A 140426-nucleotide genomic window follows, 5' to 3' on the forward strand; every position below is an offset into this window, starting at 1 on the left:
CTTTCTTCTAGTAACCTTTTAACTTCGAAATATCTCATTCATAATACCAGTAATTTGTCTTTCAAATTTTTTTCGTATGCAAAAGCGACTTCCAAATGCGTAATAGTTTCGTTATAGATATCTTTAGCTTCGATCAACTTATTTATTATTGTTTGAGGTCTGTACCTTCTATAAGGAGTTTTCTTTAAGTTTGCTCCGATTTTATCTAATCTCGATATTTGCAATACGAAAAATTTGTCCTGTTCCATACCAGGTGTCTAATCAATATTTCATTCCTTACGAACCTTGTTCTAATCACTTATACTTATTTAAAACAAATGTAAACTTATCTTTTATTTCGACGCCTTATGATGTTGCGCCGGAGGCTGGGCTTGTCGTTCTACGATGTCATCCTTCTCTGCTACGGTTGACACTGCCTCAATGTCGCTGCGTGTGCATCTTTTCCCTCGATACGAGTGCCGTTGCGGTTACTCGAGTAATTCGATCAAATTCTTGTCGCTGTCTACAATTTCCATCGGTGCTTATGCCTTTTCGGTAACCATTCGAATCGTTGCTGCCGATAACTGTGCTTTGCGTAGCATACTACATTTCAAAACTGTTTTTATAGTGAACTTGACACTGCTTCGTTTACCAAGTTATTTAACTCTGTCTTTCTCGCACACCATTATTTGAATTGTTTTTTTCTTCACTTTTTCATTGTTTTAGCTTCACTTTGGCATCTTGTGTCCATTTCACTGTTTTATTTGGGAAGCGTCAAAAGTCGTCCAGAGCGACTTTCCTGGGCTACCAGTAGTTTATAGGTGTATTTTAACAATCTATCCGTAGCAAAGATTGCTACCAATATAATTAGCACGGCTTTTTTTTCATGTCCTGAACCGTATGGTGCACCTAGGATCACTTAGTTCACTCGGTGCATTTATTTACTCACTGCAATGCAAACAATTTTCTGGATCAACTTTCTTTAGTACTTTCACAGTACTTATTTTCCGTCGGGAACATTTGTCTTTCGTTCGATGTTTTCGGGACCTATTGTTTCTCACTCAGTTTTACTGGATTATATTGCATATCCGTCCTGTCACGGTCGCCATGTGGTGGATATACGGTATCCATAACTCGTGGTCACCTTGTATCAACGCATACTGCGTGCAACCACTCGCGGTCGCGGACTTATCAAAGCGGAGGGTTTGTCATCGTGTACAACTTGGACTTAGATGAAAACTCAGAAGTTTTTAACTTACTGGATACGCGACGGGCATTACGACCACGTCCGATCAGTGTCCACCGAATAGTTCTCTGGTCTATTCGGTATCGATTTATTTATACGGTTTCTTAGGGCTAGTTTACAGGTGGTTGAATAAGTGTTGGTAATGAGGCTGACCTGCTTTACAAAAGTTGTTTATCGGTTCTATAAATGCTGATTGGATATATTGATGTTTTTCAAGAATAGTTAGGTTGTTGACTTCGATCGCGCAAAGGTTTTTGCGCGCATCGTTCCCTGTCTGTTTCATAACATCCGGCCCGCTGTGGGTCATGCTTACTTGGCTCGAATGCCCGACGCCGGCTTGCCATGGGTCATATTACTAGGGTGCAATGCTCGCGCACAATCGAGTCGCAACTTGTTTACGAGTTGCGCTGTTTCGCTGCGTTGATCGGAATTTGCTTATGCTGCATCTTTATAATTTCGGTTGAATCAAATATGAATAGATTGGCTTCGACCAATAAAAGTGTGTCTAGTTAAGATTGTGCATAGCGTATGCTACACTATCATCAATCCGATATGACAAAGAACCTCAGTTATTTGAAGTTGTTGCTTCACGCACATTCAATACTGTTTCTATTTATATTAAGAAGTGATAAGCTGTGTATTGTATTGTATTGTAGTGTTTTCCGCAGCTTTAACAACGAGTTACCAATTTGACTTAATTTTGAATAGCCATATTTCACGATTTTATGCATGTATTGCATCTAACTTTGAGATCGATGAGATAACATTTCACTGTTTCATTGGCAAGGCCATCTCTTTGGAATTTTACAACTTTGCATACTGTTTAGTGTGGGGTAAAAGTTATCTGCTGATGTAGGCACAGCTCTGATCTGATAAGTGTGATTAATAATGGACTATTCATATCAATTGCAACCTAATTTAAAAAAAGTAAAACTGAAATCCTGAGGTAAATAACAATTAGATAAATTACAATTGAAATGTGTAATTTCACCATTCATGTAACAAAACAGAGTGAAGTTTCTTGGTAACCGCTCAAGTTAGTTGTGCTGCCCACAGAAAATATATGTGTATCTGCAGGGAAATACTTACGTTGAAAGTGTTACTTTTCTTTGAATGTAAGATTTATTAGCGAAACAATTTTATTAGGGCTGGTGGGATTGGAATTTTATTACTGGCAGTGGGATTTCTTTTTTCATAGGCTTTAATTTGATGTGCACTTGAAAATTTAATCAAATTTATGTGTTCGTATTATAATGTATGAAACAACCATTGTTTTTATTTAAAATAATGTCTGGTCTGTCGATTTGGCATAGTGATGTTACCAGCGCTATATAATTTGTTATTTTTAAATTATAATGTGTCAATTCAAATAATGAACTCACACTCGGCGTGATCATTGTTCATGGCTTAACTACATAATATCGCCTTGTTTCTAACTTCCCAACATCCATATGCGAGCACCAAGAGCAAGACCGCGGCATCGTCTACGAGAAATGTCGAGATCTTTGAGCATAAAATACAATATTCCAGGGTTCGCACAATGCAGCCCAATCTTCTCAACCCGACCAATCTCGACCGATTCGTTTGCCTTGGTGCGTATCGGTGCACACAATCAGCAGCCCCCACACTGTTGGTCGGACGCGCGGTTTGAAAGTTTCCACCTTCAGAACCCGTTGTCGGTACTTTCTATGTCAATTTTCAGACAATAAAATAACGCCCACCCTCCGGGTGCATGATAAATGCTGGGCTCCGTTTTTCCATTCGTCATGGCGATTGTTTCCAAACGGATCCACTTACCGAGCTTTCCTTGGAAAAGCTGTGGACGGTTTCGCACTTACACGTCAGACGAAATAATGCTTGATTTCTATTCACTCTCGCATGGAGTATGCATGAAATTTGTGGGTTTCATCCGAGAGACCTTTAGGCAAACCAGTTCGGTTTATCGAAAACAACCCAGATTCATCGATCAAACGTCATCGCACTATCAGTGACTATTCGCCTAGTAACGGCAACAGCATCGCAGTGCCCACAACCGCATTTTCCTCGTCGAATGTCACGTTCTGTAGTTTAATAACGCCTGACCACGTTGCCTGCGACGCGTTGTTGCTGTTCGGTGATGGGGAAAAAACGACTCAACGTTGGAACGTAGGAAAAAAGTTAATCAAACGCTTGTCGTATTTCCCAAAAATAACGCAAACACATGAACGCTCCGATGAGTTCATTCACGTATTTCATACATGTGCTTCGATAGGGGGCGCCTCGTGGATGCGCTTGACTTAAGTGATTCTATGCGCGCACAAATGTTGTCCACCCACCCCTCCACAAACGATGCCAGCCAACCGATGGGGCCAGTGTTAATTTTCCCCTGAATATGGAAGACGATTGGAGTCAACCAGAGGAAGGGCTGAAGGTAGGTGGACGACCGTTTTTTCGAGTGGTTTGTTGTTTTGCACTCGGTGGCTGAATGAATGTGACTTTCTCGCACCGGAAGTATAGCGCCTCCGCTTCCTGTTGACAGTGATGTTATAAAATTTCCATTCGACTGTTTAAATAATTTTCCGTGTGGCACTGGGAAGTGTGAAAAGTTTATTGGGTGTATTACATCCATTAAGAGGCAAATAAAATATTACATTCAAAAGCATCTACCTAAAGATGATTATCATACAACAGATTCGCATTAAACTAATAAATCCTGCCCTGCAGAGTATTGGGATATTGTGCACATCGTGTTGCGGTGCGAAACATCCCACCATGGTATACATTGGTCTGGCTCTACAAGAATGAAATAATCTTAAAGCGATCATTACGCACACACCAGCCAACTTTTTCTTCCGTATGTTTTACGTAACTTCGCAAAATTGGCCCCCTGTCGGATATAAAACTTTAAAATTACATGCTGTTCGCTTGCAGTTTACTGTGTATCTTTCATTAGGACCATGTGTTTGCACGCTCTCTAGATAGCGCGTTTGCATATTTCCACGTTTGGCTGAAAATAACTCCCTGAACATAGTTGTTTGTTCTATGAGGAAGTTAAAATTGGTTTAGGCCATTTTTGGAACAATTTAAACCACAATTTACATGCTTCAAAACCTTGTATAAGTTACGCTAAAATTTTTAAATAATTGATTTCATTTTAAATAAAAAGAACATGAGAATTTGCATCTAGCTGAGCATTACAAAATATGAGAAGTGAAATAAATACCAACAGAATGATATTTCACAGAATAAGACATGATCCAAGGGATAAAGTAAAATACGGTATATACGGTAAATATTGGTTCCCACAATTCTATACCGTTTAAAGTTCATTCATTTAAGGCCATCATATATTTGGCACATATCGGGTAGAGTTAATCACGGTTGTCTGGCAGGAGTGTGAAGTCACTGAACGTGTGGAGGATGGCTAGAACGGTTATAAATTTATCATAATTGCCCCGCGACCGTTTTATAGATAGCTTACGATATCGGTTCATGATCCGCCGGCACTTCCTGATTTTGACCGCCCAAGGGGCCATCGGTAGGGTGATGAAGATGCGATGGCCGAGGGTGCATGATGCAGCGTATGCAGCATATGAAAAATTCCCACTAAGAAACGATGCATTGTATGAGCAAAGCATACCGTCAGTAACGGGCTAAAGCTGAGCCCCACCACAAAGGTGATTGCTTAGCGGGAAGTTCAATGGTATTGAACTTGAGGCTTGGTTGATGGTGCAGCAGAGGCTGCCACAGGGATACTTGGGAATAGTATCATTAGTAATTGCATTCTACTTTGTGTATAACGAAGCAAGGTAGCAGTAAACATTTCAAACAGCATTTTCATTTCTGCATCAGCTCTGCACGAAACGCAGATGCCTGCAGGGAATTATCAAATAAAATAAAAAATGATCTCAAATTAACTACAAATCTTCACTTATATTGTTCTTTTAATTTAATGAGTGAAAATAACATAGCGTAACATATGTACATATATTCAATCAAACTTTTATAATCTATCGGATGAAAATCGTGAAGGCTTTTAGAAACTATTGATATGATATTGTTCTGAAATAATAATATCCACAAGTAAACAACAATAAAATTAAGGGTCATATAATAAATATAACAAAATCCTTCAGACAAACATCACATTATTTATTTAACAACAGTTTATAACCAAACAATTTCAATATATATACAAGTTATCAACATATAACTTTTTCTTTTCAGCTAGGATATGATTATTGTGTTTCTACATTTTCGAAAATTCTTTTGTGCTAGTGGTTCGAATGTTCATCATTCATATTCATCAAAAATACTGTTTTAAATTAGTTGAATTATATGAAATTCGTAGATATTTCACTATTCGTTTATATTACATAGCACTAAATGTGATTTATTGCCCTTGTTTAGTTCAGAGTTCAGATTAGAAAACAATAGACTGCAAAAATCAGCATTTTTCGTTAACACTTTCTTGATAAAATAGTGTTAATGAGGATTATGATAAACGGCCTAAATGCACAATAAAATAACAGTAAATGAGTTCCTCGGATTTTAAATAAGTAGTTTCTATTGCGATCTCCCATTAAAGCTAAACACGACGACCAAACAGTTCATCCCTTTCAGTGCTTGCTGCCCCAAATGAGCTGTTGTGCCACGAAATGTTAAATGTCAACTACATTTTTTGCTTCGTTTCCCACTGTTCATTGCTTCTGTTTTTAGGCTATTTCGGTGCCACTCGGGACTATTTTTACACCTTAATGCATCCACTAATTCTGCACTAGCAGTGCGTCTGCGGAGCGTGAACCGATCCAGTGTACCGGCAGGATTGCGTCCACACGCCGTTCCATTACAACTTTCCAGTTGGTGCTACCGATCCGGTGTTTGTGTCCCGCTTGGGCCAGTGGCTTGAACCAGGGCCGAGGCACTGATAAGACACACGTCGGCAGGCGCAGTGGCACTCGAACACCCGACCAGGCTATATCCATCCTGCTCAGTTCCTCTTACGAAGGGCGAAGGCCACCATTAGGGACTTCTCGTTGGGTGGAAGGCGAAAGTCAGGAAGGCAGCCGGCTACCCATCGGTTGTATAAAAGGTAAGCCGTTGTCTTCGGCAGCAACCATTTGTTGCTCCAGCGTGTTCCCGAACGGAGTGTCTGTAGTCAAGAGCACCGAAAGGAGTGGCGGACCTTTCCCCGAGTCGGTGTGTGCAACACGGAACACGATCCGGAGCAGTGGAAAAGTGTGCGAGTGCGGTGCGAGCTAAGTGCGAACGAAGAACGGACTCCCCCAAAATTTCGTTCTGAAAGTGTGGTGGTGGTGACCGGTGGCGATTCGGTGCAACCAAATTTAACCGAAAGGACGTGCAACAACACTTTGCGAGCTTCGCAAAGCGACACTAGAGCCACTCGGAGCTTCGGAGGCGGAAATTAAATTATGTATGTAAGTTCGATTATGATCCGATGGTGTGGGACGGACTCGGATGCGATCGACCCCTCTCCGTTTCGTACCGTGACGAAAAGAGTGTGATTAGGGAGATCCCCTCCTACCACCTCGGTTTTGATCCCAATCCTAGCTGCATCTTTTATATTGGACTCGTCAAATATTTAAATTGACTCCCTAAAATGTTCCGTCGCGCCCTACCGGTTAATCCTTTGAAATGTGAGCCCGAGGGTTTCATTGGAGACAAGGATGGGGAAGGGGTCAGGTTAGTTTCCGTGTGTCAAAAAACCATCTCACAGCTTCTTGACGCAGGCATCCGGATGGTCACCGTGCAGCGTTGGGTTTGTGGTGGGCAAAATTAAGTTAGCCATCCTCATCCCCGGCTCATAATTGGAATAGTACGCTTCCAGATACAATTTACGACACGATTCGCACCAGGGAGCATCCCGGTGTGTGTTTGTCCTCCCGTGTGTGGCCCTACGGTTTGCATACGAGATAGTTTCGTTGGTTTTAGCCTGAGCTTCAAGTCAAATATTTCCCTTGCAAGCGCTACGGCCCCGCGGTTTGCTAACGCCTCGTTGATCGCCGGATGCGAAATGTAAAAGGGGAACCCACAGGAAGACATACGCTATGGATCAGATGATCCAACAAAAAATAGTGTAAGGTTTTGAGGGAATGCACGAAATGGAGCATAACCACCGCCGGGGTAGTGGACAGGTGTTTTAGCAGGAAGCCACCGACTCATCCCAACCAAACCAGTTCTCGCAGCCTTTAAAAGCCCCAACCTTTGCCGCTCATTAGCTGGATGGTGGCGATTAGCTTCTACCAATTTTCACACGCAAGATCATTAATCTCTTTCCAAGAGCATCTGGGCCAACACGATATGGCGCTTGCTGGTTTTTCGGCTTCCGAGAATCGTACCATACCACACCGGAAATCGGGATCTGTGCACCGTAGGTGGAAAGTGTGTATCAAATAATGTTTTCTGTTAATAATTAAACAGGCTTTTAACGGGTCCACCCCGTAGTGCGTGGAATATACGATGAAGGCTACCGGCAGCCTTCTTTTGGTTTTGGGGTTTTTTTGGTTGACTCTTGGCTGACTCAGACGCACTTACGTTACGTTCGCTCGAATCCTTTCACCAGAATCCTTCAACCAGCCGTGGGTGCGTATCGTGTACACACACGAGAATAAGGCGGTGCGCTTAATTAAGTGCTTTAGTAACGCAAAGTTCATTCCGCACGAGTTTGGTGAGTGTTGAAGTATGAAGCGGTTAGCGAAGGGAAGAGGATGAGAGTGAAGATGAAAAGATTTCGGTCGGATGCTCGTGCTTAGCCATTTAAGCATCGAAATTAATGAAAGAGAAAGATTAATATGGTGCCATGTGCTCGATGGGCAGAACGATAATAATGCAAAAAGTAAAAATACAATTTTCACGAACCTATTATAATATTGCAATCACAAACGATGTCAAATCGCTGAATCAATCAGAATGTGACTAAATTCCAGTTAGGTACAATCTGATTTTATATCGTCCGGAAATTCACAAAACTATGTTGGCAAGATGGCAAGTTTGTTGAACGTATGCATTTAAGACAGCATGCGACGATATTTAAAAAAAAAATAATGTTGTTAAATAATCGAAGCTTATCAAATGGAACTCACACTCTTTATAGTCATAGAAATTTTAAGCCACTATTTGCTTGCAAAACAAAGGTTTGAGCAGTAGTAATACACATAAAGTAAATTTACCTAGCATTTCAAATCGACTCTAGATATTACTGATTTTATTATGAAAACCGGGTGTTGTGTAAATCTTTTTTTTTTTATCATTAGGATTGGGATGATATGGAGGATAACAAAAAAAATTTGATAAGTAGAGTAAACTTGTTTTCCTGGAAGAAGTTACTAATTACATTTAGCTTTTTTGTATTTGAAGTAGTTTCTGCTTAAATAGCAGCTGATTTATTTAACAAAACACGGGAATTTGAATTTTGTGGGGAACGTTAGCAATTACTCTCCATTGTTTAACAGCGCTTTGTATTGCAATAGTGCATAATGCACATTTTAGATTGAGAAAAATGAAAAACAAACTAAACAAAACACTGGACGCTGCTTGCATAGCCACTTGCGATTCCGATTAATGTTTCCTTGGGGGGCAATGTTTTGGAAACCATCTTCAGCGTAGTGTATCATTCCTGTCGTTTGACTTATGTTTGGTACAACAGCAGCAAGATCGTTTCCTTTCTGACTGCCGCAACCACTGAATCCAATTTAAATGCCCAGGAGAGTGGCACAGGGCACAGGGCTTGGAAGGAAGCGAAATGAAATATATTATTTTTCACTAGAGATAATGGGGGAAGCCGGTGTCAATTCCCATCGCTTCGGAATCATAGCAGCGTACTGAAGTGTTTGTTTAGTCGTCAATGGGTCGGCATTAATTATTTTTGCGATAAACCATTACTTGCCAAGGGATAACTATGCGCTACTTGTAAGGTATTGTGATGGTTTGCCTGTTTATTTTTGTACATATGACGGAAGGTGTTAGAAAAAACTTGCTTGCTATTATTAATTAAAAGCTATTACCGTTTATCATTTCAGAGAAGGACCCAGCTTTCTAAAATGCACCAGTTATCAACAATCTGTTTCACCCTGGTGGTAGTTTCCGTGTTAGTCCAGAGTGCCAGCGGAAAAAGTAAGTTAAACTATATTATTGAATAAAAAGACAAAAATAGTTTATTCTGTCGGAAAAGTTTTACTTGTTATTATTACTCGTGCACGTGTGGTGAAAGCTAAACTTTGATAGATATTTGGGTTGTGAAGTGTTCTTTTTCACATTTACTTTAACCTTTTTTTAAATACTGTGCTTTTGTGTGTTTCCATATTTTGCCTCTGAGTTAAAACCATTCACTGCTGTGAGTAAATTTTCGGTCAAAACTGCAAACAAACCTATTTAAAATAATAAAATGATATACAAAAATAACCGAGTACTTTATAAGAACAGAATGTACTCGTGTACTGTACACACTTGCTGTTGTCTCAGGTTTACAAAAAGAAACATCTTTGCCCATTGACACTCATTATTATCTACAATATCATTATCATAACTTCCCCGATGCCACCTTGTTGTGAGACTTCCGACATATTATGCAACATTCGTCTTATGCCCTATATTTTCTCCAGTGGCAAGGCGGTTTCCACTCGCTTCAGCATTAGATTGCATTGTAATGCAGGCTGCTACTCCCGCTACGTGAACCGTACCTATTGTTTTCATTTTGAAGACGTTGCCAACAAGATGGTTCGTCGCGTCCACGATGACTGGGTGTCTCAATCACGGGATCCGCACACAATTTCGCTCATAATAATGCTATCAACTGAACAAAAATAAAACGCTACCTTTGCACACTTTGTCTTTGCAAGATACTTTACGACAACGGAACAAAACGGGTCCTAGGTGTCCTTCTTGCGGGTCGTTCAGGCTTACATTTAGTGTGTTTGTTGCGTTTCATCAACCATGTGGTACAACCCCCATCATGGAAAAATAAACCGCAGCATAATGAAAGTAGCGATATTTGGCTGATATGTCTACGTCTTTTTATCTTGGTAGACATTTTGTCTATGAAGGTAGAGCATGAATTAGTGATTGCACAGTTAATTATTTTAACCCTGCCTCAGTTGGAGTCAATAAACTGTTGGCCGTCGTAGTCAGTTATAAAAAATGTAATTCATACCACGAATACCATGAAAACATATTGTTTGTTGATATCAATATAACTATTGTCAATCGTTGCCTTATCGTGTAATTTGATCAATGGGTTAAGGCATTAGTGTCTGGATAGAGATAAAAACTGATTTATTGTTATGTGATTGTATCTGTTACATGTTTAGATAGATTCATTTTTTTACAAAGTAATCTGTAGATTACACATAAAGCGGTTTCATCATTTCTTTTGATAAACTTTGCCATGGTGCACCCACTTGATTCAATAAACTTCCTTACTTGCATCTTGTACCTATTAAATCCCCTTTTGTTAGAACCAATTGCCTGCATACTGTTTGAATGAAAACTAAGCTTGAATATTTTTCTTTTTATCACCATTATTTGTTACCTAGCGTATAGAAAAAAAAGATGCAGCTTCAAGCAGTTTCGTTTCTTTTTATCTTACTAATATTAACTTACCTGAATTGGAATGGAGACGCATGGTTGTTCAATTTTCTTAAATAGTCCTATCCTAAATAAAACCATAGAAATTGAAATGATTGATTAATTTAATATTAGTAAGTAAGTATTAATATATACTTACTGGCTTTATTTAGGATAGGACTATTTAAGAAAATTGAACAACCATGCGTCTCCATTCCAATTCAGGCAGAGGGCAGAGATAATCCTATAAAGGAAATATCATTGTATTTCTTGCACAAGTTATAATGATCTAAGGAAGATATACAATAACTATCATATCTAGCATAAAAGCAGCAGTATAAAATTTTTTATGTTTTTTTTGTAGTTAAGGAAGGGAATCGTATTCTCAATTTCTGAATAAAAAAACTCTCAAGAAGTAGAACAGAAACATATATGGTCTCTTTAGTAAAAATATAAAAATTAAAAGATCTATAAAAATCTGCTTATTAAATGATAGCTGTTAGCCTATTTTATGATGCATCAAAGCACAAGAGATAATCATTTATCAAGACATTATCCAACAAGAATAAAAGGTTGTTTTTACAGAAAATTATTCATAGCATGGTATTGTATTTTTCATGATAGCATCAACTGTTTCCTCTGAACTGAATTTCGTAATAACTGATAAGGCAATAAATTGTTTATAATTTTTGCTTCAGCGGCTTATTTATGATTCTATAAAATATCCTATTCTACATCTTTGCAGGAGGATGTGCAGCCTTTGGGCATGCATGTTATGGAGGTCACGGGAAACGATCGTCAGCACCTGCATCACCCATCTACTCGGAAGGGTTTGACCCTTCGGTGATGTCCCTAGAAGTACTTCCCATTCCATATTCGAAGCTGGTTATGGACAAACCAAGGACTATGGATCCCTCAACAGACGGGCTTCGATCCAACGACGTGTATGGAGTTGACGCATCAGTGTTGGGACACCGAGCGGATACTAAATCTCGAGAGTTTAAATATGCTATCTACGCAATGCTTAGACAGCTGGTACGTGGTAGCTAATGTTGGACTGTGATACGTAAAACATCTATACATTTCAATGTTGTTACAGATGGAAGAATCTGCTGCCAACAGATCCGAGCAACCGACGCATCTGCAACAACAACAATCCGGACATCAGCCACCATCCTTTCAGCGTGATCTCTCCGGAGTGACAGACGTTGAGCGGAAGTAAACCATGTCGAAGGAAATCGTTGTTCTAGTTGATCAATGCTAAGTCACCACATCATTCTTTTACTTTTAACACTAAATAAGTGGTACCATCCACTGAGCAGAATTATAAAAAAATCACACCGGGTTTGTTCAAATTTTAGCAATATTTTGTGTTTTGTTCATAGAACAAATAATTTCACAAAAACAAACATGAATGAAATAAACCACACCTCATAACTTCACGGATTGAGTAATCGAGGGTGTATGTAAATAAGTAACATGTAAGAAGACTTATAACTGGATGCACGTCGGCACCAACTGTCCCAAACGATCGTCACACAAACACGTATGTCTTACAACGGATACAGGTTATGGAAAGCCGGCAGGAAAGCTAAACCTAACGAAAACAAACTAAATATACAATGAACCGTTATGTACCACTGAACAGAATGTATTGAATCGGTTAGTTACAAAACTGCAAATCTAATTACAACTGAAGATACAATAAAACAAATAGTTAGACGAAACCTGTCATGGCTGGGACAGTTTCGTTTAATTATTCCCAAAAAATGTAATTGTTTACTTGACTTATTTGCTCTACGAATTTAATTTTATTTTTTTGAATTTCATAATATTTTAAAACTCCATCAAAAGGGTGCGTAAACATATTCTACGTTGCAAAATATTTATGGAAGAAAGAGAAGTATTCTTAAAAAAAGCGTTTGTTTTATCTGCAAGTAGTTGCATCATTAAAACGCTTTAAAAATAACGCATCACTTGATTTGCGCGTCCACAAAAGATATTTATATCTATTTTAAGATCCTTGATATAACAATCAATTATATAAATGCGTAATATTTATGATACGATCTAATTTAGCAGGATAATTGCATTGCAGAAGCGAAATCTGCTATCATTGTAACCAATCCCTGGAAATTTGACTAAAATGCTTCCATTATTTACTTGCAAAATAATCTGTTACAACGATTTCAATTTGACTTACAATTTTCGTCACTTAAGATGTGACGAATGGTTCGAATTTTTTTAAAATCTTAAATAAGGATTATGGAAATCTTCTCTGGTGTAGAAATAAAATAAGGAAATAAACACGTGATTACAATTTGAAATGTCTATTTCTAGCCTTTTTTTCTAAGCTTTGCAAGAATGTTACTCTATTTTTCCAGAAGAGGACGCCAGTATCTTAGGTGGAAAACTTATGTTGTATTACAGGATTTGTTCGTTAGATTTTCTTGCATCCAAGATACAGAAGGCTTGTGTTATATTCCCCATGAAAAGTTACCTTTTTTGTTGTTGTGTTTGACTCATCCTGGAGAATCGCGATTTTGTTTTCATTGTTCATATGTGTTATTTTGGATGTCGTTAATTTTTTATTGGTTTTTTTGAATCCCTACAACACATTAAACAATATGCTGTTCTATGCAGGTGTTTAATGGCTTCGTGTCATAAAATATGTAATAGTCGTCTAATAACAATCTCAATCAGCTGCAATTCGTTGATAATGTTCCCACTTGTTGATCGACCGCAGGAGCCTCCCAGACCAATCGTTTTTCTTTTTCCTTAAGCCTCATCGAAGTACTTCCGCGACGATGATTGCCGCGTTTACAGCGTGCGGGTAGGAAACACGTGGGCTTACGAAAACTGTCATCAATCAAAGCTGTTTATGCGTTTCCGTTTTCCTTCCCTCCATCGCTGACCATCGCTAATGAACAGCGCACGAAGTTTTACCAGCCGTGAAAAATGTGTCCTGATGGGTTCCAGTGGACAATTTTCGTTTCATCAGCCTGCAGAGCAGCCCATCAAATTCGTTCGGCGTTTTATTGGTGGAGGCAAATATTAGATAATTTTCATTAAAAAATGATACTCGGAAACGGCTGCAGGAAAACGATGATTGTTAATAGCAACGAATTCTGTACCATACTTAAATATTTGTGCGTAGTTTATAACAATGCCATCGAATAAAACGGTTTTTTTCGCACATCAGAACCGTGAAACATTTGCCTTTCACTGGAATAGAGGGTTGATACCGCCAGTATATGCGACGGTACCATCCGGATCCTGCCGCTTCTGGTTACGCAAGTGGAAGCAATTCAGTTTGACTGGCAGCACCTGTTGCATGTGTTTGGCCAGACGCTTTACGGTTCACTCGTTTAGATGCTCATTTTTCAGACGCACCATCGGCGGCAGGTCGATGGTTCATGTCAGGGAATGTGCTGGACGACAGACGAGGAAACCATTGCGACGCTGGCGCCATCGGAACGACGGAAGGACATGTGTCCGAGCGGGTTCCGCACGCCAGGCACTGGTATCAGTTTGCCACAATTTCAGCCGATTGCGGTGAGAAACCGAGCGGAATATACAAACAAAAACATTCCATTCCTCATGCGATCGAGTGAAAATGGACGCACTCGTACCAAGGCGGAGGGGTTTGGGAACCCGTATCCACTGATTTGCATTCGCCAGGATTCGTGCGGCCAGTGTGGCTTCGTCCGCCACTCCGCTTCGATGGTGACCGTCCCCGGGGGGAGGCAGATCGGTTGGTGATAAATCATCACCCGAAGCCAGAAGGATTACCGAAGGGCATCGTGGGCACACGTGGTATGATTTATGGTTTTCTTCTCGGGTGATAGCGGTGCAGAGCTTGTGTTTTAGCTGTCCTTTCTGCATTGGCCCTTCCGGCCCTTCCGACCCCAGCCGTCCAAGCAGGTGACGCAATACAAGACGAACGTGGTGTGACAAGTGTTACAAAAAAGTGCACACGTACGAACAAAACGACTTACACACTCAACGGGTCAATTATTTCCATCCTTACCCGGAACCGTACACGCTGGTCGCATTAGGGTTAGCCACAGAGCATAAAACACTTCGTCAATTAATGATACTCAATCCGCCGTCACCCGAGTAAGATGATCCGAAGCGAGGGCTTGATATGAAAAAAAGCATGTGACAATACTTTACTTAATTTATCGTCCTGCTGATATGGTTTGCGAACTGGATAAATTGAGCAATAATTTAGCATGCCAGTGGATTAGTTACTTCGGAAACCATTTCTCTTAATGTATTAAACCCATCACCACATCGGGATTTATAATCATCATACATGGTCGATTTCAAGGTTGCCTCTGTGGAAAACTTGGTTCTTGATCTGATCTCGCGTTAAATAAAAATAACAATCAATACTAATTTAAAATTTAATGCGTACTGTTCGACCAATATTTGATTCGATTCCTACAAAAACAATATCCCAATTAAAAATTAAATTAAAAAAAATTATTTATCGAACGCTAAACATTAATACTTGCATTAATTTTTCATTTCAGAAACAGAAATCCTTTGTCTTGTAATAAATAATTCATTATCACCAACAAGCAGGAGTGATGAAACGTAATAGAAATAAGATACATAAGTTTTCTTATGCATACAATGTATAACATATGATGAATAATGTAAACGATCGAAGTGTAGATAACCAATAGGAGAAGCTTAATAACTATAGTGAGATTTTACCAATTGAATACATGGCTTTGGGGAAATTTTTTTTTTATGTGGCACGACATCCCTTAGTGGGACAAGAGGCCTTCTTAGCCTCCTAAGAGAGTTTGTGTGACCGAAAGACGGTATATTATTTGGGGCCATTACTCTTTTTAAAAACGTTACAACTTCGTCATTTCTTCATCACAAATAGCGGAGTGATGGAAAGGTACAACGTAAAAACAAAAACACTACAAAAGACAGTCATGAAAATCGTAAAAAATTACAAAGCTGAAGCGTTTTGAAAAAGAGTAGTCAAATTGACATCTACTTTGCATACAAAAAAACCTTATTCATCTTAAAACTGGTGCATCAGAAAAATTTGAAGATTAGATTTTTCGATGTAGTTTTCGATTCTAAGGAATGCCTTGTTTTGTTTGAAACATCATTTTTGAAATAATCGAAAGAAAAAATTGTTCAAACTGTAGACTATTTCAATCCTACAGTTTATTAGGTTGTATTAGGCGCCTTGTAACAAGATCCTATAATAATGCAGATACCAACATTTTACATTGTATAATAATGTAGTTAATAATTTTGAAAACTACAACTAGAAATGGTACTCTCAAGAGAATAATGTTATACCAATAGAAACAAAGAGCGAGCTTCCAATTTGTTACCTCACAATTGTTTCCAACCCCGCCCGTGGTCATCGTCTTGTCTTCAACTATCTTCACTTTCATTCATCCCACGCACGAGACCCCTAAATTTTAGCAATCCGCGAATCGAAAATGTCGCCGATTTTTTCCTGATTTTCTCGGTTACTTTTTCACTCCGTCCGGATAAACGGTGCGTCCCGCGCTGGTGCGTGTAGGGCTTGACGTGTAACGCCATTCAGGCGAACCCGACGGAAGCACTCGTCTGCAAGCGGCTTCCGATGACAGTGCGTGGGTTCAAAAATAACTTCCTCACTTCTACGGCGGCTATAGGGTGCGGAAGAGTTGAACGGCTGCCTCTGGCTCCCGTCTCGTCGCCAACAAAAAATGACAAATGGTTGGAGTGAGCAACAGCAACAACAACAACAACAACAACAACAACAACATCATAAAGAATGGATCCTGTACAAATATGGCAACTATAGCTGTACGTATTGACTGCCGTTGGTACACCACACCACAGCCACTGTTGGGCACAGTCGTTGTCCTCTGGCAGGCTGATGAATTTGTTTTTCCTACTGACACCCACCGGCGCTCTCCGCCCTTGACACGATCCCGGCCGCTGCCAGCCGCCCATCGCCAGCACTAGTGATGGTTGGTAAGGATCCGTTCACCACGATAACGGTAAACGGCTTGATGCCGTCCCCGTCCCTTGTACTCCGGGTTCCCGTGGACGGTGGTCCCATCGAGCCGGCGCGACTATCGACGATGGGTGTGTGCGTGTGCGTCGGTCCGTAACGCCTACTGCCCGCGGGCCCGAGGGATGCTCAACTGGTGGCGGCTTCGGGTTGCGCTGTAGTTTGGCGTGTGTCCTTACTATCTTCGCCGCGGCGCCGGGGGATGAAGATGTCTTGCATCGCCGCTGGTCGGGTTTCCGTGGCGCGAGTCAGTCGTCCGTCAGCGTAGTCAGTCGTCCACACGCGTCCGTTCGAGTCGGTTCACTTTTTCCCCGACGTCCATCGATGTCCGTCGGCGTATCATGTCGTTCCATCGAGCGATGGCGTTCCGAGTAATCTAATTTCTGTCCCATTCGAATTCTGCTACCACCAATGTGGCGTGGCTCCTTAGTGATCCTGCAGTGAAGATGGTACCGTGCACCCAGTGAGAAAGTGCCGCACTATACATCGAGGAATATGTAATACGTTCCGACAAAACTACCGCACAAGAGTTCCACAGCACCTCCACATTCAAGGATTACCAGCAACCTCACCCTTCGTCCATCATTTCCATCTCTCGCCATTGGGACGCAAGGCACGACCGCGTAACGGACCCGTTATCAGTTGGATGATATCGCCGCCATAAAGTAGGTTCATCGGTAAATCTACTTTCGTCAATGATGGAACGGGCGGATGTAAAGTTCATTCTGTATTTATCCTCCGTTCCACATACGTACTGGATTCGCATACCTATTTTGCGGAGTTTCACCCGAACCGTATGTAGTAGTTAAGGTTTCGGATAGTTGGAGCTTTATTACTGGATTTTCCGAGCCCGTGTGAATATTGAACTCGGAGCCAGCTCAATTCCACCAGTGTTAGTGTTTTGTATTTTGTTTGAAGCTCACTCGCCAATAACTTCTGTGTGTAGCGTATCTATATTTTCCAACGATGAAAAACATGAGATAAAACAGAACCACCCACTGGTTCGCCTGTTGAAGTGCCGCAAATAGATAAAGAAAAATTCCTTCCACGTTTGTTCTGCACTCGCAAGCGGTGATTATGTGATGTGTCATTTTCTCCATTTCGTACAACGACCGTAATGTGATGTGCTTTCAAGTCGGTTAAATTAAACTTCAATTCCTTTGCTTCGGCTCGCCCTGCCCCGGATAATTTAATCTATTGCGAACATGTGCCCCCTTTCGCACATGGTTATAGCATTGCGCTGTAGTCGCATAGATGAGAAAAGCGGCCAAGCTTTTATTGACCCCCGAGAAAGTATGTATTGTGTCATAATAACTACATTGTAACCCGAAGCATCAACCCGTGATCATTAAACTATTCATCAGAATATAAGAAATTTAACCCATGAAAACATTGCTTTGGGACCACGTTAAAATGCTTTAGAGCAATCAATTCGAACGTTAATTTAAAAAATGCTTCAGTCGACGGAGTATCTTTGGCGTTTTGATTTTTTTAATCTACCTCAGAAATTTTATAAAAAATAATGAAGTTGTAGCATTTAACAAATGAGCGGTGAAATTCAAAGCAAGTCAAATCCGCTCCCACACAGTTGTCCAATTTGATTATTTGTTCATTAACATATTCGAACTCGAAACATTCTGTTGTTTTTGAGATATTAAAAAGAAGAAAGAAAGACAGTCGAATTGACAGTTTTAGATTCTAGTGTTCAACACTCTTGCAATAGAAATAGAAGGAGAATGTGATTTGGATGTTTTATTCCTTCTTGGAACTATCACTTGCTTGATTGTTTTCAATCCAACGATGCGTACTCAATCTCGATACGTAATTTCTTGTAGGTATACGAATGAATTAATCTACGGACATTATTGAACGATCTTCAAAGAATCTGATTAGGTAAGAACATTTTGCATTTTCCCAGAGAATATATTGTCAATCTTTTTTCTAAAGCATAATTATGTTTCTCATTTTTTAAAAATGAAAACCCATTTTATTTTATTGTACGAGGGTACATAATATATATTTACACATAATAAATAAAAATTCATTGGAACCGTGGAATCTTTAAAAAAGCTTGATGTCGTTATGTTTTATTGTGAAAAAATACCTATCTTAGCTGTCTAGCTAACCGCAGTCGAAGATGAAGGAGCTCCAAATGAATTCATCGTTCTGCTATTAAACGTCAAAGGGTGTATACATCCAATTTGTTTTATCATGTTCAGACTCATTTTGATAAAATAACAATTTACCTCTATATCCTCCCTGTCAAACACCGTGCACTATTTCCATAGTTATAAGGAAGCAATACTATTCGAAGATAATTTATCATGTGTTTGCAATGTTTAACACTAATCCATAAAACTTCATTGCCGCCAGTACGTAACATCAATGTAGATTTCCATCCACCGTCCCACCGTTTACTTCATCGGGTGGATAGACCACAGATGATTATTATTTACGCTGCTCCAAACACATCCCTGCACACTATCCATGCACTGCTATACAATTGTTGGTGCAAATGTGCAGTTTGTCAGCAGGCACGTCTGACTCGAAGCTGTACTTCATTGGTATCCTTCCATTCCTTCTATCGGCAACAACATTATCGGCTTCATCATCATCCCCTCGATCGTATCGAGACGCGGTTGTATTCAGCTCCTGCCGGAGGACACTTGCTTTGCGCTACAACGTCTATCAAATCCCACCTTCCATCGAAGCTTATTACCTGCAGAGTGTAAAATTGATTGTCTTTGCCAGCGCCATTCAAGTTGTACTGCCTTCCTTGGCGTCTCGATCGCTTTAGTAAATTTAGTAAACCTTCACGCGATCCTTTCGCCGGCTTAGTGGGCAGGATGCAGGTCGTTGAATCTTAATTTTATTCGACTCCTAACCAATGTAACCGAAGACACTGAAATGTCGAAAGGACAATGAATTAATTAAGTTTATCTCTTCCGCTTGCTGTACAAACAGTGACATTTTACGATTAACTTTGCAATCGGTTGGATTTTCGAGAAGCGGCTTTCCATGTTTCTTATGTATTCTAAAAAATTGTTAAACCTTGGCTTTTTTTTACATTGTCCCGCCCGGAACAACGGTTCACTATGTTTTGTGGTGTCCCTTGCCGGTTTTGCGATGCGAAGGATTACGATTGTGAAGTGAGATTGATGAAGGTTTGAGTAAAAAAAGGACAAAACTGTTTGAGATAAGGTTTTTATTCTGCCTTCTGTAAGGCATTAGAATGTCTGACTTTCAACCTGACATACAACTTTGACCTTAAAGGTTGCAAAGTATAAGAGATTTTTTTACGTTTTCTCGCGCATACTTGTAATCCAATTTTTTCATCTACTTTTCTTTTATTTACAATATTTACGTTATTTTTGGTTTAAACAACCCAGATTTATTCATCGTATATATTATTATTACATCGTATCTTGTATTTTATTCGTCTACAACATACTACATACATAGAATACTTAAGGATATTCTTAACTAAACTAAAAAAATAAAATGATAGTAATAAAGAAAATATAAGACAGCATAAACGATAAAATGGAAAACTTATTACATAATAAGGGCATTGATAATCCATTTCATTGGTATAATTTTTAAACATATTCACAATGTAATATTAATTGAATTTTAAAATTAATTAATTATTTATTTGAATATTAATTTAATTATTAACAAATTAATTGAAAGGTACAACCCAAACCTCCTTTCAATAGTATTTTTTATGCATTAAAGAATTTGACACTTAGCTTAGTTTAATATTTGCCATCTAGCCTTACGGAGACTAAGACGACGCATACCGATAAGAGATCTCAAAGTTGTTTGCATCAACACTTTAATTACTGTTTTCCAATATCAGCATAATTATGGACCTTCGACAACAAACAACTTTTTTTAGCATCGAATTCCACGACCTTTGCCGGGCGCAATCATCCGTAGGAAGTTTATGTTGTTGACAATTTCCCACGGCAGTTTGTGGGAATTTCTGAGGAACCGATTTGTGCTGATACCATACAATAAAAATCAATCATAAACCTATCGCTGACCTATCGTTTCCTAAGGCGGGCTTTCTAGGCCCGGGTCAAGGAAAGGCCGATTGATCATTTAGTCGTGGTCTATTTTCTCGCATGGCCAACACAAGCGAATTCACTCTTGGTCTTAGGGGCTGGCTTCACATCTTCTTCTCATACCGACGGCAAAAAGGTGCTAAATCAAGTGGGATTACCAACGTCGTGTTGCGTTCGCTTTGTGGTTTGCGTCGGCTTATTGTCAGGAACAAGCGGGGATGGAATTTTCCCGATCCTGCTGAAATCATGAATACTCTCTAAGCAAAGGTGTACTTAAGATGCAATTTGTGTGACTAGAATTAATAATGACATAGTCTCAGAACGTTCACGGATTGTTCACCATGAAAGGCATATAGATAAATACTTGTAGAAAATGGAATGTGAAAGGAATTTTGGCTTCGCATTTCTTATAGCCTTTTGCAGTTTTCTTTGGAGTTAATAACGGCAATGCAAATGATTAAAAAACTAGCATAGCCATATTTAGTTGAATTTGAAAATGAAACTATTTACGAATAAGAAAAAAACTAGTTTTAGAAAATATTCGCTTTCTACTACTTTCTATAAACAAGGTCAACTTTAAGTTAAAATGTCCTTGCTGGTTCACTCGGTTGCAGAGATGAGATCAGAAATAAAACGACACGTGGCAACAACAGCATTCAGCGAGAGGTTTTTCTGCGGCCTCCATGCTGTCCTGGCTATATAATACCCTTCGTACGCTTTCCGAGTGCCGTTTGGGAACTGCTTGGTCGCGAGAAAATTGAAACCAAATCACATCATTAACCCAAAAAAAAACGAAGCGATTTGATGGCAGTCGATAAAGTTTCTGCTTCACCGCAACAGGACTTTTCGGCTACAGCAGGCTAGGGTGCTGCCAGCATACGGGTCCGTGCGAGCTTTTTGCTTGCCCTTAGGAAAACACCATCATTGTCATAGGAACAACGGCAGCCATGCAAGGACAATTTTAATAAAGCATCCTGATCTGCGAACTGATATCGTGCCGGTTTGGAGCAGATAGCCGTATCATATATAACAGCCTGAATTATGAAAAACAAAACAAAAACAAGTGAGCTAACAACTTTTTTCGTGTTGATTATCCAAACATAATATCTGCCCTATGTATGGATGAAGCATTTAAGGACCAAAAGCAACATTAACGATGTAGTTTTAGCTTTCATATCTTAGACAAGCCATACATTATCATGCTTTACGTTGGTATATGGCTTGTCTATAATATGAGAACATAGTATATGTTGTCTTACACTTATATAATTATTGCCTTGAGGAAAGTATGAGCTACAAGTTAACAAGGTCAAACAAAATAAAGTGCTAATATAATTACAACGGAATACACATAAATCTAGTCTCGCATAAACAACAATTTAATTGGACCGGTGTAATTATTTCTTAATGACTTCTGTCTATTCCTTCAAAGATAGAAGACGATTACTAAAGGATAGAACATAGGACTAGTGTAAACAATCATTACTTTGGAATGGTTATAGCCTTGAGGAGAGAATCTTGATATAATATTCTTGATGTTAGTATAAAAAAAGCTTACCAAAGTTATTCATCAGCTGCTTATTTTTTAAAAATTCTGTTAGGTTCACACAATGACATTTTATAAATTCACTTTCTTTTATATGGATATAGATTTTGACCAGGCCTAATTGTACAAATTTTACTTTCTTAAAACATTTTTAATTTTACTTTGGCTATTCATGATGATTGTGGTTGTGAAAAAGTTTAACAATAAGGCTACGATAACGTGGTGTTAGGTTGTATTTGTGAATGCTGGGAGCATTCAACAAAAGCAGAATACCCTGGACAATTTGATTTCATACCTTTGAATCACGTCGTATTAAAGGGATAAGATACAAATATTCGTATACTTACTACAAACATCATTCAACTGTATTTCAACTGAGTTTTTTTTTATATCTTCAATTGTTGTTTAAGTGGTCATATTTTTATTTCACGTCCATTTTTATGGATTATTTGGAATAAATGTTAATAGGCCACATTAATACAATCGCTGCCGTCTAGAAAGTTGTAAAACTGGTTGTAACATCATTCCAAACTGTAAAAAGCTAAAACTTTATGGAAATTACAGAAACTATTGGCAAAAAATAAGGTGTACTATTCTTTATTCCGGGTGTGTACATGGCTCGAATGTGCTGCATTTATGTGTTAAGTAATGAACTTTTGCTAAAACTTCACTTCTAACACGTCTTTTCTATTTCAGAGCAATGAGATCACGGGCCAACCACACCGACAGCTCATCAATCAAATCGATCAGTTCCGAGGATGTCAGCACGCAGCAGCATTACCATGGAAACATGTGCTGTAGTGCGGAAGCGAAGAACCCGGCGTTCAAACGGGGCCGTCAGTTGCAGCAGATGCAAATGATCATCTTGCCCTTCATCCCGATACTGGCCCTGATTGCACAAACATCGTACGAAATGATCGAGATCGTGAGCTACCGGATGGAGGTAACGGAAATCGAGAACCAAGTCACCATGGCCACGGACCTCGGAAAAGTGGTCACCCGGCTGCAGCAGGAGCGGTCTGATGTGGCCTTCTACATCTACACCAACGGAATCACACTGCGACGGAATCTTAACGATACCTTCCTGGAGACGGATCTGGCACTGGACAACATGTCATCCTGGCCGGACATCTCCATCCGCACCATTCAACCGAACAATGGCGAGGTGACGTGGCTCAACATGAGCGAGTTTCGCGAAACGCTGCAAGAATTCCGGGCGAACATCAGCACCGAGGACAGCACGGTACCGGACATTCTGCGTTGGTACACCACCGCCAACGCCGCCTTGCTGGAACACCTCACCAATCAGATCAAGGATGCAAACAAGAGCGGCGTTTGGCGATTTCTGCTGAGTTTTAAAAACTTACTCCGGAGCATCGAGAGCCTGGACATCTCCTCGGTCTATGGTATCAACTACTACGGCCGAGGGTACCTGAAACCCGACTCGTACATCAAGTACGTCCAGCATGACATCCTTGGTAGGGACCTGTTGAACGGGTCGCTTCACTTCGTGCCCTCCCTGAAGACGATCTACAGGAACATCACACTCACGATGAAAAGCTACGGCAACATCACGCAGTGGAGCAAAACGATCCAGAAAAATCTGCGCCGGGTGGGAAATGTAACCGATGCACGATCTTATTACGAATCGATGGCTTACTATATTGACGAGCTCCGGAAACTCCAACGTGCTTTGCGGTCGATCATACGGTTTGTAACGAGGGGTTTTAATAAAAATAAATGTTGATGAGTCCGACCTCTTACCCCGACAATTTACAATGTTTATGGCATTGTTAAACCAAAAAATGCTGCGTATATTGCGGCACGGTTAATGTGATAGTTTAATTCGTTATGTTTAAATTGAAAACACAGTCTGATTCTGATCTTAGCTTATGAGTTTTTTTTATTAATTACTTATTTATTGTTTAAATAAAAAATCTTACTTTATTTTATAAAACTTCCTAAATTTGTTTGGAATTCCCAGGGTCATGCAACTTGGAATAGTGAACAACTCGTTTGAACTACCGACCTACTGCAGACTAGTGCGTATTTTTTCAAGTTTTTTTTGACAACTATTTTAGGGTGATGTACATGCCAAAAAATATTTTTATTATAAAAACCATACCGACACAAACAACTGTTCGGAAAATACATGGAACTACAGTAAAGTTCCGGTTATGCGTGATGAAGGCAAACCTTGGTAAATAATTTTATTTAAAACACTAAAACATACAGATCAATCCATTCTTCGCAGTAAATTGTAGCAACGCTAGTTGAAGAGGCCGTAAAGAAATTATTAACGGTACAATTAAATTAATGTTTTTTTATTTTTTTTTTCTAATTACACGTGTTTTTCCACAAATGGAGGGATTTCCCAAGGCGATATTAGCCACAGCCCCTCAAGCCTCACTTCAGGCTTTGTTCTCTTGTTTTCTTTTCCCCATTCACCCGCAGCAATGAAGTTCAAAAAGTTCTCCAGTCGGCAGACAACATGGAAACATTTGGTATCGCCATCCTGGTGGTGGTGCTCATAGTTTCCCCGATCATCATCATACTAGTACGGAATGCGGCTGCCACCATCCAGCTGTACGCCATTAATCTAGCCCACAAGGCGAAGGAGCTGAAGCGCGAAAAGCGCAAATCCGACTCGCTCCTGTTTCAAATGCTCCCGCCGACGGTGGCCACTCAGCTGAAGCAGGCCCAAACGGTCCCGGCGGAGTACTACTCGGCCGTGACCATATTTTTCAGCGACATCGTAGGCTTCACCGAAATCGCTGCGGAGTGCACACCGCTCGAGGTACTCCAAGAAGGTCGAAGCGCGTGGTACCGGCTCATGAAAACTAATCCCACTGGTTTGCTTTCCGTCCTTTCTTGCACCACCGTAACCACCGCTGGCCGTTTGTGGCACATAGGTAGTCTCGTTTCTGAACGCCATCTACCGGATGTTCGACGAGCGCATCGAATGCTACGACGTATACAAGATCGAGACCATTGGTGACTCGTACATGGTGGCTTCCGGACTGCCGGTGAAAAACGGTGGTATCTTCTGCTCCCAAATACTCCCTAGAGGTGCAAATCTGTCTCAAACGAAATATTATCTCTGTCTCTTTTTCTCTGTTTTCCGGTTTCCCTTTCATTTCCCGACTGCTACACACTTATACACACACCGCCTCATTTCCGGTCACAATTTCCGATATAATTTGGGCGCTGGCAGGCAACAAACACGTAACGGAAATCGCAACGATGGCCCTGGATTTACTGGATGCTTCCGGTTATTTCAGTATTCCACACAAGTAAGTCTATTCGACCGAACTTTGGCCCACACGTTGAATAAAAATAAAACACAGTTTGAATTTCACGGACGCTAAAGTTCAGTCATTATGAGAGCAAGACGCAACGATATTGAAAATTCTTAACACCGCCTGGCTAGGTCAAGACAGGGCAAAGTCTGGACAATGCTAGATTTAGATGCTAGGTAAACTAACTAGCAGTTACATAAGCTATAATGCCACGGTAAAGGATTTCCAGAAGTCACAACACAAAACTTTCGTAAAATAGAATGGAAAACACCGCATACTTATACACTCCTCTTGATGGAGATGCCTATTTGTTTTGCATTTAATTCAATCATACAATTTCCCAAGAGTGAGCATTGCATTTTGTATGCATTAGGCTGCATCATACCTTACAGATTTCCATCCACTTGCTGTTGGCCAACAGAATGCTTGCATTTCGCAACAAATTATGAAATTTTGAAAGTTGGCGGTTTTGAGACCATTTAGCAAACAACACGTAACAAAAGAGGTACAAGTTGTTGGATTTTAACTTTGTGTTTTCTTCCCGGGTTACGTTATAACCCTCGCAATATTGATGCTTAGGGTAACCCTTGAAATAAAAAGTCGCTTCCAGATATGTTGAATGGCTTCTAAATAAATAATATTTATAGTATAAGAATAACTAATCATGTTGAGTGTCCATCTCACAATCAACGAGCATAAACATGTGTGATATAGTAAACTGAATTGAATTGAGAGGCTGATAATTTTGGTTTTTTTACTAAACAGTACATTACATAAATTATATTATATTATAAATGTGGTATAAAAATAGTTAGATATAATCTTAGGACTTAAGTATTGCCTAAACATGCTCCCAATCAAAATTTACAACACTAAATAGCTTTAAAAAATGCTTATAAGTGATGTTACATAACAATTCAAACGATTGTAGATGCACTCAATTGCCACAGAGCAGTTAAAATTAATATGAAATATAAACATAAACACGTAAAAAACTGCAACTTTCAACTGAGGAAACAGTTGAAAGTTAAATTTAATATACACAGAGTTGTTAACGTGATTTTAATCTGAGGCTTAGACAATATTCTAAGATATAGAATACGGTCGGTAGCGGCAGTCATAATGTATTGGTTTTAAATAAATTATTTTCATACTCTACTGCCATTTTTCAAAGCCGGTTTTTCGTCCCATGCCTTCAAGGGTTAAATTGGAAATAGAACCTTCTTGGTTCGGTGTAACTTCAGTATAATCTATGATTAATTTCAAAGTTCTTTTTTACCGATTCGCAAACTAAACCTCACCAGTACAGTACAATTGGTTGCAGCTTTTTACTTCTAGTAATCTTTTTTGAGCCTCCTCTATGAACCAGTGAAGTAGAGCATAGTTATGTTTTCGTCTTGCCTTTAGTAAATGCCACAGAAAAACATTGCATGGATTGAACTAAGTCAAACATAAGCTGAAACTCATGTTTCATTTTTAAACCCATACGCAGTTCAGAAAATACTTTCTTCCCTCGTTAGTCGTTAGTTCCTTAAGCATTTGGTTCCAACGACGGTTGGAAAACGAATCATGCGGCAGCATGGAGGCGCCTGGTGGTTCACTGCTTCACCAAAGCCAAACAGAACAGATAGCGAGTGTCAAACGGGGCCAGCATCAGAATGCGTCGTCTCTGTTTGCCAATGCCGTAGTGTACAATTCATTAGCCGCCCTGTTCGGTCCTTTTTCTTCTCATTTCCTCCTCCCCTCTCTCTCCCTTTCTCTCTCACTCCTATCAGGGCCAATGAGCCGGTGCAAATACGCTGCGGCATCCACACTGGGCCGGTTGTGGCTGGTATCGTAGGTACGAAGATGCCAAGATACTGCCTATTCGGTGACACAGTCAACACCGCCTCCCGAATGGAATCGACTGGCGAAGGTAGGATTGTGCGGCAAAGAGGTCAGCATGTTTGCCTCCGTATTCCGCCCCGTCTCCTATCCCGCCACCCATAGAGCTACCTGATTAACGTCCTATACACTTCCTTGTGCTTCAATCCGCAGCACTGAAGATCCACATTTCTGCCGAGATGAACGATGCACTGGTCAAGGTTGGAGGCTTTAAAACAGAACATCGTGGATTGATCGATGTGAAGGTAAGCAAAAGCAAACCAAAGCCTCCCACTTTGGTACAAAGTCACAAATCGTGCATATATACAGTAACATTTCTTCGGGTTGTATCACTCTCGTTCCAGGGCAAGGGCCTAATGGACACCTACTGGTTGACGTGCAAGGAAGGTGCAACGCCGAACAACAATCACGGCGAGGTGGCTTGGTTTGCGGACATGAAGCCGGTGTACTTAAAAATAGTTTAATATGGCGCAAGCCGTCCTCGTCGTCGCCTTGGAAAGGAAAGCAGAAAAAGGCTGAGTCGGGAAGGAAATGAAAAGGGATTTTATCGCAACTGCTTAAAGCTAATACTTCCACTATCCATGTTTCCATATCTATCTGTGTACCATTCCTTTTATCTCCCTTTGGTGTGATGCGCATTATTTTTACTGAATTCGTCCAACGTTTTACTGACAACTCGTTTGGTTGAATACCTTTGATTTAATCAGTAAAATATTGGTCGATGCCGTAAAAGCTTTGGACGTCGCACTAAACGGTGGTACTATATGAAATGTTGCTATAATTTTGTCGGTAATCAGATGAAAAATCTTCAAGATCGACAAACCGTGTCCTTTTAAATAACTGACAAATTTTTAAACAACTTTGGAGAAAATATGAAAAAGACTAACTGTAATTTTCGTTAATATGCTTCGCATGCGAATTGATTAGCTACATGTGCGTATTGTAGATGTTTGTCGGTGGAAAAGTGTCCAAAAAATGTACCAAAATTACCTATTAGAATATAATACTCCACAGGTCAATGTAAGGTTTCACGCCGCAAGTGCGAATAAAAGAACAAACAAACGTTCGAATGTTCATCGTTCGTTGAACAATGTCCAGTTTGCTGTACCGAATTCTGTAGCGTTCGTTTCCTGTAAAACCCATCCGTCCATTCGCATCCCAACAATATTTAATCGAAAGGAAGCACTGACCGAAGCATAGACACTGCACCGTAAATTGCCTTTTCGACGTCAAAACAAAGTGACGATCTGATAAGCGATGCTGTGGCGCAAATAATGTGCCGTTGAATGCCACCTACCGCGAAGGACCAATGCTGTGTGAGGGAAGTGGATGGTGCGTAAAGAATGCCGTGTGTCCCACCCTCGGTCACGATCTGATGGGTAGTCCGAACCAAGGATGACAAGGGTAGTGAAAGTTCCAGGCAATTATAGTTGTCGCAGGCAGAGATCGAACGAGTGAACACGTTCCGGAACCGGATGCTGCCTTTCTACGGTTCGCCCCTCCTGGTGTGTCACTCACGCTCGGCTTTCGATGAATGGAGCACAGCCACTTGCATACCCGACCAGCGCGCGGAGGTATGTTCGAAGGATGTTTGCTATTATAGACCGTTCCACAACAACAAAACACCTCATTAGCCAAATGACAATATTATGGTTTACGGTTACATTTTATTTTCGTCCTCGTGGCCTGCCGGCGTTCCGGCAATGTACTGGTGACTAAACGTTTTCGCTCCGTCCCCCATCGGTATCCATCGGTTGGCGCACGGTTTTGCGGTTATCTTTCCGTCCGTCGTCGCCATTATCCAGATCTCGATCCCGCCTTGCCACCAGGCAACCACCCCGTGGTTATCTGTTTCGCCTCCGAAGGGTGCCCGTTAATTGCGCGTGAAGCACCAATTATACGACTGTATTCGGTTACGTGTTTGTCAATTTCACCCGAGCTTCACCGGCGCTCTGGCAACCGGGCGCGTGCCAGCCGGTACGGAAGACAACTTGTACCGTGCTGCAAGGAGCTCCCGAGGGGAACTAGTACGAGGGAGCATGCAGAAAAGCTCCCCGGGAAACGGAATGAAAAACCACGGCCCGGTGACGAAATGATTCACGTGTGCAACTCGACACTGCCGACCGCACGGACGAAGCCAACCGACGACCGGTAATCCGATAGTCACGGGAAAAGACGCGGGAAAACGCAGCCCAAGTCCTCCAAGTACTTGGCGGTGGGCGGGCCATCAATGGCTGGGTGGCCGAGCAGGCATCCGAACACGAGCTCCAATGATAACACTATCTACTCCGTAGCACTGGATAACCGCACTGGATCGGCACCGCTTTTCCCGGTGTGCCGTGAACGGGCCTGCCGCCGGTTGCTCCGGGGCAACCGTTTGGCAACCTAATTAGTGACGTCCTGGTATGCCGGCATACCATGTCGGCCGGCTCCATCCCGACCGGCTCTCGTTCGGCGGCCTGCGTTTTTCGTTCGCGCGCTCGCCACCTCTTCGGGGACGAGAGCAGCGCCAGAATGGCACGAGAGTGTGTATAAAAGTACGCCGTCGTGTCCTGCGGAGATGTAGTTTCCGTTCGTACGCTCTGTAGTACGGTGGTCTCGGATTTTGGCAGCAGCAGCAGCCGCATCTTCTGACGTCCGGAGTGTAATAATCAATTCGCTGCCGGTTAATCTCGGTGACTTGTGACTTGTGACTTGTGTATATTTCTGTTTGTGTGCATGAGTGTGTGTATGCGAGAGAGAGAGTATTGTTAGTGGAAATAATACGAGTGTCCGCGTGTTGTTACATATGCGTTACGTTCGTTTTTATCGCGGCCTTATTGTTCTTCTTCCCGTTCGTGCATTCCGTTAACCCACGTGGTGAGAAGAATTTGCAACTCGCAATAAATTTTCGATGCATACCGTTATACCACGGGCAAAAAAAAACAAATATCTGAGAAGGATAAGAAAAAGAAGCTAAAATAAACATCCGGAAAACCAATATTGTTCCACAATCGTACTACACGGGCGGAAAGCAAACAGAAGGACGCGAGCGGCCGAGGGAACGGGCGGTCGGAAAAGGACGTGCGGCAAAACAAAAAAAGAGAATCCTTAGACCAGCCTGTTTCATGCGATGGCATTGCCAACGAAGCGCCACAGTCTGTTTGAATTGATGTTTTGAATGCTGTGGGTATTTTTGGAGCACAAATCGATTTATTTCGAGTAGTTGTTCGGAGTGGGAAATCTTGCGCCCTCATTCCGGAGCCGGCTGCACACCGACAAACCCATTAACCATTGTCTGGTCAAAGCTGGAGCGTACGCAAGTGACGGTCCATCCGCCACCGGACGATCCCGTTCCGGCGCAAGGACAGTTCGTTGCCGGCGGCCGGAGAGCGCCAGCACCAGGGACCGGAGGAAGAACGCCCATCCAGCGCAAATGTCCCTTCGTGCAGGACCGTCTCGCCGTGGGTGCGCCGGGTGGCCCCGGCGAGCTGTCCCGGATGAGGGACCTATCGCTCAAATCATCCCCATCGATTGCGACCTCCACCTCGCGCCAATCGACGTCCTGCTCGGATGTGGCCCTCGAGCGCGAGGTGACGATGTACGGCTGTTTCAAATTCAACCCCAGCTCAAGGTAGGTCGCAGAAAGCGGAACAATATAAATTCTCAAACGTGATGTCGGATCGTGTCCGCATGCCAGCAATATCGACGCAATTCGAACCGACAGTTCGAGGCTCGCGTTTTAGTGCTCGTTACCGCGCGTCCGATAAACAGCTTTCCCGCGCTTTTATTGATCACGTCCACGTGGTAGCTTTGCGCGCTCAATTCCGATATTGGAATCTAATTATGTGTGAGATATTTTTGTTGCTGTTTTTTCTGGACTCCCGCAATGGCCTGCATGAGTTATGAGCAAATCAATTGTGCTTCATGTGAATCAGATTCCCACCGTGCGTCCTTGGGAAAATGGAACAGTTTATCTCATGTGTTAATTATGAATTACAGTGTTTTTTATCGAAACGAAAAAATCATTGGAATGGATGAACACGTATGTAGGTTATGTGGATACAAATAAAAACCCCGTGTAATATGTTTTCATATTACGTATATTTCCACAGTCAGCACAATGGGCCGTTCTTAATGTTTCCAAAGTCCTCAGGTTACTGCCATATTTCAAGAAACATGTTGCATATAAATTGTGTAAAAAGGAAACAAATAGATTTTATATGTATCATTTGTTGAACGCTAAAAATTCGATGTGGGTTATAGTCAGTTCCGGAATCGTTTTCTAACAAGCAATGAAATGTTGTACCATGCAGTACTATAGGTAGGCGCAACATTTACGCACAAATTAAAAGAAAAAAACGATTATGAAATAAAGAACTTTTCAATATTTTTTGTAGAATTTTCAAATTTTAACTGCAAATCAAATAACGGATTGCAAAAATGTTGTTAGTCTTTTTAAATAGAAATACAAAATCCTTTTTCGGAATCGTGTAGGCAAATATTGATACGCGAGAGCTTTTTTGTACGTTGCCAATCTCTTATTATCGATCCAATGATGTTTTGATATCAATGTGGATGTTGTTCTTGTTTTCTTTTTTTCTCCCCCTTTCGTCCAGAAATGCTCGCCGGCTGTTCATGACGCACATGTTGATAGTACTACTAATACCAATAGCATCGGTCGTAATTCAAAACATGATACTCCTCCAACAACATGTGCAATCGTACAGCGAAACCAAACTTGCCCAAGAAGAAGTATGAAGCCATGAAGTCGATACTGTCCCGGATGATGCAGTTTTAACTTTTCGCAACCGATTCGCTGCGTGTCTTCCAGATGGGCTTGACGATTAACATTACGAGGCTGCTAAACGTGATTCAACACGAGCGCATGAGCCTGGTGTTTTACATGCTGACCGGGAAAAATCGATCACAGGTGGAGCTGTCCATCGTCAACACTGACGATGCCCTTGACCACCTAAGCGACGATCTCAATTATCTTCTGCAAGCGGGCGCGACCAACCAAACGCTGATACTGGCCATGAGGTAACGTATGACCGGGAATATGAACCACGTCGGAGATACCCTTCCATATTTGTACCGAAAAGAATACTTTAACTAAACAATGTTTCGAAAAATTTTCAAGCAAAGCAAGGAAAGTTATGCTTGGGTAATTTTTTGAATTTTTATTTTGTCTACAAACTGGGTAGCATGTTGCTTGTGTGATGTTTCCGTGTTTTCTGTTTGTCGTTCTAGAACCACCAGCCCGGAGAACGAAACATTCACTGGGCTGGAGTACTTCGAGCCGTATAACGCCCTCAATCGGTACGTTATACACCAGATTGTCCGCAGCGCCGGTACATCCATCAGCTCCACGGTGTGGCGCCAGTTTGTGGTGTACAAAAACCTAATAGAGGCCATCGAGAATATCAATATTGCAGCGATTCTCGTGCTGCAGTTCATCCGCGACGGCTTCCTCGATCTGACCGATTTTGCTCAATTTATCCGCCGCGATGCGGCCGCCCTGGACTACATCGCTTCGGCTCAGAACTTTATGACCTCCCTCAACATCATGTCGCGCTCGGAGTTCAAAGTAATGCAGTACTGGCGTGGTCAGGTACTCATCAACTCATCAACCGCCGATCGAAAGGACGCGCTGGTGGAATACTACCAATCTGTGACGACAATCCTCGGCAACCTGCAAATGGTACAGGATCGCATCCAGGCGAATGTCCAGGACACGATCCTCGAGGAGATATACAGTGCAAGCAAGTATCAGTCGGTGTCGATCACGCTCGTCGTGGTGATATTCGTCATCAGTCCGATTTTGGTGCTCATGATTCGAGTAGCGACCAGCACGATACAGAACTATTCGACCAAACTGATGGCTCGCACGATGGAGCTGCGGATGGAGAAGGGTAAATCTGACCGACTGCTTTACCAGATGCTGCCACCGGCCGTGGTGAAGCAACTGAAGCAGCAGCGTCAAGTTCCGGCGGAAACGTTCGATACCGTGACCATCTTTTTCAGCGACATCGTAGGCTTCACGGACATTTCAGCCAGCAGCAGCGCGATGGAGGTGGTGATCATGCTGAACACTCTCTATCGACTGTTTGACTCGATCATTCTCAAGTACGATGTGTACAAGGTGGAAACGATCGGGGATGCATACATGGTGGTGTCCGGTTTGCCACAGCGCAACGGGGACCGCCATGCCGGTGAAATTGCCATGATGTCGTTGGATCTGATATGCGGTATTTCGGGCTTCAGTATACCGCACATGAATAATCGAACACTAGAAATACGCGTGGGCATCAACACTGGGTCGTGCGTAGCAGGAGTCGTCGGTACCACTATGCCCAGATATTGCCTGTTCGGAGATACAATCAACACGGCGTCGCGGATGGAATCAACTGGAGAACGTGCGTAACTTTTCGAATTGATAAACCCGATTTTTAACTGTTATTTACGATACCGTTCTTTTAGCAATGAAAATTCACATCTCGGAAACTACCAAAGAGATGCTGGACAAACTTGGAGGATTCAAAATTACACGACGTGGTACTGTGGATGTAAAGGGCAAAGGCACCATGGAGACATTTTGGTTGACAGGACACTCACTTTACGAACATCTTACGCCCGACATGCTGATTCCAATGTACAAGCAAAATGTCGTCACTGAACCAGATTTTCTTCAGATAATTTAATGAGGATTAAATTTTAAAAGCAATCAATTTTGTGTAAAATTGCGGTAGGAATATTTTAAATCATGTTGTACGAGATAGATTTGCAGGAATTTAAATGTGAATAGAATGCAAAACATTTGTTAGTCAAGCAATTACACCCGTAGTAATCGTCTGTACTATTTGCCTTTTTTGTGAGAGGTTATATCTAATTTTAAAATGTTCAAGTTAACTTTATCTTAGCCAGATGCGTTTGGATCGCATTGTACCTTGCTGTTTAAGCACTTTTAATTTCTGCATAATGTAGATTCGTAGAAAGAAAAAATGTGAATAACTAGTGAGGGATTTCTCGGAAGGGTAAATTGTTTCACGAATAAATTAATTATACTGTAGGTCGATTGAATTTTGTTCTACCAATTTCGAGGTTTTCATCTACCCGCTCGCCAGTTTTGATTTATGTTTATGGGGGGAACCATCTTCAAATGTGTTCAGCTATTGCTACTTGCTCAATATATTCGGATATTGATACTTGGGGGAATCAAATCCATGTAACGACTTGAATAGTTCATTTTAAATCCGGTCTGAAATCTGGATATCTGAATCCGAATCCTAATCCGCATGCACATCCAACTTGCCGTTTATTTCAATAATTTGGTTAATGCAGTGAATGTTTTACGAAAAATATCAGGCCGAACCTACACGAAGGTGGACGCGCCAGCATTAATGCGGAGTGAATATATTTCAGGAGGATTTTTGGCCCCGTATGTGAGGAGGGACAATGGAGGAGCCGCTATAACGACGAGCTCTACGAGCTGTATGGTGACCTTACTGTCGTACAGCGAATTAGAATCGCCAGGCTCCGGTGGGTTGGTCATGTCATGAGAATGGCACCGGACGACCCAGCCTGTAAAGTCCTTTTAGGCTGTCCCCAAGGACAGAGGAGGCGTGGTAGGCCTAAATTGAGGTGGAAGGATGGCGTAGACGAAGCCGCCAATAAAGCCGGGATAGGGAATTAGACCAGCGTGGCGAGCGACCGTGAGCAGTTTCGGATGGAGCTTCGTCAGGCCAAGACCGCTCAGCGGTTCTAGCGCCACATAAGTAAGTAAAGTAAGTAGAATATATTTTATGTTGTGAGCCACTTAGTGGTCGCCGAACTTAGCTGATGAAAATTGTTTTGTATTTTGTCAATTCCATGTGCCGAGTTTCTAGCCGTAGTCCAATCTCCGCCGTCTATTTTAATTAATTAATTAAGTCTAGCGTGATTGACTCAAATCTGTTATTCTTTTTGGTAACTGTTCATTGCAATGAACCTTGTGGGGGTGTCTTGCAAGGCCCTCCGGCTTCTGTCACTTCGGTAAACCAACCCGGATGACAAAAATTTGCAACTGTTATGTAGTTGCAGCAAGTTTTTCCATGGCAGATTGCTGGGACTCTTGCTGAAACTACATGATAGCAGCAAAAATTTAAATTTCTGTCAACGGGGAACTCACCGAAAGCTCGTTACATCCCACAGGAAGCCAGAACAGAAGATACAGCCGCCCCTAACATGGGAAACAGACGCTGATTCGAGCCGCTCCTAACATGGAGAACGGGCATTCGGGGATGAACTGCTGGTATGTAGCAGTAAATTTCCCCTCTCAATTCAGCCATACTACCAAGGGGTTGAGATTTCCTGTATATCACAGCTTAGATATTTTAACGGCAATTTACCATTTGCGGACGTGTTGAGCAGGAATTAGGAAGGAGAGCCTATAAAAGGTGTCGAATCCATAATTTTGACCGAACTATTTGTGGTTAGGGTTAAGATTGTTTTCATGCGCATGAAAAGTCCAATAAAACATACTTAAAAAGACATCACCCAATAGCCATGTGAAAGCGTCGTCACACTGGTCACCAACGGTGGCATTGGTAAAGCCACTGTACTGTCAAGGACTGGGGGCTTTGGTGAAATAAGCTTGCTCAGTACACCAGTTTAACAGTCCAGTGACTTTGCCAAGTGACCATTATATAAGGCCATTAGATCTTAACACTTAACAATTTGGATATGCTCTCTGAAAGAGCTGTTTCATATACGGTTCAGGTTTGAATTACCCATCACTAGTTTCTTCACAATCTCTACCAAGGTGAGTGGATTATAACTTGATGTTGTATTCACCTTGTTCTCTTCGAGTCCATCAACGTCAAAACAGGTAAACAACGAATATCTCCGTGTCGCACGTGTTCCCCGGTTGGCGAAGAATTGGTTTTCTGTTTTGTGACTAGCAATATGAAGAAAAAATCCCGTAAGCCGCTTTCGAAAGCGCAAAAGCAGCGGAATCGAGTAAAAGTGGCTGCTCCTATTGAGGAGGAACCGACGGCGATCAAAAATGCTCCTCACACGTTTGTCATTCGCCGCGGCGAACGATGCTCGTCGGTTAGCAAACTATCGCGAGATTTTCGTCGGATGATGGAACCGTTCACAGCGGCACACCTTCGCGAGAGTCGCATCAACAAGGTGAAAGATTTTGTGCATATGTCCGGCTATTTTCACGTATCGCACATGTGCCTCCTGTCGTTATCCACGGAAAGTTTGTCTCTGAAGGTGATTCGGATGCCAAAGGGACCGACACTGACGTTTAGGGTGCATCAGTACACCCTGGCGAAAGATGTGATAAATAGTGCCCGCAAACAATTTGTCGACGAAGACTGCTTCAAGGCAGCCCCGCTGGTGATCCTGAACAACTTCAGCGGCGAGGGTAAGCATTTAAAGCTGATGGCGAGTACCTTCCAAAACATGTTCCCATCGATCAATTTGTCGACGGTGAATCTTTCCTCGCTGAAGCGGTGCGTACTGCTGTCCTACAATCCGGTCAGCAAACTGGTCGATCTGCGCCATTACACCATTACGGTGGTGCCGGTTAATTTAAACAAGGGCGTGAAGAAAATCGTTACTCGAAACATACCGGATCTGGGTCGATTCGAAGATATCGCCGATTTTGTTGAAAAGTAGGTACCCCACGGAGTCGCCACGATGACACCGATTTCATTTTGTTAAATTTTTCTTTTCCAGGGGTCACCTGCTTTCGGAATCCGAAGTAGATGATGAAGAATCGCACGTGGTCCTTCCACAGAATTTGAATCGTGGCAATCTGGAAGACAACAAATCATCGTTGCGCTTACATGAAATCGGCCCACGCATAACGATGCGCCTAATGAAGATCGAGGACGATCTGATGACAGGCGAAGTGCTGTATCATGACTGCATTGAGAAGAGTGCGATTGAGGTGGAAGCCATGCGTAAGAAGCGAGCCCAACAACGCAAGTTGAAGGAAATGCGTAAACAAAAGCAGGCCGAAAACATCAAGAAGAAAGAAAACAAAAAAGAGGACCATCGTGCCAAAACGTCGGCACAAGAGAAGAGTAATCAAATCAACGAGACGGATAAACTGCTCCTGAAGGACGCAGAGGAAGCAGTTGGCGAGTTGTCTGATGAGGACGATCGCGAATACTACCGGGACGCGATCGGTGCCAATCCGGAAGACGAACTATTCGATTCGGCTCACAAGGGCGCCAGGAAGCGACCGTTCATACCGAAGGGTTCGAGCTACTCGTTGAAGCCGAAAAAGCCACGTATGGACAATCGCAAGCAGTACGACGAAGACGACGACCGCCATGATAGCAAGAAGAGAAACGGCGGAGGAAAGAATGGAAAAGGTAAATTTGGCCGGAAAGGAATGCGAGACGAGCTGAAGGGCAAATCTAAATACAACGGCGGAAAGCATATGGGACGGAGCAAAAGTGGTGGATCGAAGAAGACAGGTGGTGGGAAAAAGTCCTCCAGGCGTAAGTGAAATAAAGAAAAGAAAGTATGAATCGTTAGCTTTCTCCGCACAACATGACGTACATTTATTTATGTTTAAGCGCTGTAGTTCCTTAGGTTACTTACAACTCCCAATCCGTACAACAGTTTGTCTTCCAGCAAGGACCAACCTGACGACTGTGCTTTCTCTAGCTCTGGTAGAAGTTTGCTCAGCTCCCTGTTTTGTACGATCGCTCGGCCGTGCTGCTTTAAAAATACACTCAAATAACTTTGCGCCAACTCGAACTCCTTTCGCTCTTCAAACATGCTTATAATCATACGCATGAAAGTCGTCATCACCGGGAAGCTACCGCTACCACCATATAACGGAGTCAAGCTCCGTATCTCAAGGTCCACCATGGTGGGACCGAGGTTCATCAGGTATGCAATGGCTTTACCATATGCTTCCGTGACGATCGCATCGTGCAACAGTTTTCCGAAAGGCGTTAAATTATCTATGGTTTCTGTCGTGCGAATGATTCGTCCCTGTCCGCGTGGCGGTACCCCGGTACCATTAGTAGACGACTGGTTGGATGCATTTAGATCGAAACCAAAATCAAGTCCAGCCACCGTCGGTAGGAAGAATGGGGCCGATTCGGGCTTTTGTGGTGCTTGTCGGGGCCGATTGCGCTTCTTGATGATATCTAAATTGAGAAGGTTCTGCCAACGCGACGCCGCAAGATCGGACATAGTTATCAGCTCACTCGATAGCTGCGGTGGAGAGTTATAGTCAAGATTGATCTCTTCAAATGCATCTTCCAACTCGTCGACATCCATTTCCGATCTCTCCTGCTGCGACGCGATGCCGTCCTGCTGTTCCTCACAGATTGTTGTTGGCAGATCGAGCAGCGGTGCCTCGGCTTCGGGATTCAACCCTCGCAGTGTAACGTGCGAAAACAAACTCTTGTTCGCCCATAGGTTTACGCCACGGTAATCCACGTGAGCCGTTGCAAGAAAGTCCCCTGTCGGCGACATGGTAAGCGAAGTGCACATGTTAGTCACGCGGAAGTGGTCGATCAGATAGGACGATGGAATGTCCCATATTTTGACGGTGCAGTCCTGCCCAGCGGTAACCAGCCAACGACTATCGGGTGAAAAGCAAGCATCCGTGATTGTTCCACGATGACCCTGGAAGCGCCGCACGACCGCACGCGTGTCTAGGTCGACTAGCAGGACAGTAAAATCGTCAAGTGCAGCACAAACCATGGCGCTCTCACGATGCGACCGAAGCAGCGTTATCGGTTCTCCAACATCGACCGTATCCACCGGTATTTTGACGCTCGTCTTGTGCGCTTGCTTGAAGTGCCAAAACTTCAACAGACCATCCGCCGCACCGGACACGACGAATTGGTTCAGGTTGTCGCTTGCCAACCCGCGTACATACTCTCTGTGTGCGGTTGGCGATCCGTAACTGGCACGATGAATGCCGCTCTGGATGTTGAATCGTTCCACGTGTCCCGAGGAATATCCAATGGTAACAAAATTACCACAATGACTCAGACACAGACAGGTGGCTATAACACTGAAATCCTTGTTTTCAGATTTATTCTGAAAAGCGGCCGGCACGAGGTGTAGTTCACCCATGCGTCGCTTATCGAAAGACCAAGTAGTCACTTGCACCAACCCTTGGTGGAGGGCGGCAATACTATCCCACTCCTTATCCCGGGTCGTCTCCGACGTGAAATAGTTGATCTGCGGCATACGGAACGGATCATCGGATTTTTCTGAAAATGAAATGAATATTAGGAATAAGAGAAAAACTGCCCTTACAAACCACTGAATATTTAAAATATTTACTTTTTTGCTTTTTGGATGCTTTCCGATTGTAGCTTGCTTTCCCCATGCTGGCGTTCAGCGTTTCGGTCACGGTGTTGAAAATACGTAGCGATGAATCTTCAGCAGAGGATAGAATATGTCTTCCTGCTGCTCCGTGGAACCGAATGCAGGTCGGTGGCGCAGCATGTCCCTCGCGTATACGCAACAGGCGTGCCCCGCCGTCGGACAAATCGAATATCCACATTTTCAGCGAATTATCCGGGGAACTCGTAACCAGCAACGGCTCATTCGGCAGGAAGTGCACACCGGTAACCGAGTCATCGTGGGCCACCAGTGTAGAAACGATCGCTTTTTCCTCCAAGTCCCAGAAAACAACCTGACCATTTGAACTACCAGTCGCCATGATGGAAGTGCCATCGGTTCGGAAGCTTATCCCCGTCACTGGTCCCCAGTCTTGGTGCACCTCCATTACCACTTTCTCGTACTTCAGATTAAGCAGGATGATTCGGCCATTGTGCAGTCCAACGGCGATAACATCGATCGCTGGAGCCTGCTCCAGTTGCAGCACTTTACTTTGGAAGTTACATTTGAATTTATGTACCAACTTGCTCGTTTTCAAATTCCACAACTGCAACCCGCCTTGTGCACTACCGAGTAGGATTTTGTTCTTGTACGACGCTGGATGAACGAGGGCAGAGATTTGGAAGCTGTTGTTTGCGAACGGTATTTCCAAGTACAGGGCTTGTGTCGACACCACCCATATCTTTAACAGACTGCTCTCATCCACCGAAATGAGATGCTTCGCAAAGGGTAGAAGTAAGTGTACCGGTTTCTCGTGGCCACGGTAAACCTTTCGCAGGTCCACACTGGATCGCCATCCATAGATCTGGTTTCCTACGGCAACGTAGGTAAGGAATCCATCAGCAGCTAATGCGGTGATGTTCTCCGGATGGATACGACCGGCACGGATTAATCGAAAACTGTTGCAACCGTACACATGAAAAGATCGTCCGACGCAAGTGATCACAATGTTTTCTCTACGTTGGTCAATATAACGCACATTCGGCGGAATGTGGTTGCTCACGTATCCTAAGGCCCTATTCGGCTGAAATATGTGGCTACCGCGCATTGTGCCGTATTTTACTAGCCAGTTGAGAATCAACAACGGAAAAAGCACGTGTACGAAACAAACAGTCGACGGAGCTGCTAAAAGTGAATTTTGACAATCAAAGACAACTCAGAGTGCAGGTCGTTTCATGCAGGACATTTTGATTGGGCTGACAGAAAAACAAATCCAATTCTGACATTCTATGAACAAAATTATTCAAATTTATGTGCTCAAATTCGCCGGAAATATTGGTTATAGAACCTATTTGTTTAAGTTAATGGCTACGTGCTGATATAGTGAGAAGCTCGATATGATAACGTGTTTTTGACAATATTGTTTTGACATTTCTGTTTGATGCTTGTTAATGCGAAGTTTATGTCACAATAAGATTACCGTGCTATAACCTGCGCATCAAATGATTTTGTAAATACCAATTCGACTGTCATTCTTTCATCAGTTGCCGGACAAGTGGGCTTTCGACGCAAGTTTTGCGCGCTTCTGTGGTGTTTATGCCGGTCTCGAAAAGAAATAGTTGGGAGGCAAAGTTGAAGCAGTTTTCTATTGCAAGCTATACAAAGCTAGGTAAAGTATGGCAACTAAAGTCGAAGAGCTTCTGGCATAGTTCGCTACATTGTCATGTTGCTCATGTATTCCATCTTTTCAGCTTGTATTGGCTTTGGCAATAATGGAACTATCAGTAGAAACAAAGGACCTTGCATTCCGAAGGGTTTGCACCGACCGGTTTATGTCGGCTATAGTGTACAGTGTGGGCCTGCAGTATTTTTTCATGACAATTTTCTTACTCTTCGTCAACTTTAACATCCTGCACCCGATTAGTTGGATCGCCGGCTCAATTCGCCTCATGCTGTCTTTCTACACCTGGTTCATAGCGATATGTTTAGCTGCTGCCGTTGTCGTTCATGGAGTAGTGCTTACTAAACCGTGCCTCCGGGAAGAACGATATCATCCCAAACAAATCGGCAGGTTGTACAGCAATATCCTACAACGCTCAATGTCTTTGGCCTCGAGTGGAGCAATCGGCTGCCTGACGGCTTGGCTGTACACACGTTTCTTACGGGACGACTACCGACAACTCTTCCTAACAGCTGAAGATCAACCACCGGTTCTGAACGAAAGATTCCTTTACCTCGTTGTATGCGGTCTATTTTCCGGATGTTACTGTTTTTTTAAAGCGCATGCGAATCCAATTGCAATCGAGTTTCGCATTGTTCTACTGCGCAAGGTGGTCCAATTCAGGAACAGCTTCAGGAGGATTTTTCCAGAATCTTTGAAAAGATCCATTGCAATCTCATTAATGTTCATCAGTTTCTACTTTATTTTTTCATTACTTTGCCGGCACAAAGTTGCTGCATTACTTGGAAACGTTCGCCTTCAAGAAGAATCTTTCATATACAATTTCTACAATATTGCAACCGACGGCCGACTGCTACTATACAGCTGGCTGCTAATTTCGATGATTCTAAGCAACATGAATTTGATGCATGTACTATTCCGTATTTTTCTAACCGAGCCCTGTGAATTTGGTATAGCTGAACAAGTGGCCAAAGAACCGCTGTTGGCCGATGCATTGGCGTACAAAAAAATTCCCCTGGTGGAGAAACTAGCCGTGGAGGACCTATTTTCCATCGCGGATAGTGAAAACATACCTGGCAATCGGCGGCAGCACTTGTATCAATTAACGAATCCTGGAGGACACCCAAAAAACTGGCGAAAGCTGTGCGATGTGTGTGTTCAACTCATTCGCACGTTTACACACGATCTGGATCTTTCAATCGATGGTTTGGAGCACAAGCAACCACCACCGATTGAAATCATTGGTGGAACTCTCCGTTCAACGTCTTCGATGGACAAGGAACGTTTTCTTCGGAGACAGTACAACCAAACGTTCGGAGTTCGCAGTTTGTCTACGCCATCATTTACGAAGTCGTCGGATAACCTGAGCCTGTCGGGAGCATCATCGGAAAAAAAATTGACGTTTGCAATTTCGCCGCTCGACCTACACAGAATACCGGGTTACGCTTACCTTTTTGAAGAGAATAATACCGCCAAAAGCTACTATTTGCTCGCAGTGCAGTCCCCGTCCATCACCAAGCTAATCTACAGCTTAGCTGCCATAGCCTGTCGCTCGTTGCACGAGGATATGTACGGGGTAGTGCAGAATGATTTACCGGGCATCATCCAATCGTTTCTTGAGTTAAAGAAGGTAGTAGATAAGTTCGGTTCGAAAAACATAGACGTGAGGAAAATTGATCGGAACTACTTTGCCTTGAAGGCAGCTGTTAAAAAAGGTCTCTACAGGCTCTGCGCTGCATTCGAGCCATACATCAATGATCTTTTACTAGATCCGAAAGATTTAGATGCTCTACAACCTTTTCTATCGCTGCACGAAATTTAATGAGGAAGTAAGATCATTAACCATCGCACTATTAACACTTAATCATTTTGTGAAGTTTTGTTAAAGTGAATAAATTTAATGAATTATCACCCAAACTGGAATAATATTAGCTTCTTCTTAATGGCACGACATCCCCTAGTGGGACAAGGCCTCTCTCCGAAGAGAGTTTGTGTAACCGAAAGACGGTATATAATAGATCGGTGGTCAGCCGTTCGTAATACCGGAGGATGCCAGACTCGAGATTCGATCCCACACACCTGTGGTGTGGTGTTTCCTCACGCTACCGCTGCGCCATGGGCACCCCCATGATATTTGCTTAGTTTTACAAATAACGTAAATTTAAGCGATTAGTGAAAAATTTGTTATTTTAAACAACAAATCTGCTTCACTTCTCTAAATGTACCGTTAACCGTAATCGTTCCAATCAATTTTTTTAAATTTCATTGTGCCACAGTTCATCTGAAAAAATTACAGTCAATATCCGACTTATGCGGATAATGGGGACCAGAGAAATCCGCGTATCTCGAATATTGCTTGACACATAGCATATACTAAGAGTGTTCTTGTGTACATGTATCATAGAATATAAAAATAATTACTTAGTCCGTTAATATGAATGCAATGCAGACGTATTCAAATAAAATAAATTGCAATAAACCAAATAAAAAGCGTAAGCTATTCAAATTTGTAATTTCGTGTGGTTGTACATCTCAAGAATTGACATCGACGTAATAAACCCAATCTACTGTCAAATTTTGAAAACCGCGTATCTCCGAATCCGCGTATGTCGGATATCTACTGTACATGTTTAGCAATGCCCGCACTTATCGATGTGCGACTTTGAACCAATAGAAAAAGCTTCATTTTCACAAAATTGTTGGTCTGAAAAGGATTTTTCATGTGAAAATCTTTTAAACGACCATAAAGTTAGCAACAAATTTGCTATTTCAGCTTTAACTACCAACCAAGGTTTCTGTAGACTTTTTACATATTTATTTTAAAATCGAAGAATATACTAAGAATCTTTGTTGTTGAAGTTGTTTCTGTGTTTGTCTTCAAAAGAACGTTCATTTGAGGGAATCATTGTTCCAATTGGCCTAGGCTAGTTATTATTAAAGTTATTAACAAAATAGCAGAAACAACCATTATTTGAAATTGTGATCAAGGTTTTTGAAGATTGTTGATGCCAAGGTGCACTGTCAGCTTCGTTCTAGTGATGGAGTATTCTAATACCTACTCGATTCCACAAGTCCGAGTCCCAATCTAACCACGTGACTACATTAGGCGTACCATACCAAAAAACTGGTACGCTCCAAGTGTCAAACCAGCCAACCCAGAAGTGCTGGGTTGCATTTGGTATGGTACGCTGGAGCTCGACCGTACCAAGTTTTTGGTATGGTATGCCTAATGTAGTCACGCGGTAACAGTTTGGTTTACAAAAGATGTAAAACAATCAATGTTGGTCTGGGAATAGAATATTGAAATCTTAATCCCCATCATATCATACCTGATAACTCGCTTTTTCTGAAATAAATACATGCCACACATTTCCGATGTGAGGTTCACCGTTATAAATAGTTCTGATGGTTATGGAAATCACCCAAGGAGAACCTTGCTGCACGTTCCTACCAAAGGTATACATGCCTACCTAAAAGAACCTTGCCAAGTGTATTTTTGGTAAGCATGGACTCCTCATAACCTACCAATAATTTTTTTTTCGGAGGCACCGCAGTGGAAGGAGGTACTGGCTGTCAAACCTTTGTTTGTTTACTTTTGACTGTGCAAGTCTGGCCAACTAACTGCGAGTTAAGAATAACGCTTTCGTGGGTTTGGATGTCGGAATCGGAGTGAAGTTTATTAAACAATGTGTTAAACAACATCATGAAACATGGTAGGAACAGGGCAGGAAAGGAAACAGGATGAGACGATGACCCTTAGCGACAGGCGCCGAAACTGCAACTCAGCGTTAATAGTTGGTCGGTGAAGGTTGGACATCGAGGCGATCATCGGTTGTTACCGGGTGTAACATAGCATCGGTGGCCCGTGTCCGATACCAGCGCTTGGATCTGTTGAAAATACTGAGTAATGTCTTTTGGTTTCTGTGGAAATACTCCACCCTTGGATCAAACACCAATAGAGGAAAGCAGCAAGAAAACACGTGTTGTCTCTTTGAAAGTCCAGTAACAATAATTTATTTCATACAGTTTAAGTTACGTTGACAGCCAAATGCAGTGCTGCCAACTTTAGTTCTTTTCTGCCCAAGGTTTATACGCAGAGGTATTCACCCATTTCCAACACTCCTCCTGGGTGAGTACCAACCTTACTACTTTGCAAGTATTGTAACACGCGCTTTGTCGCACTACAGTCACTGTTGTTAGGCTGACTGGCTTTGCGTCCCCTGTACAGTGTTATGTCTTCGAACGGTTTGCTTCCTTCATTTTCCGCTGTGTACCCTGGATCCATTGGAGTTCTTGGCACGTTCGACAGTCAATTCATCTTCGAGTCTGTCGACTTCCTTCTGCAACTTCTGAACGGAACGTTCAGCGAATTCAGCGCGAGCTTCAGCCTCCTTGAGACGCTGATTCAACACTCTCACTTGACCACCGTACGATTCCTCCCGTTGCGTTGCCTTTTCTTCCGAAACTTCCAGCGACTTCAGGTTGTTACCGACAACGCGGAGTTCCTCCTCAAGCTCGACGATCTTGCTTTCGTTCATCTCGACCTTCTCCTCCGAACGCTTGAGGTCCTGTTCCATGAGCACTAGTTTTCTGGCCACCTCTTCATATTTTTTGTCTGCATCTTCTTGCTCTGATGCTCTCGGTTGTGACAGGGTCCCTTCATTCTTGTTGTCACATTCAAACGGAAGATTTTCGTCACTCTCTAATACAGGATCCTTCAAAGTATGTCGCTCCTCCTGTTTCATTAGGTTCTTTGTTGCCGCCTGTTCCCCGCAGGGGTCTCCGTATTCGCCTGGCGTCGGACGCTCCATAGGACTACAGAGATCCGTGTTTATGATGTCCATTGGTCGCTTAGATTTCCGCTCTAGAACCTGCGGAAAAGGCTTCCGCACCAGCTTTCCCAGCATGCAACACTCACACACCATCCGCTCTCGGCAGTTTGTCATTCTTACTCCGTCAACTAGCCCTTTATTCACCATCGTGTTCACAGTCTGCATGTCACGGTGTCCCATTCGCCGGTGCCACGTGTGTTGGCAGTCTACACCATGATAACGCGTTGCTGTCATACACGATTCCACCACCTTTAGCTTATACTGGTTGCCGACTAATATACCAACAGCTACGGTAGTATTTTGTGCTTTTATTTCGCAACCTTTTCTTCCGAATGCTACCGAGAAACCTTTTGCTGCGAGCTTTCTTACAGATATAAGCCCACCTTCTAGCGCTGGAACTAACAACACGTTTTCCAGTGTGATGGCCACACGTTGACCATTGGCGTTCATGCCTACAATCACACCGTTCCCAATTCCGGTCGATTTTGTTTTCGTTCCATCTGCTAGAGTCACATCACCCAAAGGTTCTCTTTTAAATTCGGCGAAAAACTCAGGGTCATTAGTCATGTGACAGGTACAACCACTGTCAATCGTCCATGCGCCCGGTATGACGTCACCCGCTATGAAGCACACAGCTCCAATAACCGCCGCCTGCTTCTCCTCCGACGAGCGTTCGCCTTCCATTTGAACCTGTTTCGCTTTCGGCTTGAAACTCTTTTCACTGCCGGATTGCGCCAGAAATTTGCGGCAGTTTTTCTTTAAGTGTCCAGGTTTCTGGCAAAAGAAGCACTTCCTTTGCTCGCTCCGTTCTGTCACTTTCAACACCATTTCTTTTTCTGAGAGGTCATTAGAACTGGAACGTTTCTGGAACTCGTCCCGCAACCGCGCAGTTACCAGATCTAAGGTTAGATCCTCCTGCGGCCGATTCTCTAATGCCGTAACGAAACTGCTGTAAGACGGTGGGAGACTGCGTAGCATCATAATTATGCGCAGCAGTTCGCTGAGCTCTACCCCGGCGTTGTCGAGGCGCTCAAACAAGTCCTCAAATTCCTCGAGGTGCTTCTCCACGTTACCGCCTTCACTTAGGTTTTTGGAACATATCTTTTGAAGCAACATTACCTGATTACCGATGGTGGCTTTCTCGTGGTAAGCCTGCAGGTTGCGCCACATGTCACGAGCCGTCTTGCTTTTCTTGATAAAGCGAAGTTGACTATCTTCAACAAGAAGGGAAATCGTCGCTCGCGCTTTGACGTCTTTCTTTTTCCAGTCTGCGTAATCATCATCATTTTCTTCCGGCTTCGGTAATTCTATCATGTCCCACAATTCCTCGCGTTCCAGCAAGGACTGCATGCGGAACCTCCATGTTTGATAATTACCGTTCCCGAGCTTCGCAAATATTGCCTTCCAACCGTCCGCCATTGTTACTTTTTCTGCACACCGTTTCTCTTCAGGAATATCACAATTGCACTTCCTGGAAAACCTTGTCCTCAACCAAAAACTTCAACACACGCTCCGAAGCACTGGGGCTGGGCCCATAACCTGTTGAAAAATACTGAGTAATGTCTTTTGGTTTCTGTGGAAATACTCCACCCTTGGATCAAACACCAATAGAGGAAAGCAGCAAGAAAACACGTGTTGTCTCTTTGAAAGTCCAGTAACAATAATTTATTTCATACAGTTTAAGTTACGTTGACAGCCAAATGCAGTGCTGCCAACTTTAGTTCTTTTCTGCCCAAGGTTTATACGCAGAGGTATTCACCCATTTCCAACAGGATCGACCGACTCGGGGTGGTTAACCGGGGCCGGGTTAACTCGCACCAGACAGTAAGTACGTGTGTAAGAACCCACAGCAGAGAGTTCTTACTGATGACGATTTGTCCGCACTTTTCACACATTTTAGTGTCTCGACATGTAGGAAGAAGCGGCTTGAAATAAAGGCTGATTCGCACGTCGGCAAGTGGCAAGTGCAAGTGGCAAGTTGCCGCGTACCTACCCCGTGCGAATCGGGACCCAGCAAGTAGCAAGTGGCAAGTAGCTACTTGCCACTGGAATAGAACCGAGTCTATTTTTCGGGCAAGTAGCTGGATGTATTGGTTGACAACTCGTGTAATTACAAGTTGTCAAACAAAAACTGTTTCATTTTCGTGATTTGTTTAGGATAATTTTCGACTAATGTTCGAGAAATATTATTTGATCGTATCGTTGATCGATCTTTTCATTGATTGATGATGAAATAATGGTAAATTAAAGTTTATTTGTTATTGTGTACTTGTGTGAGTGAGCAAGTTACCGGCAAGTACTTGCCTGCAGTGCGAACAGCTACTTGCCACTTGCCTGCTTACTTGCCACTTGCACTTGCCGACGTGCGAATCAGCCTTAAACATGAATGCATTCTACGTGTTTTCACTGGGCATGACGGAGTGGTGCTGCACATCGTACATCGAAGGAGCCTGCTACGATCCGTGGTCGCTGTTTGCCAGCACGAACCAGAGGAGGCGTCGGACGATTTCTGAACATTTCCCCTGATTGCCTTCCGAACCGGACGATATGCATATAATATTATCGATGTATCAAAATAATAAAAGAATCAAAAATATTTTCCTGCATGAAAATAATTATTTTGGGAAAGAAAAGATATCCTGAACCCAGCTCATATAATCTGCTACGAATGGGTATACGTTTTTTTGCGCGTATAGTCAGAAATAGGTGTTATAAACACGTTACACAGTCACGTTGTCAAAACTGTTCTCTTTTACGGTGTCCCGCAAGTATTAAGAGAATTGTTTTACCCTTCTTTTCAGAAGTCGTTTTACATCCAAGATTGCATAGGAAATCTGCTGCAAAAGAAGGGGTAAAAGAATTCTCAAAAGAAGAGCGATCAGTTCTCAAGAGAATTCTTTTACCCCAAAATAACGCCAAAATTTCTCGTTGGGTTGTCTCTAGATCGACTAGTTATGTGACTAATTTGACTTAAATCATTGTGAGTCGATTCAAACAGTTTAGGATCAAGTCAGAATCGAATCAAATCGAGTCTCAAACTAATCAAATCTGATTCGAATCCTAATCGAATCAAATCTTTAGAATCCGTCAGAAGGGATTCGAATCTTTAGAATCTGTCAAATGGGATTCGAATCTTTAGAATCCGTCTAGGGATCGAATCTTCGAATCTTCCGAATCCCGATTCTGCCAACACTAAAGGAGAAAGGTGTCACACAGCAAAAGTGCTGCGTGAGTCTAATTCCAGGTTTTCCGAATTCGTCGGCCACGAAAATCGGTAATTTTCTGTGCGAATTTACGATAAAATCGTATCCTTTAACCTCGTTTGTGTAAGTCTAGAATGTGGTTACTAGCTCTTGTGTAAAAGCGGAATAAGTGTGACCAGTTTTCCGGCCGATCTCCGTCGTTTCTCGTATCGAGTCATTCCTGTAAAGGGGCAGACATTTTGTTTTTTGATTACGGATCCATCATTTTTTGTTCTTCCGATACAGTCGATTGCGTTCCTAACGATTCGTGTGTACACTGCAAAGATCTGCTTTTTGCCGCGATAAACAATTAAGAATCTTCTGCTAGAATTTCGTCGCAGTTTAGCAACATAGTAAATGCAACCCATCTCGTATCGTTTGGTGATGTTCGTTTTCAATCGAGAACCCATGGCGTCAACTCGTTTTTCTGCGTATTATCCATGATTAATCAGAATAGTTCCCCTACGATGAGGCAACAGACAGATGAAAAACATTCCCGATCATCTCGTTCGCAAGTTACGGAGACGTTGCGCATATACATTTTCGGTTGAATATCGTCTGTCATCGGGCGGACGAAAGAAAGCCGCCACCGTGGTGGGACACTTGCGTACACGTCTGCCTAGCCGTAAGTGCCACGGCTGTTTTTTTCGCGACACAGGAAAGTAGAGGAGTACTTGTACGATTGGCAATGAACGACAAAGGCTTGCGAGATAAGTTGACTGCGTGGAACGAGTGACAAAGCGCCTGAGGGATTGTTAAAAGATGATAATATGTTGGACTAAACTGTAGAATTGTTTGTGCTTTCACATGAGTTCTGCACATTTTTTCCTCTATAAAATGGTCAATGTGCGGTTGACTGGTAATTGCACTTTCTAATTCTCTTATTCATAGTGGTATGCCTTTTTCTGATCGGTGAAAATTTGTTAAGTTAGATACATTTGTGTTATTTTTTGATAAGTAACACCCCCTTTGTTCAGTTAGCAAGAAAGTACTTAAAAAAAGATAACATTTAAGTAGTGTTAAAAACAAAGTGTACTCTGTGCTTCCTTGTGAAGTAGCATGTAATGTGCTTGTGTGGGAAGGAAGAGTGTATGCGTGTAAAAGGAAATGCAGCTCCTTTTTGCTTTGTTTTCAGAATTTCGAATCAGTTAGCTCGAGGTCATACTTTCCAGCAAAGCGCCAAGAAATGGGAACACAACTGTTCCCGCATTTTATACTTACGCTGCTCGAGGTCGCCCGAACGATGCAAATGTTCCATGCCCAGAAATTCATTCATTTGTGTATTTCTTTCCTACCGTGGGTTCAATATTGACAGGAAGAAGCAATTTATTAAAGCAATATTGCCAGACGGAGCAGCGTTAAAGTCAGCCACAGGAATCCGGTGAATAAGGCAGTGCACTGATTCCAGAACATCAACCCTTCAAGGACAACTAGACCTACTGCTGCAAGATGGGCAACCGTGATGATGAATATGATTATTTATTCAAAGGTAAGCATGTAATGCTGCTAATCGTTTCACAGAACAATGCAAATCATTGATTGTTGGGTACTACACTGGAAGGAATAGTTGACATCTTATCATATTGCAATATTACCGACTATGTTTTTAATGCCCATTAAAAGTCTGGAGGTTTATTCGCACCAAAGTCCAGTAAAATTACTTGATGTTTTATGAATACAGACGAAATTTTGTTCATGGTGATTGTCAGTCAAATGAGGCAAAATGCGTTTTTTTTTTTAACATCTATGGTGTGATCAAACGTTGACATACTTACCCCACGCAACTAAGCCAAATGTCAGAAGTTATGCGGGTTTCGTTTTCGATAGATTGCAGACTTGCTTATTTTACTTCAAAACCAGTTGAATGTGTTTCCCAAAGTATGGATTACAATCTTTATTGTAACCCTACAAATATTTTTCTTTTTGGTTGCCAAGGGCCTGTGAGTTCTATTTACCAAGGTTAACAGGATGGTTGACCGTATAAATTTAATTAACTGTTCTAACTTCTCATGAGGGTTCATGCATGGCGGTTAAAGTTGTACTTTTTACAGGGTATTAATTCATATGTCTCAGTGCTTCACACGCTCATTTAGCAAACGTGGAATGAATCATGATGAATCATCTAATGCCACGATAAGAGGCGCGATACTGTAGCAACAGCAAAGGCGCTGTTAAGGGGCGTCTAGGGTGAAATGACTGACGTAAAATGTAAAATAAAGCAGGTCCCGCACCCCAAATTGAATTGGGCGGTGTTACGCTGTTCAAATATCATTCTTTTCACACGCCATTGGGATAACTCCATAGTTGGTTCGCTTCCATTGTCCAATAATAAACTGTTGGGTTTCTTACAATGACGTATCCTTGGATCGCTGAATTGAATGCTCGGGTAATGCATTTCGAGTCCATTGTGTATTGCATATTTTCATTCTGATTAGTTTACTCAACAAGATGTAACAGAACAAATGCTTACAAAAGTTATGAACCATGCCATCCGGAGTGCACGATGGTTGCATTTTTGCATGTATGAATTATTATAACAAATATAGAAACACTGATGATGGACCGTATTGTAGTAATACACGCATAGGCGCAAAAGTTTGTTGATGTCACAACCAAACCGATGGTCCCATAGGGTGAATTTATGCGATGACTTCATGCGCTCTCGCTACTTATCGGTTTACTAAAAAAAGGGGTGGCCAAAGAGTTAGATGCTGCGTATTATCCTCAGTGCGTGCTTGTATAATAGACAGCGTCATTGCATGCAAACGTTTCAAAAGAAACCACGGAAGGTATCCAACGTACAGCATCTTTCGTTAACAGTCTCACGGACTTATGGATAGTATGCTGCCAAAGTTTACGAAACCTCATCCAGTTGTTTTATACGTCCAGACACGATTGTTTTCGAAGAAATTAATTACATTGACATGTTTTGTTCGTACAGTTGACCATTTCGTCACATAATATCTCTAGATAAGATTAACATTTCGTTTAACGTAAAATTGGCTACCAGTCATAAGGATGGGACAGTTTGTTATTCTTCCTATTTCAGATGTATTTTTTAACGAATGAACAATAATTTGAATGATGTGGGTGGAATGTATACCACTGTGCAACATATTTCTTGAGTCTGCTAACAATGATTTATTTCCATCGTATCCTTTTTCAGTTGTACTGATCGGAGACTCCGGAGTTGGTAAAAGTAATCTATTATCCCGATTCACTAGGAACGAGTTTAATTTGGAATCCAAATCGACCATTGGAGTAGAGTTTGCTACCAGAAGTATAGAGGTAAGAGGCAACCATCAAACCAATGCATTGACACTGCTACAAATATATATTTTTTGATTTTTGCATGTAGGTTGACGGTAAAACTATCAAAGCCCAAATTTGGGATACCGCCGGACAAGAGCGCTACAGGGCGATCACGTCAGCCTATTACCGTGGTGCAGTTGGTGCTCTTCTCGTGTATGACATCGCAAAACATCTAACGTATGAGAATGTTGAACGATGGCTGCGAGAGTTGCGCGATCATGCGGATCAGAACATTGTTATCATGCTCGTCGGCAACAAGAGCGACTTGCGACATCTGCGTGCCGTGCCCACGGATGAAGCGAAAGGCTTTGCTGAACGTAACGGGCTCAGCTTCATCGAAACGTCGGCCCTGGATTCGACAAACGTCGAAACTGCATTCCAAAACATACTCACAGGTAAATCTTACAAGCCGCATGCGTCTATCGGCTGACCGGCTGTTCTCACCTTTCTTTCATATGTTCTGCCTTACAGAGATCTATCGAATTGTGTCGCAAAAGCAAATCCGGGATCCACCGGAAGGCAGCGTCATTAGACCGAACTTGGAGAACATCGACGTGAAGCCGACCAATCCAACGACTGATTCCGTGCGAAAACAATGTTGCCAGTGACCGCCACAAGCAGAAAACACGAATGTTCATAATGCTGCGTATTCAGTAATAACATCATCAAGCACTACTACTATTACAGCTACAGATAGTACTGCAAGCACTACAACTACTACTACTACAACTGCTGCAAATACGGTTACTACATCTAATTCTACAGAAAAAGCTAAAATTAACTACACTCTTGCTCCAAATGAACCTATTACTACTAATACCACTATTACTGCTACTACTTTTAATGCGACAAAGACCATCGTCACCCGCAACGGGTCTGTTGCTAATACAGTCGACCGCAGAATTAGCCCCTCCAGCATTGGCGACGGCCACCAGCAGATATGTTTGTCCAAAGCAACGGCAATAGCACTTTCTTTGCCATCAACACCCTTTTTCGATAGCAACAATAACGCTAGCTCGAGACAAATGATACTTTTTTGAAGTGCTCCTTGGTGTAAAAGGTCCGCTAAATACGCTTTTTAACTCATCCATGCAGTTTCAAATTATTTTTTGTTTGTTTTGAATAAATTTGTTTTGGCAGTGAGTATGGCGTTTGAATTCTGGCAAAGAAGCAACTCCGGTATTGTAGCTAGCGTTATTTTGCTGCTTCTTTACCTGGATGATTGAAATCAATTGGCTAGTTGCGCAAAATGATAGCGACCAATACATAGCATGTAGGGCAAATGGAAGGAATATGTTCAATTAACGCACGTATGAATTCTTATATCTCTTGGTTGAAATAAGTGATAAGATAAATTGGAAATGAATGGAAATATTCCAGAGGAAAAAGATGTAACGTAATATGGAAAAATACATTACATGCTATATAAATGAATACATTTCAACAAACACGTGCGTACATATATAACCCCTAGGGGAATATAATATCAAAAATCTGTCACAGTGGATAGAACGTGTGATGAAAAATGCGTACACCTTCAAAATTGCTGGATTTTACGACATTTATATATGTCTGGCTCGCTGCATTTATCATCCGGCTTCGGTTCATTTAGTTCTTTGCTGGATACACATTGGATTTTTTGGGTTCGTCGTATACGCAACGTGTAATATGTGTGTGAGTGTGTAGATGTGCTTTTTTTGCCAGTATAGAAATCGAACATTAATGCACCAGAGAAAAACAGGCCGAAGCTTGGCTTTGTGATGGCTTGAAGAAAATCAAAATAAGAGACGGAAGTGTTTTAATAATAGGGTAATATCTCTAGATAATTTTTGTTTCATTCAAAGGTTTAAAATAAATTGGAGAGATAAATATTACGAATGAAACCGTACTATCAAGTGGATCATTTTTCGTGCTAAATATGGATCTTGCGCACGTTGGTAGGCTTTTGAAGCAAGGATGTCGAGGCGATAGATGGATGGGTCGCAATAGGAGTGGTAAGTAGCAAACCGCATACTTTATGGTTGTTGGTAACCATTTCACAATTCGAAGGATATCGCTGACCAACATCCACAGTGTATCGAGTACTAGGGCATGGTAGTGGGCATGTTTCTATAGAGCTATACTCGATGGTAGTAGTGCGATAATATAATGTTAATTGTCCATTCCTTTTTAGTGAAGATCGCTAGCTAGCACGAAACAAAACAAAGGCATGTTTGAAACATGAAAATCCTGTGACCAGGCAGAGTAGTTACAATATTTTGAACAACGGGGACGCTATTTGACTGGACAACGAAAGGCTTGCAATGTATCCACTGTTTACATCCTTTATTATAGGCGTTACTTGTTTATCTGTCATTGATACAATTATTTCATTGCTTCTTTTCTATCTGGCACGATCCTCCCTTGTCTGCTACTTTCCTGTTGTATGCTTTATGATTTTTCCATGTTCTCGAACAAACGTTCACTTTAAGGTCAAGCCAGATGTGGAACGACTGGCGGGAGATGGGTGAATTCCTTGATCGTTTCTTAAATTTAGCATTGGTTCGGCTGTTAGTTAAAAACGAATGGATGATACGCTGCTATTATCATACGATTAACGCAAGTGTAGCCAGCTTGAAGCAGTAGTAACACGATGGCAGAAATCGTCAAAGGTATGTGGGTATAGTTGAAAAATTATGTCCACGACCGCAACGATTAAGTACTGCACATGTGAACAAGACCGAATCAGTAGTAATTATTTATATATAGTAAAAAGGAGTAAAAATTCACTGATCAACAAAAAAAAAGTTGGAACAAAACTGATCAAGTTGCGCGAACAAAAAAGATTATATATATACACACATAACGCGGTGTGGAATGAAGTAAGGCCGTGGTATATAAAACAATATATAAATGAATCAAGTGAAATGATGCGAGGAGGTTCAATTTAAATATACTGAACATGTAATCCAACAAACAAAAGAAAAATCGAAGAAATGAAAGGTTACTGTCTTACAGTTGATTGTTGAGAAAAGCGTGAAAACCATCGCTAGCAAAAGTTGAAACACATTTTGGTATCATCATGAGGATGAGAAATGGCAATTAAAAATTTAACTAAACAGATTAGACGAATAAACTCACAATACCAGACAAAATAATACAGAAATTGAGAAAAAATTGCACCAACTTCTTACGTTTAATTTCAATTGATTTTGGATGATTACAATTAAAGATTATACACAAAAATGTTCTCAATGTTTGACTGTGTTTCATTATCGTACATTCGAAAAATAGTAAACAAATAATTTTATAGGTTAACAGATTATTATTAAAAGAGAAGAGAAAAAAAGAGGAGGTGGACGACGTGGTTTCGAATCCCAAACGAGACCGGACCCTCCCCTGTACGAGAGGACTGACTATCCTCGTACACGTAGGGTAAAAGTCTCGTAAGCCCTTAACGGGCAAGCATGACCAACAAGGTCGTTACGCCAAGAAGAAGATTGTTGAGGTTTTGTTGAGTGGAACTAGTTGCTAGAGAAACAAAGTCGATCGCTTACTAGTTTTGCTTTATTTACGCTTGTTTTGTTTTTGCAAAAACCAATAGTTGAGGGATATGCTAGTAGCATATGTACATTTAAGAAGTATTCGTTTTGAATCGAAAAAGTATGCCTCGGAGTGCGATCACATGCATGCATGATCTGTGTTTTTATCGAATTTCCTTAAATAGAGTTATCAAATTGCTTATATTGTATAACGAAATCCACGCATCGATAAAACAGTTTTTTGATAAATTGAATCTTGCATGAACCGCTGCATCTTTAATTGCCCAAGTTAACGTGTTTTTTGATCCCAAATACATAAACAGTGTGGCCAAAACAATAAGCTAGGTTGGAAAGGATGATTTGTGGTTACTTGAAAAAAATATTACTTGAACCTTGAAGAAGTTGGATATAGTATCGTAATCCGCCGGTCATCGCAAAATAATGGTCGATTTTTTTTCAAACATAAATTAATCGATTCATGTTAACATTGGTTTTGAAAAAGTTGATGTTTTGAACTGCTTCGAGCTTTAGTTGTCAAAGTGCTCAAGATATTAGCTTACCTCTATAAATAACATCGTAGAGACAATCTTGGGTTACAGCAGCGTTTAAGAATGCGCTGTTATTTTGATCTTACCACTAGAGTAGTAAAGAACGGCTAAATAATAACTACAACGAGTTTACTGAAAGAAAGGTTAAAGATTAGAGGACCAATATTGTAAGTACAAGTGAAAAACGTTTTTGTTTTATTGCCCAAAAGGGTACTTTCCAAAAAGTTAGAGCTTGCAAACTATTCCTTTCCAAGAGTAGGTCTGTGATGAGTTGCAAACTTGTCCAGCGCAAATATTGTAGTAACATGCTTACCAAATGATAGGCCGGAAAGGAATTCAGCCAATCTTCATTGATTCGACCACATGTTGACTGTTTCTATATAGTTTTAGGACGTTCTGTTTTCCATAAAACAAACGGGATGACCTCTTCTCGGCCATGGCGAAAAAACCTTCTCTTGAACTGATTGCCTGTTGCATACTGTATGTTACATGCCTATTGTATTCGTTCTACAAGAATTATGAACTGAGTAACGGTAAGGATAAATTGTCGTAATTTTCCAGCATATGATTACCTGGTGTTTATTCATTCTTTTCAGAAAATCTCCCTAACTATCATACACTCGACGATGGTTGGTTCATTTTTCGTCAAAGGCGACGCGATGATTTTGATTGGGAATGGGAACACTACATTCAGTTCGTACGGAGGCATGGTATCTTTTTCGTGCTACACATTTGCCTGATGGAGCTTTGCCGAAGATATGGCAGACAACTTTCCACCGTCCTGGCAATCTACGGAGTGATATTTATCTTCTTTATGTATAACGTATTAGTATTAGCGGTGCTGTTGTTTCAGTGCGTTTCGTTCTATTACGGAAATTCTGGCAAAAACTATCGTCGCACTGTTTGGTTGAAGGCAGTCTTTTGGATTGCTTTCATAAATTATTTCAAGGTTTGGTTCTTTTATGACAAACTGAACGTGTACCTGAACATCGATAATGATCAGTTGTTGCAACTTAGCTTGATCGTTTCGTGGAACGTTATTAAGTGTATCAGTTTTTGTTTAGATAAGCAACGAGACCCACGTCCAACAGAACATTACGGTTTATTGGATTTATTGGGGTATTTGCTGTACTTTCCATTGCTGTTAATGGGTCCCGCAATCGTTTACAGTCGATTCAAGACTATTCATATCTCCACGGAATGTAATCAGAGATCAAACACTCTCAATCGATTTACAATTTTGGCTAGCCGTCTAGCAATGGCTCTCTTTTGGACCATGGTTATGCTGGTGGGTCAACACTTTCTTTATGTAAACCTTATTCAGCAAGATCACGTTTTGCTACAGAACGTTAACCTATGGGCGCTCTATGGGCTCGGATTTCTGATGGGACAATTTTTCTATATCAAGTATATCGTATTTTATGGCGTTGGTATAGCATTCGGTAGTTTCGATGGAATTGATATGCCTGCGAAACCAATCTGCATAGCCCGAGTGAACCAGTACTCGGATATGTGGAAGTATTTCGATCGGAGCCTATACGAGTTCCTCTTCAAGTACATTTATACTCAACTGTGCACGAAAACATCACCAATGCCGCAGAAAATTCTTGCCAGCCTAGCCACGTTTGCGTTCATTTACGTCTGGCACGGGGTATTTCTTTTCATACTCATATGGTCATTCATAAATTGGCTGTGTATTTTGTTAGAAAGGCTTGTAAATCATTACACCCCGGCAGGTAGCCGCTGGCGAGCCATAATCGGAACGCACGTCTTTATCCCATCGGTAGTTTCTAATTTTTTCTTCTTCGCTTCGGAGCAAGTGGGTTTTATCTACCTCCGGCGAACGTATACAGAAGGAATCAGTAATTATTTAGGGCTGTACGCAGCTTCGTATTGCTTCTACCAAACTGGGCAGTTAGTTAAAATATTGCAAACAAAACGATGAAACTGAAAATGACTGATTGAAACATACAATAATCACATAATTTATTCATCACTGTTTTTTTCCTTCCACCATTATAATGTGATATCCGAATTTCGTTTTAATTGGAGGATCCGTGTATTTCGGAGCGTTTGTTGTTGAAATTGGCAGTGCAAAAGCCGCATCTTGGAAAGGTCCCACCATTGCGCCACGAATCTGCCAGCCTAGATCGCCCCCTTGGCGGGCCTTGTCTTCGCTGTAGTTCGTAGCAACCACATTGAAGGCTTGTCCTTCTTTAAGTTTCTCCAAGGCTTCCATTATTTTGCCCTGCTTTTCGCAAAGGATATGTCGAACCTTCACCGCAGTTCCCCCTTTTTTCTCCTTTCCGGCACCTGGAACGAACAATCCACAGCAAATCACTTCCGATTCAAAACATCGGGATTTCGTGAATAAATAATTTTACCTTCTTCGGCTCCCGCGCCTCCTCCTTTTTTGCCTCCAGCAGCTCCCTTCGCTGGGGCAGCTTTTCCTCCTCCTTTCGCATCCTTTTTCGGTGGCATCCTTTCCAATGTTTTCAAAATAACCCTGCCGGTAAAGTATTTTATTTTACCGAGTACCACAGATGCCGGCTGCTAAAACCATGCCTAATAGGCAGACGTTGACAAATCTCCACCCTTCAGGATCGGCTGCTTTCGATAAATTTTTTTATTTTTAAATAAGACACCTCGTTTTTGTCGATCGTGAATCTCAGTTATGGTGTTAAAGGTTTATTTTTTAACCATAATTAGAATAGGAGATGCGTATATGGAATGAATTTTAGTATTTTCCGAAGGACAGCATTAAATCAGTGAGTATAACCGTAATGTGTCGAAAAGTCGAAAGCAAACATCTGACGTTTACAAATCCGATGCTGCATTGAGTGTTTGTCAGAATCAAATAAACACGTATTTTTTCAATCCGTGAGATAATTATGCCGAGAGCTGTTTTGTAAACGAAAACTTTTGTGAATTAAACTTGTGTTCTATGTGATCATCCAACTACAATCATGTCTAGACATCGGAATGTGCGCAACGCTGTCTACGATGGTACGTAATGGTACCGAAACTGGCCTGCACGAGAAGGTAAAACAACAAATGTTCTCCACCAACAGATTACGATGATGACGACTATCGATATGGCCACTCGGTCGAAGATGATTGCATCTCGCCGACGGATGCACAACAATGGATGTACGACCGTGCCAGGGGTCAGCAAAGCATGTCCGAGTTCCTTGCGAACAATCGCGATATAGAGGAAGAAGATGATGAGGAAATCGCCGTGGCAACCGCGGGCACCGCTCACAAGAGACGCGACTCGGAGGTATGTACATGGTGTACGTGAAGTTTGCTTCGCCTATACGGTTGACGAGACCGGCTTTCGTTCCGTAGTGCTACCAAATGCCAGAGCTCAACGATGAAGACCGTGCCCGGTTGCTGTCTTGCATGGATGAAATCAGGGATATTATTGGCGACTCGAGCACCGACCGGCAGATGGTGGAGGCAATCATGAAGCACGATTACGACTGCAGCAAGGCATTGGACGAGATACTGAACAGCAACAAGACACCTCCGACGGCCGGCAGATCCGGTACCAAACTAACGAGCGAGAAAATTGAAAAAGGTGAGATTACTGGCGCACTCACGCATACACTGCTAGAGATACGCATTACTTGTCCTGCATTACGCCACATGACGTTGAACCAGTCGCAAATGTTGCGAAATTTAAAAACAATAATTGAGCACCGTGGGTATAGTTTGGATCATTACTCCAATATTGAAAATATTGTGAGCCAAATACTGTGATTTATTTTATTTGTATAATGGTCGAAGTCCGGGTTTTGTTCGTCATGTCGATACTGTGTGACAAAAATGTTTATTTTTTGTTTTTAAATTTTTATACGTCGGTTAACTTGTTCGATCCCACAGTGCATGCAATGTATAAATTGACCTCCCACGGGCGAAACACGCTTCGTTTTCTAGTGAGCACGCGAGCGAAGGATTCGCTTCGCCTACAGCGCAACTTTATTAACGTACGTTCATTTTAATTTTATTTTTTCGGTTTTGTCGCTCCCGCTTTCAACTGACGAATCCATCCGGATGGGCATGGTAATTGGATTGCTTACGCAAGGTAAGACTTAAAACCAAGCACTAGTACACTAGGTTTAAAGATGCCGTTGCTGAATTCACCACGTTTTGCTTTGCCCAAGGTGCAGTTTGGCACCGGCGGTAATTTAAGTGATCTAGTGAAACAACGAATGAAGCGAGAAGCAAAACCAGAACCATCTGACAAATTGTCGGAAGATGAACAAAACACCGACGATGATGAAGATGAGCAGATGGCGTTGAAAAACAAAAACTGCCCACCACCTTCGTCTGGTGTGCTTGTTTCGCCTCCTAGTATCAGTCATCTCGACAAACTCTCCTCCCTTTCGATTGGGTCTGCATGTACATCCTCAGCGATATCGACGTCGGTTGCGAAAAAGTCTTTCTCAAACCTTTCGGATTTAGCCAAGCATCGTCTCCAGTCCCAAGGAACGCCTCCCACATTTCCTTTCAGTTCGTCTCCCGCTTCCTCGGCGGGAGCCCATCCTCCGTTGTTTAAAGTGCCCTTGACATACGGTACACAGCCGAAGCAAACGGCGGAGACCAATACGGCAGGAAGCAATCCAAGCAGTCAACTGCTTGTAAATAGTGGATGGATAATGGATTTAAAATCGGCTCTCATTAAAAAGAGACCCGATTCGAAGCACGCTCGTACGAACGATCTCACAAGGGGGGCTGAATTGCAAGAAACTATCAAGTACGGTTTCATCGATTGCGATCTTGAGGAAACTATCAAACCAACCATCGATGAGTATTGTACAATCGATGCTAGCTCCGTGTTGAAAAAGGATCTTTCCACCCATCGGACAGTGATAGCCTCGACCATGGGAACGTTGCTTACTATTCGTTACCGAAAGCGCCAGCTTCCGGTGCATGTAATGCACAAGTTTCCGAAGGCAACTACTGTTCATCCATTCCAATTTGATGTACCTTCACCGGACGATGTGGTGCTAGAACATATTAAGAGATTCCGACGATGAAAGATACATTTTAAGCCGTAACGATTAAACACAGATATCATCTACTATTGGGTGCAGTTGTACATCCCACTTATATTTATTATATTCTGCTTATTTTTTAAGTCTGTCATCTGCTACTGGGTAGAGTTTAACCGTTATAGATTTGCAAAACATCACAATTTTTAATTCGACGAATGGTGAATCAACATAAGTTCAACCAGATCTTTTGCTTACTTTTGATTGTATGATAGTTTTTTTAATTTTCTGCAAGTTACTTACGTCACTGCTACGATTTTATAATAAAGCAGGTTTTAATAATCGATAGTATTAATCTCACTTCAAGCCGTTCCCGAAATCAATCAATCGTGTTTATGCCAAACAGTGAAGAAACCAGGAACCATATTTTATTATGTATCCACAACATTTGCACCACATTATTTTATCAATCCAGGTATTGGGGAGCGATTGCTGGAACGGTCGGAAAAGAAGATGCAGACGGCATCGCAGAATGTACCAACCGTCATTGCAACACCGGCACCGGAGACAAACCTTCCAGCGCGTCCATCTATGGCTGCTTCGACGGTCGTTGTAACACCGGTGGCAAGGAAAACTCTCGGTTTCGAGATCAGCAGCCCACAGGGACAGTCGCCAAGCGTTTCTGGGCGAAACACTCCCGAACTCGGGTCTGACGAAGGCAAACTACAACAGCTGCACAACCAGTCGCTAAAGTCGACCCCGAAAGAACCAGTTCGTAACGCGAAGGAACTGTTCACTAAAGAGCGCGGTACAAGGAAAGAGCATATTCACATGGTTGTGATCGGACACGTCGATGCGGGCAAGAGCACTCTGATGGGTCATCTGCTGTACGACACGGGCAACGTATCGCAGCGTGTCATGCACAAGCATGAACAGGAAAGTAAGAAGCTGGGGAAACAAAGCTTCATGTATGCCTGGGTGCTGGATGAGACGGGTGAGGAACGCGAGCGGGGCATTACGATGGATGTTGGAAGCACCCGGTTCGAGACAGCAACGAAAGAGGTATATTTTTTCACAGTTTCTACAATCACTGTAAGACGTTGGTGATTTAGAGTTTGCGTTTTCTTGTTTCAGATAACACTTCTCGATGCTCCAGGACACAAGGATTTTATACCGAACATGATTTCTGGTGCAAACCAGGCCGACGTTGCGCTGCTCGTCGTTGACGCTACCCGGGGTGAGTTTGAGACCGGATTTGAACAAGGTGGTCAAACCCGAGAACATGCCCTGCTCGTGCGATCGCTCGGTGTGAGCCAGCTGGGTGTGGTGGTCAACAAGTTGGACACGGTCGGGTGGTCCAAAGATCGGTTTGATGAGATCGTGAATAAGTTAAAGGTGTTCCTTAAGCAAGCCGGCTTTCGCGACTCGGATGTCACGTACGTTCCTTGCTCTGGTCTAACGGGTGAAAACCTGGTAAAGGATCCGACAGACCTTGGCTTGATTCAGTGGTACAACGGTCCTACGCTACTGAAAGTTATCGGTAAGTTATAGAACTGATTTTAATGGTTAAATATGAAAAGTACAAGCTAACAATAACATGCTGCTCGGTTTCAGATACTTTCAAAACACCTGAACGTGCAATTGACAAACCCTTCCGTATGTCGGTGGCGGACATTTTCAAAGGGACTGGTTCGGGCTTTTGCATATGCGGTCGCATCGAGTCGGGCGTCGTGTGCATCAACGACAAACTGCTCGTCTGTCCCAGCAAGGAGCAGGCTGTCGCAAAGAGCATCTTCATCGATGAGCTTCCTCAGCAGACTGCTTTCGCCGGCGATCAGATATCGCTCACGTTGACCAACATCGACATCAGCAACATCGCCGTTGGATACATTCTGTCCAGCATCTACCACCCGGTACCGCTGGCCACCCGCATTTTGGCCCGTATCGTAGTTTTCAACATCAAAGTTCCGATCACGATGGGTTACCCGGTGCTGTTGCACCACCAGTCGCTCATCGAACCGGCCACCATTCGCAAGCTCAAGGCCCAGCTACACAAAGGCACCGGAGAGGTGGTAAAAAAACACCCGCGCTGCTTAGGCAACAATTCGTGCGCACTAGTTGAACTTGAATTTCAACGCCCCATCGGTATGGAGCGGTATGCGGACTTTAAAGATTTAGGACGAATTATGTTGCGTGTGGGAGGCGTGACGATTGCCGCGGGTCTTGTTACCGAAATTATTAAGTAAAGCGATGACGATCCAGCCCGAATTATTTTCTCTTGTTTCAGGATTGTTTTTCACTTTTTTTTATATTTGCTGAACTCCATGTGATGGAATAAATTATGAAACAATGGCAAATGCAGGTGGATACCCTTGACCTTGATCCGAAATGAAAAAAAGTTGCTAAAAAGCCTTCAATTCCCTCGCACATTATGATTTATTGATTGTAATTCTAAGACATAAGGAACATCCGGTAGTAATTTGTCGCTTATAGAAAAAGGCTTACTTTGGAACAAAATTATACACGACGATTTCATAAGATCCGCTTCCTCCAAAAACGTTTTCCAGGATGGCTTTAACTTTCGTCCACTCAAGACCGTCGATACCGCATCCGATGCGAGGCATAGCTAGCTTACCGACACCGTTCGCGGCCATGTGGTCCTTCATCGCCTGCAGGGACTTTGTCAGATCGTCGTAGGTCGGCTTCAAATTGTAAGTTTTTTTCGTGATCAGATAGTACACGTACCGCTGGCCATCCTCCAGTACCGCAACACCACCGACTCCAACATGTTGTGCTTGCAGTTCGTTGACTTTTCCGTAGAGCTGCTTAAATTTGACGGCAATGCCGGCTCCCATCTTTAGATCTGCCGCGACGCAGTGTGCCAACGAGTGATCCTTCGGAGCACTGAAGAGGTCACCTTCGATTTCACGAACGCAGTTTGCCATGTTTGTTGATGCGCCAAAAGTTGTAGTTTTAAAGAACGTCCTTATCCCGTATCGACACGACGGTGACCATGTGAAGCGAGCTACTGCTGGACAGGCAATACGAGCAGTAGATGTGATAAACATCATGGAAGTGTGCTTCCACCGCCTGGAAGCTTTAGGAGCAGCTGTTTGTGAAGTGAAGGCAAATTTATACAACGTCAATCGCAGTAACCAGAGCTAATTAAAGGTGGGCGTGCGATGTAGGATTGTTTCAATCAATTTCTTTAGATTTTGTGAATAAATTATGTGGAAATGGCAAAAAATTCATTAATGATTACCTTTATTTCCATCAATAGAAAAACCAAAAATATTTTCATGATTGCATCCGTCCATTTAAACATGTTTTGGTCGAATTGTCAAGGTGCCGGTCGTTGAATGTAAACAAATAATTTGGTGCATCATTTTTCGGCTCAAGAAGCAACGCAGGTTCTTGTTTGATCACGAAACCGCTCTTGATCCGGCAAACGAATAAATGGCTTCCGTTAACTTGATATCCATTGAATCGTTTAGCTCCGAAGATCCGGTAATAAAGGTGTAGGTTTTGTTGAATCAGCCATTTCTTATGCTAGCATCGTTTCACCAACAGCACTATCCAGCATCAAATCTTCTCAAAGCGGGCAACAAAAAATGGAAATGTCGCGAGGCAGGAGAAAAGAACGCCTTTGTAGTGATTCGTCTAGAGGAACCGGTTCGCATCAGTGGCATCGACATCGGAAACGAGCATTCGGCGTTCATCGAGGTACTGGTGGCTCGCAGCGGTCCAAGCAATCCCGACTTCACCGAAATACTTCTTAGCACCCGGTTCATGGGCCCGGTGGAAAGTCGAAACTCTACCTCCCCGAATGGGGTGCAGATTTTCAACAAATCCACGTTGGTTCCATCGGCGGCCGATGATCGGTGGGACCTGGTGAAAATTATCTGCACACAGCCTTTCAATGCACGCGTCAAATATGGGCTCACATTCGTGACCATTCGCACTGCCAGCGGCGAAAGAAAAGAGAAAAGCCTCGTCCCCGAGAGGTTTCAAAAGCAAATCAAGGAAGAAGCGGAAAAGCGACACGATTCGAATGTGATCAGCTTCGGACGATTCAAACTGCGTGAGGATTCACCGGACTCGGATGGTGGGGAAGCAGCTGGCGGATCGCTGAATGTGTTTGCTCGATGGAAGGAAAAGCTAAAACCGAACACACTCAGTGTGACCACTTCCGTCAGTGCGTTGATGCGCGATTCGGTGACACCGGAAGCAGTGAAGAAAAACGTTCCCACACCAGGGAGTGTACGAAGCGTGAATACTCCGCGTCCGAAACCCCAGCGTTTCGATAGCAGCGATGAAGATGCGAATTTACACAAAGGCAAAGATAAACCGAAAGCGAATCGTAACAGTGTCGCCGTACTGTACGACGAAGAAGACGAAAAGCCGGACAACAAGTTTAATGACAGTATGGCACGCTATCAAACTGCGGAACAGAAACAAGAAAAGCAGAGAGCTGGGCCCAAGGAGGCTGTTGTTTCGAAAAAATCTTCCAAACTACACGATGTATCCTCGTCCAAGTTTAGAGAATTCCTCGACCTAACCGGGCAATCGATGGATCGCGATCCCAAACGAACGGAGGAGAAAAATAAACCAAAGGTGGTTGAAAAACCGCCCAAGGCTTCTCATTCTTCTCCGCCTGCAAAACGAATGGAGGAAATTAGTAAACCGAAGCAGGTTGAAAACCCGCACCGACCATCCTATTCTTCTCCGCCGTATGATAAAAACAAAACTCCCGTGAAGGTATCTACGAATGTGCGTACACCAGCTTTGCCGATTGAAAGAGAGTTGGTACCGAAGAAAAGGTTGTCTTCACCAAGCCCAACTAGTAAAGGTTCTGAGTCTTGTTCACCATCGAGTAAAAAACCGAAGTCTTCTTCACCTCCGGTAAAATCAGACGAAGAGGTACTAAAACGTGTGCAGTACAAACCGTTTGGAAGACTGCTTGAAAATGTGGTGCTGGTTATAAGCGGAATACAGGTGAGTTTTAACGGTGTCAAATAATTTATCGTTAGTTCGTTGGTAAATTTGTTTCAATTCCTCATACATAACGCCAATGTTTGTGCATTTATATTTTATTGCTCATCATCAGATGATGTGTCAGTTGCGATAAGGAATGGAGGATTGGGAGATGAATTGTTTGGAAAGTTATCATTTTCCTGGTTATTTGTTGCCCTATCTGCATCACTTCCAATGCTAGCATCTGAGTAGTCTACCATCATAGACTGCTGTGAACTACCTTCAGAGTCAATAGTCCACAGCGTTATTAAACTCGAAAATTTTACGGTTTTGGCGCTCTTGCCAGCTTTGCTGCTCTGAGACGATTCGGTTGGATACATTTCTGAAGGTTCGACGTGTTCGAAAGGTCGCAAAAGTTCGTTCAATCTGTAACACCCACCGTTCAGGTGAGCTATCTGCGTCTCCACGAGTTGTTCCATAACTTGCTCGGACAAGGGAGTCAGTTCAATATCGGTTAGTTTTTCAGTGCCTTTCAAAAGCACGTATGCCTGCAGTTCTCCCAATGTGCATGCTGTTTTGCGGGAGAAGATAAATTATATTTTTAGATAAACATTTCTGGGACGGGTAAGACATATCCTGTGTACCTCTGTTTAAACGGAATGTATAATAAGAGAGTCCTTTGAGGAAGTATCGGTAAAACTTCTTCGGTATTATTTGAATCTCAGGATCACTCATTTTCGAATAATATACTTTCTACCGTGCCTACTGGATTCAATCTAAAACTGCTTAAATAACCAACGCTCACTTTGTCTGATAGAATGCAGGTTACAAATTTGGAGAATAATTTCATGAATTTAAATATGCCTGCAGAATCCCGAAAGAGGAACCATCCGTAACCAAGCACTGGCGATGGGAGCGAAATACAAACCGGACTGGGATTCTTCGTGTACCCATTTAATGTAAAACGAACAGTGAACTATTTCCCTTCAGACCACAATTTTCAATGATTTCATTCTTACAGATGTGCTTACAAAAATACACCAAAGTACAACCAGGTTCGAGGGAAGGGGAAAATAATAAAAAAAGAATGGATCGAATGCTGCTACAACAACCGGAAGCGTTACTCCTGGCGTAAGTTCGCAATCGATACCGATGAAGCCAATGTATCCGATTCGGAAGATGAGATTGTAGATATTACTAAAAAGCCACCCGAACCAGTGTCCTCTACGGACGCGAGAGTGGAGGATCAGGACGATGATGTTGTTGAAGTAGAAGAACCGGTAATGCTTCACGAACTGGTTGAGTCCGATTCAGACGATGGGGCTGCTCGTGGCACCCGCGTGTACGATGTGAGCACAGAAGACGAAGGGGATGCCAATGATGAAAATTCGAATAATGAATTTTTCAAAGATAAAACGTTTTATCTGGACTCGGAACTTGCAGCCGTTGATGTTATCAAATTGGAGAAATACATTCACTCCCATAATGGGTATGTTGTTATGGCGTGGCAATGCGAAGGATTGGATTTGCTTATTCGTATTTTATATCTTTTTAGGACTCTTTCAAAGGTCCTGCAGGATGTGGATTATGTTATTACTCGCCAAAAGCACAAGTTACCCCCCAGCAGTAAGGCGAAGTTAGTGAAACCGCTATGGATATATGAGTGTGGCGAAATGGAATGTCTCATTCCCATAGATCGATATCTGGTGTAGGTAACACCGATTTGTTAATAAACGCATGTTGATTTATTGTGACCAATCGAATCTAGAAATCAGCGATCGAAATAATAATAAAGTGATTTTTTATTCAAATGTAGCACTTGCGCAATACTGTCCCGCACTTAAACGATCATTTCCAGCTCCCGTGCGTACATTATGGCCTGCTCGGCCAACTCTTGCGATGGTATCGGTTCCTTCGGTTTGGCCAACTCATTGACAAAATGATAGAAACCGTCCGGGCTAAGCTTCCAGCCTTTCTTTTCGCCAAACTGCTTCACCTCTTCCTTTGTCTTCAGGTTTAACCGTTTCGCTGCCTCCTGCAGTGAGATTCGTTCGTATGAGCTTTCCAAACACACTCCGATCTCGTTGCGGACCGTCTGCAGTAAGATGTCGATGAAGAAGTTATAGCTTTCTGCCGGTACGTTGCCCTTCGCTTGGAAAATCTTGTTGTAACGTCCTTCCATCACGTATTGCTCCAACGCCAGTGGATGTCGGATAAAGGGATTCGTTTGGATTATGTCAGCGGGCAAAAGCTCTAGTTCGGTATGAAACTCGGCAACACGGTTTTGTGACAAAAGAAAGAGCAAATTTAAACCCAGCAGCTGATACTTGTTCTTCGATTCGCCAATAAGGGTACTGCAATGCAAGTAAAGAAAATACCATGCAGCTTAGTATCGGATCCTAGGAATAAACTAAGTTCACTTGCATGCTTACTTGTAATCATAGTAAAACCACTTCAACTGCAAGATGTAACGCTCGAATGCCGGAATATTTTTGGTAGCGATGCTGTACTCCACTCCGATTTCCAAAATGTCCCTAGCTATGAGCAACTCCTGCTGGTTCGTGCTAGCATTCCCGGTAGGAATGTACGACATTTCCACGAGGGCAACCTTTAAAAAAGATTAGGGTTTTCCATTAAACATTGTGTTGCACAGTTTACCATACGGCTTTACCTTCAGCTTGTCCAAAATTGTACCACAGAGCTTAAGATTGATCGGAGTCTTGGTCCACTCCGTTTTAAGCTGTTTGTATTGCGCGACCGTGCTTTCCATGTTAATTGTTTGCCTAACACGATTGTTTAGTAGAAGAAGGGCTCTAGACCGTCGATTGTTGCCTTTTGTTCACGGTTGAAATAAGTTTCAATAATCGACGATGAAATGCTAAATCTTAAATGTCATTTTCGTTAGTGTTGGCATAATTGGGATCCAGAAGATTCGAAGACTCAATCCCTAGACGGTTTCTAAAGATTCGAATCCCATTTGATGGATTCTAAAGATTTGATTCGGTCAGATCAACCTGTATTCCCAGTTATCTTGATCAGATTTGATTTTGAATTGGATTTGGATGCTACGTTAACAAATGATATGAAAAATCGGCAAGTTAGAAGAGCACGCATGATATGACAGATTGGGATTCGGACTCGGAAATCCGGATCTCCGAATGGATTTGATTTTTCAACAATAATTCTCACTTCGTGTCGACTGGAGTTCCGACGGAACTCGTGTACCTGTGGGTTAATGGATCGGTTGAATTGTTCATAAAAATAAGCCCACCACTAGGACTATTCTTGTCAAAAGTTCATTACAGCGGCTCGCGTAAACTTGCATTTTTACAAAAGGTTCGTTATTGCATTTAGAAAATTTTGATTGTATGTTATTTCACCTAAAATACCTGTTGGTAAAGTTAAAATCGCTTTAAAACTTTTACTGATCTGTGTTGTTTATACATAATTAGTCCATCATTTGAAATTTCAAGTGGTTTACCTGTGCGTATTGTGCTTATTCATCTTAGAAACGGAATTTCCTTATTCAAAAATAAGTTTTATTTAATTTGAACATTGACTTCAATTTTTTGTAATAACTTCTAAACATTTTCAAATATTTTGAAGCGCCTTTACAGCGGCCCGTGACGCCAGAATGGAGGTTGGCGTCGTGGCCGCCATTTTGGAGGTGCGTCTATAACTGCGGTTCAAAGATACGCAACGTTGAGAATGTCTTGCAAAAGCCATCAAAAAGTGACAACCTCCGATATTTGAGCGTTGGTTTTCGTGAAGTGTATCTTTGCGCTGGTTTTTCTTGGGTTGATAACGCTTGGAAATTATTGCGAGTGCTTCTAAACGAAAGAACTATTGGCGAAAAATACCAATCATATGAAGTAATTGCTTCCATCGCTTTCGTTTTTACTACATCCCAATTTGGGAAGATTGATATTGCAGAGTGCTGCGGAGTTGGTGTGAAGCTTGCATCGCAGTGTGTAACTTAATATTGAAGCAGGTTTGGAAAGACTTATTTGCGACGCAAAACAGATGGTTCATGTGCATTAGTTTTTTGCAATCGATTGCAAATTATTTTTGCTTTGGTGGCGTAATAATATTGCTGCCCTAAATATTCGCGCGGGAAGAACTGCGTTTCTGGACCTTTGGAACAGTGAATACACTACACCTCTACATACAACAACATCAGCCTTTTACCAGCAGCACCACTACAACGATCGACGCCGCGAGGACCGGGTTTTATTTGGGAAACTGCTGCAATATCACTTGTGTGTGACGAACGCACACCAATGTAAAGGTGAAAAAGTCAAAATCCATCATAGTCGGCGGTGCTTTGTGCACTGCTACGGGGTTGATAAACAAAACAACCCTATTTAGTAAGTGTCGTTTGTTCCAGTTGCCACATTATTGCCCGGATAATCGCTGCCCTCGGGAGTTTCTGACGAAGTGAAAGTTGGTAAGTTTAGCTAGCTACTAGTTGGCCCGCAAAAAGCAGTGCAACTGATGTTTGCATCCATCTTTCCTAAGCAATTCCTGCAGTACGAGTGGCTGGCGTATTGACGTAGGCAGAAATAGACCCAGAATGCCTCGCATTAAGAAAAAAATGGACGCTTCCGTGTCCGGACCACCGCCACCGAATTTGTCCGAAAGTCTTACTGCTGGGCGATCCCGTCGTACGATTAAGCCGAACCCGAAGTACTTGAACGATGAAATGGTTGTTCCGCCATCCAAGGATGAGGAAGATTCGCTTGAGGGAAGCGATATGAGTGAAGGCGATTTCGAGATAGATGAGGACGATTTGGATCATTTAATCGTTCGAAAATCGGTGCCACCGTCGTCCACCCCGCAGATGGGTGGTAGCGTGCCGAAGAGACGTGGCCGTCCGCCAAAAAATCCGGATGCACCCCGCACGGAACCGGTGAAGAACCTTCGCAAAGAGATGATGAAAAAGATGGACGTAAAGACGATAAGTATCAGCAAATCGAGACACATGATGGCACAGATGATGCGTGATGGCAGACGTAAGTTGGAGATGTCCATGGATTCCGTTGAGTCAGGTGAGAATAGCTTATCTTTTTGAGCTGCGCATTTGTCGTTGTGTAAAAAGGGTTTTTTATTCGTTTAAAAATTTGGCTTCGTTATAGATTCGGCTGATTATATGGAGGAGGAGAAACTGGATCAATCTACCGACGACGCCGACGATATGCGTCAATCGCCGCAGAGTAATACTACGGTGTTTAAGAAGCACCTGGGAGGAAAGACCATCCTAGAGCGACGAGGTAGTGGCGCTACGAAAAGCACGGTTGGCATTAAAATGGCCGCTGGTACTACGGAGGACGACGAGGATGATGATTTTTACAACGACAGCGATGCTAAGACGAATCAGGCCGAGCAAGTCGTACCAGCGAAGCGTCCGGTGGGGCGTCCCCGAAAGCATCCCGTCAAACAGCAAACCTCTCTGTACAATCGTCGAGTGCTACTTCCGGGTATGAAGAATGCGAGCTTCGGGGGTCAAACGTTGAAACGAAAGGTAGCGGCGACTGATTCCGACTACGAGAGAAAGCACGAGTCGCAGCAGTCCAAGATGCTGAGGCGATCATACGGACTCAAGCATGTGAATTCGTCACAAAATCAATCGCAAGACACGGATACCGATGAAAACGAGGACGCGGAACAAAGCGATGGTAGCAACAAGCGCAAGGCTCAATTAAGGGAACGTTCGTTTGCGATGCTTCCTCGCGGTCCGGGGCGTGTGTCGAAGAATTCATACTATATGATGAACAAGAAAAAGCAGAAACTGTTGGAGGAAAGCCGCATGGGGCGACTCGGTGATCAATCGCCTACCATCACGTATGTGAGTGTGAAGGATATCATGAAAAAATCGAAAAGTTCTTCCGACAATCGGCGCACGGCGGAACAGGAGGAAGACTCGGACGGGGCATCGGAAATGGAAGAAGAAAACGTTGGCGAAAACGACGATTCGACTCAATCCAAAACTAACAACAAGCTAGTGGCTACCATATTGGAAAGGAAGAGACCAATTGCTATAGAAAACTTGCAAGACGTCAGAAGACGGGTGCGCCAAAGTGAGCTTCTCAGTCGTAAGAAAAAAGAAGTGACCGACAAGCAGCAACAGCAGCAACGAGTACGGGATTTGGGAGTATCGGAAATTCTTACCGAAGACGACATCGTAGACTTTGAAGATATGCTGCAAAAAAACATCGTTAGTGCTAACAAATCTTCGCGCGTGCCACCGGAGCAGACGGTAGTCCGAGGGCGTGGAAGACCCTCGGAAAACTCTCACCCGAACGCCAAATCCAACCTGTACAAAAGTGTTCGTGTACAGCAGAGACAAAGCGCCGGTGCAGCCATGGGCCTGAAGCGTTCCTCGCAGCCACCTCGCATACTGAACGCGACAATGAAGCTCGGCGATGGTCGCGCTTTATCGAAGCTTTCGGCCACCTCCGGCAACAACCATTACTCAATCGATCTGGCAGATCCGGACAACAACGTGAAACTGATTTCGTCTCCGGAAAATTCACCAAACAAACGGCAAACGGCTGGCGTAGCCACTGCGGGAGGAAATGTTATGCGTGTGCTAGGAAACACACGGCCTGAAATGGTGCGCGATAATCAGCGCCTGTCGGGAGGATCCGAATTTAGGAAAAAAAAGGTTACTTGCTTCGAGCGATGGTACGTGGTTAATTGTAGGTTCGCTGATACTGGCCCTAAAAAGCAATCCTTCGCACTGTCAATGATTGGGCTCGGCAATATCGCAGCCAGCATCAAGCTTCCATCCGATGAGTGGTCATTACGTACCGTGCTCGAAAAACGAAAGACGCCACCAGCCGAAGGGGATGAAGTTTTCTCTGGCGAAGTACAGGACGATATGATCGCGGAGGACGAAAAGCCGAACTACGAACCGCATCGCATCATGTTCCGACGCAAGGCGCATTCGCCGGGACGCTTCAACGTGCAGTACGATCGGACGGTTATCTTCCGACACGATTGCTACTCAATCAACGTTGATGGCCAAGCCTGCCGGCTGCTTGCGTCACCGGTGATACTCGAATCGGTCGAAGATATTGAAGTGCTGCTGTCCATCGTTGACCATATCGATCTGAAGAATGGGTGCGTCGAGGTTATACCTTCACTGCGGGGAGCACCCGACTCGATCGCCAAGCGCACACCTATGGGAGGCAAAGCTGTTGCTGTGTAAATACTGGTAATAAACGACCATAAGAACAGATAAGACAAACCGATGCGAAAAAGGTAATTGAAGTTAGGTAGGTTTAAAAAAAATAAATAATTGTACTGAAAACAACATTCAAACGTAATTGTTAGCCATTGTGACTCGTTAGACTTTGCCTTCAACTTTAACTGGCCTTTATCAGTACTACTGTGCAGTGAGTTTGAATCAGATGCACTCGTTGGTTTTTTTGCACACAGAACCAACCTTAACGATACATGGATGAGACTGAATACATCATAATAGAAATCATGTTAAAGTTTGATCCTTTCTTATTTCGGTAAAAGGTGATCAATAAATTTAAAACCATTTAAAACATGTCATGAAAAAGGACACTTAAGTAAATCAATTGTATAAGCACCTTGGCCCTCACCATGACGTCATCTCAGGCTAGAGATGCCAACTTCTGTCATCAAAAAATAATCTAAAATAGGATTGCGAATCCGGCACATAGTACCTCTATACACCTTGACAATCAGCCTCCTCTGATCTGGAAACCCTATTGCATTCAAGGCTTAATTATTATTTGAAAATGCATAATTTTAATGTAATTTCCTTTCTTCAACCTGTTTATGTCTTTCAGATAAAACAAACTGGCAACTTCGAAGCTTCGGTCGTTAACACCGTGTTTTAACTTGAGCGTCCGGTTGGTTTAATCTTTTCTGCCCTTGACGGTTTAATGGATTGTGCCTGTGCGATAAATGTACATCGAAAGATGGAGGAATACAGCATTGAAGCTTCTTGTATATGATCTATGAATTAGTTATGGCACTACACAACCAGCTGGTAGATCGAATAATGATTATTTAGAATGCAGGTGTAGCACGTACACATACTAATTGATAGCCAACTCGTTTTTTGGATTTTATTTCATACTCTGTTAAATGACTTTGATAACTATAATAAAAGTGAACAGAATGCAATACAAGAAAAGTATATTTTTGAGTTTTTTTAATTCACTTAAACTTTGACGCATTGATTCTCCAGTGAAGATAAATCCTCGCGCAAATCAATATCTGCGGCCCTCGGGAAGCTCGTCTGAGTGCCTGGTTTTTGAACGGAGCACGCAGCAACCCGATTGGCGGCGGCGATACACCACGCCAAATCGGCTTCAGGATTTTTAGCCATAAAGTGCGCCAATGCGCCTATGAATGCATCACCGGCACCCTGACGCGATCAGAGATGAACATTCAATCCGTGTGTGTCGATTAGATAACAGATAAAAGGGTACTTACCGTAGTATCAACAACTTTGTTCACCTTCACCGGCTTTACGTGAACGACCTCCGTGTCATCGGGGCGTGCAAAGATGGCTCCCTTTTCTCCGAGTGTTATGATAACCGTTTTACATCCGAGTTGCCGCAATCGCAACAGTGCCGTCTTCGCTTGTCTACAAAGGAGTTTGTAGAGGAACAGTTAGGAATGGTCCGGTTGGTCCGTAGCGTTGGAGAAAATTTACTCAATATCGTTGACTTCCTGCATATCCGTTAGTAGCGCGGCTTCGGTTTCGTTCACGCAAAAGATCGTTGCCTTGGCTAGAAGTGATCGAGGCAGTTGCTTTTCTGCCGGTGCAGCATTTAAAATTGAGATTCCCTCAAATGCGCTGAGGGCAGCCATGGTTCCTTCCAGCGGTGTTTCTAGCTGGCAGACCAGAATACGCGCCCTTGCGAGAAACCCTTCGCTCGATTGCACATCCGCTGGTGCGAGACATTTGTTTGCACCGGTCACGATGACTATTTGATTGTCGCCGTTATCGGCAACGTTTATTTGGGCGATGCCGGTGCTTTCGCCTGGCACAATTGCGACCCGTTCCACGTTGACTCCTTCGGCAGCGAGTGCATCCCGATATGCCCCTCCCCAAGGATCATCACCCAGCTTGCCGATCATCGCCGTTCGACTTCCAAGCCTTGCCGCCGCCACGCACTGGTTAGCCCCCTTGCCACCGTTGCCCGTGGCGAACCGGGTTCCGTGTAGCGTTTCGCCGACCTTCGGCAACCGCGGAACATAGCTGATGTAGAAGAAAAGTGCACGGTTTTTTAACCAGCACACAAGATCGACAAAACAACGGCGTCAACCGATCGCAAACCTTATGAAATCCACTATGCATGATCCAAACACCAACACGTCGAGGTCGGACGAGGACATTCTGCTTCACAATGCACTTTAACTCAACCGCACTACGGTGGAGCAAATAATGAACACTATAGAGAATACCTTACAACGCGGCAGCTCTGTTTGTGAACACTTCTGCTTGTTGAGCAAACAGCTGATAACGCTCTTTAATTTCCTTGTCATAATTCCATCGGATGAGATTCCTCCGATGGGAAATCGTACCACATAACAAAAAAAAAACAAAAAAAACGCACGGATTTTGTTTGCGGATACCTCGGCACTTATTTTTTGCTTTCATGCGACACGTGAACTCGCGAAAGAAACGCGAGTAAAACTTTTTACGGATACAGAGAATAAGTTAGGTAATAAATAATTAATATTATACTACGCCATGCAAATAAACAACACAGCATCGTGAAAAAATTACAAGCATTTGTTTATTACACCACACGCCGCACGTGCGGCGATTAAGGCGGTGTAAAAATATGCTGGTGTAATTGGCGAATAAATTTAAATTGTTTAATTACAAATGTAACAATACATTTTATGTCTTAAAAGTATAGCTGAAAATAGTAGTTATTTAAAGAACTCTGAATCGGGATATAAAAATTACATTACGTGTTCATGAGTATATAAAATACATTTTTTTAATTCAATTCGACTGTAATGTACCATGGAGTTCAAGTAGATTTGTAGTAGATAGCGTTTTGTTTCAAAATAAAGGCATTTTAGGTCATTTTGTTCTTTTAAATAGGACTGACCTGTTTCACTTGTTGCGTTTTTCTACACTCTGCAGTACCTTTTCATCAATGTTGCACAAGAAAGTCCAATCCAATTCTACCTTTCGATCATAAGGGGCACTGATTTCATGAAATATGTTGTTGAAATTTAACCTCTACTGACGACCCGGTTGACAGAAATTCAAATTTTCTGCTGCTGTCATGTACTTCCAGCAAGAGTCCCAGCAACCTCCCAGCAAGTCAAAATTTGACGGATCGCCCATGTATTGCCGCACACATTTGCATTGGTTTGCTTGGTGGTGTGGGTGAGACTAGCTCGCGTGTAGGTGTGTGTGTGTATGGTATATTCTACGAATGTGATATTTTCTTCTACCCGCAGAATGCTGCGGTGAAATCAAAACATTTGTTTTTTGAGAATTAAGTCATCGGATGTTTATTATTCGGATATTTGCGATCACACTGTTTTCTGACTTACCAGTGTAGAGTTCCGGCCTCTGCAGTGGACTTGCCGTCCCAGAAAGATCCAATTCTTAACTGCATATGCGATCCAGCTCATGCACCATTCGACGCATTCTTTAGCTTTGGTTTTCATTCCTAAAAGTAAAAAAAAGTTAGAATGTTACTGATTTAAAGTACCTAGATTTCCATCATTTTCATACGTTTATTAGTTTGTTCTTACCTCAGCAGTATTAATGGCACGATCATAACGCTTGATGCTCAATGCACTTGCGCCTGCACTCTGTGATTGCTATGACCAGAATGCGCAAATACATGATGCTGTGGTTGCTCCAACAAGAAACACACTCACATATCTCAAATACTATTCGTACGTAAGTACGTGCCTATACGCGTATAACGACACAGTAAGCATTTGGCGATAGTTTGGTGTTGCATGGTTGCAAAGGATAGAATATACATAGGACGCATTCGCACCTTTTCTCTCCCTAAGAAAACGACCAACGCACACATTCTCATTTCTATTCATAGAGTTAAGGGGGGGAGAAGTACAGATTTTTGGATGCGGGGACCCAAAATCAGGGTGAACTGACATTTGTCGTCAACCGGGGATGATTTCCTAGTTAAAACATAGAAGGATTTTTAAATTTCCCGTTTGAACGGGAGGAAAAAGGCAGCTTTAAGTATAGGGTTCGAATGCAAATATTTCGTACAACATTCGATCCAACAACTATTTATATATACTTTTTGGCCCTTTTTAAAGAGTTATTTATAATACTAATCCAGTTACAGTGAGTTTGCAAGGGAGCAGGAAAACATTTGCACCAATTGATTGATTTTTTTCAAATTTTTACAAATGACAATGAATTGCTGTTTGTTGAAAAGGGAAAACTATAGGTTGGTTTATTTCTGGCGTGCCGTATGTCTTGTCGGAGCACATTTCAAGCTATAGATCGTGGCCGCTTCCGCAACGTATCACTATCACGGACTGCGAATGCTATACTGAACTCTGTTGTGGGCTTGCGCGAAGTGTGACGTTCAGTCACTCGAGCAAACGGAGTGTTGGATAATCAGTGTTTTGAGTTTGTCCTGACTATTCACCAAGCGTACCAAAATGATCCGGCAAATCCTGCTGAAAAACGACATTCTGGTAAAGCTCGTGGCTGCCAGAACCTACAGCCAACCGGCGGCACCTGCCGGTTCAAAAGGCTCGGGATCTCCGGCATCTCCCGCAGCACCATCCGGAGATGTTCCTGGGCTGAGCTCGCGGTGCGTGCATAAGAAGGACGGTCCGGTAGGACCGGGTGCTGAGAGGAATGGGACCTACAAAGTACCGGAGTACTTTAGCTATGACCAAACAAGCTACTTCGAAGCTGAAATCGAGATGTCCAAATTTCGTATTCCGCAACCATCGGCCAAGAACTGAGCAGTTCTGTCCATTGTTGATTGTAAATAAGCACAGAAGCGTTCAATAAACCGGATAGTTGAAAGTTTATAGTTTGAAGAATTTTGGACGGGTCGATTTGAAGGAAGAAAGAAAAATCTGTGTTCGATGTATGGAAGTGCGGAATGAATGAGGTAATGTTGTTGTAATTTTGTGTTGTTGGATTTAACATTTAAAAAAAATTAATATTTCTGACATTTTGGCAAGCTTGTCAAACGTTGAAGTGCATTTTAACCCCCTCCACCCCAACGTGACACTGTTTTGACAACCCGAGGTCGCAGTAGACTGCGTAGCAGCGAAATCATTGTCCTGATAAAATCGAATTCCTACTGTTCTAAGTGCATTGGAAGAATTTAAAGTGTTATCGAATATACCCCACGCAAAATACTCTTCGCACAAACTGCAGTTAACCGAAAAGCGCCATGACGAAGATGGATATTCCATTGAAAACCAAATCCGACGCCACGGACACCTTCATTCAAAACGAGAAGGACGTTGAGGTGAGAGTACGGGCTCCAAAGCGAGTGCTACATTTCAGCGATGGTACGCTGGAAGAGTACAGCGACGATGAAACCGATCAGGTGGATCAAATTGAGGCTGCACCAGTTGATGAGGTATGTTTTAAACCATGGAAATTGGCACCATTTTCCATAAAAGGAGGGGTACTACGCAACCTGCTGCTGCTGATTCATAGCAACGGCGCGTTGTTTATTTTCACGGAAAACATATTGACTAGTGTTGGCAGAATCGGGATTCGGAAGATCCGAAGACTCGATCCCTAGACGGTTTCCAAAGTTTCGAATCCCAACTTGACGGATTTTAAAGATTTGTTTCTATTGGGATTGGGAATTTGTTCTACGAACTACAGTCAGTATCCGACTTACGCGGATAATGGGGACCAGAGAAATCCGCGTAGGGTAAAAGTACCCATTTTGGCCCACTTAGGGAAGGGTCACCACAAAATAAATCGTTGCATTAATTGTACCGATCATATCATGACAAACTGGGTATGATAATGTAGAGTAGCTATCTAAGCATGCATTAAAATTCATATTTTTTAGTTTATTTGATGTTTTCACTGAAAAATTATCAATTTCCGAACACACTTTTTGTCGCTATTTTGGCCCGCTATGCTTCTATTTTGGCCCACCTGTGTACCAGTTTTGGCCCACCTGAAAAATGCCTTTTTTATGTGTTTTATGGTTTTAATAATCTTTATAATAATTTAGATTGTGCTAATAACTCTTACTTTTGTTAAATAAGTAAGATAAAATGTTTAGTTCGATATTTTAATTTCCACTTTTTTCCAAGATCACCGGATTTTCGTTTAGACAATTTCTGACAACCAGCTGTCAGTGTCAAAATGCATACAAATTTCGTTTCAATCGAAACCAGATTTCCTTGCATCTATTTTGGCCCACTTTTGGATCGAAATTAAAATTATTTCTCGTGCTCTAAAAATTCAAGTAACGTTTTGATAATTCCTAAAAACGCTCAAAGCTTTAGAAAAACATTACTTCAGAATTTTTTACGCAGTGGTTGCTTATATCTCAAGGTGGGCGAACTATCCGCCTACGACATGGTTTTTTTGAAAAAGAGACAGCTTCGTAGTTTTAAGCGATTTTCTCTACAAATGTTGATGCAATCGCCTCCAAATTTGGTATTTAACAAGAATAAATTGACCTCAACACTAAAAAAAATGTTAGGAGGCATTTTTATTTGAAATCATTGAAATAATTGATCTTCTTTCTAAGTGGGCCAAAATTACATACGTGGGCCAAAATACCCTCACTCACCCTATCTCGAATTTCCGCGTATCTCGAATATTGCTTGACACATAGTTTATACTAGGAGGTAAGAGATCGAGCTCTTGTGTACATGTATCATAGGATAGTCAATTTTTTTCTTTGTCCATTAATATGAATGCAATGCAAGCGTATTCAAACAACATAAAATGCAACAATCGAAATAAACAGCGTAATTTATGCAAATGCGTAATTTACATATTTATTCGTGTGGTTGTACATCTCAGGAATTTAAATCGATGTAATAAACCCAATCTACTGTCAAATTTTGAAAACCGCGTATCTCCGAATCCGCGTAAGTCGAGAACCGCGTAACTCGAGAACAGACTGTATAACTATTTAATGCCTCAGTCAGTTTCAGCAACAGACCTGTCAATGAAAGGTCTTTTGAAGACAGATAACTCTGTACAACAAAGATTCTTCTGTAATTCTTAGTTTATGATAAATAATTGAATGGGGCGTAGGTACAGATTCCTTTGGGTTGGTATTTTCTGCTGAAACAACAAATTTGTTAATAACTTTATGATCGCTAAACCGATTTGAGCATGTGACCCGGTCTAATGAAAAGTCTTTTCAAAACACAAATTTGTGTTAAATAAGGTTTTTCTGTCTTTTCTAATTTTCGAGAAAATCAATTGTGTGCACTATTTCGAAACAAGGTACTCAAGCCTCGGAAACTCAAGGAAAATTTGTTTGCTTTTCAAAGGATGAAATAAACTACGGATAACGTCATGATTTTGAATACAATAGATTCAGGCGAGCAAATAACAAAAATCGCAATAAAATCAAGGGGATTTTAAATTAAAACTCTGAACAGCACTCACTAGGCATCATGCGGTCAATGACCAATGGTCACCAGGGGGCGCTGTTGTTAAAAATAAATTGAATTAAATCCAACAAATACGTAACTTTTTATTGCAGTCCAAATTAAAATGGAGCGAATGGATGCGTTACAAAACATACAAGCTTGGAAGCACCGTCCTTGCCGGGTGCGATTACGTCGGGGAAGGACTTGCGTCGTTTCTGGGCATAACTACTCCGAAATACAGCTACGAAATTGAAGAATTCAAGCGAATGCAAGCCGAGCAGGAAGCCGAAGATCGGGCGATTCACACGTTTGTCGAACAAAACCGCCCTCATAACGGAGACAACAGTCATACTATTGCACAGGGACCAAGCGGAACAAATGCTGATTCTTTGGGGAAAATGGATGTAACCAGTACTGAAGTTTGCACAGAAAATGAAATTCAAAAATATTAAAACATCACACACGATCCTAATACTGAGGATTATTATGACCAGATCAAACTACCGAAATTGTCACTTCATCGAGGAATTTCAAAGTAGAGTGTGATGTTATTTGTAAAAAAAATTATATATACTAAGAACTGTACCAATCGTTTTCCAACAGCTTTGGAGGAAGGAAAATATCAATGACGCTAAATCAAGGATTTATTTATTTATTTTATTGAAATAAGCACGTTTTATAGTTTAATGCAAACGTGTGAACACTTGGATAAATTTGGCTTTCTACTGTCAATTTTTCGGACACACAGAGCTGTCTTTCCGAAATTGAATACTATAATTTTATGTCTCATTGCATTCACCAAGGATTAGTATGTAACATAAGTTAAATGAACTGCCTTTTTGGTTTGAAAATTTGCTTAAATATAGTTGTAAGGAACAAAATTTCATGAAATGCTCGACCTCTACAAAGGGAAAATTTATTGATTATTGTGGAAATAAAAATTATTCAATGAAGTGATTAGTTTTGTCTAACGGATTTAAACTGTTCGCAAGATAACAGTTACTAGAAAGGTACTCTTGCTTGCCCTGCGTTGCCTGTTGTGGTCGCTCCACATTTGCTCCCCATTCTCCCGCTGTCTGTGGAACCTATTTTCAAAAAGAAGTGTATTTCGTATTTGTCGATACTGTATCCGAAAGGTAGTTTGAGGACCGAATTTGTAAAATCAAAAACCTATTTCTCTTATGCAAAGGCGTTGTGATCTCAAAAGATGGCAAGCCGAGAATCCGTGAACACATAGGATCCGCTGTAAAGGAGATCGTGCGGTTCTTGCGGTTTCACTCCATTTATCAACGTCATACGTGTACGCGGCCCTGGCCACTGCCATTTTCGTGACCGGGGCACAATGGGCGGCAAGACACGGTGGGGCGTAGTGAATGGAGCACTAAAATGTACAAAATTGGAAGTCTTTCTCATGTATCGGTATGTGGTTAGCATGACCTCAAACCTCTCCCGGACAAAATGGAAAAGTGGTTCCACCGTCAAGCATGTCCAGCACTCTTCGAGGACACGTGGTCCGAACATACCCGCTTGCCCGAACATGTACGTACACCGTTCGCGTCGAAGTAGCCTGGGGCGACTTTGAAGAACGCATACGTACGTTCACCTGCGCTCATACATACAAACACACCCATTCGCAGGCGGATTGCGATTTTGGCACATAATAAATTATGTGTACCGCCAACCCCCGCCGGTTGCGGTAAGCACCTTCCCTCCAGTGCCCTCTTCCATTCGAGCTACCCGAACGGACATTTGTGCGCGCGTGTGTACATAAACCCTTCGGCTTGGCTGGTGTGAAAGGATATTTGATCCTTTTATATTTATGTGAATTCAATACCAGAGGGAAATGGTTGTCGAGGGAAAAGGGTACAGCAGCGCATAGGGTCGCAGCTGGTTGGCTCTTTCGCACACGATGTATCGCGATGTAACACACGCTTCTTCTAAGCATTTCCAGCATGCACGGTTGATCCTTTCCTCTACTATATGTTTTGTTCTCCTGTGTTGCCCGCCACTATCTCCCTTCGACGAACGAACCGAATGGATGTGTTTTCTTTCTCTACCCTGCCTCATATAATCGGCCTCAGATGTGGCCAAACATCCTCCGACTGCCGGAGGGACCCAGTTCCAGTTGTTCGCCGGGTTTCGATCGAGTATTATCAATATTTTTGTCGTTCCACGGAAGGATGTACGCTCCGTACATGCCTACGGCGGACAGGAGTGTGAGTCCGGTTTTGGCTCAGGGGGTGTGTGCTACCCTTCGATACCGAACATTAATCGGCCATTGCGTATGTGGTAGGTGGCCGTATGCAGAGCGGGTACGTTGCGCACTGAACGACCTCCGTTGTCTAGTGCACGCAAGGTTAATTAACATAAGTCTTTATTTATTCACCAAATAAATTAAGAGCTAGTTATTTACTCTCAAACATCGCTCGATGTGTTGGCCGCAGTCTGGACATAAGCTTTCTCGCTCACAGTTTTTGGGGTTAATTTGCATTGCTGGCGGGGGTGATTTATTTTGATCGGCTATGTACATGCTAGAGGTATGGGTGCTCTCTCGAATTGTAATGGACAGCGAAATACCCCAATGTCCAAGCTTTGGTAGTTTTCCGCCATTGCCAGCGTTTCCCACTAGCGGAAGGTGGTTCGACTCTGCACTTTGCGGCGGAGGTGGACGTGGAGCACATAAATCCTGTCGCATGTGTTGATCCATCGGACGTGCGAGCATGCATGTGAGGAAAAGCGAGACGAACCCATCGTGCCAATGCCAGCATTGTTACGTAACGCGCGCGGCCGTTCTAAGGACATTCGCCTCATCCAGTAAGGACACGCCCCTGTGCAGTGTGTGTCGTTTCGCTCGCACATATTGGCACACACGCATCCCGGCGCACTCCTTTTTGTTGTTGTTATCCTGTCGGTGCGCAAGGATGAGAACACTCACGCAAACGGTGAGCACTCACTCGGTGGCGGGCAGAATTCTGCGGATCCGATAGTTTTCCATCTAGTATGCTACAACGAGCGATCAACCGTTACGTACCGACTAACTTTGATGTGTGGAGTGTTTACCACGTGTTTATGATGCATAGGATCGGCTGCCGTAGAATTTTGAAATGAAAATTTATTTTAATTATTAACTACAGATGTAAGTATGAGGTTTTCCTTTTTGAGGAACAAATGAACTATAGCACATGTAGAACATGTCAGTCATATTCGAAGAAGTTTTATTTAAAAATAGGAACGGAGGCAGTGTTGTAAATAGCGAATAATCAGTAAGTAATTCAAAGCTTATTTATTATTTAAATTTCTGCCATAATCATGATATGAATATTGACGATAGAGGAAAATATGTTTTGTTCAATTAAAAACAAAATTGGTGACGTATTGTAAAAATCATTAAAAATGTTAATATACAATAGTTAAAAATGTATAAAAGATTAATTGATTTTGAGGTAGATAAATTTAATTTTTAAGGTAAAAGTTATGAACGGTTCAATGCTTGGCATGATTGTTTTTTTTTAATCTAATTTGAGTGCAAACGAATGTACCATGAATTCATGCTCATTTTATATTTTCCCCTATCTTTTGGGTCGCACATTATTGGTAAGTTAGGTATTTGAATTTGCATAGTATTTCAAATAATTTGGAATGAATAAAATGACAACTTTGACCATTATCCTTTGATACGAACAGAAATTGTAGAACTATAATTTCGGAATGGATCACATTTATAACAGGTAGCCTAATATGATACCCGGGTTTGATTTTCCGTAACATGAATATGCTTTACTTATGCAGTACACGATTCGGGTAGGTATTTTTTCAGGATCATCGGACCAAAGATATGCAAATACACCAGACTATCCATTTCCCGTTGACCCTGGACTTGGTTCGTTTTGTCTATGAAAAGCAGCATCATAATAAATTTCAAATTATTGGCCCTTTGTAGTTTTTACGCTACTAAAAACGGATCTACGATCAAACAATAGTGGTTCATTTATTATTACGCAAATCATGCTGTTGTCCCTCACCAAAGCTGACCCGTTCACGCCCGGAGAAAGTGCCGACGGTTGCGGCTCTCGGTGCAACGGTAGCCTGGAGCCTTTTCTATTAGGAAAAACCAAAACCTTGTAACCGTCGTCCTCGAGGCCCGGGGCAAACGGTTTCTGGCTGGCTGCTGGTTCGGCACTTTATTTATGTAGCGAGGCGTAGAAAATTTTAATTTTCATTTTATACATTCAGTACCCCTTTCCGATCGTCCACGGTATCTCCTGATCCTGAAAGGGTTTTGCATACGCATCCTTAATCAGTGTCGAATCCGACGATCGGTGGCTTTGCCAATCGGCCATTCCATCCCGGGATGTTTGTCCCGAGCGACTACCTGTCCGGGTTGAATTAGAGATCTGGGTCTCCGGTTAATGATCCCTAGTTGCGTGCGATAGGATATTTCACCTTTTTTTTCTTAGGTTGAGGCCTAAATAACAAAGTGTAGCACATTTGGGCATGTGTGCCGTTGTGAGGGGGTTTCGAATTTAAAAATGTTTTGCGTATCTTCGCGCAAGCACAGCTAGAAGCGCGTTAACCCTTTCAACTGAGCCTTAGAGTCCCGGACCAGGCAACGATATTTCGCATCACAGTGTCATCAAACCCCGGGTATCCTCCGTACCGTTCCCCCTGCCCAGTTAGGTTAGACTTTTTGCCATTCGGTTCCGGCAGACCCTTCGGGTGCTCTAATTAAAAAGATTGGCACATTTCAGGACCACCTTTGTGGATCGCTGGACCGCGGCTCACGATCGCTGCCTGGCAGGTAGTCGTCGGTATCGTGGAAGTCGAGGGAAAACCATTCCATCATGAAATCCACGGAAAGGGGTTTGGAACATGTCAGGCCGGGTGAAAACGGGGATTCATTTCCGTTGCAAACCCGGCCCCCGACGCTGGCAGTAAAGGGTTTTGATGACAATTTGCATACGGCGGGAGGTTGACTGTGTGTGTGTGAGAGAGTTGTTGTATGTCGAGATCCTGGTGGGCTTATAAAAACTCGGTTCATTCTCGTATTCGTCAGACGTGACACGTTTGAGGCGCTGTTTGATGTTTGATTGAAAGCTTCGAATGGCTTCGCCGTAGGGTTGCGAAAGTCAAACATCACGGGAAGGGTACAATCCGTGCGTTTAAAATATTGTTGTCCCTGCGGGATGTAAAGGAAAGGATTTCAAGGAAGGAAGAGAGGAATTAACGTTTTAAAATTCAAACATGTGTAACAAATTCTACAATCTACATACTGATAAGTTATTTTTTTCAATGATACTATTTCTTAAATAAATTGGTTAGTAACGTTACAGTTTCAATAAAAATAAACATAAGAGTTTAGAAAACAGTTCGTCATAATTCCTTCAACTCGGTTATTATACATTGTTCGGAAAAACAGTTACCATATTATGTAGATACGATCCGATCTGTTGTTTTCAATATGGCACAAATTTTCTGGGCCTGTGTTTGATTGCTCGCCAAACCACAATCCGTCACACACCCAGACAGTGCCACAATCACCGACCCCGGAAACCGAACGACACAAGTTGTCGGATGCCACGCAGTACGGTTCATTGCATTCCAAGACGTGTTGGCTTCTTGTTGTACGGAATCTATAGATCCTTTTTATATTGTTCGGGGCTACCAAAAAGCTGTTGGATGCGGTCCAGGGGAAGCCAGTGCATCTCACCAAAACGCGTCTTGGTGCAACGCCCGTTTGTCAACCGTCGAGAGCAAATGAGAAAACAATCCGCGCGGTTTAACGGAATCACATTCCAATCAGCCAGATATGTGGCATGTGTGTGTTTGTGTGTGCCGCATGTTTTGACACTGGCTCCGGAAATCCTGTATTGGTGTTCGATTCAATTTTCTTCGAGATTTTCTCGGAGCGCTGGAATTTCAATCAATTCGATTTATTCGGGTGGTTTAGGAGGTTTTGCGTGGTAGTTGCTTGTATTTGGGTGGCTGAAAATCCTGTGGTGGATTTTCTTGCGGGATATTGTTTTGGATATTGAACTGGAATCGAAAATCTTACAAATATGCTTCGCTGAGCTTTAAGGAGAAATAATTGGCATTAAGATATTTTATTATAACAAGAATGTTTTAAACATCCGAGTGTAACAATATTACGCAACCCTTTTCCAAATATATCAAATAATTATAATCAAGCTGACTTGGAAATACTAATAGGTATAGAATGAAAGTGTCTAATTTATCATTAATCATGTACAGGATCTGTCACATGCAGCAACCTCACGGTAACTCGGGAAATGATGCGGTTATCCGGAGGTATTCGAGAGGAGGCACAAGACACTCATTAGCGACCGCGTACGACGCACGAGCCTTCCGTTAGCTGTCTCTACAATCCATAAATCAATTTTCTTCAATTTCCCAAACGCACATTAAACGCGTACGCCCCACGAACGGGTCGAGTAATGGCGGACGTGCGGTCATTTTCCATGTCCTCCTGGTTTGACCAATTCGTTTTGATTTAGATTCACTCCCGGGCCCAGGATGGATGGTAAAGGGTGAATTGCATCTAGTTATTCCACGCTTTCTTCCGACGGGTCCGTCTTACGAATCACCAATCGCACGCGAATATCGCGATCGTTGTAAAGGGTTCGTCCTCGGATATGCCCGAAAAGGGGTCACTCCCAGTGCATTAAACGGCGGCAAGGCGCGAGTCGGCTCGCTACCTGGCGAACCCTTGCTGGATGTAACTTTTTTTGGAAGACCACGAGCGATCCCCTGTACCGATTAGAGGCAGTATCCTGAAGTGGTCAGCACCATCCGAATGGTTGCAGCTGGTCAGCCAACCATAGAGCACCGCGTTTGGGTCGCCGGGAAGTGCTTTATTTCGCCATTTGATAAAATATTTTGAATAAATTAATCCACTGGCTAGGGATGACCACACATACACACGAACATAGACGAGAGTGTGAAAGAAGGGTCCGGATGGTCAACGGTGACCTTCTCCCTGTCCAGGCAGAGGTCAGACCCTCTGTCCAGTTAGTTTGACAACGTTGAGGTAGCTCTGATTTCGATTAGTGCAGGGCAAAACCTGCAATCCCTTTCTGAGGGAAAATAGGACCATGTTCCTTCCATTCTTCTGGGCATTTTATTTCCACGCGGGTTGGGCTTACAATTTTATGATTAAATTTTATGGTCCCAACCGGGTGGCTCGGTTCCCGATGTCATCGCATTGACGGTGGACAACGGTGGAAACAGACGAGGTGCTTGACACTGGACACGTTTCTTTCCACACGTGAAAGGATTAAGAAGGAAAAGTTCAAGACGTTGTATGCTACCGGGTAAGGTTTGCTTGCTCTATTCCTTCTGCCTTGACCATCGTCCGGTTGAAGGTTATGTCAGGGGTCAAGATGTCTTGGCATTAACACGTGGTAGAACTAGGTGTTAGATGGTGCCGTATAAGGGGCATCGAGTGTTTTACGTCGATCCCTTACTAAGATTGGCTTTCTAGAAACGTCTTATTTCAAATTAAGATAATTGCAAAAAAGAAGATTGAGTTAACATTAAAGAGTAAAATATACGAGACTGATAGATTTTAAATTATTCGTTCATAGATTTTTAAAATCTTTCGACTGAATTAGTTTAAAGAAATTCAAGTCTAAAATTCACAACTGCTAAAGCAAATCTTATTAGTGTTAAATCCGATTAATACTAACGATACTCTTTTGGTATTCAGTTGTTAATGGCAAATTCCAGGTGTAATAAATTTGGATCGTTAATTTCTTCTTAACCAGCTTTAACGTCAGTGGTAAGCCTGATGAATCGTTGTGCGTACAAAATCTTACATGTCAGGTAGTAATATCCTCATAAATGTTTTAATATTACTCTTCAATGTCCTCAGTCCGGAAGAAGGCGCATGTTTCATGCCGTTGATTCAGGGTACTTTCTTACAACAGTTTAGCGGTTAAACATCCATTAGCATGAGGACTGTTATTGCAAATAGTTCTTTCTATTTATATGCCTGTAGATTTAACACTAAATGATGCTATCGTTAGCCTATTTAACACCAGAAGCTCTAAACAAACTATGGTTTAATCGCTTAAGGTTTGGTGATTGAAAAAATACAATAATAATTGAAAATACAATAATAATTTAAATCTTATGCAACTGTTTAAACATACATAAAAACCATGAAGTTTAGCCCATAGATTGTGGTTTGATTGCTCAGTCCATGATTTTTAAAGTGAAACATAGGATATGTTTATTTTTAAACTGAGAAATTCCTTTAAACTAATAGATTGCATTCGGGATATTATTTCAGTGCATCTAAAATGACTCATCTGTCACGGTGAAGGTACTAAAGCAAACGATCGTATATAGTAGGTGGTTCCGACTGGCGTAGCCCAGCAGCAAACTTGAGGTATGCAGTAAAATCTTAAACCGTTTTGGAATGAACTTTACTCCAGACTTTTGAACTTTAGCAATTAAATCCCTTCTCGCTGCGTCAATCAATGTACCCTTTTATTGCATTCATACCTCAAGTTTCTTCGAAAGCGGCTGAGATTCTGTTCCTTTTTGGCTCCGTTCTTCAAAGCTGCTCCGATGGATGGCTTTTATTTCGTTGATTTACAATCCCCCAGTTTCGCTACTCCCAGCGCTGGAATTTTCTATACTGCCTTTTCATCTCAACTAGGAATGGGTTTCTTAGGAAACGTGGAACATTGAGAGAAACTTTGCACGAGTCTTGTTCAGGAACAGGAAATGTGAGCTTACAGATCAGTAGCAACGACGCATGGGAACACATATTACCTATTGCAGTAGTCTCGATCCATCCAATCGAGAGAACACACATGCATAAAAGTCGAGAGCGTTACATGTTCCGGGTATCTGGTTTCGGTTCTAGATGGAAATCGGTTTCGCTAGCATTGGATGCGAGACGGATAACGCAGTGACGTGGTCACGTGGCAGAAGATCAAATGTCGTAAGGTGTTCCCAGCAGCTTCCTTCATGTGTGCCGAGAAAGAAGTCCAATGACTCGCGTTGGTTTTGCGTTAACAAGTTTTCCACATAATACACGACCGATTCCTTCTTTGATGGTGTATGTTTACGAACCCATCAATTTTCACCGCTCTTCAGATCGAACTTTTCGCGATAAATTTTTCTTCCCATGAGGCGAAGTTATTCGGGTAATATTTTAGAACCCCGTTCAAGGGACTTCGTTTGCGGCAAGATCGATGTTGGTGGTGAATGATTGTTAACGGGCGTCCGGAATGAATGAATTACGACTCTTCGTAATGCACTCCTCCCACGGTCGTAAAATTACGTACGATATGGAACGTATACGATTTTACACTAATAGATGACGATATTGGAGAACTTTATCATGTGTAATATTATTTTCCATTCCGGTTAGAAAATCGGCCCATGAGTACTAGGGCTCACCACCTCGATGACGTGGGTTCGAATCCTAACCGAGAGCGAACAAGTCTAGTAAGCCCTTAACGGGTAGGTATGACCAAGATCGTCGTTACGCCAAGAAAAAGAAGCAGAATATTATTTTCCATAAGCATGATGTACCACGACAATGACTACCAGGGTTTCTCTAAAGGGAAGATCGGATTGAAACAGGTTTCTCGGGGCGTTTGGGATCTTGGCGGGATACTAATTAAAGTCAATAAAAACATGCCACACGCAAAACAGCGTCTTCCAAATCAATAAATCTTCCCAGCACAAGCCGTTCTCTGGCCACCGGTCCTGCGCTAAATAATTCATAAACCGTTTATTGCTGTTCAGTCCAACCCTTCGATTCGTTCGGGAGGACGCTTAAGACATGCTTGTAAACATTGGCCTCTGGCAGTGATGACCAGAGGTGCTTTCAAGGGTAAAAGAGGTCCTTGCGAATCGTCCGTGGACATCGTACTGGACATTTAGCTTCGGTTCAGACCCCTGCTGGAAGGAAGTATAACGTGTCATGGGCAACGAAAAAAACAAGACGCACTTTCAACCTACCATTCGCTCGGAGTCCCTGGTGACCGGTCACTCGTTGGTCAATTATTTTCCGACTGCGAAGAACTCGTTCTATCCGCTGGACATGGCCCAATCGGTGGGGAGGGCTCGAATGCCGCACAAGGGTTATAAATGGCTTGATGGAGAAAGTGAGGACGAGATCGTCTAGGTGGTCAGGGGTCCGATGGGAATGTTTCTACATTTACTGACCCAAGGAAGCGGCAAGGATATTGCGTTCGGGACAAAGGAAAGGTTCTTAAACGAATTTTCTCACCCGTAAAGGAAAAGCTAATTGAATTGTGTTGTGGTTGATTCGACGGCATGGGAGATATTCATGAGAGTACTGGTTGTTCACGAGTGGTTTGAATGGGTTTGCTACGAAAGGAAGATATGATTTCTTCTGATTTCTTGAACTATTTGACCCTGTTATTTATCCTTCTGAACTAGGTTTAATGGTGGCCCAAGCTACATCGCTGAAATTTTAGATCTCTGTTAAATTGTCTATTAATAAAGGAAAAGGTGCTGAAGAAATAGAAGTTTCATTCAACCTGATTAATCATCAGCAACGTGTTTCCAAGTTAGTTGTGTTGCTTCAAATGTAAGAGTTGGCCATACAAATTTTGTCAGTAAATTAATTATGGATTTTGCTTGTAATCTATTGTCATAAATTTTCCTTCATACTGGTCTAAGCAGTTTTTAGAATTAAATTATTATACCGTTTCATGGAATTTAAAAGATGAAACAATTGCTACTTTATAATCCCATAACCTTAAAGATGTTCAGGAAAACGGAAAAGATGAATGAAGAACCAGCACCCCTCTTGGTATGATAATGAATTCATTTAACCTTGATGCCGTGTTTTCACTTCCGAGTTCACTGTACCTTCACGGTTCCTCGACGGCAGTTTTTTTTATCCTCGTTTTCAGCAGTGTATATTACACTGCATACTTTCATCCTGTTTTTTTTCTTCTCCACCTACAGTTTTCACTTTCCATGACCCAGATTTTTATGCATCATTTTATGCTGCTCCTACAGCAGCTATAGCTGATGCAGTCGCATGTAGCAGTCGCGACACTGACTCACTTACGCTCTCAGTCAAGAGGGTGCACGAAGGATGCTTTCTTTACTGCCAACAGCATCCTACTGGGGATCCCCTACGGGGCGAGGATTGCGCCATCGGTGAAAAGTGTTGCAAAGTGCGAAAGCGCGCTTTTTTCTTGTGCTGCACTTTTCGTTATCCCACCGGAGAAAAATTGTTCATGCCAGCTGGCAGCCAGACGGAGAAAAAAAAAACGGTTCGTGCAAGTGTCGTATACGAATGAGTTCCAGCCGAGGGCGGACGTTGTGGATGGAACGACGATGGCAGTTAAAGCCGACACTTGCAGCATCGCTGATGAAGTCGATTACGATGCAAGACAAGGTAAAGGGAATGTGGTGGTTAAAGGTAGAAAAAACGGAGGTGAGCAAATTGTAACCTACGCCAGGCAATCCTGCGGTCTTGAAGTCCCAAAAGGCTACCAACTTCCTCTTTTCGAGCAGCTCAATAGCGAGGTGCTAAATAAAGTGCTCGACTTTTGATGATTTCCATTTGCACGGTGCGTTTTCCACCGGTGCGTTCCACCGCGGTTCTCGCTCATACAGGGTTGTGTGAGAAATTTATCTTTGTTGTTACATTCAATCGAACCGGTTCGCAGGGAAAAAAAAACCGAAGCGAGATGGGATCGAACAGATAAGATGAGACGATAGCCTCGCTTGAGGTCTTCCATTTCCACGGGATGGGTCCTTGGCATTTTTTCAATGATACCATTGAATCGTCAAGAACGGCTTTCGGCTACGGGTTGACATTTCAATTTACGGTTTCACTGAAGTGGGACACCTTGGTAGCTTTATTATACTTGTTTGGTACTCCAAGCAAAGGCGCAAATTTAGTTTAGGCGCCTCGCAAACATTACGGTGAAAGAAATTCTCACATGAGAAGTTATGAGACTGAATTGAAATTTTCAATGGCGCTTATTTTGTGGAACATATTTTAAAATTTAGAACCACCAACACCACATCGTTAATTATTATTCATTTCTATGGCTATTGTTGAAATATACCACGGTTACTTACAAATGAAAGTGGTATTGCTTGCAAATAATAAGATTCTTGAAAATAATCCATCTGCTTCTCTTGTGAATTGTAGCGCCATATTTAATTTCTGGTTCAAAATTTATGTATCACGTGTGCTACAGTACATTGCCTTAGAAAATCCCATAGTAATTAGACGGTAATTATCTTACGAGTCGGCTTTGGCTTTGGCCAAAGAGTACGATTAATTTCCCCGCACCAGCGTGCACAGCACATTCCTTTCCGATGTCGATCCCAAAATCGTGCTTTTCTTGATTTCTGTCCTATGCCAAACAAATCACAAATCATTCCTTAACATAAATTAGCTTTATCCCTTTCCGCGCGTTTTCCATCCCAGCCTGGCTTGAAGCCGATTTTTCCACTTGCTGGCCAACCGAGCATTAATATCCTCGGCAGCGACACAACCCGAGGGCCCAAGGAAAAGTGCGTAAATTAATCTCGCACACCAAGACTCCGAGGTTGGTGCGTTTCGTTGTTTGTCACATAAAAAGTGCCTATCGCCATCGAAGCGCACGGGTTTGCTCTTGGTTTAGGCCCGGCTGAGATGGGATGGGAGAGGATGCAAAGAACGACCTTCCTTGTACGAACGTATTCATCGGCTTGTCCTGGGAGGATTGTGTAGGCTCACCGATGCCAGTCTCCGGTGCCACCGATGGCTTCTGACTACGACATGTGATTAATTAGCACAGTTTCTCGACAAACTCGCCCGTCAAATGTACCGAAATGGATCAAACTCCCATCCTCCGCCGCCTCCAGTTGCACTCGGGTAAATGGTCGCCATTGGAAAGGATTCGGGGCGCAAACTCCCCGCCAAAGCACCGGAATAAAGATGGGACCGTACAACTTTGCCCGGCTCGGTGTGCAATCATTTGTCTAAAAATTCCCACATCACCCATTAAAATCGGCAACGGAGGCACTTAAGGCACCGAGGCGAACGTGATTCGTTCGTTTGCTCGTTCGCTCGGTACGCCATGTGCCACCTTCCACACGTACGCGATGGCTTCCCGGCTGAACCCGGGACGGCCATGTGATTCGTTGAAAAATTTAATGGAACCATAATTAAGAATGTTAATTAAAAATATATTATTCGCCGTTCGGTTCCGGGGCCCAAGACGGATGCGGGCGCAGGTTCGTTGGAGGGTGAAAAGGGGTTGTTCTCATTTTGCGTGCGGAGGACGCCGAACGCCACTTGGAACCACAGGGAAATGACTGTCATTGTCGGAAAATGGGGGACGAAAGTTCAAACTCAAACTTCACGACCACATGAGCATTTGGTCGAGGGAGTGGAAAATTGGATTTTTCCCACATGTAGAAAGAGAAATATAAGAAAAAAACAGTAACCAAGCCAGAATCCTGCAAGCTGAACGTACACACAGCTGAGTGTGTCCTCTTGTGGAACTTCTCTAGTCCCCCGATGCGGCGAGAGGGTGATTGAACCGCACCGATGGACGGAAGAGCTTGTGGGCGGCTGGTGAAGTTTAGCGAACGTCCAATTAATAATGGCTGCTTTAGTATTACTTAACCAGGACTTTATTGCGAAATGTGCCAAACAATTACTTCTAGATTCAGTGCATTCTATTATAACGGGATTGGAAAGGATTGGAAGCGTAAGCCTTGCTTTGATTGCATAAGATGCTTCCGGCTGGCTCGTATGTTTTGCTTCAGGAAAGGGGTTTAGGTAGATTCATCCTTCACTGAAAAGATAAAAAAAAACAAAAATTATAAAACAATCTGAACCATACCTTCCATATATTATATTTAAAATTGGATGTTACATTTTGTTCAAAACATGTCCTGTTGTATGCTAATGAATATTAATAAAACATATGGAAAGACTCAACTAATCAACTAATTAAAGTCAACTAATGAGAAAGTTCACATTGTAAACAAATTCATCAGTGTTTATGATAAAAATACATAACTTATACCCCAATCGCGTTTGCTAAGCTATTTTTAACGATAGCAACTTTAACTTAAAGCTCATTGTCACACGCTGTCTAATCCCAAAACTACCATGTTTAAACAAATTGAATGTTGGATGAAGGAGAAGCAAACGTATTTTGTTTAATATCGATAGAAAAGTACAATTCTCAAGATAAAGTCTGTGGAGGTTTCTTTTCCATGCTTCATTATTTTTGAATTAGTAAACAAATCTTTATTATATAAACTTGTTATTTCGATTTATTTCGAAATGTAATTACTGTTTTGAAACAAAACAACCGTGCAGCCTACATATTGTAATGATAACCAAAAACCAATCTGTATCGCTTTCTAGAACTCTATTGAAGCTACATATAGGAGTGAGGCCAGATCCACTAAACAAAAGATATACAATTTCTGCTATATATGCGACTCATGAGAAAGAGAGCAAAGAGAAAGTTTTATTGATTGCTGTGCACCGTTGTTCATTGTTTGTCTGTCTTGTTGTAAATGCTTCAACTTAAATTCGAAAAGCTCTGTAAAACATACGTTTAAACAGAACTGATGGGTTCCTCGTTTATCAGCTAATTTTTTCCAAGTTGGGTTTAACAAATCAAACGTCAAGTAAATGTTGTACAGTGAGGCAATAAATTACACTACACTATGTGTGTAGTTCATTAAAAAGGTCCGACAAACAAAGGCAGAAAGGCGTGTGGGGTACGTGTATGGAAATATTAAGAAACTCAATGCTTTTCCAACGGGTGTTTCTTCCTTTGCTCCTCGTTTAAATTTTTTGCTGCTCGACGTTGTTTAGTCTTTGTTCATTCGTTTTTTCATCACTTTAAGCTGTACGAGTAAATGTACGAAAAACCTGCATGCAAGGAAATAAATCGTCCGAGAGCCTCCCGAAAACACCATCATTGGTTTCCGTTCGGATTCGAGAGTTTTCCTATCGCGCTCCTCTAGTGTGCTAGGTTTCCCTTCTTCCATCTTTCACTTAACCATCCCAACGGGTGGTCATGTGTTGGGTGGACGGCCCCGGATCGGAAGCCGGATGCGGTCCACATATGTATGTACAGGCGTACATGTACACCGGTGTGGCAGACGGGGCTTAAGCACATAAAATACAATTAAGCAGTGAAGATGGGTTAGGACCACCGTCCTCTGTCAAACAGCCCAACGGCGAGGGGGGGTACAGCAGTCGCAGCAGAGAAAATCGAAGGTCTCCAACGCGACCAGCGAAACGATTGCTGGCGAGCTCGTCCTTTTAAACCTCTCCTTCGCCCCTGTCGGCCAACGTCAGCCCGCAAACCGTGGTCGAACGGTCAGAGTGTATCCTCTCGAGAAGGTACTCGTCGTCCCATTCTCGCGCTTAAAATATGCACCACTTCCGGAACAAGGCGGCCGTATCGGTGTGTCGCGTTTGCTGCGGCCCGCAGCGCCTCCGCTTCCGGATGGCATTAAGTCTACGAGCGGAAAAATGTCCAAACGTTCCGCACACGATAGCCAAACACGACACGAAAGCCTTTACCCTGCTGGCAGCGGTAACTCAAAATTCCGTGTCACGTCTACGTCTCTCCCGTCTCCACCCGTTTCCACCCCTCATTGGCCCACCCCTGCTGGCAGCGGTAACTCAAAATTCCGTGTCACGTCTACGTCTCTCCCGTCTCCACCCGTTTCCACCCCTCATTGGCCCACACTTTTCAAACGATGTGCAACATCGTCAACGGTCAATTGCTACAATCAGCAGGCCATCCTACTCCCACCTTCGACCCCGAATTTTCGTACTCGCTCTTTTGGGACTTAGTCAATTTTTCAAACCGTTTTCATTTTTGCAAAACTTAAATAAATAACGTCGATTTGATTAATGATCAACAAATTTGTCAAATTCCAAACGTATTTGTACTCTTGTACGTAACTATACAGAATGAAAAAGTTAAAAAGCATGTCCATAATGCACTTCAAATGATTTCAGCACATTTTACAACGGAAATAAACATAGAAAAGAGATTATGCGTTCGATTCCATCATTTTCAATATGATTTACGTCCATGTATTTGAAAATAACAATGAAAATCAAATTCACACTTCGACCAGATTTTCAATCACTCAATGCCAAGCGAAACCGCCTACATTATTGTGGGATTTGGTTGTCCTGTGGACAAAGTTTATTGCGGGTGGATAAATTATTTTTATCACCGATTTTTCATGCAATTGTTGAATAGGCGAAACCTCAACCATGTACAAAAAAATATTATCAAATTTAAAAAAATTTAGGACAGATAAACTTTCGTCACACGCGATTTTTGTTCAACGATCACACTTATTTTTGGCCACCATAGTCTCAAACCCACGCTCACAGTCAAGCTGTCAAGGGAGCGTTCAGTGATGGCAGCCGCCGGGACCGGCTTGGAGTGCGTCGAGCGCAGTGAAAATAAAGTGGGTAAATTAGTGGTGTTTTCAGTGTTTTTTAGTGATTTTTATGGATAAGAGTGAAGAAATTGTGTGTGGGCTTGCTTTGCTGCTCATATTCAGCCCGAAAACGACATATTTAATCGATAGATAGTGTTGTTTACATCGCTACTCTTCAGCACGGAGAGGTACTGCTGCTGCTGGCGTCCGATCCGTTCTCGCAGAATTCATCGATAAAAAACAAAAAAAGATGAGTATTCCATCATTGATTGTGTATAAACATCAATAGTAATTTCCTATCTATTTTCATTTCTAGAGCATCTTTCGTCGGAAGCTTGTTTTGGATTCCGCTGCTCGGATGCGAATCCGAAGATATTCTCTAGTGTACAAGTGTTGTGTGTAGTGCAGTGATATGTAGTGAAATTTATGACTAAGAATAGTCTTAAGCGGTGTAGGTAATTAAAAATAAACCGAAATAAATATATATGTTGATAAAAATATTACGGAACTGGCGGACTTATGTTTGCATGATGACCATCACTATACAGGGTACTCGGGGCCGCCATTTCTGATCAATGCGCATGCGCAAAATCGCCCACGAGGGTAACTCAGACCCGCGCAATTAGCTGTTACATTGCGCGCCAATTGCGCGCTAATTGCGCGGGGTATACAACATTTTTACGCGTCGCGTGACATTTTCTGCCTCCAGGGTATAGCGTGTGTTGTTGCGCGTTTCCATGGCAGCGGATCCGGTTGCCGTGATGGGCGCTGCGACAGACAAAGCGAGCGAATGGATGCTACCGTACTCGAGACAGCATCGCAGGTTCGACCGAGCGCACGACAGAGAGCGCGAACCCTCACCCGCCGATTGAACAACGAGTAAACGGGGCTAGGTGGGAGTGGTGGCGAAAAAGGATTTTCCTTGCGAGCGAGTGAATAAATAGTAACGCGCGTGCTCTATCACCAGCGTTTCCCGGTCGCGTTCGGTACCGACGAAAACGGACGGTCCATCGGATGCTGTGTGTACCGCCATGGCAACGTCGAATATAATGTATGCTCATATCGGCACCCTAGAACCGATCGTCGACGTTCACATCCTTTCGCGGTACGGTTCGTTCGTTTCATGTTGTTTGGCTTCCATTTCCGTTCGCCCACACAAACTCCTCGCCAAGCCGCGCTTTCCGCGAACCCTTGTCGTTCTCTTTGCGAGACATTCGCTCGCGTCTCTTACACCCACCACCCACCTTTATGTCGGCATGAGTCGTGCTTACCGTCGTAGCAGGCGTACGCGGATCGTCCGTCATGTGGGGTGCTGGAGCATAGGTTGAAAAGTGTTTAGAACGTTTGTAAATAAATGACACATTTTGTCAAATTTGTTTTCTTTCTTCATTAATTATGCTTGGGATTGAATCTTGAGTCTGACAAGGCCCGGTATTACGAAAAACTGACCACTGATCTATAATATACTATCTGTCGGTCACACAACTCTCTATAGAGAGAGGCTAAGTCCCACTGGGCCAATTGCATGTTGTGCCAATTAAATAATAATAATGAGCATATCGTCAGTTAGGCTTCTTGCATCAACCAACTACTGACTTTAAATCCTATTAGTCACTCTTGTTCGCTCCATCCTAAAATTTAATGTTGTATCTTGGGCACCTCATACTATGACCTGGTCTGCTAGGATTGTAAGCATTCAGCGAAGCTAATGGCGGCACATGGAGCAACCTCCTGTTTACGAAACGAGAAGACTCGCTCTCCTAGGCCTACAATCCTTGGAGAAGGGGAGAGAAGTGACCCCAACAGTTTTTATTGCCAATCTTATATTAGGAGAAATCGACGCGCCATACTTACTATCTAGAAATAATAGGCAGTTTTTCGACATCCATGTATCGTCAGCTGGCCTCAAATCGATATACCTGTTTGCAAATGTATAGAATTATCGATTATTGTTAGGTGTTTTGTTACAATTAAGGATAGAATTAAGTGTTGCTGAGGTCTCTGCGTGTACCATGCAATTAAATGGAAATAAATCAATAACACATTTTGTTACGGTTTCAAATACTTATTTTCTACAATATAAAAAGAGTATGTTCAAAAGAACACACAGCACTAGCAAGTGCGAAAAAGGGTCGTTAAATTTCAACCTTTAACATAGTTTAGTGAAACAACCTGTTAATCATTCTTCTGTACATTGTAAATGCAACAGCAAAAATAAGTTTTCGCAAGCGCGCAGATGTATAAGATTTGACAAATAATCTTTATACCCTTATTAGACGAGGAATATTTCTGTCCGTCGATTTTGGAAGATAGTGTCAAACGGCCATTGACAGCAATATTGCTGTCAGAAAATCGGAACCGGGCACGACCGGTTCCGATTTTCTTTCGACTAGTATTTTTATGTCAAAGTGGCGATTTGTTTACTTTTTGCTCTGTTTTTGCAACAGATTTTGTTCGTTACTCTAGGTTGAACAATACGCTAAATTCAAACATGAAAATGATCAATTAACTGCAAAACACATTTTGTGGAACTTTGCGTTATTACACGAGCGGACAGTAGTTTATGTCAAAAGCCAATTTTGGCTGAAAAATACTGGGCAAAGATGACAGAAAAAGCCCTCGTCTAATAAGGGTATTATGAGTGAAACTACATTTATATCCGATTTTCTACTACTTGAATGGAGATTTTACTGTATAACGGTTGCATTCAAGTTGAAATGATTATTACAGTTGATTAAAAATATGTGTCTGTGTTACTGTACCATCAAATAACAAACAAGTGGAAAATAAATAGCTCTGGATGCATAATTCATTATTTATATTCTAATGAAAATTTTAATAGTGATGAGAACCATAAAACATTATGACAAAAATATTGACGACCTTTTGATCAACTCAGATTAGGATTATAGTCATCCAAGGATAAAACCAGATTGGCCAAAAATTGCTTAGAAGGAAACTTATCAATTGTCATGTCACTTTCGAAACATTGGGAAGCGAATGCTGAGGATTACCGTAGTTTAGGAGTACCGTTGAACGGGAATGGGTGAGTAGAACGGGGTCGGCCCCATTATGTGCACGCTTTTTGGGGGTGCACACACACTCAACCGCACACACGTACATGGACAGTGTGTGGCTCCCGGACGTCGTCCATGGCGACCGGAACCGTCTCCGGACGATGGCAAGGGGACAGTGGCCGTGTGAGGGCCGTGCTTCATCCGTTGTCGTGGCAAAACAAGATGGCCGACGGACTATCACGTGATTGGGCGGAACCCGGAGGAGTGCGGTGGCCGACACTGGTCATAGGAAGGGTGGACGAGCGTTGTGGGATGTGTAGAGAATGTATTTTTCATTCCCCTCATCCGCAACCGATACCCCCCCCCCCCCCCCCCCCCCCTTCTTCCCACTCCTCGATCTATGCTCGGACGTTCGGGGCTTTTCGGGTTTTTGGCCATATGAAGAATGGGTTGTCCTTTGGGATTGAGTGGAGCCCATTGGAAGTGGTAGGTTTTTGCGCCAGCCGGCATGTGTGTGTATGTGCCTGATGGTGCGTCCTCTGCGAAGAGTTGTTATTTTCTCGGTCGCAGCTTGGGAGGAAACTGCTCTTCGCACCCTTCGATTCATTGCCCACTCGACCCTCAGAGGCGCGTAGGAATGTTTAATATGTGCGATGTGTATCTCCACGCTTTACTAGCGCGTGGGTGGTGGAATGTGTGCAGCACATAAAACCGAGTAAACGGAGTTGTCCTGTGGCTATTGCCATGGCCACCGTCCTCGTGGTACTGGTTGGTAGCAGTGGGCAAACTTTTCCCTTTGCTCGGAACGTAATAATGATGACGAAAATGATTGTGCATGACATTCTTTGTCGTTTTGCAGCGCTCGATTGTGTTGTAATGGGCTCTCGAACAGGAAAGACACAAAAAACATAAAAAAAAACGATTGTAGCTGAATACGCTTGGCCAGCGACGGTGAAATAGACGTCTTTCCGTGGAAACGGCTCCAATGGAGCGTCAAAACATAAACCATCCCGGAAACGACCGTCACAGATGCGAACTATATATTGAAACGTGTTGGAATTTGCGCCTGTCGCCTAGCTGCATGGGACACGTCACACATATAAGCATTGATATTGTGTTATGTTTTTTGTCTGTTGCTATAGTAAGTTTTTTACAGAATGATTTTTTTTCGGATGTACAACTCTATGGAACCGACTTACCGACAACCAATTAGTGCGATTATACGAGGCGAAGGAAGTAAAAGCTGAAATGGAGTGAATGGAAGAATTGTGTGACTTTGAAGGTAGAGTTAAGGACAAGCATTCTGCACTGAAAGCATTGAGTTGGATAAATTTTATTAGAAAAAGTGTAATAATGCTGCCAGCACAACGGAAATAATACACAATTGGTTTTCTTAAATCTCATCGTTTTATTTCCAATATGACAAAGATAAACTTGTTTTCAGTAACTGAACAAAAACTTCTTTTCTTGCTCGATAATGATGCCATAAGATTTAACTGGAATAACAAAACATTCAAACACAAAGGTTCACTTATGAGTATGATTTGCAACGTACCTTTGGAAATTGTAGCAATTGCTTAGCTAACAATTTCCTTCAGAGAGCACGGAATATTTGGATTTCCAAGAATAAATTTCTATTTTTCGTATCTGATTGGAAGTAACGATGACACTTGGGGTGTATATTGCCGATGGATATGATTTTCATTTTAGCTCCTACGCTCGGTGGGAGTGTCCTTTGCACCCTAACGATTGTGCGTAAGCTATTTCCCTTAGGTCAAAATTCGCACCCTCACATTTTTTTACCCTAACTGCAAAAACAGCACTACCGTAGTGGTGAAGTCAACTGGCCAGCCATTTCGCAATATGGAAAAGGCATTGGAAATTTTGGCAAGATTGTCCTATCTACGCACTGGTTTATGCCGTCCATTTTATTGTCACATTTATCACACATCGGTGGTGGTTCCGTGACGAATTATTTTAGACATGGAAAGCTAGGAGTTAAACATTGTTTGAAATGAATGATTTTGGCAAACAGATAAGGTAGATAATATTGCGGAATATGCGCTTCAGGCATCGAAAGTGCTACAATCGCTAGGTAAATATTTTTGTAGTTCTTGATGTGAAAGCGCGAAAAATTTAAATAATCCTCTGCAGGGACATTTACCTACAACGAATAGCCCTTTAAACGTCATGCGTACGTAAGGAAAAGCGATGGATGATTTTGTAGAAATCCTTGGCCGGTAGCACCCGGCACCGAATCATAACATACAGTGTGAGGGCGAAACGAAATACGCACATAAATATTTTATGCTTCCACGACTTTTACTTCGTCAAACGCAGATAAAACGCGAATACAGGAAAAACATAAAATATAAATAGCTTCCGATTCCGGTGCGGAGACAATATGGGCGTAGCGAAAGCAGGTCCGTTGGATGATGCTTCCTTTATCGAATATCTCAGTGTTTGGACTTTCTCGGTACCGGATTCCTGGACGGTTTTTTTCTGTACTTCCAATCATTCTGCCCCTCTCCGTTGGTAAATCTTCACCACCGTGGCCGTTCAATCTTCGCCCGAAGGAGTTTTTCCACGCCCGCGAGCATCGAGCGCGTGTCAGGAAGCGCAGAGCGGAGGAAAGGTTTTCCCAGCGGAAATAGACAGCGGGCTTTGTAGTAGAAAGCAGCGTCTTGTCAGCGTCACCGGATCACACGAAACGACTGACACGACATATGTGTGTGACCGGGAATCCGAGGAGGGCCACAAAGAAATTCTACCCGTGACGTGCAGGAGTCCGTTTGATGCTTGTGGCGTCTTGTGCAAAAAAGGCTCTATCTATCTGGTTCTCCTTCCATTCTTTCGTGTCGCCTGGACACGGCATGAAATCCTCCATCGTGTGCATACCCAACAGGAAGTCTTTTACAGTCGCAGCATTGCACTGAATGCCGCATTCCCCTTTGGGAAACCCTGGTATCTCGCGGAAAGCCCAGTTGAAGGACAGGCCATCGCAAGGTGTCAAACGGAACAACGTGAATGAAAATCGAAGCCGTGAATTATTTGTTGGCGCACATATTGAACGGATGAAAAACGGTGAACCGGCAGGAGGAACGAACGAAAATGTGTGGCATTTCGATTGCTGCACGTGGAAGGAGGTTTTGCGTAATGAAAATCCACTCGAGGGTTTTCCTGTGTGCACGTTACGGCAGACGGGGTAGGAGAATTTTCTTCTATTTTATTTTTGTTTTGCACTCGGTACCGTAGTTGGTCGATTAGATTACATGCCTCTATCGAATCGAGATAATGAATTCTACAGAGCTTCGATACCGTTGGTCCTTAGTACATAAAGAAACAAACTGAGACAATTTTTAGTTGTTTGTTTATTGTGATAACTATAAATATCTATGTTCCTCTGCTCATTGGGTTCGGTATATCTTTGAATTTATTTTTAATTAATTTACACAAGTAATTAAGACATATCGATACAATACCGATTGAAAGTCATGATTGTTTTAGCTCAAAGTTGTAAGTTTAAAAAACATGAACACAAAACTACTATCTAGAGTCTCTTCATTTCGGTCATGGAATGTGCTTAGTAGTTTTTCGTTCTCGTTATTCCAAGATATTAGGCTAGTCAAAAATAGGCCGTCTTTAATGCCAGAGCAAATTTCATATATTCTACAATTGCTAAGGTTACGATTTAAATTTACTTGAAAATGTTTGAACCTCCTCCCTTGGATTTCAGTGATGCATGCACGTCCAGATGTCAGTGATTAATTGAAATTTCAACATTAAAACAATGCAGATTCGTTGAGTTGCGTTGCGGAGACGAATCAAAATTCCTACAAAAGCACCGCAGGATACAACCGACGCCGATGTGTTGATTGATATTCAATGGGCTTCCTTTGGACAGGCGAATTTCACTTACCCCTCTGGGCCATTCTTCGGTAATCGCCAGCATTGGTCGGATTTCGAATTGTTGCTGAGTTTCACATGGTCCAAGGGGGTTGACGATATTTTCTTAACCCTCCAAAACGAGAAGTTTACTCTCGTGTGCCTTCAGGGTGGATTGCTCGCTCTGCTCTAGTTCTATTTCCCTGTTTATCCAAGAACCAACACCTCTTGGTGCAAAATTCCTCCTTGCACTCGCTAACGTGTTGCAGTGGAATTGGGCGGGAATTCAATACTTTCACCTTCTTCGATATTTCTCAATGGGTTAAAGGAGATCAAATTCTTTCCCTACCGTCCGACGTCTTGAGCAGGGCGATTGCATAATGCGAGGACCCTTCTCCGGCGTGCTCGTCCTTTTGTTCGAGCCGTTTTAAGCGTCCCGGAAAAAGGGTTAGAATTTCGAACCGTGTTCCCTGCGTGGCAGGAAGCTGTGCAAGATTTCGTTACGCGTCGTAGCGTCAAAACAGCATGATTTAGGATTTCGGCTAGCGGGCAGGCAGGCAAATTGTGGAAATGTACGCAAATAAATCCAACCCTTCCTATTAGGCACACCGTTCCGGTGGCAGGATGGAAAACCCTTTTTTATTTTTCGCCCGGCTCCGTGCGCATCATAACGGACGGGTGTCGTATGTTGTGCATGTGGACGTGACTTATGATGAGGTCCCGGTACGCGGAGCCTCTTCTCAGCTCAGCATTCGCATCGTCGATCCCGAAAGCCAATGCGGAATATATCGGCATACGCAAATCTATTAATCAGCCATTTGCGAAACGTAAATCCCGCCAGATAACTGTGAAAAACATCCACCCTGTGGCTGGAAGCTGGTAGCGAAGGCCACAAAAAAGGACGAAATAAGGCAGATAGTAGACTAAAAAAAAAATCAGCATAAATATGAACCGTGTTTTGTGTGGCATGAAAGCTGCGTATGCCAATTTAAAATCGACGTATGTGGGACCCTAAAACGCAACGGAAAAAAATAACATGACACCCCGAACTCATTGTTAGCCGGGTGCTCTTCCCAATTTAAATTTATCACTTTGCGCCTGATATGTTGCGTCCTCTTTCATGATGTTGCACCAGCAGGATGCACCGGTTGATTGCATTGGAAGAGTTTTTTTTGTGCTCCTCTCGTCTTGTTCAATTGGCATAGTGACCCTTTTTTTCATTTCATTCCTTAGATTTCAGCTCATTTGTTAGTACATTCACCCCACGAGAGAAGCTGTCGGTGTAGAGGTGGAAGGGTTCCATACGCAAAGCGGGAGAAAAGGGTACAAAATTTGATTTCAAAAGTAGCGTAAACTAACTTAAATATGTTTACAATAAGCGCGCAAGGATAACGAACTTGGGGGAAAAAAGTAAAAAAATCAAAGGTCGTGGAATTGTCGCGGTTTTCTCTCGCACAAGGGGTCACTCGTTAGCCGGTTGGCCCACCGGGACGGGATGACACTCCTGACAGGATCGCGGTAGCGTTACATGTAACTTTATCACTCGTTGCCATTGAAGTGCCCTGGCTGGGGTATTTGATTTCACGGTTATCGGAATGGATTTTTTTTTCTAGCTTTTGCATGCCAATTCATTTACTTCCGGCCCTCAAGGGTGTGCCAGTGGAGGATTCATAAGGATTACATGCCCTGCCGATGCCGCAAATCCGTGCGTTATGGATGATAAATGTCAATACGAGCGATGGGATGCACGCATTGTAGGGTTTTGTTCGGGATGGCATGACTCTGTGTGTCCTGTTTTATGTCTTTTTTGCGACCATGGGGTACGGCTTGGTTTGGTTTTGTCCATACCGGTGAATTTTAGCTGTCGTTGCGATATCAATTTTCTTTAAAAATAAAAGTAATAATGCTCGCATGTCGTAAAATATGAAAATCGCGTGCATGCAAATCTTTTCCATTAGAAGCCCTTTGTCGGCGGGGCATGTGGGATAACGGTTTCCTTCTGTACTTGTGTTGAGTTTCCTTTAACATATGTGCTCATAGATATTTTGATTTTTTATTTGCTTATTAGAAAATGATTATTGCTCTATGAATGAAAAAACATACAGGTGAAATAAAACGAAAAGTGGATCCGGTAGTATAATGTCCCATTTAAAAACATGTAAGCGACAAGTGTAAGAACTCTTGTATTCTAACGATTTACTTAAGTTTCATGATACTCAAGGCAAGTATTGTAAAAACACCTCAGAAATCTAGGTAAAAATGGATGCCCTACAATTTGTCAAGTTTTACAGGTTTGCTTGTACCAAGTTGAAATAAACAAAAATTGTGTATCCGTGACATTTAATGTAATTCAACTTGTTCCTTGAAATTATTAAATAAGGCTTGAATAAACTATACTACTTCATATCATATAACGTTTCCGTAGTCAGGAAGAATGTTTTTGATGTCGTATGCCTGCTCTTACTGTATTCCAGCAATCCACACAGGACGGCAAACAAATTATTTTTCCCAGAAAAGTCATAGCCTTTACTACTTTGCCAACTTCTCGCCAGTCTTCCACTCCATCCCACCCACCATATTCCAATTATTCTCGTTACCATACAGCGCGAGTGTGTGAACCGGTATCGATCGATAGCAAAGACCGGCGAGGACAAAGGCCCATCCAGCAATGGTGTGTTCTATCGAGGTGAACGGGTGTGCACATAGGACATAGCCGTTTCCAATATTCGTCCACCCGGATGGTGGGTGGATATGGCGAAGAAGCAAATGTGCGGTAAACACCAAAATCCATTTCTCCAACAGGGGCAGACCGCGACCCAGAGTATTCCACGAAAATGTCCGCGCACGGAATTCTGCGGTGGTGCGGAAATTGGCGAGTAGGAGCGTCGGTTCGACCGGAAGCCGACTGGGAAACCAAACAACACACATATATTATACATTTTGAAAGAATTGGGTTTTTGGTGGTTTTGGTGAATTCTGCTATATTGGATTATCCTAAGGGTTTTTTTTGCAGTTCAAGTATTTAATTTTGCCCAAGCCTATTTTCTATGTATTTGTTGCTATTACAGTTGTATAATGTTGATTCAAGGATAATATAATTCTATAATATTTTTTAAATATTAGTGTTGTGCTTAATGAATCTTTTGGCGAGATTCATTCATATGAATCTTTCGAAACCTTAATGAATCTTTATGAATCTTTCATGGATCTGTCACGAATCTCCCCGATTCGTGCATAGGCGTGGACAATGCTGCCAAAAAAAGGGGTCCCTCAACCCATTTTTGACTGATGGCTTTTCATCAGTTGGTGTGTCTTTAGGATTCATGAATCTCTCGACGAAAGATTCATGAATCCCTTATAAGGCAGAGATTCATTCAGATTCATGAATCTGAATCGGATTTATACAACTCTATTAAAGATTGAACATTAATTTCATGAAAGTGGATAATTTTACTAAACCAATGCATCTGACAGGAGTTGCATTTATGTTATTTTCAACAATTTGTTTGTTTTTAGAAAGAATTTCTCAAAGTGAACACTGATCGTTTCTTCCCTCGTTTAAGCGAGTATGGGGTACTACAGTAGCTAGTCTGTTGAATCGGCGTCAAGTGTATGTTTGGCGTGGCCAAAAATGAGGCACAATTTCGCCACAGGGACACCAGCTTATTTTTTTTTCTCGCTAGATTATTTTTCTCCTGCTGTTTTCCTCCCTGTGGAGCGTTGCGAGTTTAGTTGGGTTAAATTGAAAGCATCACTGCGTGTGGTTCAGGGTAGAGCCGTTTGGTTGGAATACGAACAAGAAAAGGATATAGCTCAGTTGATTGGGATACAAGAATTGGGGAGAATCGAGAGGACTTCGATATATTGCGGTGGCGGCACTGGATCGTCCGCTGCCATCGGTTTCGACTGTGTGTGTGTGCGTGTGTGGCTTCGTACCCATGTGAGGAGAAAGGATAAGTCAGTATGTGTGGCTGTGTTTGTGTACGAGTAGGAGTATGAGGCTGCGCTGGCACAAGATGTCCATACTCGAACGCAAGGTAAAATATATAATAGCTTGTGCTTGTGCTCGCTCGAAAGTACTTGCGAAGAAAATAAAGTTAGCCTCAAGTCCTAAAAATAAGCAGCAAAAACATCGGCAGCAGGAAGGGCGGATGGTGGTGGCCATCAAGCAGGCATTTTCTGAGACGCGCGGGCAAATGCAGGACCAAGTTTGAAGAATTGTAGGGAAAGGCTTTCACAGAAACTCCACTTCACATCACTCCGTGCGCGTTCCCTGCGGCTAGCAACCGAAAATCGGAAAGAGAAAGGCACCCGGATGGTAAGGTGCTTGGCGCGAGGTGAAAAACGGGGACGAAAAGTTGGGGTTAGGGTGAAAGTTGGGAAAAAGGATATGAGATATTTGCATGTTTGATACGACAGCGCGCACTGGCTGGTGACTGGGTAGGTGGGGTGCGGATTGGTGGGTGGTCGCGGGTCGAGGAAGGTGGGAGAATGTGGCTGGTGATGCGTGGAAGGACGCATTCGAGCGTCGGGTGAACGTCGTGTGGGGGAAATGCTCTGGTGGGTAGTGTTGGGTGGGCAGCCAATGGCGTTCCTGCACATCGGCCATCGGCGCGGAAGACAGAACGAAGCCATTCTCCCACACGGGAGTTTGAGTTCTGGGCGATACCGGGGGCCTCTACGGGGGCTCGGAGGACATTCGTAGCTGTGAATCGAATGGACCGGGCGAAAACCGGCGGGATGCTCGGGTGGAGCCGGGTTCGACGATGGCGGTTTTGGTGGAGTATAAATTTTATAATAAAACAAGCTTAAATTAAAATCCGTACATACGAACGGATTCTCTAGTGGTGGAGAGGTTGAAAAGGACTACTTTCGCAACAGACAAAGGCACGGACGATACAGGGTTATGTGGCGCTGGTAGAGCGCGAGAGGGACAAGAGCTCGCCAGTGGCAGCAGTGGAAATGTATGTCTCCGTTTAACGATCGACCAACGCTCGAGAGAGGAGGACGAAAGCGAGAAACAGGGCAAGCACGGTGAAAAGCAAACGCTTGGACGCACCAAATCCTACATTCCTTATCCGTGTGTATGTGTTTGTATGTGTGCTGTATATGTTGCTCCCCAGCGCGTATCGCATATGAGTGGGATGGGGGTAGAAATTCTGCGACTGACGCTTGTCGGGTCCGTTGTCCAACGTGGAACGTTTTCGGTTTGGCTAAAAGCGGACGAAAAGTTCGCACGGCAGTAGCTCGCTTTTTCGATAATTTATACTCTACGCTATGTGGGTGTTCGCGGTGGGGCAACACGAAAGGATGCGTTTATTTATGGCTGAATGAGATTCGTAATGAGTGTTTTGAAATCTGCAAATGTTTGGCCCTTCATAACGGAAGGCGTGTTAGGATTGAGCATAGGGGTGAAGTAAATGTTGATTAGAATCTTATGAAAGTAAACTTGAATTCGTGACTGTGCGAGGCATCTGCATTTACTCTTAGATATTTTCATTGAAACTTTGCAATAATGGTTAATAGTTGATGGATAATTGTTAAATAGAGAAGAAATTGTTTCACGTTCACATTTTCACTTTTCATATAATCTCATTTTATCAGATTTATTTATCATCATTGTTTCAAATCAATAAGAAAATTACTAATGAATATTCCATCACTTTCTTTTCTTTTCTGACAAAACTGTTTTCCTTTCTGACTTTTGGTGACTTTTTGACAAACTCGATACTAGAGCTTGCAGTAGATTTTCCTAGTGGAATATTCTTCCCTTAACCTAAATAATCAGTTCTAATTACAAAAACTGCTCGCAAGATTTAGTTTTGGGATAGGGATTTTCAGTTTGGTAGACAGGTAATTGCACAAAAAATACCGGAACAAGATAATTATGACAATTAATGTGAACATTATGCCCCGAACGGGATACATTCTGTGGTTACAATGGTGGAACGAAATCAATTAATAAATCAATGGTGGAACGAAAATACTATGACAATTAGTTGAGAATCCAATATTCTCTCCGAACTCGAACTCGAATATTCCTCGGCATTAGGGTAAGGGCACCCATAGTGGTGCTAGTAGCAATAGTGGTTTTAGTGGAATAAAATCCTAGCTCTACGATGAAATAAATATATTAGCGTTATTCGTTTTAGTATGAAAAGTTCTTTGATCTTCTACGTAGTGTTCAAAAGATAAGCTTTAACACTCCCATAATATTTAGGTTCCTAAATTTATATTTTACAAATATTTAGGTTATATCAATATGCTGAATTTCTTAAAATGTTTGAAGAATGCCTAGTTTTTCTTAAGGCTATAAGACTCGATACCACAACTATAGGAACTATACCACAATTATAGGAACAACCGGTTAGGAAAAAATAAACGATTTTTTCTGTATGTTCAGAAGAATAATGGTGTTTTGATCATAATTTGTATAAATATGTAAAATATTGTATTGTTGACAATTATGAAATACATCATATTGTTAGTTAAATGCCTAAAGGCGCTACTATTGGTCCCATTACCCTAGTTCTTCTGTATAAGTATGAAATTTGGTACCGTTGGATATCAAAAGCTGATTTTTCCAGTTTAACACTTGAGTTGAAGCGAAATTGATCCTTTAGTTCTGCTATATTTGAGAAATGAATCGAATATATTTGAACAAAGATACGGTAATACAACATATAAAAAATACAGTGAAACTATCAATTATCGTCTGATTGAAGTATCGTTCGAAACGAGGCATGATTAATGATATATTTTTGGTGAATTTTTCGTATTTCGTTTTTCGTAGAGTACGTTCTCAGCAAAACTACTGCCGGTGATTAATGATAGTTTGATCGATTGATCGGGTTTTGTTCAAAACAACATATGACATTTTGTGGTCGTGGCGGTTGGACGGATGTAAACGCAGTGTCGAACCGTGCAAATATTAGCTCACATGGCGAAGGGGTTGTGGAAACAACATTATTTTTGCCACAAAAATGAACGCGCTCGGTGAAAAGGATGGTTAAATCCTGTCAGTAGAAAGCGCATAGTCGAGAGGTCTCATGTTAGCCTAGTGAGATTTGGGAAAGAACAAAAATTAAGCCAATTTACGGACCTGATGGATGAAGGAATGCGGATGGGAGAGTCAAGCAGGACACAGGGAAATGAAAATTCCACCCTCTATGATGCAACGGAAGAGTTCATGAATAATTCTAATGAGATCCAGTCCGGTTTCGGCTCAAAAAGTGCGACACTGAATAGACAGAGAGTTCTTGAAGGCACCACAAGGAGGCTTACACACACACACGGGAACTTCCATGTGTCTCGAGATCATTGCGAATGAATTGTGGAGCTTGTGGCTTCAACTTCCGGTGGAACTGTTTTGCGTGTATCCTGTGACTCTCGGACTCGATCCCACCTTCTTCCGCCTCAAATGGTATCCGAGTGCACCAATTCCACTGCTGGAGTATGTCGCGGAATATAAAGTATGCACACTCGAACAAATCTCATAAGCCATATTGCGATGCTTCCGAGCGTTAAATAATGGGAAATGTGTGCGGTTACTGTACCAGTCGTCGAAATTTGGAGTCAAGCTCGCGGAGAACTCCTCCGTCGTTGGCCACCCGTACTGCATCTCCTCCGTATCCTCGCCAGAGCTCCTCTCGTGTTGGGCGCTCTCGGTGATTCGCAGTCCTGCGAATTTCACCGCCAGGGAAACGAGGATACCATTTGGACGCTTTTGGGTGCACTGCATGGGGATCCTAGCAACCGGTGCCACCCGGAAGAGTTCACCGTTAGATCCAATCCACCCGCAGTACCGGAGAAAGTGTCGGTTCCAGGGGGTCAGGTGGAACGAGCGTTGCAGAAATAGAAAAGTCTTTTCATTTATATTTATTCACTTCATCTCGACACCATGTAGAGCAGGCGAGGGATATGTGGGACAGGAAGGAACGGCTGTAGAATAAGGAAAGGCCGTAAGAAGGAGATAGAATCGGGGGATAAGAAGGTTCTGCTTGGGGTTTGCTGAGGGACGAACGGTTGAATCTCACGGAGAGTGTTGGAATGGGTGTGGTGTGAAAGATTTGTGTTGCGTTGTCACAGATACAATCAGTTCTGTACGTTTGCTTCCGATCTGGCTCCAGTTCCAACGTTCAGCAACACAACCCACCCTCGTTGGGTGAACTAGTGCGGATGGGGAAGGATCCATTGGTTTTCAAAAGTCTTGAGAGCAGTAAAGGGGTGGAAGAATTTCTTGGGTATAGGGAAGTTTTACGAGTGACTCCAAGTCCATGCGAGCCCTCGAGTGTCGGGAATGTAGGAGTGAGAAAGTTTAATGAAGCCCTGCTTGCATCAACCTCTTTGTCGGATCTTCTCGGCCTTCCGATCGTTTACTCGTCCAGCTTTAGCAACGCGCTTGGCGGTGGGGAGTCGTACCACATACCCGGCATCGGGCACCACTAATACACAGAGATCGGAGAGAGCGGCAGGACGGATTAAATTAGACCTCCAAAAACTGACACACAATGGCAAACGCATGGGAGTGGCTCTGGAAAATACGACCGTCGGCTCCACTATAGTGTTCTATATCATCATTTGCACGGGCCTGGAACCGTTGTGCTGATGGGTAATAGATTTGGCGGAGGGCTTGCAACAGGACTCTGTGGTGTGGGTGGCGGTCGGTTTTGAACGGGACCGAACCGCTTGCATGTAATGTAAATTTGTTCGCCTGGCAACAAACTTTATCTAATGAGCTCCCCATGAGCATGTGGAGGACGCATGTCGGGAGCTTTCTTCTGCTTGCGTTGGTCGCCATCGGCCGCTCTTATTCGTTTGGCATGGAATGGAATTCACGTATCTCGACTGTTCGTTTGCTTAAATCGTAAAACGATACGCTTTGTGCAGGGCACCTGTCGAATGATGGCTCTAAAATAGCGTAGGATGGCAGCATTTAGCGAAATTTTCAATGTTTTCTCGTTCTTCAACCACCTGCCATTCATGCCCACGTTAATTGCACCATGTGGGAGAGTTGGTTGGCAAGGTGATCAAATATACAATTCATTACTATAAAGTAGAAGCGCAAATTGGTATCGGTGAGGTACGTTTCAATGGAAAGTTAGGTTATGTACATGCACGGGTGGCACTCGAAATTAAATTACTCGCAATGAAATTTTAACACAATTTTCGGTAAGAGACAAACCATGAAGATTGAATCAAAACGAACACTATCTGCGCGTGCTACAGTGGGTTTCGGTCATGGTTGCTACCCCGTTGCATGAAAGTCCCAGCTTAAACGCTAAGGCAAGCAATGGCCATATGATCGAACGTCAATATTCAAGGATCAAAGCTACACGAACATACAATACTGCATGTGTAGCAGTCGTGAATTTGGATACAGTTTCAAAAAACAAAATCATAAACGAAGGCAATGTACCTTGTTTCAAAATCATTCGCCTTTTCGAAATCATCAATAAATATGTTTGATGTGAGTCAAACTTACTTTGTACTTAATGAATAAATAGTGTGATCGTGGCAAACTGTGAACACGTAACTAACATATGGATCATTTTCTGATATGGTGGGGGACTTTCACATAGGCGTTGCTAAAGGTCTCCGTAATAGATGCGATAAAACTTTTCTGAACATGTAACTACTTTACAACAAGACATCATGCCTCATTACAAAAAAAATATGGAAAACGAATGAATGCTTTGAATCAAGTGATATTAAAAATGTTAGAATAATGTTGATAAAAGTACTACCATTTCCAGTTACTATCCTAATTGCTTGCAAATGATAAAAAAATAAATGCAAAATAAGTACAACATCATTAACGATTAATGCTAGAGTAGAGAAACTGACTACGAATTTTAGATTTATATGAATTGGGTATTTAATTTTGTTACAACGAAGAAATTTTTTATTAATTAGGTCTTAAATAATGTTCTATAACATAACTTCATTTCACTTCAGTGTTTTCATTCGGTACAAGTATAAAGAAATAAACACACAGTTTGCAGGGCTATCGTTTTAGAAAATGGCATTTTTAAACTACATCGTAATGCTTTCACCATTCGCTTTCCTTACCCCAGAGAGTTTGTCAAATTTGCATGCCCATCGATGATAAATTATCAAGTGCAAATAAATACCTTCTAATCCAAATGGGGATTCTTCACTTGACGTCTGACGGTGGCAAATGTTGTGAAGCTTTACTTTTGCGCTTCACCGCTTGACAATACACCCTCGCAATCCCTTTTAATGGCCTACCGCTTGGCGCAGAATGGGACTTACGGGCGTCCACTGCGAGGGCTAGGGTTTCCCGCTTTTCCTACCATTTCCGTACATTTTGCCAGCTTCGACAGCGATCCAATTATATTTCCTTTCCTTCCAACTGCCATGGGCGTGCGTAGGGAATGGAAAGCAACGACCCTATGCAGAAAAAAAAACAACAAGATGCATAAACAAATGTAATAAGAATATTTTCGCAACGCGACCAGACATATCGAGGAAATGGCAAGCAACGGGTCTGAATCGGGGCGATGTTGAGATGGAAACGAAAATAATCTTTCCCCACGGTATAGGAAGATGAATAAGATGCGCGAATATTCGACCCTTGGTCCCGCTCGCTGTCGATAGGTTAATATCACGTTTGCAAATTTTACCGTACGGAGGCAGTACGGCGTCAGCATCGATGGCAGAGGGGTGTTTGCAATTTTTTTTTCACTCGGCGAATAAAATTGAACAGTAAAAAAAAAAGATCAAATGACATGGAACGGGAGAAAGTATTCTAACTCACACCGAACATTGATTAGAACGAAACGGTGGTCGTTCGGCAGTTTTCCCCGGCCTGGTGTTTCCAATAATGGCACACGGCGTTCTGTCAGGCGTGTCGGAGGATGGATGTTACTTTTGCATTAGTAAAGTCATGGAACCGCGGTACGTTATCAGGTTCGTGTGTCAGCCTGAACCGAGGGGATGCCACAAGGGACCGCGAAAGTGACGCTTAAGTCCGTACATTATGCTTAGAAGGATCAAATAAAATGCAGTGAAAGGAAAGTAAATGGGTGTTATGTTAGCTTTGAAACGTTGTATTAAATCATTCTAAATGTTGATAGTGAAATATAAACAGAACGGAAGTTACTTAACGTATAACTTGATAGTATTGAAAAGTAAAAATATTTCATACAAATTGATGCGAATTTTCGTCAACATCCTGTCTCAAGTTTCTCAGTGTTCCACACGAAAGCGCCCTCTAGGGAAAAATAAAAGAGCTTAGTAGTTACTTACTTCAAAAGTTCTAGGAGAACATGTTTTTACTTTTATCCCGACTGTGCAGAAGGCAAATGAATTTTTCGACCATGATTTAGAAGAGGATAGGAAAAGGGACGGTGCTCATCATTGATGGTGTAAATGCATCATTCAAGCCTTATCTACAATGTCCGGGCCGGAACTACAGCTAGGTGGATAAAGCTAGAACCATTTGTAGGAAAAGAAAAACAAAAGTCCATGAAAATGACAAAAAGTTACCTGATAGGCCTGATACCTTCAGTGAGAAAGTGGACCACTCTAAAACTTGCGAGGTTCGTCACTAGTTTCGTCAGACTGTAAAACGGGCTTGTTTGTCGTTGGAAAAGCACTCATCGTGGGCCATTTCTTCCGGTTTCGACGCCATGGAAATGCTCTCAAAACACCCGTTTCCCCAAAATGATCGATTTGCGAAAGATGGAAGTTCGCCGAGGGCAGGGAAAGTATAGCGAGGAGATTTGAGCGGTTCGCGGAAAAGTTCACGGTAACGACACGTTAGGATGGGGCCGTTGCCAGAGGAAGGTGAAGGAGATGTTCATGAATTGTGCACGCATCCTATCGTGTGGTGGTGTGTCAATGGATTCGCACCATATCAACCTCCTGCCTCGCATGTCGCATCGTTAGTCCCCCTCTGCCCAAGTAAAAATCTATGTTTTTTTTTAAATTCGCCGTTGCTACGTTTTCCAATCGTCGCCGGCGGTTGCTATGGCGTTTTTCGTTTGTCACTCGGGCGGAAAGATAACGTACCCAAGCATCTAGACGGGGCCTCGGAGTGATGCTGGCAAGATGTAAATTTTTCAAAATGGCGCACAAACATCACACTCTTTTCCGCGGGTCAATAGGTAGGTTAGGCAATACTCGACAGGTGTATGTGTGGCTGTGTGTTTATGGGGTTTTTGTTCTGTGAAAAAAACCCGCTACTCGAAAAAGGATCGAGGCGGTGGGGTGTTGAAGAAAAGAAAATTCGATTGGCGACCCGTTCCGGGCCGGCGCTTGTATTTCATCATTACCCGTCAGGATCAGAGTCGAAACTCGGTACGCCAGAGCGCGCATTAAAATTTACAGTACCACCACTTCCACTTACTTCTGATTAAGGTGTTCCCCGCCCGTCCCCGTCCTGTCGCCATTTTCCCTTGCTATGCGTGATGTTTCCTCCGGTTTCCACCCACATCTCCGTTGCTAGGGCGCACTGCTTATCCCTTATCCGTTTGTGTCTGTTTTTCTTTCTTCAAGGAATTTTCCAAAACAGCACCAGAGACCGTGCGTAAGAATGTACTCTCATCCATTCCCTTTCGATACGCTGCGTAATGTTCATTTGATCCTTGGCGTGCGGGGGTGCGTTTTATCAGTCGACACCTTAGGCATGTGGGTTATACGGGTTGTCGCCATGTCGGGGTTTTTTTTTCGCCATTTCGCACAAGTGCACACTTACCTCCGCCCTGCCGGTGGCGCTCTGAGGGGTTGTTTTTCTTTTCCCAATCGCTCCTACCCTGAGCAGAGTTGGTAGGGAAAATCCTTCCCGTTCCGTAGAATGCCTTCTGGTCCCGCCTGCACCACCATCACCACCAGCAACACATTCTACGGGGGCGTCCCGCAGGGACCGGAGCAGCACCAAAATTCGCAAACATCATTTTCCGCTTTATACTGCCATTTTCTCGGGCAGATTGGCTTCAGCTCGGGCGCCCATGGTCGCCCTTGGTGGCCAATGGAAGATTGGAATCGAAACAGCATCGAAAGGACGATGGAGGTAGCGTACGAAAAAAAAAACCGAACAGAAATGACAACAACTACTACTCCCACCGAGGGCTGTTAGAGACGACGCTGGCAGGCTGGCATAAATAATAGATGAAATCGTAATGTGAATGGCGAGTGTGAAGATAACGCCTTCCATCGACTTCGCGTGCTGCGTGGGTGGGGATGGGTTACGGGTTGAGGCTGAAGAATAAGTTTGATATTTTGCGTACGTACAGTATTTTTTTCCTTCTCTACCTTCTCCTCCACTTGACACTCCTCGAGACGTCGTAGCTATTGATGAGCGCTCCTTCGACGCCAGTATGGCACAAAGGTACCGTCGCGTCACGCGCCGGTCCATGGTTGTCGACTGGTGGCGCCGTAAACGTGGAAAGTGGTCGTTATCACCTACTTATGAGCCGAAAGCAACGAGTTTGTGCGAATCACTCTCGAACGGTTTGCGTTTTCGGTCGAAAAAGTGTCGCAAAACTACGCACGGGAAAGCGTCTCACAGTGGCTCAACCGTCGGTATTTTAGATACTTCGCACAATGTTCATTTGTATTTTGTAAAAAAAGTATATTTTGGAAAATATATGTTTAGATGACGACATAATTTGCTTAAAAATCAATAAAAGTGAGTCTACAGTCATTTTTATATGGCATTGTATACCAAGCTTTTATTGTCTTATAAAAAATTACTGAAACTTTGCATTTATCATGTGAAATTTCCAACAACAATTGAAGTGTATCATGAGTAGTTAAAAAAATATGGACTTCTATAAGTTTGGTGTGGACAATTACCCAAGTGAACGTAATTGAAATGAAAGATATCATGTTACATATTTTAAGCTACCGTAAATGAATGAATTCAGTATGTTAGGTAATTAGTTGTGATGTTTAGGATTGACAATTCCTATTTATTTCTCATGACAACCAATAACATAAGGTCTTTCGTTTGGTTTCAGTGAGATTGTTTTCTAACATGATATTATTTTACTACAATTTAAAAACTACAATTTGGTATAGACCTATATATTACATGATTCTGAAAATGATTTTAAAACATATAAACAAGGAAGATAACATTTTATATAAACAGTAATTACAATAAAATACTTGTTTGTTGTTTTCTTCAAAAACACAAGCGGGATTTTAATTGAAAACATATCGGTGTTAAATTAGTCTATATCTACGAAATAGGATACCAAAAGGTCCCAATCGAGGCCACTGTGCGTCTTGGATGCTTTTGTTGAGCGGTACGGCTCCGTGCACTGTTGAAAATATTTTTCTCTATTTTTTCGTGTGGTTTGTTGTCTGGTTATTTCCAATTCAGAAAACTGCACCATAATGTGTCTGGAGAAAATCGAATGTTGTTTGTTTACCTTCACATCGAAAAACTAATGTTATGTCCCATGGCAGCGTAGTTTCCTTTTTCTGTTCCAACCTATGAAATCAAATCAGCAAATTTGGACTAGGAAACCATTTCAAAACAAACTGACGTGTCATCAGTAAAATTTTCAGCAAAATCTCATCAAACAGGGTATCTCAAACTGTCCTGCAAAAGATACAGTTTCTAAACTACAGTTGGTTTACGCCTTTAAAGGTATTTCATTAATTTTGCTACGACCGTCTGACAGTAAATCCCTGCGTCCATAACCATTCCGTTCGGTTATGGGGACAATTAATAGATTTCATTTCGTGCAGGTCCCGATAAAGCGGGCGTCAAGTAAAGAGTGCATATATATGAGAAATAAATATGATCCTCGGGCCCAAGCTCGTTTGCTTGAGCGGCGAGCGGCCAACACCAATCTCCACGGGACAGCCGAGGCTCGTTTGATGGCGTGGTCGATGGCGGATGTCGCTCGTAAGGCAGGCGCAGGCCTGATTTTCATTTGGACATAAAAGTCCCCCATATTAACGCAATAAAGGACGTACATGTGCGTCGAGGAAATAAAACATAATTTATGAACGCACGCACATAAATGGCGAATGGAGCCTCGTAAAAAAGTCGCACAGCACGGCACAATTTGCGCGAAATGAGGTGATATTAAAATCGGGGCGACAGTGGCCGAACCGTCCCGCAGCTTGGCCATCATGCTGTTGGTGGACGGGGGGAAGGGGTGGTCCCAGATCACCATCGAACGGGTCGTTGTCGTCGGTAATGTGCCTGTCCTCCTCGTATGTGGATCGTCTTCCATCGTCGAACGGTGTGTATACATAAAAGTAGTGGAAAAACGACCAGCTCCTCCAACTCCTCCGGCCGCGAAGGGCCAGCTTAGTTTCGTCCCATTAAGCGGACGGTGGTAAAATATCCGAATAATCTAAATGGGTTTTCGGAGCGACCCAAACCCAAATGGGTTCACATTCTCGTCCCGAGCGGGCGCTTTATCTCACGCTCATAAACATCATGGCCCTACGATGATGGCGCTCGGTTGCGTTGTTGTGTGTTTGTACATAATGGTCCTTTCCCATTGCTGGACACATTTTCCATTTTCCGCACACACATGCGTGCGACCATCGGTTGCTTTTTCGGGGATGTAATCAGCCTCGGCCAGCCACTTGCTCTCGAGAGGTTATTGCGGGGGCTCTTGGGCAAGTGTGTGTATGGGTGGCTCGGGTGAAGCGAATCCTCATCCACATACACATTTCCACCGCTACCGGAAAAACTCTCGCACGTCCGGAAGGGAAGCGCAAAGAAGGGTGCACCGTGCTTGCGGGAGGCTTAGATGCCCACGCATTATCAATTCACCGGAGGGATTTCACACAACCGGGTAGGGTGGGTTGAAAGGGAATGGCTTTTCCGGGGCCGGGGTGTTTGCTTCGAATGGACGAATAAAACGGGCAGTGGCGTATCACGCTATAAGCACTCATGCGTGCGTGTGTGTATGTGTGTTATCGTACGTGTGCTGCCAGGACATGCGAGGAAACCCCTAGCAAGGTAGGGAGTAGGGTTCGAGCAGCAGGACGCCGGTGGTTAAAGTTTGTTGAAACGAGCATAAATTTTACGATCGGTGTGGGACACATCCTTCCGTTGGCCTTTCGCTGTTGGACCCCCATAGGAGGGAAAATCTTCTTCCCTTGCGTGAATGCCGAAACCGTAAAATAAAACCGTACATAAACACTGGAACGTTATGGAAAAGCACATCTACACACACACACATACATTCATAACCACCATACACTCCCGAACGGCCATGGGCAGAGGGAACGACACGGTCCGGCGGGCACACATGTGTGCGATGCGCACAGGAATGTAAAAGCCATCCGGAACGAAACCGGAGGTGGGAAAACCGTTGACTGTACCGTCCCATTTTCCCTCGTTTCCGATGGCGCAGTGGCCATCTTTGTTTGCGTGGCAGCAGGTTAAAGGTGGAAAACCTTTGTGTGAGCGCGCGCGTGTGTGTATGTTTGTGTGTATGTGGAAAATGGCACAGGTGGGAGGAATGTGGCGGAGAGGGGGTGGGGAGGGGTTTGGGTTTCGGGTGCGTGACAAAACAACATGCGCGGACGACCCTTTCCTTTATCATCTCCATACATTAGCTCCATTTTCGTTCACATGAGCGTCAAGGACCGTTCGTTTCTGCTTATGCGCGTCCCGTCCCTCGCAACCGCACACCCGCCGTACCCCTTGTGGACCTTATCATGCGTTTGCCCACGGACCAAACACTCATCATGGTTCCACGCTTCGTTCGATTGGTCGATTTGTGCTGCCCTGCACGCGTGACAGAACATTGCGGCGTTGTTATGTAGAAAAAATGTACGTTCATTAGTACTGTTTTTAAAATGTTCTTACCTTCATATAATTTATTGTGTTTATTTAATTTTTAAAGTAAATAATTTTTGATGAAACACAACAGGTCGGCCGAATACCGTTGGGCGGATATTTACCATACTTGCTTTATACTTCGCGCAGTTTATCGGCATTCTGCAAATCATTACCCAACTACAGAAAATATGCTATCAAGTAAATAAACAACAATAAAATGAAAGTTTTGCTGCCAATCCTATCTTTCACGTTTTTAACTTTCGCTTCCAAAGAGAAAGTAACGGCATAATTCTTGAAATATTCGGCTTGAAACAAATTTTGCCCTTATTTAAGCGTGTCTTCCCTATTGCTGATAAAGAAACCAGTTGAATTTATTAATGCTATAGTAACGCATTATTAGAAAAATTCTAAAATATTTATTTATTATGGTATTACGTAAGTTGTCGTATTGTTAAATTCTTGATCATGCCTGCCTACTCGTATTAAGGGCTACTAGAATTTTTCCCTTTTGTATGTGGATAGTCATTCCTCTCGTATCGGACCCTCGAATAATATGTTATAAAATCTATTATCTTTATGAAAGCATGATATTGGTTTGGTTTTCCTATGAATGTATATCTATGAAAAATTGGCTTATTAAAAACTTTTAACTCAGACTCCTGTTTTCGACTATTGCATTTTAACTAAATGGTCTATATTGATGTGCAGTTATTTTAATGAGGATAAAATTAAGCCCATGATGTCCAATTTCATTTCTTACGAACACTCTTAGTGCACACTCGAAATTATGGGTCACCATTGGCTTTCTGGTGAGACCTTTTACGACCGACCGTGCAAGGCCCACGGCCGGGAACCGTCAGTATCCATAACAACCCGAAAGTAGTGGGCTATCCATGGCGAGCGGGTCTGGGTGCTTCGGTCGTGGGGAAAGGATATTTGCGGGAGCACAGCTAGGGCATCGGGATGGTGTGTTTGTATGATAGCGGTTTTACGACCACATTCCATGTGTATGTGTGTGTGTGACGGTTGATTGTGTTTGAGGATCAAGCATGTGAACCTTGTTTTCGGGGGTTAGTAACTGCTGTGCAGGATGGGATAACATTTTCGCCACTGAAATTCCCCCTTACCCCAAGGGTGTCGGCACGGCCTGAGGCAGTAACGATAACAATAATACTAAAAACGAGCGCATAGTTTATGGACGATAACATTAACAGCACATTTTGCTTCGGACGAGGTGGCGCATGTGAGCCCCCTTGATCTTGGTCGACCTGACCGAGAAATATTCAGCACGGGCTGACCTTTTTTTTCATGCCCACTCAGTCAAGCCATTCAACTGGCTTTGGATTGGAGGAAGTTTTCCTCCAGATCATGAAACGTATGACAATAGATTAAATTCGAAGTGGATAACTCTTGCTGACTGGGAGTTAAGGCTTATAATAAGTAATGTAAACGAATATTACTTGCATTGACAATTCTCTATTTATTGATTGTCAAAACACGTGACTTATGGGGGTGCCCATGGCGCAGCGGTAGCGCGAGGAAACACCACACCACAGGTGTGGGATCGAATCTCGAGTCTGGCACCCTCCGGTATTACGAACGGCTGACCACCGATCTATAATATACCGTCTTTCAGTCACACAAACTCTCTTCGGAGGGAGGCCTTGTCCCACTAGGGGATGTCGTGCCACTTAAAAAAAAAAAAAAAACACGTGACTTAGTTGATCATTATTTTTCAGAATTTAAATTAAGCTTTAAATTTGATTTGAATTTGATACCATGAGCAAATCAAAGATATGAGTTAAGTAATTTGCATGAAAAGTTAAAAAAATATTGAAATTAAGCCCTGAATAAATATCTTCCCCCTTTTTCCACATGTTATGTTTGAAATATTTCAACATATTCAAATAAAAAAAAGATAGTTTAGTACACTTGAATATGTACCCTGATGGAGTTGCTCTCATTTTTCAAGACGTGTGTGCAGTACTTAATGAGTGCAACTGAAAATATTATTTATCAAACATATTTTGTACTAGACGCTTTATTAAGAATGGGTGGAGCAAAGAATTTTGTGTTTTACTCTTTACTTGAGAGTTATGTTTTTACACTTATTCAAAAGTTTTGCTTCCACCCTTTCCGACAAAACTTTATTTGAAACACTTCCATGAAGCACCAATCGAAATCAAATTCTAGACATAGCTTTCTATTTTATGGTATTAGTTATTTCGGGAGGTTGAATGCTTGATGAATGAAGTTTGACATATGTCGCAATCATTGGATTACATTAGTGGTCAACGATGTGTACATATGTGGATTTTTTTAATAGAACCGTGTGAGTCTAAATTTTGATCAATATTAATGAAAACTCACACATCAGCAAGTCTTAAACACTCTCCGGTGCGTGTAACACAAATAGATTTCGCGCATTTTTACGACGTGTTAGTTTTTTGTCAAAAGTGGTGAGAGCACACATGTTTATTTTATTTATAAAAAGTGAGTTTCAAAGGTAAAAGTTCGATGATTTCATGAAAAAACAGCAATCAAACAAATCTTCAATGAAATCTGCAATACTTACACTTAAAGTGTGGAAAGTTCCAGAGGCGACGATTCAGTATTGGTAGTAAAATATATAATATGTTACAATGTAGCTGAGTAAGGGTTCTTTGAAAGGAATGCATAATAATCACTCCATAAAACGATTGATGGAAAACATCATAATCAATTGATTTCTATTGATATAATTAAGACAAACAACGTTTTAACGTTCAACGTTAAATTTACACCTTTAACATATTCTCTGTTTTATTCAATGTGGTGACCTAGTGCCGATGTGTTATGGAAGACGTAACGCAAAAGCAAATTGGGAAAATCTTTATATTTTACATGTGTTTGAACATGAAATTGAATTTCCGTGGGCCCAACCACATAGGGATTGTTGTGTTCCCTTCGTTCGGGCATACAGCAAATCTTTGGGCGGATCAAATTGTCATTGTCTTTCGGGATCAATCCGTGACGTTCGCGATGTTGAAACACCTGGCATCGTTAACGTACATTAACTGCTGCTGCGAGATGGTATTCAAATTTCGGTGCTTTATCAACGACTGTTAACGAGGGTACTTTTGACGGTGAAAATGTCACGCACTAACCCTTCAGATCGATAACGATATCGGGTCGCGAGCAGCCACACATTACTTAGCACACGTGCATTGTCACCGGCGTGTCGGTATTGGGGAAATCTATTAAATGGAGGCGCCTGGTCGTTCACGACGAGTGTTCGGGGGTTTTTTTCGCTTTCGCTAGAGCCTGTCGTCGACCATCCGTACACCAGAGGAAGAAAATGGAAACAGAGCGTAAACCAATCCAAATACCGGCGTTGTTCACTTTCTCATCACCGAGCGGCTCGTGGAACGAGCGCACCCAGTGTACATACATTATTTATTGGAACCGAAAACCCATTTCTCTTCCGTAGTTCATTCCGTCGGATGGTCCTCCGGTCTGCCGCGGGCCCGGGTAAAGTACATTCGTCTTCATCTTCGTCCCGATCAATGTTTCATGGTTTTCCTCCAAAGTCTGGCGCTCGTACAGTCTCGACTCGTGGTACGGTACGCCGGAAAGAATGGCGAATGAAAAACGTAATGCTCAACCTACCGCAGCGACCCTCTCGGGCGCTCCCGTGCGAAGGCAGTCATCCGTAGGAACGATCCTTCAATCACTCGGTGGCATCTGTGCGCTAGTGTTAGTGGTCGTTGGTCTTCCGAAGCCCGGCCCAGTCCCGGGGGTGCCCATATAGGTCCTGTGAGGTTTCGCCGCACTGGCCGCTCTATTCTTCACCACCGCCGTGATGGTGGGAAACGAACGCCACCAGCTAAGCCGTGGTACTCCCAGGTGCTGTGGTTATGCAGCGTAACAATGGCAGCACCCGGAGGGAGCAAATGCCTTTTACCGTTAGTCGTCTGGCTTGGAATTCGCTTCAGTCAGCGCCGTCCCCCGAGCGGGTGGCAAAATCGATACGGTTTTCCATTTATCAACCGAAAACCGGTAGCGGTCGTGGCCGATGTAAGAAAACCCCCTGCCCGATAGCTTCTGATGCCTGACGTCCCTTTTTACGTGAAGATTGTACGGGTTCCTTCGCTGCCCGGAGGGTGGAGAAAATCAAGCACACGACAAAAGCTAGCGCGCCCGGTGCACACGTGCGGAGCGTGTCGGGTCCACCACGTGAGCATCCATTTCAGCCTGATTCGCGATGGACCCCGAAAATCGAACCCAGCGAGCGAGTACATTAAATTTGCATGCAAAGATAAGGGGCAGAGAATTTATGGCGGGAAACGGGAAGGCATGGAAGGAAACGAATCCATTGCTGGCCGACCTGAAGCAGCCTTGGTGATGGCGGACGGAAAATGAGATTGCTGCTAAGGGCGAGATGGAGGGAGTTGAAAGTATACACCACACAAGGAAGTGGGGAAACAACTCAAGGGGAGTCGGTAGGTGGTGAGCGGGAAGAGGGCACGAAATTGCTCTCAATACTCGCATGGTTCCGTCCGCTCAAGAACGGTTGAGTGGAGGCCAAACGGTGGTACGCGGCTGAGATGGATTGTTAGGTATTGGATGTTGGTCCTCCGGAGCTTCCCGGAGCCTTCGAGGTGGATTTGCTTTCATCCTTTTGTTATCTTCCGTTCGTTGGTTCCGTCGCTCTTTTTTTTTTTTTATTCGTTCTGCGGGCTGTGATGAAGCTAGACGGATTTGGGCTTCCGTTGGGTGTCGATGATGGGGTTCGGTTTTGTGCCCGGTGTATATCCATCAATTTGGGCGATAGGTGAGCCTTTGTCCGTTGTTCTGGGGTAAAAATATATTATTCCAAAAGTCGAACCAATACGGACGCTGCCTTGCACAAGATGAAGGGGAATTTGTTCCGTTCCGGCACGGTGGGTGTAGTCGCAATCAGCGTAGGCCATACTTATCTTAGTTTTGATAATATTTATTTATTTATTTATTTATTTATTCTGGTGGCCTATTTTGATTGGATGTTATGACTGTTGCTTGATTCATCATATCTTAGATTAAATTTCGCACAACAAACTTCCATTATTCATCGTATGGATTTATTATCGAGATGAAATTGGTTATGATTAGTTTACAGAAAGGCTATTATACTTTGCAAGATAATCTTGATGACAATTTGGAAATATTTGGTTATCATTTGTCGTGATAAATCTATTGACAAAATTTTATAATTCTTGGTAGCCAAAGGAATAGAAAATTTGTTATGCTAAAATATCATACATTGTATAGTCGAAATAAATATTCAATAGATTTCTTGAAAAAATATAGATGATGGCAAAGTTGATGTTTGCATAAATGAAAAAGGTAATAGGAATATTGGAAATCTGAAACCTTAAATGTATATAATAAATAATAAATCCATTTACCATCATATAACCCAATAGTGTGTTGAGAAAGCATCCTTCACTTAACCAGGCTGAAATAAATTTATAAAAGTTCTAAAACCTACGCCGGAACACGAAAGCATCCTTTTGCACAGATCCCAGCGTGTTTGGTGGATGGCTCTTCATTTTCCTTCATTCACGTGTGCTCCGTCCCGGTACCCTTCTCCAGTCTCTCAATTCTTTGTACGGATGGCCAAACGATTCCTCCCCGGAGCCGCCATCACCACACCACGTTGCAAGACTTTTCATCTAAATTTATACCATTCGAGTGAGGTCCATCCGCACGGCATAGGCGTGTGTTCCGTTATCGAATGGGATTGGAAATGGCAAACTCAGCAGTATCAGCCCCAGGCCGAGGATTCGGTTTGGGATGTCGAGGAAGGATCCGGGCTTCATTCTTCCGGAGCTTGCTAAAGACTGATGAGATTGGGCGTTCGGGTCGGTCTTTCGGACGCAAAGCTGGGGGGAATTGTTTCTTTAGCCTTTTCTAGCCGCGAGTGGTATTTTTTGATCATGTGGAGGAACAGAAAATACAGAGGGGTAGGGTATGTGGACCGGAAGAGAACAAATGTGAAAATATATATGTATGTATATATGGATGGTGTGAGCAGGGGGGGAGGCGTCGGTGCGTGGACGGAGGCTTCTGTAGGTTTTTCATTTCTTTCATTTCCGCTTGGTTGCCAGTGGCGATGAGCTGCGGTAGAACGAACCAATGGAGGGCCAGCAAGCCGACAGGTTCATTTCCAACTGGCCCGACGGGAAAAGGCGACGGGTTTTCCGCAGCGACGGGAAGGGAGGAAATTGGATGCTTGATGCGCAAGTGGAAATTGATCAACGTTTGGTTAGAGACTTTTGTGCTGTTCAGCTTTGAACCTTTTTTTTTAACTTTATTTATATGATACAACATCAGGAGATGAATTGATGAGTTCATGAAGCAATATCAAAAGATATGGGTAGGAAAAATGAAAATTTTGTTTTTATTTCAGCCAGCTATTTTAATATACCGCATTTTATCGAGTATAGTGCGCACCTAAACCAAAACAAAAGTATTGAGGAGTTCATCTTGGTTACATACTGCTTGGGTAACTTTCGAATATAGTGCGCAGATAGTTTTTCATCAACCTTTTATTTGAAAATAAGTGCGCACTATACTCGATAAAATACGGTACTTTTAGTCCATTTGCCAGTATTTACTAAAAAATGAAAAGACCAAAACACTGTAACGTTCTAAATAATGTTGTGCTTCCCGAACCTTTGGACGAGATTCATTCATATGAATCGATTACCTAAGATTCATTCAGATGGATAAATGAATCTTTGCGGTTTTGAATATTCAAAGCTTAATGAATCTTTCGAAATCTTCATGAATGTTCATGAATCTTTGATGGATCTGTGAAGAATCTCCACGACTCTTCCATTGGCGTGGATCATGCGACTAAAAAAAAATCAAAAAAAAGGGTCCCGCCGCCCATTTTTGGCTGATCATTTTGCATCAGTTGGTGTGCCTTTGAGATTCATGAATCTCTCGACGAATAATTTATGAATCCCCAAAACGCAGAGATTCATTCAGATTAATGAATCTGAATCTGATTTACACAAGTCTAGTTCTAACAGCTTTTGTACAGCACACGCTACACAACACTTGAAAAAAAGTGATTGCTCGCAGAATGCTGTTTATAATGGTCCGTCGAAGTTCAATTAGAAGTTAATTTTAGTATTAGTTGGCGTGCATAAAAACCTATAATGCTTTTGAACATACTACTGAACTTTCAGTACATAAACTTGATTTTTATGTTTCTCGCTACAATATGCTTAAACCATTCGTAAAACTCAAGCCCTTTTATTTCCTTCATTGATTTTGAAACCCGTAAAGAATTTATTTCGGCACCAAATCCGTGCCTCCTGATCGTTTATTGTCCAAAGGTAAACATTATCTACCAGCGTGCGAGAGAATATGGCGAAAGTTTGCCGCTTTATATCTTATCTTATGTCTGGGGTGTAATTAAAAACTTGAATCAGACATCCGAATTCACAAGACCAGTTCGAGGTATGGCTTTCACGAGCGACGACCTTTGGGGAGCTTTGACATTCGTTTGTAGGTAATTAATTGCTGGAAAATGGGGTAAGAAGCATAATGATTTTCTGAGTATGCACTCTATAATATACCAATGTACCAGAAAGACGCGAGTTTGCTCTGTTAATTCTTAATGTTTGAAAAATTTGCCTTTGTTGAAAAAGGTTGGAAACACTCAAATGATTATTCTACATTAGAAATAAATCAAACGATTATTCTACATTATGTTTCCCATAATATTAGGCGTTCTCTCATGATCAATGCTGTAAAAAAATCAGCTTCTCGTTTTATTAAATATGTTTGGTGTGTCAGTATAAATGTAATAGGCACATGAGTTTCATACTTCATTTATTACGTACAAATCCGGAATGGTCTTTCTTATGCTATTCTTATGATTGAATTTCGGATTTTTCACACCAAGTAATGAGTTCTTGTAAATTAATCGTTCTATAAATGGGATTCAACGCAAAGTTTGAAAACTAAAAATGACCACCATTTGAAGTTTGCATTTTTGCATAGCACTTCAAGCAACTGTACAAACGAAGAATTTGCTTCAAACTTTTAACAGTGTTACAACTTGTATTGCTTTCGTTTTCAACTTTTGTTGCTGTCCAACTGTGTGAAGTCATTTTTGTTATACTGCATAAATACTACATACAAAAAAGCAACAAGAAGTGCATTCAACATTCAGCATCGCCAGTCACAGCACGATGTAAAACGTCTCACGTTGTTCCAAGTTAGTGAAAACTGCTGCTATTTATGTCATGTCATGTTACTTATGCCAAGCATACCAGCGTAACGGAGGAGGTCTGCCAGGATCTTGAACCAATGGATTCGCTAGGTACTCGGATCGGTTTGCACTAAAGAAAATAAGATGAAGAGCATCCTACCTCATCCATTACGCACCGATGGTCGGTACAGCAGGTTTTCTTCTGACACATTCTTTATGTGAATGGCTCGTACGGAATGTCCAAACGAAGCGAGGTAGAACGGGCGCGTAATGAAGGACCGAAGTAAAACAGGTCCACCCTTCATCGGCCACGGTAACGGTACGGTTGGTGCGGTGTGTTGGTTTGGACGACGAGAGGAATTCTTTTCCGTACGGAGCTTTCTTGCAAGGAAAATACATTTTACTAGGACATGGACATGCAGCGCGACAGTAACGCTCGGCGAACGCGATCAACCTGTCTGCCAGGGTATAGTTTCCAAAGCTAGTTGATTCTTGAAATCGTTAGACATTTGGATATGTTGGTGCTGCACAGCATCAGAGTGAATACACAAAATCAACAGAACCATCCCGCTTTCAGGGTAATGTTTGCGTTGGAAAATTACATGCTGTAGAATTCAAATAAGGTAGACTGTGATTCGAATGTAGATTTCATGGTACTTGATTAGAGCATCATGAGTTGGTACGATGGAACGATGCTGAACAATCATAAAGGACGTTAGAGAACTGATTGATTGCAATTGAACATAAGCTCACTGTGAAATAGTTTCCCACAAACAGTGCCGAATATAGAATTGTAGCTATTAGTTTTAAATAGTTCTTCGTATTTTTTTACATCATACAAAAAATGTTCTGTTTTCATAGGGCGGATTTATGAGTTTATATATATATTTCGGATTTTCCCTCATATATATAGAAAACTTCATTTTAACCGAACATTATGTCGCAAAACTAGAGCTAATTATAATTACGTGTGGTTTAGCGCATCAGAGCATGCCTCAGTGTAGGATGCACAGCGTCCAACGTTCCGCACACTCAAATTCCTGACACAACCGCTTCCGATTGGCGCCATTTGGAGACCCGTGGGATCCATTCCTTGTTCCTGTATGACACCGTATCACCATTCTCGGTGATGATGAGTTTGGCTGCAGCAGTCCCGATGTCAATTTTCCAGGCCCTGACGAACGGAACAAAACTGCAAATTTAATAAAATATGCTGTGAACGCATTTGCATTATTCATGCATTAGAGGAGAAGTTCCAACACTGGACGCTTCGGCGAGGAAGCGGACAGCGGTGGCGAATGAATGAAGTTTCGGGTGGCACTATGGCTCCAGTTGGTGTGTAATGTGTTCCCATAAGTCCCGGGTTCTCCAGGAAAACGGGAGGAAAGCTGAGCCCATCGGGGGAAAGCAGGCAGGCAGTTTGTAGCCTAACTATTTTCGCGTTTTGCGCTTCAACTATTAACTATATTTACACACTCCCGAGTCCGGGTTCGGTTGCCAGTACCATCGTCCTCGTCAGCGTCGTCGTCGACGTCAACGTTGCCATCGTCAGGATGATCATCACATGTCAGTGTAGCGTCAAAATGTTTCCATTCCCCATTGCTAGGTACCTGGTGCGGGCGACGAATTTCTCCAGAACAAACTCCGGTACGTTCCCGTCGACGGTCCATGACTGCAGGAGATCTTCGAGGTCTGGTGGGGCGAGAGTTGGGGCTAATTTCTGCATGACGTTCGAGCGTACAAGGGAAGACGCTTTTGAAAGCCAGTATAAGGCACCGCAATAAAGGGACCGCAGCTACCGCCTCAATGGAGTGCAGCCCTGGCAACGAGGCTTCTACGGTGCATATGTGATCGCCATGCGGTTGGCTACGGGGAGTTCGGGACACATTTGACGGATACACGACCAAACGGCGGGGAAGCGCTCATTTGCATACATTTTGTTCTGCACTTTGTTTCGTAACTTTTCGCAAAAAAGATGCTTTCAACATTTCAAACGACATACTTGCTGGAGAAAAAGTGGTAAATTCACAGTGGCTGCTAAAGAGGGCACATGCTACTTGCAGGCTTTTGCGGTCTCATCTTGGCTTGTTGCTGATTTATTTCGTTGTAGAATTCTCTACTACAAGAAAAAACAAAAGATGAAAATTAAAATTGTCTATTTAAATCGATTCGCTAACCATTTACAATTTTTGAAGTACCTTTGATGATCCAAAAACATTCAAAATAGAAGGTATTTAAAACATATCGATTTGCAAAAGTCTACTCTTTGCCTTGCCATTGGTCTTACTAAATTTCATTCTTGATCTCCAGTTTCCAGACAAAAGAAGCGATTCATATGAATAACTAATGTAGCACTCTTCTTCTAGCCATTCTCCTGCCAGTGGTATGCTGTGTCACTATTTGCGCCCAGTTGCCTTACGCCCCGTCACTGACGATGGCTTCGGAGGAGGTACGAAAAATGGAACAGTGTTTGCGTTTGGCTGATGATCAGCATCATGGGTTACAGTGTGGGGCGCAAAAACTCGGGTGCGGCACACGTCGGAGCACGTACGTGGTGTATCTTCGGCCATGCGTATGTTGCATGCATCAGCCATGCCCGTTTTGTCCGTCGAGCTGTGCGGAGTTGGAGGCATTCACCTGGGATGTGCTAGGGCGCAAATATTTACAGATCGTTAGAAATACTTGCTGACGTCCTTCGTACACCTGAAGCTCGGTTTCCTGCGGAGGTGCTGACCCCGGCGGTCCTCGCAGGGGGTAAATTGATGCCACATTTTTAGTTGTGTGGGTGGTGCCCAACGTTGCCAACCCATTGCTGGGAAATCACATACCGTTATATGAGCCACTGCCAATAAAATTAGATGGTGCTTGCGCAAAATGTTTGAGTCCTGGTATTAGCGAAAAGTTTAATAACATATTGGAACAATAATTTGAAATTTTATGAACTGTGATCTTCGCGACAATATATTTCATTTGACGTAGATGCACGTTGTTTATGAAAATAGTGTTTTTTTAGTCAAATTATTATCTTCAGCTCTTTCCCATTCAATCGATGCTTACCTCTAGCAGGAATGTTATAAATTTCTGTTAAATCGACAATATAAACGGTTATCATTATCTACCCTGTGCAACACATTGGACAAAATTCAATTTTTATTATTTATTGTATTTATCTGTGAACAGCATTTCAGATACTCCATACCGAACTTACAGAGAGCATAAGTTTAATAAAGTTGTATGTTTCCAATAGTAAATCACAATGACCCTATTATACACCAGTATAAAAATAAATAAAAACGAGGTTCCAGTTTAGAATTCTTAAAGAAATTGATAGCTACGAAAGGAGACCTTGAAAGATTATCAAAGGTTGTCGTTGTCACCAATTTGACTGACATGCTGAATGTGCAAAATATGTTTGTGTAGTAATCTCTTTTTCAGTAAACTGTTCATTTGGTGTTATGGTGGATATTTTCATCTTGCTGCATGTTGCCTGCGAGTTCTTTGTCTTTGCCTGCGCGTTTGTCGACAAGGAGAAATTTTCATACCTTGCAACCGTTAAACAATCTACGGCCACGATGCCTTGCCGACAGTCTCGTGACGAACGAACCAATCCCGGCTACCAGGATAACGACCTTCTATCCCCCGCGCGCCCCGCCTTTATCCATATCAGAGTGGTCGTTGCCGAACGGGTCGGTTTCGCGCTTAGACATGCTGCAACATGGCGTCCAACCAGGTCCGTGGATCTGCGGGAGCAGCAGACCGCATTTTCGCTCACTATCGGAATGTCGTGGTCACATTCTGCCGCCCTCCGTCACCAGCCGGTACTCCGACCGACTGAGCACGATGACACGGCCGCAGGGAACACATTTCACAAATGGTTTCCAACTCTGCCTCCACGCAAGGGGTATGTCGGCCGATGGTAGGTAGAGTGGTGTCGGGGCGAGGTGACATTATTTAAAATTGAAAACCAACAGCTCCAGGATGGCCCGATGGGTAGCGGTTCGGTTTGTATCCGTAGCAGTAGCGTTGCGGTGGTTTCCACCGGATTTCCATTACAACAGCACTCGGCAGGATCATCTTTTGATTTAGAAATACTATTCTGGGAAATAGAAAGGTTAAGATTTTTTCTAAAACCCCTTCCGGGAGCATATATGGCGGATGTCCTTTTTTCCACACTGCTACATCCATACGGATTTAACATTGGTCCAACGGACAACAGCGTAAGACAACCTGAACGGAGCGAGATAAGAAATTGTACCGGTGGCTTACTCCCGTTTCGCCCTCGGGGGTAGGCATTTGCTTGACATTCGCCTTGGCACGGAAGGCCAAACCCCTCTACCTTCTAACAGGAAGAATGGAGGATTTGTGGAAAAGAAAATTCCATTCGACGTAAGCGTTTGGTGGGCTCAGGAAACCGGAAGTAAAGGCTTTCGCAAACACTCACATCCGTAGTCAATCTGCAATTTGCTTATCTGTTCTAACGAACTTTTTGCGAGGATATGGGATAAAAACGAAAGTTCCGGTCGCAGGATATTTTTGTTGATTTCTTGGCAAATTTGGCAACACACAGATTGTGGAGTACACACACATAGTATTTTAAAGATGGTCTTACATATATTTTGAGACACTTATAAATGTTTAAAGGGCATCGCAGTACGATTTTTGATGAAAATATTTCATAACACCTTTCCCCATGAAGGAACTGGTTTGGATATTGAAAAAAGAGAGTTAGAACAATGTGGTTTTTTGCTTCAAAAAAGAGGCCCTCCTAGACGAGAACGTGTTCCCAAAATACAGCCTTCAAGCGTAATATGTTCGAGAAAACTCTACAACGAAGCCTGCAAATGAGTCAGCTTTCTAATAGTATGGTTTTCCATTTTCCGCACGTCCATACATGAAACTGACGCGTCCTCGGCCCAAGGCCGGGCTCACCCTCGATCGGTGTCCTCGTGCACATACACATGTGTGCATGCCTATCGACGGTGCAAAGGGCAAAGTTTTATGGAAAAGTGTCGAATTTTGTGAAGAAACGAAAATGAGTTCCATCCCGCGGGCCTCGCGCGCCTTCACCGAGAGTAGGTAATGAATATCGGAGCAGCACGGGGAGGCAGATGATGGCCGCGCTGGGAAATGGTGTTGGGCAACCATTTTACATCGCACATCGTTGCGCTCATCATGATTGTTCAGGCGAGCCCGGGGAATATCATCCGGAAGCCTTCCATTTTCGTAGCGCATCACGATCCGGTGCAAAAGGGATACGCGGCGGTTTTGCGTAGCCACCGGCGCCAGCAGGCATGCCAGCGAAAAGCTGCGTTCGACGGCAATGAGTTGTACTTACGGAGGAGGCTTTCTTTTTACCTCCATCTCTCTTCCCGTGCTACCAAACCGAAGCCACACCGAAACCAAACTCATCTCTGTTCGTGATCGTTCCATCCATATTGGGCGGCGTGGAAGTTTTCTTCGGGAACTACCGGGATACTGAAGGCGGTTGCGGTTGGCAAGGGAGGGCCAAAAGTTTTTCCATGCGCCATGCGAAACGCATAGTCACGTTCGTGGCGGAATGTAACGGCAGAGGCTGTCTTGTCGGTTACGAGATGACGCTGTTCCGAAAAGTATTGTACGATCGAATCGGCATTAGCGAGAGGGTTGTGGCAGTAAGGGGCGGAAACGAAGCAGTATTTTAATTTTATTTCATAGATTTTTCGTAAAAGGATATTAATTAGGTCTCCCGATGCATATGCGGTCGCTCGCAGGATTACTAAGTACGGTTCAGGGCATTTGGCAGTTTGGCAAAAGCTACAAACGCAACCGAGAGGATCTCATAAACGGGAACCGAAAATGAATTAGAGATACTTATTTATTTGTTTTGAAAAGGATTTACAGGTGGCAGTTATTTAAAGATAGCATCAACAACATGTTGAAATTACAAGACCGCTCTCTGCAGTCGTGGTTGTTTTATGAAGTTTTATTAAATGTATTATGCAATAAAATGTTCAAGTAACTTTATCGAAAAATCCCATGGGAAGAGTTAAAAAATGTAAACCCTTTCAGAATACAAGTTAAGTATGAAATTGAAATGTTCCACTATACCAAGTTGTGAAACTGAATGATTTCACTTTAAAGTGTAGAGCATTTTAAAGTCAAATAATAGTTGGGCTACAATTTGATTAATAACAACTTGAATAACTTTTACAATTTCCATTTGACACTTTCAAATCGCTTGAAAGATGATCAAATAATATGGATAACACAAACAAATCCGTAAACATGAATACGGTTTTTCAACAGCATTAAGGGGGCTATTTAATACCCTCCAGCTATGTCTTATAATTTTGTTTTTTTGTGTTTTAAATTTATATTCAGCATTGTAAGATGAGCTCTATGTCATGGCACATGGATCCTTGGAGATGGTTATATGATCCCCTCATAACCAACTGTAAAGCTAGCTTAATTCTTGAACGAAGTCTCAACAATTTCACGTTAGTTGACATAAAGTCAACTAAAATTAGTTATGTTAGTTATAGTTATATTATCATTTTAACATTACATACGTTATATCACGTACACTACATGACATTATAACATTACAATTTTACAAATCTTTAAGCGAAAAACTGAATGCTGCCAAACTGAATCATAAATGAATTACCATTTTAAACTGGAAAACGCTTTTAAATGGCATATACATTTCTGCCTAATTAGCATTGATTTAAACGTTGCGACGCCAAATCAACCCTTCTGTTTCGCGTGGGCCGGTGTGAACAATTTTCCGCGTGACACATTATTGAAACCGTGCGAACCACGATCGGCTTGGTGGCGCGGGAACGGCTTTGGGGCTCGAGCTCCCGGAAGGAAAATTTCAATTTGCAACTAAACTAATTTCTGCCAAAATTTCCAATGCAAGATTCATAACCCGAACGCGGCCGATTTCAGGTGAGGGTGATGCCGGTGAAGTATTCTGCCCGCTAGGAAGTGTCTCTGCAAATGGGTGTGTGTATGTGTGTGGGGTACGGCGTGAACGTATGTGCCATCTTCTAGTTTCACATGCACACATCCGTTGGGAATGTGAGTAAAAACGGGTGCTTTTGGGCGCCAGCCCTCTCTCCGGAGACGTGGAGGAGAATTTCTAATTTTAATAAAACAGCAAAAATTAAATTAATTTTCGGGCCAAGTTAATCAAGCCCCCTTTTCCCATTTATGTAGTTTTGCTATACCATTTCGGTCCCGTCGGGGACCCGCCGTACGAATGGCTTATGTGCTGCGGCGAGCAAAGTGTACGACGACGTGGGCACAATAGGAGGGTTTAGTTTCACATATGACCATTTGGGCTCCGCGGGATTCATGATTGGGATTCGTGCGAGGGAGGAAAAGTTCAACCACGAGCGTTCGAGAAAATAAAGCCCCTTCCCAAAAGTACCCTTTTTTCCTATTGCTGAGCAAATCGCGACCAAGTAGTATAGCCTACGGACCGTTTGCCTACGGATAACGGGCCGAATTCTGCGCACGGAAAGGACACCACGGGCACAGTAGAAAGCAGGGCATGATCCGAGGCTGCCGCCTCACATATTACACACATGTGTGCGGTTAAAACTAAAAACTTCCCTTCCGTGCACGGACCAAGATGGTAAGGCTTCCGGCAAAGAAGACGCGCGGGAGGATGGGGGTGGGCTGAGATAATGTGTCCGTTGCCTAGCGAATGGAAGTGGGTGGGAAGCACATGCAAGGTAGAAATTGGAATCGCGTTGAGACTGGCTGGGGGCGAGAAAAATGTCTAACTTTTATGTACAGCTCGAAAAACCGAAAACCGAAAACCGAGGAGACCTTCGTCCATAGATTCCAACGACCACGCCGGTTACCATGCACCGTGCCTAAAGCCGGCTGCTCGGTCGGTTGCTAGATCTCCTACATGCGATGTGCGAGCGCCTGTATGAAGGGAAAGTTTTCCCTACTCGTAGGCGCCCGAGCGTTCTGGCGTGGCGTTTCCATCGGCAACCACTTCGAGCACCCAAAAATGGCGCTGGTACGTAGGTTCCGGATCGAGGGCTCCATCGGCAGGACACCGAACGAAGACGAGTGAAAGAGAGCGGGAGGAAGAGGGCAATGGGCCGGCCACACGTATGCGCAGCACATCACATGTGAGTGGAAAGCAGGAACGTTCGGTTCGCAACGGGAGGAACGGTTTTCATATAAATGCAAATAAATGAGACACAATGTAGGACGCGCGGTGTATGGGAGGAAGATGCCCGAGGGGCGGGCGAGGAAATGAAAATGAAGGAAAATACCGAGCGTCGTCGGACAAGCAGCAGCTACTAGGATGCCCTAGCTCCGGGCAGGGGTGAGGTTCGGTCGGGACAAATGGCGTCGTAGGCAATGGCCCTGGATGAGAAGGAAAAACACGGGAAAGACAATTAGGGAACCACGCACGCACGCAGAAGCGCGAAGGGTGGCACACACAGGGATCCGGGGCACACCTACACGTACGTATGTATGTGGGCTGTTGGGTCCCACTGGGCCGCATGCATGAGCGGGTTGGTTGGGCCGGAAAACAAGGCCGAAGGCTGCGGGCAAGTTTTCTAACTCGCGCACCGGAAAGTCCTTCAGCCTTTTCTCGTGACCGGTGAAGAGTGATGCGATCGTGCATTGTGCGTGTGTGTATGTATGTATGTGGGACGATGGCATCTTCATGTCGCTTGGCAGCCGGCTCCTGCCAGGCGACAGTTCTATGGCACGAAATCGCCCGGTATGCGCCGGGGGAGAGATAAAAGTTTTCCCCGAGCTATCGCATCGAGGCGCTGCCCTTTTGTGTCCCTCGTGTGTGCCGCCAACCAGGCACAGGGGACTGGGGGTCGGGAACGGGGCATAGCTGTACGGATATAATTTTAATTTAATTAAAAGAACATGCAGGCCAGGAGGCACGGGTCGAAAGGCCCGAAATGAGATTGAGAAGTGCTATGTGGCACATGTGGGAAAACCGCACTCGCAGCGTGCGGTGTGTTGTGGACGCGTGGGTCCGTGACGCCGAGGGGAAGATGGCTGCGGTCGCCTAGGATCTGGCAATACTTTGGGCAACCCATAGTCTGGGGAATGATTATGAGCAAAGGGAGTTCGATGTTGCTTCGCACAATGTATGGCGTGATTTTTGCAATGGAATCGATGTTATTATTTGATCTTTAGAACTTTAGTTTAGTTCTAATCAAACTCTATCCAGGAACCACATCTCTGAGTTCAAGTAAAAATTGTTGCGGTAGTAGAATAAATTTGAGTAAAGTATTTCAAATAACAACGCTATTTTGAAGAACAATTCTATTTTATTCGTGAAATGAAGCTTCTTTTTGTTAATTTTATTGTTGATAAAGGTTCTTAAAATAAATGAATTTTTTTATCTGCTATATCAGAACAAATTGGTAAGACTTTCATTTTCAATTTCCTTCGTCTCTTTTTGCTGCGCGTATATCTTTTGCGTTTGTTCTCTTGTACACTGTATTGTTCTACACATTGTACAAATTTTCATCTCAAGCTCGCGGAGAGACGCTGGTTGTGGCTGGTTTTCTCCATGGTGACGCTGATGACGATGAGACGTATAGCGACCGCGGGGTGGTAGATGATCTGCTGGCCCCACGGATATGGATACCACGCGATGTGCACGAGCGAGCACTCCTCCGCCATCCGTCAGCCCGGATGACATAAATCAACGTCGGAACGTCTCCAGCGATCGTTCGTCCTGACGTGCGCTGCACATTCTGTGGTACCATTTTCGGATGGCGGACGTTTCCTGCGTCCTGCACCTAAGTAGCCCCTAAGAAACCCGGGGAAACTCTTTCCTCCCCGTGGTGCCGTAGGTGGATGAGCGATATGAAAGACAAATAATCATCTGCAGGTACGAAAACGACGATGGTAAGCTATGGCGCACGCTAATGAACAACCTTTCGCACTAAAAACTTCTGCCCACGCCTCGCTGGAGTCCTGCGTCAAATCTTTTGGGACCAGTACCATGGAAATGAACAAATGTGAAGTGTGCGTTGGAAGGATGGCATGGTCGTGTTTGCAACATTATTTACCAGTAAACATCATGACGTCAAAAGCGTTGCAATATAGTGCTGTTTTCAGAAATTTAACAACTATTAGAAAATCATTTATATTTTGCGTTGCTAAAATGTACGTAGTTTGAATAATTGCAAAACAATGCAGGGTGCGTGACCAATTTTTACCTTAAATTTAAATAAACTGTTTCTCATGTTTGGGTTCCTATATACAAATAAATGTAACAGCTCTGAAAAGGTTACACATAAAATATCAGAAAACTTTACAATCGGGCGCAATCGGTTGGTCATCGTGATTTTATTTTGTACCGGGCTTGAAAGACTGAGGAATGAACATTTCACACAGGTTTTTTACTAAGAGAGCA

General features: G+C 42.8%; 16 protein-coding genes and 1 pseudogene across 24 annotated transcripts; 12 read left to right on the forward strand and 5 right to left on the reverse strand.

Moving 5' to 3' along the window:
- The first annotated feature begins 6161 nt into the window (after positions 1 to 6161).
- LOC131258660 (uncharacterized) lies at positions 6162 to 12541 on the forward strand. Of its 3 annotated transcripts, none has more exons than XM_058260019.1 (4): positions 6162 to 6296; positions 9244 to 9337; positions 11532 to 11821; positions 11886 to 12541. In XM_058260019.1, exons 2-4 carry the CDS (start codon positions 9265 to 9267, stop codon positions 12006 to 12008), a joined length of 486 nt encoding a protein of 161 aa, XP_058116002.1. In that variant the 5' UTR covers positions 6162 to 6296; positions 9244 to 9264; the 3' UTR covers positions 12009 to 12541. The 3 variants fall into 3 exon arrangements, with proteins under 3 accessions (XP_058116002.1, XP_058115999.1, XP_058116001.1); XM_058260016.1 differs by lacking the exon at positions 6162 to 6296 and adding an exon at positions 6384 to 6642; XM_058260018.1 differs by lacking the exon at positions 6162 to 6296 and adding an exon at positions 6384 to 6638.
- Positions 12542 to 23145: 10604 nt separating this feature from the next.
- On the forward strand, positions 23146 to 28092 carry LOC131258720 (uncharacterized; annotated as a pseudogene).
- Positions 28093 to 29720: 1628 nt separating this feature from the next.
- LOC131262856 (uncharacterized) lies at positions 29721 to 34311 on the forward strand. Its single transcript, XM_058264943.1, has 7 exons — positions 29721 to 29779; positions 30834 to 31241; positions 32227 to 32362; positions 32442 to 32650; positions 32751 to 32774; positions 32861 to 34026; positions 34091 to 34311. Exons 1-7 carry the CDS (start codon positions 29721 to 29723, stop codon positions 34309 to 34311), a joined length of 2223 nt encoding a protein of 740 aa, XP_058120926.1.
- Positions 34312 to 36488: 2177 nt separating this feature from the next.
- Positions 36489 to 38117, forward strand: LOC131271421 (protein Peter pan). 2 transcript variants are annotated; one of them, XM_058272840.1, is made up of 3 exons: positions 36489 to 37272; positions 37337 to 37686; positions 37738 to 38117. In XM_058272840.1, exons 1-3 carry the CDS (start codon positions 36554 to 36556, stop codon positions 38115 to 38117), a joined length of 1449 nt encoding a protein of 482 aa, XP_058128823.1. In that variant the 5' UTR covers positions 36489 to 36553. The 2 variants fall into 2 exon arrangements, with proteins under 2 accessions (XP_058128823.1, XP_058128822.1); XM_058272839.1 differs by having other exon boundaries at positions 37337 to 38117.
- On the reverse strand, positions 38115 to 41089 carry LOC131271420 (WD repeat-containing protein 36). Its single transcript, XM_058272837.1, has 2 exons — positions 39923 to 41089; positions 38115 to 39849 (listed from the first exon to the last, which is right to left on the reverse strand). Exons 1-2 carry the CDS (start codon positions 41028 to 41030, stop codon positions 38183 to 38185), a joined length of 2775 nt encoding a protein of 924 aa, XP_058128820.1. The 5' UTR covers positions 41031 to 41089; the 3' UTR covers positions 38115 to 38182.
- Positions 41090 to 41471: 382 nt separating this feature from the next.
- On the forward strand, positions 41472 to 43520 carry LOC131272284 (nucleoporin Ndc1). The gene is made up of 2 exons (XM_058273958.1): positions 41472 to 41591; positions 41674 to 43520. The coding sequence occupies exon 2, from the start codon at positions 41695 to 41697 to the stop codon at positions 43423 to 43425; it is 1731 nt and encodes a 576-aa protein (XP_058129941.1). The 5' UTR covers positions 41472 to 41591; positions 41674 to 41694; the 3' UTR covers positions 43426 to 43520.
- A 6110-nt stretch (positions 43521 to 49630) lies between these two features.
- On the forward strand, positions 49631 to 55342 carry LOC131272459 (ras-related protein Rab-11A). Of its 2 annotated transcripts, none has more exons than XM_058274199.1 (5): positions 49631 to 49709; positions 50993 to 51166; positions 52844 to 52965; positions 53036 to 53384; positions 53461 to 55342. In XM_058274199.1, exons 2-5 carry the CDS (start codon positions 51127 to 51129, stop codon positions 53595 to 53597), a joined length of 648 nt encoding a protein of 215 aa, XP_058130182.1. In that variant the 5' UTR covers positions 49631 to 49709; positions 50993 to 51126; the 3' UTR covers positions 53598 to 55342. The 2 variants fall into 2 exon arrangements, with proteins under 2 accessions (XP_058130182.1, XP_058130190.1); XM_058274207.1 differs by having other exon boundaries at positions 49632 to 49761.
- Positions 55343 to 57110: 1768 nt separating this feature from the next.
- Positions 57111 to 59043, forward strand: LOC131271777 (protein-cysteine N-palmitoyltransferase Rasp). The gene is made up of 3 exons (XM_058273307.1): positions 57111 to 57225; positions 57443 to 57591; positions 57655 to 59043. The coding sequence occupies exons 2-3, from the start codon at positions 57495 to 57497 to the stop codon at positions 59001 to 59003; spliced, it is 1446 nt and encodes a 481-aa protein (XP_058129290.1). The 5' UTR covers positions 57111 to 57225; positions 57443 to 57494; the 3' UTR covers positions 59004 to 59043.
- LOC131271779 (peptidyl-prolyl cis-trans isomerase NIMA-interacting 4) lies at positions 59017 to 59616 on the reverse strand. The gene is made up of 2 exons (XM_058273308.1): positions 59443 to 59616; positions 59017 to 59371 (listed from the first exon to the last, which is right to left on the reverse strand). Exons 1-2 carry the CDS (start codon positions 59537 to 59539, stop codon positions 59052 to 59054), a joined length of 417 nt encoding a protein of 138 aa, XP_058129291.1. The 5' UTR covers positions 59540 to 59616; the 3' UTR covers positions 59017 to 59051.
- A 299-nt stretch (positions 59617 to 59915) lies between these two features.
- LOC131271588 (protein HBS1) lies at positions 59916 to 64406 on the forward strand. Its single transcript, XM_058273112.1, has 6 exons — positions 59916 to 60064; positions 60130 to 60338; positions 60407 to 60638; positions 62531 to 63117; positions 63190 to 63595; positions 63670 to 64406. The coding sequence occupies exons 1-6, from the start codon at positions 60025 to 60027 to the stop codon at positions 64299 to 64301; spliced, it is 2106 nt and encodes a 701-aa protein (XP_058129095.1). The 5' UTR covers positions 59916 to 60024; the 3' UTR covers positions 64302 to 64406.
- Positions 64407 to 64473: 67 nt separating this feature from the next.
- On the reverse strand, positions 64474 to 65140 carry LOC131272751 (ADP-ribose glycohydrolase OARD1-like). The gene has a single exon (XM_058274602.1). The coding sequence runs from the start codon at positions 65124 to 65126 to the stop codon at positions 64557 to 64559; it is 570 nt and encodes a 189-aa protein (XP_058130585.1). The 5' UTR covers positions 65127 to 65140; the 3' UTR covers positions 64474 to 64556.
- Positions 65141 to 65453: 313 nt separating this feature from the next.
- On the forward strand, positions 65454 to 68844 carry LOC131260815 (DNA repair protein XRCC1). 2 transcript variants are annotated; one of them, XM_058262644.1, is made up of 5 exons: positions 65454 to 65562; positions 65626 to 67050; positions 67900 to 67988; positions 68051 to 68518; positions 68585 to 68844. In XM_058262644.1, the coding sequence occupies exons 1-5, from the start codon at positions 65512 to 65514 to the stop codon at positions 68739 to 68741; spliced, it is 2190 nt and encodes a 729-aa protein (XP_058118627.1). In that variant the 5' UTR covers positions 65454 to 65511; the 3' UTR covers positions 68742 to 68844. The 2 variants fall into 2 exon arrangements, with proteins under 2 accessions (XP_058118627.1, XP_058118626.1); XM_058262643.1 differs by having other exon boundaries at positions 65505 to 65571.
- On the reverse strand, positions 68760 to 69918 carry LOC131260816 (26S proteasome non-ATPase regulatory subunit 8). Its single transcript, XM_058262645.1, has 3 exons — positions 69701 to 69918; positions 69462 to 69637; positions 68760 to 69383 (listed from the first exon to the last, which is right to left on the reverse strand). The coding sequence occupies exons 1-3, from the start codon at positions 69797 to 69799 to the stop codon at positions 68870 to 68872; spliced, it is 789 nt and encodes a 262-aa protein (XP_058118628.1). The 5' UTR covers positions 69800 to 69918; the 3' UTR covers positions 68760 to 68869.
- Positions 69919 to 70771: 853 nt separating this feature from the next.
- On the forward strand, positions 70772 to 75171 carry LOC131271565 (uncharacterized). Of its 4 annotated transcripts, none has more exons than XR_009180125.1 (5): positions 70772 to 71317; positions 71398 to 71476; positions 71548 to 72077; positions 72165 to 74292; positions 74853 to 75171. XR_009180125.1 is itself a non-coding variant. In XM_058273040.1 (3 exons), exons 2-3 carry the CDS (start codon positions 71603 to 71605, stop codon positions 74237 to 74239), a joined length of 2550 nt encoding a protein of 849 aa, XP_058129023.1. In that variant the 5' UTR covers positions 70772 to 71476; positions 71548 to 71602; the 3' UTR covers positions 74240 to 74309. The 4 variants fall into 4 exon arrangements, 1 of the variants encoding a protein (XP_058129023.1); XR_009180124.1 differs by having other exon boundaries at positions 71417 to 71476; XR_009180123.1 differs by having other exon boundaries at positions 71417 to 71476; positions 71551 to 72077.
- LOC131271567 (ribokinase) lies at positions 75118 to 76543 on the reverse strand. Its single transcript, XM_058273041.1, has 4 exons — positions 76355 to 76543; positions 75728 to 76276; positions 75505 to 75658; positions 75118 to 75436 (listed from the first exon to the last, which is right to left on the reverse strand). Exons 1-4 carry the CDS (start codon positions 76411 to 76413, stop codon positions 75230 to 75232), a joined length of 969 nt encoding a protein of 322 aa, XP_058129024.1. The 5' UTR covers positions 76414 to 76543; the 3' UTR covers positions 75118 to 75229.
- A 1972-nt stretch (positions 76544 to 78515) lies between these two features.
- LOC131258674 (uncharacterized) lies at positions 78516 to 79065 on the forward strand. The gene has a single exon (XM_058260033.1). It carries the CDS (start codon positions 78691 to 78693, stop codon positions 79000 to 79002), a length of 312 nt encoding a protein of 103 aa, XP_058116016.1. The 5' UTR covers positions 78516 to 78690; the 3' UTR covers positions 79003 to 79065.
- A 228-nt stretch (positions 79066 to 79293) lies between these two features.
- LOC131272788 (protein FAM177A1) lies at positions 79294 to 82586 on the forward strand. Its single transcript, XM_058274643.1, has 2 exons — positions 79294 to 79634; positions 81747 to 82586. Exons 1-2 carry the CDS (start codon positions 79443 to 79445, stop codon positions 82083 to 82085), a joined length of 531 nt encoding a protein of 176 aa, XP_058130626.1. The 5' UTR covers positions 79294 to 79442; the 3' UTR covers positions 82086 to 82586.
- Positions 82587 to 140426: the final 57840 nt, after the last annotated feature.

Source organism: Anopheles coustani, chromosome 3, assembly GCF_943734705.1.
Source record: "Anopheles coustani chromosome 3, idAnoCousDA_361_x.2, whole genome shotgun sequence".
NCBI classification, from domain to species: Eukaryota; Metazoa; Arthropoda; class Insecta; order Diptera; family Culicidae; genus Anopheles; species Anopheles coustani.

Bases quoted from the DNA above. Each gene is read 5' to 3' on its own strand.
- LOC131262856 (XM_058264943.1), top strand. From the start codon at position 29,721: ATGATTCACGTGTGCAACTCGACACTGCCGACCGCACGGACGAAGCCA. The intron at 31,242-32,226 runs GTAGGTCGCAGA...CCTTTCGTCCAG, and splicing joins AAATTCAACCCCAGCTCAAG to AAATGCTCGCCGGCTGTTCA. The intron at 32,651-32,750 runs GTAACGTATGAC...AAAATTTTCAAG, and splicing joins ACGCTGATACTGGCCATGAG to CAAAGCAAGGAAAGTTATGC.
- LOC131258674 (XM_058260033.1), top strand. From the start codon at position 78,691: ATGATCCGGCAAATCCTGCTGAAAAACGACATTCTGGTAAAGCTCGTG.
- LOC131272751 (XM_058274602.1), bottom strand. From the start codon at position 65,126: ATGATGTTTATCACATCTACTGCTCGTATTGCCTGTCCAGCAGTAGCT.
- LOC131272788 (XM_058274643.1), top strand. From the start codon at position 79,443: ATGACGAAGATGGATATTCCATTGAAAACCAAATCCGACGCCACGGAC. The intron at 79,635-81,746 runs GTATGTTTTAAA...TTTTTATTGCAG, and splicing joins AGGCTGCACCAGTTGATGAG to TCCAAATTAAAATGGAGCGA.
- LOC131272284 (XM_058273958.1), top strand. From the start codon at position 41,695: ATGGAACTATCAGTAGAAACAAAGGACCTTGCATTCCGAAGGGTTTGC.
- LOC131271588 (XM_058273112.1), top strand. From the start codon at position 60,025: ATGTCTAGACATCGGAATGTGCGCAACGCTGTCTACGATG. The intron at 60,065-60,129 runs GTACGTAATGGT...CTCCACCAACAG, and splicing joins GCGCAACGCTGTCTACGATG to ATTACGATGATGACGACTAT. The intron at 60,339-60,406 runs GTATGTACATGG...TTCGTTCCGTAG, and splicing joins ACAAGAGACGCGACTCGGAG to TGCTACCAAATGCCAGAGCT.
- LOC131271779 (XM_058273308.1), bottom strand. From the start codon at position 59,539: ATGCCACCGAAAAAGGATGCGAAAGGAGGAGGAAAAGCTGCCCCAGCG. The intron at 59,372-59,442 runs GTAAAATTATTT...TGTTCGTTCCAG, and splicing joins AGGCGCGGGAGCCGAAGAAG to GTGCCGGAAAGGAGAAAAAA.
- LOC131260815 (XM_058262643.1), top strand. From the start codon at position 65,512: ATGGCTTCCGTTAACTTGATATCCATTGAATCGTTTAGCTCCGAAGAT. The intron at 67,989-68,050 runs GTAAAACGAACA...TCATTCTTACAG, and splicing joins TCTTCGTGTACCCATTTAAT to ATGTGCTTACAAAAATACAC. The intron at 68,519-68,584 runs GTATGTTGTTAT...ATATCTTTTTAG, and splicing joins TACATTCACTCCCATAATGG to GACTCTTTCAAAGGTCCTGC.
- LOC131271421 (XM_058272839.1), top strand. From the start codon at position 36,554: ATGAAGAAAAAATCCCGTAAGCCGCTTTCGAAAGCGCAAAAGCAGCGG. The intron at 37,273-37,336 runs GTAGGTACCCCA...TTTCTTTTCCAG, and splicing joins ATCGCCGATTTTGTTGAAAA to GGGTCACCTGCTTTCGGAAT.
- LOC131271567 (XM_058273041.1), bottom strand. From the start codon at position 76,413: ATGTCCTCGTCCGACCTCGACGTGTTGGTGTTTGGATCATGCATAGTG. The intron at 75,659-75,727 runs GTAAATTTTCTC...ACTCCTTTGTAG, and splicing joins CAGGAAGTCAACGATATTGA to ACAAGCGAAGACGGCACTGT. The intron at 75,437-75,504 runs GTAAGTACCCTT...TGATCGCGTCAG, and splicing joins ACAAAGTTGTTGATACTACG to GGTGCCGGTGATGCATTCAT.
- LOC131271420 (XM_058272837.1), bottom strand. From the start codon at position 41,030: ATGCGCGGTAGCCACATATTTCAGCCGAATAGGGCCTTAGGATACGTG. The intron at 39,850-39,922 runs GTAAATATTTTA...TTTCATTTTCAG, and splicing joins AGCATCCAAAAAGCAAAAAA to AAAAATCCGATGATCCGTTC.
- LOC131272459 (XM_058274199.1), top strand. From the start codon at position 51,127: ATGGGCAACCGTGATGATGAATATGATTATTTATTCAAAG. The intron at 52,966-53,035 runs GTAAGAGGCAAC...TTTTGCATGTAG, and splicing joins TTGCTACCAGAAGTATAGAG to GTTGACGGTAAAACTATCAA. The intron at 53,385-53,460 runs GTAAATCTTACA...TCTGCCTTACAG, and splicing joins ATTCCAAAACATACTCACAG to AGATCTATCGAATTGTGTCG.
- LOC131271565 (XM_058273040.1), top strand. From the start codon at position 71,603: ATGCCTCGCATTAAGAAAAAAATGGACGCTTCCGTGTCCGGACCACCG. The intron at 72,078-72,164 runs GTGAGAATAGCT...GCTTCGTTATAG, and splicing joins CATGGATTCCGTTGAGTCAG to ATTCGGCTGATTATATGGAG.
- LOC131258660 (XM_058260016.1), top strand. The intron at 9,338-11,531 runs GTAAGTTAAACT...ACATCTTTGCAG, and splicing joins CCAGAGTGCCAGCGGAAAAA to GAGGATGTGCAGCCTTTGGG. The intron at 11,822-11,885 runs GTACGTGGTAGC...ATGTTGTTACAG, and splicing joins ACGCAATGCTTAGACAGCTG to ATGGAAGAATCTGCTGCCAA.
- LOC131271777 (XM_058273307.1), top strand. From the start codon at position 57,495: ATGGCGAAAAAACCTTCTCTTGAACTGATTGCCTGTTGCATACTGTAT. The intron at 57,592-57,654 runs GTAAGGATAAAT...CATTCTTTTCAG, and splicing joins GAATTATGAACTGAGTAACG to AAAATCTCCCTAACTATCAT.
- LOC131260816 (XM_058262645.1), bottom strand. From the start codon at position 69,799: ATGGAAAGCACGGTCGCGCAATACAAACAGCTTAAAACGGAGTGGACC. The intron at 69,638-69,700 runs GTAAAGCCGTAT...TCTTTTTTAAAG, and splicing joins CAATTTTGGACAAGCTGAAG to GTTGCCCTCGTGGAAATGTC. The intron at 69,384-69,461 runs GTAAGCATGCAA...CTTGCATTGCAG, and splicing joins TGGTTTTACTATGATTACAA to TACCCTTATTGGCGAATCGA.